General features: G+C 38.4%; 8 protein-coding genes and 1 pseudogene across 11 annotated transcripts in view; 5 read left to right on the plus strand and 4 right to left on the minus strand.

Moving 5' to 3' along the window:
- Window positions 1–507: 507 nt before the first annotated feature.
- Window positions 508–6482, minus strand: CLEC2B (C-type lectin domain family 2 member B). The gene is given in 3 exon segments (XM_060113445.1): window positions 508–616; window positions 1631–1734; window positions 6453–6482. Coding segments are annotated over 3 exon segments (243 nt in total).
- Window positions 6483–13122: 6640 nt separating this feature from the next.
- LOC132499292 (C-type lectin domain family 1 member B-like) lies at window positions 13123–19872 on the plus strand. Its single transcript, XM_060113790.1, has 6 exons — window positions 13123–13186; window positions 13800–13898; window positions 15093–15206; window positions 15369–15520; window positions 17759–17865; window positions 19728–19872. The coding sequence occupies exons 1-6, from the start codon at window positions 13123–13125 to the stop codon at window positions 19870–19872; spliced, it is 681 nt and encodes a 226-aa protein (XP_059969773.1).
- A 4041-nt stretch (window positions 19873–23913) lies between these two features.
- Window positions 23914–34619, plus strand: LOC132499327 (C-type lectin domain family 9 member A-like). Its single transcript, XM_060113854.1, has 6 exons — window positions 23914–24031; window positions 25590–25670; window positions 30611–30757; window positions 32418–32569; window positions 33704–33825; window positions 34487–34619. The coding sequence occupies exons 1-6, from the start codon at window positions 23941–23943 to the stop codon at window positions 34617–34619; spliced, it is 726 nt and encodes a 241-aa protein (XP_059969837.1). The 5' UTR covers window positions 23914–23940.
- Window positions 34620–39271: 4652 nt separating this feature from the next.
- On the minus strand, window positions 39272–59300 carry LOC132499203 (C-type lectin domain family 1 member A). The gene is made up of 6 exons (XM_060113621.1): window positions 59186–59300; window positions 48490–48588; window positions 46182–46358; window positions 43329–43480; window positions 40350–40468; window positions 39272–39431 (listed from the first exon to the last, which is right to left on the minus strand). Exons 1-6 carry the CDS (start codon window positions 59298–59300, stop codon window positions 39272–39274), a joined length of 822 nt encoding a protein of 273 aa, XP_059969604.1.
- LOC132498938 (selenoprotein K-like) lies at window positions 47239–47879 on the plus strand (annotated as a pseudogene).
- A 4050-nt stretch (window positions 59301–63350) lies between the features above and the next one.
- On the minus strand, window positions 63351–74276 carry LOC132498802 (C-type lectin domain family 7 member A-like). 4 transcript variants are annotated; one of them, XM_060112918.1, is made up of 6 exons: window positions 74174–74276; window positions 72355–72453; window positions 71229–71366; window positions 70019–70170; window positions 68527–68645; window positions 63351–63483 (listed from the first exon to the last, which is right to left on the minus strand). In XM_060112918.1, exons 1-6 carry the CDS (start codon window positions 74274–74276, stop codon window positions 63351–63353), a joined length of 744 nt encoding a protein of 247 aa, XP_059968901.1. The 4 variants fall into 4 exon arrangements, with proteins under 4 accessions (XP_059968901.1, XP_059968902.1, XP_059968903.1 ...); XM_060112919.1 differs by lacking the exon at window positions 71229–71366; XM_060112920.1 differs by lacking the exons at window positions 71229–71366; window positions 72355–72453.
- Window positions 74277–101696: 27420 nt separating this feature from the next.
- Window positions 101697–110027, minus strand: LOC132499149 (oxidized low-density lipoprotein receptor 1-like). The gene is made up of 6 exons (XM_060113523.1): window positions 109952–110027; window positions 107892–107993; window positions 106127–106372; window positions 102550–102689; window positions 102139–102254; window positions 101697–101841 (listed from the first exon to the last, which is right to left on the minus strand). The coding sequence occupies exons 1-6, from the start codon at window positions 110025–110027 to the stop codon at window positions 101697–101699; spliced, it is 825 nt and encodes a 274-aa protein (XP_059969506.1).
- A 7534-nt stretch (window positions 110028–117561) lies between these two features.
- Window positions 117562–123672, plus strand: TMEM52B (transmembrane protein 52B). The gene is made up of 5 exons (XM_060113446.1): window positions 117562–117591; window positions 119709–119752; window positions 121636–121674; window positions 122226–122392; window positions 123428–123672. The coding sequence occupies exons 1-5, from the start codon at window positions 117562–117564 to the stop codon at window positions 123670–123672; spliced, it is 525 nt and encodes a 174-aa protein (XP_059969429.1).
- A 15100-nt stretch (window positions 123673–138772) lies between these two features.
- The window catches only part of GABARAPL1 (GABA type A receptor associated protein like 1), an 8881-nt gene continuing 3474 nt past the window's right edge, over window positions 138773–144179 (plus strand). Inside the window, exons 1-2 of the mRNA XM_060113851.1 lie at window positions 138773–139133; window positions 143959–144037. Coding sequence (XP_059969834.1) covers window positions 139044–139133; window positions 143959–144037 — 169 coding nt within the window. The 5' untranslated portion in view covers window positions 138773–139043. The remainder of the gene's footprint in view (window positions 139134–143958; window positions 144038–144179) is intronic.

Here is a 144179-nt window from a genome sequence, read left to right on the forward strand (position 1 = left end):
GAAAACTATGAATTTTCAGGATGTATGTTGAAGAGGACAAGAGTATCCAAAACCATTACGTTTCTAAAAAACAACTATTTTAAAAGATAATAAAATTACATAATTGCACCAGCAAAAGCATTAGATACATATAATAGGGACACATGTAATAAATAATATGCAGTAACTGTTTAGAAAAATTGTAAGTTATATAAGGCAAAAATCAGTAAAAGATATACATTGTAAATGAATAAGAAAATAATATATAAATACAACCCTCCCAAAATTAACCTATAGATTCTGTGAAATTACAAGATTCTTCTAAAGTTGATATAGAAAAGCAAAGATCCAGGCCATTTGAAAAGTAGAAAAATAATAAGGAAATTACTTTAATAATCATCAAGATGTATCATCAGGCTATAATATTAAAGCAGTGAAATATTGAAAGTTCAACAGAAGGAGAGAAAAGTTGATAAATATTAAAACCATCTTACCCATGGCTGTAAGTCCATTACCGGAAACATCTACTCAGTGCATTCTTTTCCTGCAAATCCATTTTCTTTCTGTGTAGCATCTAGCTTTTGCAACACCATCTTCATTAAGATAAAAACATATTTCATTCCCTGTCATATTAAACCTACAATAAAGGAATTAAACACTGTGTATTAGGGAGTCCTGTAATTTCTCCCTTGCTCAATGACACCTTTTAAAAAATATTATCTGTCTAGAGTTCTGAAAAAGTATGCTGTTACACAGTCCTTTCTTGCTAGGGTTAAGATACCTGTACCAAACTGGACCATAAGAATCTCCCTTCCAAGAATTTATATTTGTTAAATTGACATGCAGTTCCATGTCAAGAGTAGAGCCACCAGTTTGTAGAAACCAATGGTTCTTTACCCTGGGGTGAGTTTGCCTTCCACGCCCCTGCAAGGGAACTTGGAAATATCTGAAGGCATTTTTGGTTGTAACAAGTGGAGGAGGGTAGGGGGAATTCCTACTGTCTCGTGGGTAGAGGCCAGAGATGCTGCCAACATCCTCCAATGCACAAGAACGTGCTCCCTCTACACAGCAAGGAATGATTCAGTCCAAACTGTCAGTGGTATTGCTATTGGGAAATTCTAACATAAATTAAGTGGCAAAGTGGCTGGCAGTCACCATTTAGGGTGGTTATACTGGGGTCATGAGTGCAGTGAACTCAGTCTTTTAGGTCCAGTTTTCCATATTGTAAAATGGAAGGTATGAAGTCCAGGAAAAACTGCAATATCTGTGCAAATAAAAGCAGGTTAAAATAAACAAGTTTAACTTACACTGTAAAAGCTGTCAGCAAACAGGTAGCATGAAGCTCGCAGAATAGATATACAATCAGAGAAAACAGGTTAAAATCAAGCAAAAGTTTATTTTTACTGTGTATGTGAATCTCAGGTCTTTATTTTCAAAGAAACCAACTAAGAGGTATTTCCCCTTACATCTTGGTTTCCAACCTCTCTGGCTGACTCTTGAAACTACTCTCAGTACATGCCACAATCTTCCCTGCTCCATTTTTCCAACATGCAAACAAATCGTGGACTCTAGAGCAATATAACTAATGTACAGGTTCTAGAGCAGTCTGCACTACCTAAATTTAAATAATCCCAGAAAGAAAGAAACTCACCAGTTGTTATCTATGCTTCTGTTCACCCATTGTCCTGTTTGATCTTTGGTCATGTCTCACCAAATCCAGTGATCAGAAATACACTTGTATCACCTAAGAAAATCCTTTAGAGACAAAGCAAAATTCAGAATTTTACTTGTCAGTTTTCAATACAACCAGCTGTGTCCCTCTTGCTTTGCAGGTTGTGAAGAGTAAGGTGACAAAGTTTCAACTCTTGGTTTCACCAGAAAATAGCTATGCGATTGTGAAGAAGTTTTTTACCCTCTGACACTCAGTTTTCTCATTCCTGAAACAAAGATGTGAGAGAAAGTTTCTTTAAGGCTCTTTTGATTCCAAATTGTTAAATATTCAATATGAAAATCTATTCCTCCAGGATTTTTAAACCGTAAACTCCTGGAAAGTTGGACTTTCAACTGAGTTCTTACACAACCTTCATAATCATCATATATTTATTATAATGTTTTTTTCACTTCTCAGTAAATAATGTAATATCTTACTTCAACTTTTCTCCCAAACTATCACATGTGCACACACATGTATACACACATGAGGGCACATGCTCACATACACTTGTGCACACGCACTCACATACACACACTCCCCTCATGCATCCAGTTCCTTTAGAATCTAATTCTCAAATTTCATTTTTTTTGCAAAATATTTAGATTTCTAAAGACACCATTCAGGGAAAAATTTAATTTTCCTGATATTTCTCTGTATTCATTCAATGTTGAAATTTTTTCCTACCTTAGAGCCTTTGTTGCCATAGAATTATGTTATACACAGAAAGTCATTGAGTCTACCCTGCTACTAAATAGCTGGGAAACCGTAAGTTTGACATTGCATCACTCCATGTTTCAGCTTTATATAAATATAAGGGAATTATGACAGATCACAACACTATGGTCCATTTCTACCTGATAACAGTTACACTGATAACCTTGGCATTTTAATATACCATCTTCTGTAACATTTCATGAATTTATTAAAAAAAATTCAATTCACTGGGCTAAGCTATGGGTTTACAACAGAACAGATTAAGAAAACAGTGTCCCTGGATTCATGGTTTCACGTATAGTGAGGAAATTTATGTAAACTGTTTGCTCCTTCGGCATTGTTTCTTGCTGTGAAGCAAAGAAGGGGTACTTGCAAGCAGAGCAGGGATGATGGTTTCGTGGGGAAATTCCCATAATCCTCAGTGCAGGGGCTGCTCTGTTTTACTAAAGGCTCAGGTTGTCCTCTTCACATGTGTCAAAGGTCAGCTAATCCTGTATGGAGGCTTTAGGTCTGGTTTACACTCAGCCATATCAGATATCAAGGAGATACACATACTAAAGCAGCAAGAGCCCTGTAGTTATACATACTGAGACAGGAACAGCTGTATAGTTAAAAACCACCCACACCTGGCTGCAGATTTAAAAAAACAAATGTGTGTGAGAGACAGACAGATGGTGTTGGCAATGTGCTCCGAGAAGAAATTAATAGCTATTAAAACTGGGCATGAGTGGGAGTTTCCTTCTTACATGGCTACCTTCCTAACAAGAATAATGCTCCTTTAGGTAACAAGTAATACTCAGGGCAAGATTTTAAAAACGACCTCCTGCTGTTTTAGAAGAGTGAAAAAAGCAGGCAGATTCTGGAGAGAATGGGGCTGGCACATGGGAAGGTGCTTTTGTTTCTGTTTTTAATTTGTTTGCTTGCTTGGCTTTTAGCCTGAGGGAAGCTCACAGTCACGGTTGGGGCACAGCTGAAATTCCTATAGAAAACTTACCGTCTTCCAGGTCCCCCAAATCAGAAGATAGAGTTTGGGGTAACCACAGGCACGGATAGTGCTAGGTACCCATATTGAACACTGGATATGGGGAAATCTCCAGAGGGTCTTTATGCCCGAAGTCTCTTTCAGCTACAATTTATTTACATTTCATTAAAAAAATAGCCTGATGAACTAACCAACCTCTATCTCCTCTTAGGCCTAAAAATGCCCTGAAAAATGTTTCCAATAAAACTGAAGTAAACTCACTGCACAAGGGATTTACCCTGTGATACTGTAGGTTTCAACAACGTCACGTAAGCAATAAAGAGTTGACAATTTATATAGAAAGTGTTTTGGCTGTTTTTTGGAAGAACATGAGAAAAGCCAGCACACTGCACATGTGGCTGGTCATTTAGTCTCAACAAGCATCGGATTTACAGAGCTCTTAAAGCATACTCATTTGTTCAAGAAAGTAAATTGTTGTTAAGAACCCCTGTTGGGCAGAATAATAGCCCCCCAAAGATATCTGTGTCCTAATCCCCAGAACCTATGAATATGGTAGTTTACATGGCAAAAGGAACACTGCAAATGTGATTAAGATTACAGATTTTGAGGTGAGGAAATTATCCTGCATTATCTGGGTGGGCACATTTTAATCACAGGAAAGTGGAGAACCATTTCTAGATGTGGTCAGAAACAGATGTGACAACAAAGAAGGGTCAGAGAGATACAGTGTTGCTGGGTGAAGATAGAGAAAGGGGGCCAGGAGGCAATGAATATAAACAAGCTAAAGGATGAAAAGTTGAGGAAATGGATTCTCCCACAGAGCATTCAGAAAGGAGCACAGCTCAGCCTTAATTTTACCCCAGTGAGATCCGGGTCAGACTTCTACCCTACAGAGCTGTGAGACGATCAATTTTTGTTGTTTAAGCTATTTTTGTGTGATTTTGGTAAAGCAGCAAATACAGAACTCAAAAAATATTTGTGGGCAATACATGAGGAAGGAAACTGAGGAATCATTTCTAAAGGTTTCCTTTGGGGTAAGGAGGAGAAGATTAGGTAACTGTACTCAGGAAGAAAATGTGGGTTGGGTTTTTTTGTTTGTTTTGTTTTGTTTTGTTTTTGCGGTATGCGGGCCTCTCACTGTTGTGGCCTCTCCCGTTGCGGAGCACAGGCTCTGGACGCGCAGGCTCAGCGGCCATGGCTCACGGGCCCAGCCGCTCCGCGGCATGTGGGATCTTCCCGGACTGGGGCACGAACCCGTGTCCCCTGCATCGGCAGGCGGACTCTCAACCACTGAGCCACCACGGAAGCCCATGGGTTGGGTTTTTTGTTTTCAGATGGCTGGGGGAGTGATCCAGAACCTCCCAAGGTTCACCTCCGTGCGAAGATGATCTTAGTCACAGGTCTCCAGAAAGAATTGGAGCTGCTTTAGGGGTGTGAACGATTATCCAGTGGGCTGCAGAAACACAATGTAGCAATAATAATTATTCAGTAACACTTTTGCATGATCTCTAAATACAGAAATGTACATATATTTCTTGTTTATTTTTTTTCAAACTGATGGGGAGCTCAGTACAAAAAAAAAAAAAGAAAAGAAAAAAATGTGTGGAGGCTCTGGGTCATAATCAGCTAAACCCCACCACCAAAAATGTGAAAATGAATAATAAATCTATGTTTATGTTTCTATTCTAGGTAAAGGCACAGACCATTGATATAAGCAAAAGTTAAATCAAATGGGTGATTACAAAAATGAGAACTTGGGAATTCCCTGGCAGTTCAGTGGTCAGGACTTGGCGCTTTCACTGCCATGGGCCCGGGTTTGATCCCTGGTTGGGGAATTAAAATCCCACAAGCCATGCGGACAAAAAATAAATATATAAATTTAAAAAAAATTAGCTGACCATTAAAAAAAAATGAGAACTCAAGGGTGTTTTTCTTTGTCCTGGTCTTTCACTTAATTTTGCAAAGACTGTGTTTTCATGTTCATTTCCCTAATTCTTTCATATGCCTTAAAGTTCCCTTAAAAATTATTTAATTTCTTACTATCTTATATGAAATAATGCTTCGGTAAAACCATGATGAGGAATCTCATCTGTTTCCTAATTATTTCTATAGCAAAGAAGATTGATCATACTTCCTACACACTTTCTACTATTATGATCCTAAAATGCTATATTATCTGTTATTAGTTGATTTTAGAAATTACTGTCTATACATTCCCCCTTAAAAATATCCAGCTCCTCTGTAGCACATTATATCAGATTATACTATCAAATAACACAAAACATTGCAAGCGTCTACAAATTCCAGGGCATTTCTCATTTCTTTACCATTTTTTCTAATATCTTAAATCTCCTTGTTCACTTCTATTCCTGTCATGATTATCAGTAATTTCAGTATTCTTGCAGGTGAACATTCCAGTACGCTGTGCTCTCAGGTCCTGGATTTACCTCCAGTCACCTTTGACCACACTACAAATCAACCACTCATTATGGTGATCATTCATTAAAGCTATGCTTTCCATTAGTGTAGTTACTAGCCACATGTGACTATTTAAACTTCAATGAATTAAAATTAAAAATTCCTTTCCTCAGTCATACTAGTCATACTTCAAGTGCTCAATAGCCACAGGTGGGGCTCTTGGCTGTGGACCTGGACAGCACAATGTATAATATTTCCATTATCACAGAAAATTCTATTGGACAGTGCTGCACTAGATCCAGACAATTTCATTACCAATGTGAGCACCCCCTCTATTACTTCAGTTTTAGATTTCTACTCTCTAACTTCCAAGTCTTTTCTTTCCAGCTCATTCCCTATAGTGAGTTTATGGCCTATGGTACTTTGATGCCCCCTGGGATATCAAATTCAGTGACCATGCCACCTTTTCATTGTCCTAAATCCTTCACGTCTCATTTCCTGTTTTACCTGGCTTAGACCGTTTATCAGGGTCAATTATAATGATCACTTCCTTACGTACAGCTACAAGTTCAATGCTTGTCCCTTCCTTCACTGTACCTATCCGGAAAACGCATCCCAGTGAATCCAACTCTACCTACTCTGTACTTGCGTATGAGCAGCTAAATGTGACCGCATTCTCTGGTCTTATTTTACATTTTTGAATGATAATTTGCCAGCAGTCTTACTAATCAGTCTATTCTGTGAATCTGCTAGAAGATTACTCCCAATTTCTCTTTCTTTTTCAATTCTCAAATTTCTGTTCTCCTTTCTCAAACTCAATTAAAAACCTGGCCTCTTATCTTGAGAAAATCAAAATATCACAAGAGCATTTCCTCTGCCCCATGAGCAAATATACAAAAAATATTTTACATCTGTATATGTAAAGAAATATCATCTTCAACCGTTTTCTGTGGTTAAATTCCACACACTCTGGATTGATCTATGGTCAATCTCCATCTACAAATTGAACTCCATTCCATCGGCTTAGTCAAATATTTTTAACTTGTAAATCTCTCTCTCTCTCTGGAATCATCATTTTTTTTTAATCTCTAGTGGTTTACTCACCTTAACTTGTAAACATGATATAATATCTCCATTAAAAATAAGTCAAAAAATGTTTGCTTACACCCCTGCCACACACACACACAATCACCCCATTTCTCTAATTCTCTTAACAACAAAAGGGTTCAAAAGCTGTCTATGCCTGCTGGATCTTCCTGTTTTCCCGAACCCACTTTAATCAGGCTTTTCCCCTCACTATTTCTGGTAAGATGCTAGTAAGTCACTGTTAACCTCTATATCAACACATCAATGGCTATTTCTCAGGATTCATTTTACTCAACCTATAAACAGCATTTGACATAACTGATTATTCCCTTTAATTTAAAATTCTTCTCCAAAATACTTTGCTCTCCAGGACACCATTATCTTGATTTTCTTTTACTTCATTACCTAATCTTCCATCAGATTTGCTGATTCCTCCTTAGCTGACTTCAAAATACTTTTGAGCCTCAGAGTTCAGTCCTTGACCCTCTATCTTCTGTGTATTCTCATCACCGGATGAGCTCTTCCAGATTCAGGGCTTCAAGTAACAGCCATACCTAGATGACCTCCAAATGTATATCTTCATGCCAGAGTTTGATGGCCAGTTCAGGTATCTGAATGGAGACTTGGCATATTCACTTAATATGTGATAGAATTTTCAGACTTAACACATTAAAAAAATGAACAACCCTTTTCCAATCATTTCACTCTACATTTCTCCATTTCAGTAAATGAGAACTTCACATTTACAGTTCCTCAGCAAAAAACTTAAAATCACCTTTGACTTCCCTTGCTGCTCTCACATGAATTAAATCCATCAGAAAATACTGTTCATTGCAGAAAATAAGGGAACACAGGCTTTAAATAGAGAAGTATTGTTCGCCTGGGATACATTAAAAGAAATAATGAGTTTACAAAATGGGAAGTTGTATTCTCACTTTGTTCTTCAATAATCATTCCATTCCCACATATTATGCTTATGTCAGAGAACACTTTCAAAGAGGGACCTATATTGGATAGTACCCAGAGAATGAGCAGAATAGGAATGAATTCAAAATTATTTACAAAAAGGAATGGAGAAAATTGAAAATTAAACCTGGAGGTACCAAAAGACCTAAAGAAAAGATAAAAGCAGAAACAACAACAACAAATGACCACAAGGAGGAGCCAGAGGATGAATATAGGAAAGGATTTATTTTTGAAATGTATCAACAGACTCATCCAATCAGGGTAATAAAATATCCTGTTTAAAATAAAGGACTATGAAGACAGACTGATTATATCAACATACTCATCCAATCAGGGTAATAAAATATCCTGTTTAAAATAAAGGACTATGAAGACAGACTGATTGATTCAAATCCTGGATCAACATTTACTTGTTGGGCTTTCCTGGTGGTGCAGTGGTTGAGAGTCCACCTGTCGATGTGGGGGCCGTGGGTTCGTGCCCCGGTCTGGGGGGATCCCGTGAGCTGCGGAGTGGCTGGGCCCGTGAGCCATGGCTGCTGAGCCTGCGTGTCCGGAGCCTGTGCTCCGCAACGGGAGAGGTCACAGCGGTGAGAGGCCCGCGTACCACAAAAAAACCCAAAAAAACATTTACTTGTCCAGTGACTTTTGGCAAGTCACTTAACCTCTGTGCTTTATTTTTCTTTTTAGTAAAATTGGCATAAGTATAACACCTACGGCAAAGGCAATTAATACAAGCATATAAAAGCAATAATAAATGGTATTATTGTTATTATATCAGAATTAAGCATAAATTATTTTGGATGCTCTTAAAAGTGGAAGATTTTGCACAGCAAAGGAAACCATTGACAAAATGAAAAGACAGCCTACTGAATGGGAGAAAATATTTGCAAAATATTGATGATGATAAGGGTTAATGTCCAAACTATATAAAGAGCTCACACAACTCAATATCGAAAAAACAAACAATCTGATTAAAAAATTGGCAGAAGACCTGAATAAACGTTTTTCCAAAGAAGATACACAGATGGCCAGCAGGCACATGAAAAGATGCTCAACATCACTAAGCATCAGAGAAATGCAAATCAAAACCACAATGAGATATCACCTCACATCTGTCAGAATGGCTATCATCGAAGAGACCACAAATAACAAATGTTGGCAAGGATGTGCAGAAAAGGGAACCCTCCTACACTGTTGGTGGGAGTGTAAATTGGTGTGGTCACTATGGAAAACAGTACAGATGTTCCTCAAAAAAGTAAAAATTGAACTATCATATGATCGAACAATTCCACTCTTGGGTATATATCTGAAGAAAACAAAAACACTAATTTGAAAAGATACAGAACCCCAATATTCATAGCAGCACTATTTACAATACCCAAGATATAGAAGCAATCTAAGTGTCCATCAACAGACGAATGGATAAAGGAGATGTGGTACATATATTCAGTAGAATATTACTCAGCCATAAAAAAGAATGAAATTCTGCCATTTGCAACAATGTGGATGGACCTGGAGAGTATTATGTTTAGTGAAATAAATCAGACAAAGACAAATATCATATGATATCACTTGTATGTGGAATCTAAAAGTTAAAATGAATGTGTATAACAAAACAGAAACACAGATATAGAGAAGAAATTAGTGGTCACCAGTGGGCAGGGGAGGGGCAAGATAGGGATATTGGATTAAGAGATACAAACTGCTATGTATAAAATTAGTAAGCAACAAGGATATGTTGTATAGCACAGGAAAATATAGCCATTATTTTGTAGTAACTTTCAATGGAGTGTAATCTATAAAAACATTGAATTTTGTACATTTGAAAAATAATATAATATTTTAAATAAACTATACTTCAATTTTTAAAAATGGAAGAAAACTGCAATTCTCCACCCCCTTCTCATAAAGGTTAAACAAACCAGTTCAAATGAGCACAAACAGGGCTGCTCCAAACCCCACCAATAAAGCTCTACTGTATGGCTTTTTTCATAGCATTTATGATGATCTGAAATTGTCTTGCTCTTTTCTTTCTTTTCTTCTTTGCTATCTGTGTTCACCGCTCTCCACTAGAACGTAAGCTCAATAAGAACACAACTCTTGTGTGTTTCGTTCATCACTTGATCCCCAGAAAATAGGATAGTGCTTGGGACATACACAGTGATCAATAGATATATGTGCAAATAATTGATTGGTTAATTGTCCCTGAAATGTAAGTTTTACAGTGATTTTAATAGGACACCTTGTATCCCAATATACTGTGATGTGAATACTCAGTTCAAATATGCTTGATCAGTTCACATTCCTTGATCACAGATCACACCATACTCCTTCCAACTTCCCTAACTTTGTTTCAGATGCGTGCCCTCCCTGATAAATATTCCCCTCTCCTCTCTCTTCTTAGGCAATCTTCGTCTTTCTGTCAAATCTTAAGTCTTATCTATTCCATTTGAATATTATTTGACTTTCTTACTTACAGGGAATTTGTACTCACATGCATGATAAACGTCTCAGTGTTGTGAATGTGGTCTAACACAATTTTCCCCTTCATTTTATCTACTATTTTGTAACCAAAAGCTCTGCTACAGTTGTTGTCTGGTAGTTATACATTTAATTTATTCACTTTTAATAAAGCTCATTCCACTTTTCAGTCCACAGGTTTAAACTTTCTGAAAATGAAAGAGAAAATATTAATTAGGCATTTTTTCCATGACAGGAAATTCTAGCCTTTCCCAAAGATAAACAGTATTTGATATGTGTGTAGAAGGCTAGAAAGTCAGAAGTGAACCAACAATTTGAATTCAGAGGACTGAGAGAGGGGACAGGATATCACTGATAAATTCACCTAAGGGTCAGCTTAAAGATGACGTACAGTAAAAGGTCTATAAAAAGATATCATTGACTGCAAAATGTTGATGTCCTTTATATTTTTTCAGTTTAGAGACATTATTATAACACTCATACTAGTCAACATCATTTTCTTTTTGTCTTTCTTTTTTACACATCCTCTAGCCATCTTTATATATTGATCAGTCTTATCCACCGTGCTATGCATTTCACTGATTTCCTTTGTTTTCATATCTATACTTTGTCATTGTGATCCTAGTGTCTTTTACTAGTTCTTCAGCTATAAATATAGAAAATGGAGTCTGGGTAATACCTAAATTTGAAAGACATCATAGTACAGTGGAAGGAACTTGGAAACTGGGTAGATGGTGATGCTTCTTGCAAAAAGCATGATCATAGAAAATTCCCAAGATTCCCTAAATTGCTTTCTGCATGTGTAATATTCCAATAAATGTCCATTTTACATATACTCATTCATTCATTCATTCATTCACCAAATTTCTACTAAGTGGTAACGGTATGTCAGTCACTGTTTTGGAGACATGGAATACACTCCTGTGAGTATACATGACAAAAATGTTATATATATATATGTACACACACACACACACACATATGCAATGGAAAAGAGTGAAACAAGGAAGAGGAACAAAAATGTGGCCTGGGGTGGGGTGGAGTGGAAAGTTGTTCTAAACTCTAAGAGGCAAAGGTTAAGTACCTAAAGTCTAAGACTTTGTGCTCCATAAGGACTAGTGCCATGACTTTCTCCATGAATACTCGCTATTAATTTCCGTGTCTGACACATAATTAAATTAATGAGATATTTGCTTTAAAATAAAAGAGATAACTTATATAACACTCAACCTCTACAATATTAAACAAAGATTTTTTTTTTTTTTTTTGTGGTACGCGGGCCTCTCACTGTTGTGGCCTCTCTCGTTGCGGAGCACAGGCTCCGGATGTGCAGGCTCAGCGGCCATGGCTCACGGGCCCAGCCGCTCCGTGGCATGTGGGATCTTCCCGGACCGGGGCACGAACCCATGTCCCCTGCATCGGCAGGTGGACTCTCAACCACTGCACCAGCAGGGAAGCCCTAAATAAAGGTTTTTATTCCAAATTCAAACTCATCAGGATATTTGGAATAAAGACTTCTTCAGCTATACTTTCCTAAGCCAAGAAAAGAGGGAGCGATAAAATATGCAAGTAGAAATAAAATGTCGATGATAGGCCTTATAGGGTAATTGAGAGATAGCTGGAAAAGCCTCTGGATTTTGGAAAAGAGAAAAGAAAATTTTGTTGTATCTATCGTTTTTTCCTGCAGTTCTCTGCTTAATTTTTGCTGAGTAACTCAGCTTGTATTTATAGGGTAGGGGGAGAGAGGAAGCAGAATTAAGACTAATGTTATCAGGGCCTCCTTTGACCCTGACAGCCTCTGTACTTACCCAGCATATTTCTAACACCACAAAGTCACGCTTGATGGATACAAATAAAGGCAAATATATTTTTATGAAGCATAGATCCAGCCATAAGACACTCAGCTTATGGTTAAAGTTATCAAAGATCCAAAAGCCATTCCTGGAAATTTACTTTAAAGTGAAAACATTACTGAAAGACAATACATCAAAACATTAACTTTGTATTATTTCACTTTATTAGATTGTTTTCCTTTGATGCCTAAACTTAAGCCATATAAATCCTGCCTCGTGGAGTTCTCAAATTTTTTAAAACTTTGATTTGCAGGGGCTAAAGAGCATAATATGATTTGAATATCCTTGACTCATTACTTAAAATGTCAGCTTGTTCAGTTTTTCATTTTAATGCAATCAAATAAATGGATGGATGAATTACTCTAAAAAAAACGCTTTGATTTGCAAAACATGCAAGAATTTGGATGAATTGTAGGTCATAATTAGACCTTCTACCACAAGACCATGAAACATCTAATATAGCTCATCTTAGATCAAATTATATTAGACTCTTACACCACAGTGAGATAGACTATATCTGTTGATGTTTTATCCATGAGTTTTCATCAGAAATAAGTTCATTTAAACAACATGATTTAGACTCTGCCAAGGTTACGATGAAGCATGAACTTCTGTTCTTTGAAAGGACATACACGATGGAATAGTCAGAATGGAAGTTAAGGAAACAGGAAACAAATGCCATATCTACTCGTTTACCACAAGTTATTATTTTTGTGTTTTGGTGTTGAAGGTCCATGTATATCTGAGCAGCTATTAAAGGGCTTCCTGGAAAGAAACAAAAAACAAAAAATCATGTGCCCCAACTCATACGTCTCCACCTTACCAGAGAGAGGAGGGTCACAGGCGGGTAGACATTGAAATCATAAGGGTGGACACTACATTTTGCAAAGTCATTGAATGCTGAGTTCACTTTCATTCTAAGGGAAGCCATGCAGGATGAAGATGGATACGTCACCTTAAATATTAAAACTCAAAAACCAGCTCTCACTTCAGGTAAGAATGCCCAGAGGCAGCAATTTGGAAATTATCTATTGAAATGGATCCACCCTAGTTTCTTTTTTTCTACTAGTGATAACATAGATAGTTTTGTTTAATTTTCCTGAATGACCTTCTTTCCCTACATCATTTGAGTGGTATGTACATGGGCTACATATGTTATTTAGAATATAAACAACAAATGATACAAGCAGGGCACATTACATTAAGGCTTATAGATTTAAATGCTGGAGGGAATAGAAATCTAAGGGATAAGAGGAGAAAATGTTTGAAAACTCCACTTTCTAAGATGTCAGCAAGTGGGTGTGATTCCACAGTTGTGGCTTATAAACACTATTATTTAGAGGAGTGAGCACAAAATAAAACAAACACAGACACAAACGACCTTAGCTGCTAGTTACATTTTGACTCAGAGAGAAGTCCGGTGGGAGTGAGGATGGAGTGGGTTGTGTTTACTGCTGGTGATTACCAAGGGAGCAAAGGCAAGATGGGCCAGAGAAGCTGTTTATATCACTTGGACAATCCTGAGAGGGCAGGGGATGGGGGTGAAGCTGTCCCCCAAAACTATGCCATACTGCCTGCCCCTAACATCTTTATTGTATGCCCACAGGTGACCCTGCTTCCTCCTCTTTGTGGCGTATGATGGCTTTGATTCTGCTGATCTTGTGCATGGGGATAGCTGTTGGGCTGGTGGCTCTGGGGATTATGTGTAAGTATTGACTTATTGCCAATGACTTGATCTGAGGAAGGCAATACGTAAGTGTCCTGGTGTATGCCATGAAGCTTAACTGTCACTATCTATTTGTCGCTACTGCAATTATCCTATACATAGCTGCCAGGATATTCTCAATAAAGGAGAACTCTGCACTTTACCTTTTGATTAAAATTACCTTTTAGGTTTTTTAAATTAATTAAAAATTATTGCTTAAGAATTTTAAGCTGGTCTTTAAGATCTTCCTCAGTATAGATCCACACTATCGTTTGAAACTTTCTTTTTTTCCTCCCTATTCTGTGCATCTTAAGATCCAGCCAACGTGGAGTTTTCTGTTTCACAAATAAATCCTATGTCCCCCTGCCTGAGATTTTGCTGATTCTGTCCCGTCTTCCTAAAATGTCCTCCTTCCCATTTTTTAAGATGAATGCATTTACTTCCACTGAGACTATTCATATCCCACCTAATTGATAAATATTTTTTCTTCCTATACATCTAAAAGCCCTCCAATGTCACATTATCATCTGTATAATTGTTGCTTGTTCAGATACTTGTTTATTTTTTCATAAGATATTTTAGAACTTTTCATTCACTACTTTGATTTACCTGAATATCACAGTACTTCGAGCACAACAAGAAATCAATACTTTTTGTTGTTGTTGTTGTTGTTTGCCACGTCGCAGGGCATGTAGGATCTTAGTTCCCCGACCAGGGATCGAACCCGTGCCCCCTGCAGTGGGAGCATGGAGTCTTAACCAGTGGACCACCAGGGAAGTCCTCAATATGTATTTTTTAAGTGAATGGATATTCGGGCATTACATAGAAGACATAATAGCAGAGGTCATTCACCTCTGTGAAATGTGCTTAGAAATCTGTGTTGAAGGAAAGGTCAAAACAACTACTATGGGCATGCAATTTGATTATGGCATGTTCTTACTTGTGGTCATCTCCTTCAAATAGTTCACCTATTCTTTTGGAGAACTCTCGGTTGTCATTCTGCCTGGCACTTAATATTTTCTTTATAACCCCTTTACCCTGATCCCTTTTCAGCACTCTTTTACTCATAATGTATCTAGTAAACACTTCATAGATTTACAACTCTATTGAACATAAAGTTCATTGAGAGGACTTTTTTTTTGCATCACTCCTTATTATCCTAATTACAAATTATTATCTAATTTTTACGTCTAGCTGTCACGCAGCAGAACTACCTACAAGCTGAGAATGAACATCTCTCAGGAACTCTGAAAAAATTAGCAAGGAAGTTCTGCCAAGATTTACTACAACAATCAGGACAAAAGGAAAGTAAGTATGATTGGGTAGTCTCTTCATCTCCCCTAACTCTGGAGTATTTTTGTGATGCTATCTGTCAGGAATCTTGAGATCTTCAGGAAACATTGAATATGAGGAAAAAGTAAGCCCATCCTTTCAGAATGAAAGGGATCCTATGCTTGGATTCTCCTTAAGGCCATAAATGCAGCCCATGTGACGTAAACTGGAGATATTATGGAGACAGTTGCTATGGATTCTTCAGGCACAACTTGACATGGAAAGACAGTAAGAAGTATTGTGCTGATGTAAATGCTACTCTTCTGAAGATCACCAGGGAGGACACGCTGGTAAGAATATTTCTATGTCAAATATTTTGGAGTCATAAGGAGAGAAATCTCAAATGAAACACTTGCCTTTTTTTTTTTTTTTACATTTTTATGTCTTGCAGTTTGTGCTAATCTCAGAACATTATCAAGCTCAGTAAAAATTACATTTGAGAGTAGAAAGTGCTGAAATAGAACTAATGAAACTTTGAGTTCCGGTCTTATCTCTGCAACAAGAGTTAAGATAATTTCTTGGCTTCCTTAACTCTATTTATTAATTCAAAACAGGATCTGAAGTATAAGGAAACTCAATATGATTGTAAAATATAAATATCAGTGTTATCCCAACATTACATGCCTTCTCAGTTTTTGCTAAATCGTTGACACTTTGAACGAACCATGAGGCAAACTCTATCTTTTCATAGGCCCTCCCAGATGTAGTTTGGGGCACAATCTTATTTGCACAACAGACAGGATTTCAGTTGAAAATTTTTTATTAAACATGTCTCCTCTTCTATATTTCCCTTTTTGACAGCTTCTAACAAAAGCTCTCTTTTCAAGCAATGTACATTCACATCCACTACTGCACTCTCCCTATATTATTGAATATAGCTTTTCTTTTTCATAAATCCTGGGAGCAAGCCAGGAACCAAGCCTTGGAGTCTCCCTTCTACCGAATAACAGTTTGTCAAAACATATATTTTTAAAAAGGCAGAAATTATTTAATGTACTTATCCTACAATTTCTAATATAGTAATTATTCACATTTTTGCATATTAAAATAAATGCAAATATAAATTGGAATAGAAGATCAGGATTCGGGCTCTATGCAGACAGAAATTCAATAGAATTCAAATATTCAGGCAAGCCGTTTTCTACAGAACTGCTATAGGTAATCAGCAAAATTGACTTGTACCTTACTGAGAGCTGAAGTAACCAGTAGTGGACCAGACATGAGGAAATCAGCCCAGTGATGTTCATGCTCATTTGGGTGTCCTGTTATTCTAACTTGCTGTACCATATACTTTTTTTGTGGCTCAGACTCATAGAGAAGATATTCAGATAAATTAACTTCTTTCAAATCAGGCAAAATAAGAGAGTACCTGCTTTGAAATCTCAATTCTATTACAAAGAGATTAATTGGAGACTAAACAAGTCTTGAATCTTATTACTCTAGGCTGATATCAGGTTGGAGATGAGCAACTAAAAGAGGAAGTAATGTAATTTTTGAGAAATAAAAAATAGTTAAATTTCAGGTAGACTGTATCTGTCAGGTCCTATAGTTAAGTATATAACATGGATGTACTTTAAAGAAAAAAATAAAACATAAATTAACAGAAAGGTGACAGGTAGCTCAAGCTTTAAGAAATAAGTGACTCTCACAAAATATCTCTTATGGAATGCCATTTTGTGTCTCACATGTCTGCCAAGATGCTCAAGTCATTTTTTATTTGCAAAGAATGTGTCCTCACTTGTTTTTTCCGGGAGGTATGCGAGTACGTGAACATTTGACCTCTTTTTAATTCTGTTACCCATAGATAGATTGATTGACTGATTTATTCATACATTAATTCAACAAATATGTGCTGGAACTATTCCAGGACCTGGACCTATGCGTTAATAAAACCTACAAAAATTCCTAAATTCATGGAACTTTATTCCAGTTGGAGCAATAGGCAAAGAACAAAATAAACAAGTATAGTATATAGTATAGTAAATAGTGATAATTTCAAAGTAGAAAAAAGTAGATGTAAGTCATTTGTAAATCCCTTTGAGAAAGACATTCTATAACCCTTTTACCCAGTCAACTAAAATAAATGAATATTCCTGTATGCAAGATTTTGTAGGCAAGCTAAGCAATGAAACCAAAGCAAGTAGAGCTTAATTCTAGGGATTATAAAGTTTCATCAACAATGTATTTCGTTTCATTTTCCTTCTCTAGTTGTTTACCACTTATTTCATTTAAGAGCCATATTTGATACTTTATTTGGGATTCTAAACTTCAACTGATGGAAGATAAACACATAGGAATATTAGAATATTATCTATCTTGCTTACAGTTTTCCCTGTATCCTGCAAGTATTTTTATGCAAAAACAAGTGAACTTGGAACAATTCTAATATCAAATATAATTAATTAGTATTAATATAGACATATAATCTACTTTTTATGTCCAGCATCTTATCATGAAGCTTTGTCTTTATGCCGTTACAAGAACTGTAGAAACACTCTGACCATTATATTTACTTGTGTTTGCAATAGCAATACATCAGTAGCAGGACTGGATTAATTCGTTGGGTTGGATTGTTCCGCCAGAAATCCAGTGACATCTGGATGTGGGAAGACGGCTCAGTTCCCTCCAAAAATTTGTAAGTTATTAGATGCTCAGAATACAAGGCACAACTAGGAATTTTGAGTCCTGAGGTCTTCTACCCTCTTGAGTACAGGTTACTTAAAAGTTGGGAGGTGGCTCTGTGTTTTACTGTGTGTTACATAAGCATTGGCTGAGTCACTTACACCATAATCCTAACAAGAGAGCACTTGTAATAAGATTCTACTTTCCTACTCTGCCATTCCTCTGCTTTTTGTCTAAGTCGCAATCCACCTCTATTCCTGATACTTTTTTCCCATTCATTTCTACCCTTAACTTCACCATTGGAACATTTTAGGTATGTGGTTTTGTTTTGTTTTGTTTTTTTAGCTTGATCTGATTCTCTTCACATATTTTCAGAACAAAATTATCATCCTCATTATTTTATGGTTGAAAGTTATTACTTTGAGGCTTCTTTTGACTTTTCAGTATCATTTTACCTCATCTTTTACCTTAGGGGTATCCAAGAATCAGGCACATTATCAGTCACAAGGTGGTTCTAATGTTCATGTCAAAAGGGAGCCCCAGACCTCAGCTAGAAAGAACCAGACCAGAATCGGCCCCAGTTTGAGTTTGTGCCATTTGTCTGTAACCTTCTACAGACAATCCAGGCAAAGGGACCAATTACATTGGGTTACTTAATATGGTTTTCCAATCTCTAATCACCTTTTGTTAATCTTGTGCAATGTCTCTCCAGTTAAAATTTAAACTTATAACCAAAAACTTATACAATCTGATCATTACTTAAAGTTTTAATTAATTTATTCAACAGATATTTATTAAGCATTTACTATGGGTAGGAGTCAAGAATATTATGAGTATAAACAAGCTTCTTCATAGACCTGGGTTTTATTCTTATCGTTTATTGCCTCATTCACAATAGTGCAGGCACGCTGGTGATCCCTCTGTTCTTTCAATGAATCAAACATGTTTTGAGGTCTTAGGGCTTTTTGCACTTGCTCTTCCCTTCTAGAAAGCTCTGCTTCCAGAACTCCATGAAGGACTACCCCTTGTCACTCAAGTCTGTTTAATCATCACTTCCTCAATGAGACCAGCTTTAATTACCCAAACTAAACTAGCCTCCCTCCACCACATGCACTTGAGTCTATCATATCACAGTCTGTTTCATCATGAGTCTTACCACTCTGAATTTTTCTATTTATTTGTTGGCTTCTTACCAACCGTCTCTCATTATAATGTAAGTTCCCCAGTAGAAAGGACCTGGTCTTTGTTTACCACTCTATCATCAGCACATAAAACAACTTTGGCTCGTAGTAGATATCCCATAGATATTTGCAAATGAATGAATAAATATACATTCTTTGTCCTATTGTCATAGCACTGTAGCAGGAAATATAACAAGCAATTACAATACAGTCTTGTATCCAGCTGCCCTATAACATAAATCCTCATTTCAAAGATTTTTAATCAACTTATTTTCCTTGAGCTCATTTCCAACCTGTGCAGCTACTTGCCCTACAGGGCTCCTCTCTGTTTATCTAAATCCTACCCTTCCTTCAAGGCAGAACTAAGTATGATCTTCCATGAAAAGATGAAAAGGTAAAGCCTTTCTCATTATTTCAGATACCCATCCATCTTTTCCTCTGAGCTCCTATTGTACCTACAGTTCACTTCTGCTTAATCTTATGCCATATTAAATTGCTACTGAGCTATTCAAATGTACATACTTTATACCCCCAAGCAGATTGGAAGTTTCTCAATGATCTGAATGTTGCTTTTTAGTTTTTTGCCTCGTACTTCTTATCTCCACTTTATGCAACAAAATACTATACACAGAGTTTGATTGTTGATTGTTTATTTAGCTTTCAAACGAACTCATGCTACCTTTTCCATTCACAGGTTCAAGCTTTCTGGAACTGCAACAGAAAATATGAATTGTGCTTATTTTCATAATGGGAAAATTCACCCTACCTTCTGTGAGAACAAACATTATTTAATGTGTGAAAGGAAGGCAGGCATGGCAAAGGTGGACCAACTACTTTAATGCAAAGACATGCACAGCATGTCACAGACAAGTGCTTGATGGTACAATAAGAGATCTGGATGAAGGAATCACTAGCCATAGAATTGCTTATTTTTCCCTTTATTCCCCTTAGAGTCATCTTTACATTATCTTTCCTACCAACACCACTTAGTTCCTTCTTTATATAACTCTTTATACTGAGGAGTAACTTAGGGCCTTCTTTATACATCCAGAAACCAGTCAATGAGCTGATTGTTTCCCAATGGTTCTGTTTCCATTAATTTTCATTCTTCTTGTCTTCCATTCCTAATTATCTCAACATGCTATGATTCACTGCATCTTCAGACATAAACATATACATTTTACATTGAAACAAGAAAGGTTAGTGCTTAAATGACTTAAGCTGTGCAAAATATCTAAGTCTGAGACTATGCAAAATATCTAAGTTTGAAAGACAGCATAAGGTAGTGGAAGGTATACTAAACTTGGAGTCAGTAGAAAAATTTAGATGGCATGATCACTCAAGTACAACCATGGCTCAATCATGTTACCTCTTAACTTCCATTTTCTAATATTTAAAATAGGATAACACCTGTCTTATATACCTCACAGTTCCACAACCTAAAACAAAACTTCCAAGTATTAATTATATCAGAAACTCCATGAAAGCAAACCCCATGACTTTCTTATTTTCTATTCTATGCCAGCAAGCACAGCTCCTGGCTCACAGGAAGCAGAAAAATACTTGCTTCTCTTTGTGTGAGATAGTTCATTAGAAAGCACAGCAACCAGTAAAACACTATACAGATATAATTTCTATTCCAAGTTCCCCTATGGTCAGACTCAAGAGCAGTAATTTTCTGTCCAAGAGAAGGAAAATAAAGTTTGCAAGAAAACTGACAGGGTTTGAAATTGAGTAAATGCTTTTTAACAAGTTGCACAGCCTAGTTGAACAGCAAGCCAAAATGCTTTATATAGTTCTTTTCCTGACAGCTCTATGTTTGGCTTTTGCTGAGTAACTCATGCAGTATTTATAGATATGTGGAGAGGCACCTTTTAACAGGATAATAGGCAAAAATTTCATTTCTTTTCACAACTTCCCTGAAGGTACTCTTTCTCCTTAAATTCGTGGCAATAAAATTTATGAACATGGTTCTCAAACATCTCAACTGAGGTGCTTGTTAAAACATGCAGATGTTCAAACACAAATACTTATGGTGCTCAGTGGGAAGGCTGAGGAGACAGAGTCCTATGCTTTTAATAAGCATCCTGGCTTGATTAAAGTATCCTTTAATACATTTCGAGAAATGTTACTTTGGAACTTACTCCCTATCTGGCTTTTGGTAAATTGGTTAGTCTCTTTAAAACTCAGTTTCTTCATCTATGAAATGAGTTTAATATTATTACCTTACTCATAAAGTTATTGTGAGGATTATTTCATATAATTATGTAAGACATTGAGCAGAGTACCAAGCATATAATTAATACTCAATGAATATGTATAACTTTTATAGCTTTGTGCACTGACACCCAAAGACACTTGAATCTATTTTGTTTTAGACTATCAATAAACAAGCAGATTTGGCAGGGGAGGGGCGGCAAGAGGGGGCACTGAGGAAAAACAATAGAAATACTATAGATTCTGCTTCCACTTCAAATGTGTTGAGACCTTGGCTTTTGGGGTATAATGCCATTATTTTCCTGTTTTTACTTGTTTATTTAGAGAAACCAAATTGGAACTAATAATTCAGAAAACTGTCCAAAAATCAGCCATAGCTCTGAAATTTAGTGTTTTATCTCTCCCAAATGGAAAAGCATACATTTTATATCACTATGCATGATTGAATTTTAAAGAATAATATTGTAGTGGATGGCAAAAGTACAATTAAAAAATGTAAACAAATCAAACTGTACCTACAAAGATTCTTTTTTTCTGATACTCATATCAAAAGCATTTTATACATAAAATCAGAATAGCATAGACTTTAGTAGCACAGGTAAGTGAACTTGGGAAAATAGTTTGACTTCTCCATGCCTCAATTTGCAATTTTGTCACAACATACTAATAATAGTTATTATGTCACAGAGCTATTTTGGGATTCAAAATAATTCATGTAAAAGGACTTTGAAACAGTGCTTGGAATATAATGAACAATAAATAAGATAGTATGATTAAAAACATTAAACGTCATACAAGTAACATACTAATCTTTGGCTGGGAGAGCCCAATGTTTCCCCCAAAGAAACTTAGCAGAGAACATACTATATTGGGGAAAACTAGATCTTTCTGAGCATGATATTTAGTGCTGATAAAATTTGAGAGCCCCTGGAAATTAATGGCAACCCCTGAGCTTCCGTTCCTGCATTCTTCCTGACATTGTTCTTAATGCATATTTGTTGTGCTTATTGTTTCTTCCTTTTCTTCACCTCAAGATAGAAATCATTTCAATGTAAAGGCTATAGGGAGTTAAGTCACATTATTTTCTCTGTCAGGATCTCAGGTCACATAAAAATCATATGACATATTTGGAGAATTTGCTGGATATTCTCCATTTGCCTCTTGAGATCCTCTTGGCCCCATCCTATGCCCTGAGAGGCAGAACTCCAAGTACAGCAATATCTGGGCAAACTTGGCCTCTGGCTTCCAGTTAATTCCTCTATTGGGAGGTACTAGCAGTGATCAGGGGGGTGAAAGGGGAGAACGGTCCAGGTGTTTACGCCGCTGGCTGTCGCCTACCACACCCTGGTTTGGCAAAGGCTTCATGTTCTGTATCTCAGGCCATGGCCCTTTCAGATAGGTCACAAAGTTTCAATAATTACCCTCCCCTTAACCCTTCAGGCCTGGGTGTGATCATCGTCCCCCAATGCATATTTCACAACCCCTTTCTGGTTTCCTTAATCCTTCCCCAATCCTTATAAAACTGTCTTTGTTAAATGCCCTCAGATGCCCCCTTGAGTGCCCCATTTGTTTTATTCTGTTACAGAGGTTAATGGTTGATCCAGTGAGACACTGTGACCAAAAAGAATTTTGCAGATTGTTGGGATTTGCAGACTGTAAATTACTGAGACACTACTTTTGGCCGTAAGGACAAATGGCCAATATATGAATGATGATTAAAGTATCAAATTTCTCAATACCAATGCTGTAGTCACAGGATGTGGCAGAAACAGCCTTCTTTCTATCCACTAAGTAATTCATGCTTCCCTTCTAGAGTGAAATTATTGTAAAAAGTTTGCTAGCCAGGCAAAAATTAGGCTTATCAGGACCAAACTGTAGATCCAAACAGGGCATTATTAGTGGATGTGAATGTCATACATGATAATTCGAGGTTACGGCTTTTAAGAAGCAGATGTGGATATGTCATCTTCTCCTTTTCTTTCCATTGGCTAGAAGTATGACATTCCAACCACCCACAAAATAGAAGGAACGGGGTTGCATCTGGAGGAAAACTACCCATTATCCAGGATTACTGGAGCTAAAATGTTACGTGAGCGAGAAATAAACTTTGTGTTAAATGACTGATATTTTGAGGTTTACTTGTCACAGCAACTGCATCACCCCAACTAATACAGTGTGTAAATTTATTTGAGGGATGAAATCCCTTCCCAGTTTTCTTGTTTAAGTATGTACAGTGACCTACAACTCCTTCCACACTGGTTCGCCCAATGTGAGCTATCCTCGTATCTTTGCTATCAAGGTCATTCCCACACTTCACATCCTAAACCAAATGTAAGCTCACTCTCTGCACTTCTGGCCTTTTCATTTTAACAGTAATCCAGTGCTATCACCTTCAACATCTGCTACATTGTAGAAACCAGAGCAATAACCTATTCTATTATTGGCCGTTTTGAGTTCAGTTTCTTTCTCACTTCCTTCTTTACCAAGTTATGCTTTGGCTTAAACTTCATAAACTTCTACTTTCTGGATGAAGATGCATCTATTCTATTCCCTAAACTCAAACATATTTCCCCACTGGTGTGAAAAGGTAGCTAATTTCAGTTCTTCCATTAATCTGCTCCTGACTACAAAAGGAGTTATTTGTCTCAGCTTCTCATGTGCACCCCCTTACCTATCAAAGCACCTCAGACATGCAGGAGGAAGAAACATACACCTCTCTTCAGTGGGATAATCCAACACCAAACCCTTACCAGAAACATCTGTCTTCCACCAAAAATTCAGGTAGCCAGTTCTACTTATTTAGACCAAGACCTTGTGGTTTATGGGTTTTCTTTTTTCCTGTTCTATGAGGAGCCCAAGGCGATTTTTCTAATCTGAGACAACCCACCTAAGAGTATTATAATATGCATAATGTGATGCATAATATTGCATAATATGCAATAGTATTATAATATGCATAATATTAAAAATGAAATGAAGTGGAGGAGGAGTAAGTAAAAGTGAAAAAGGAAAAGAGAAATGGACTTGACAAATATGTACTACATTGGTTTTCTCTCTCTCTCTCTCTCTCTCTCTCTCTCTCTCTCTCTCTCGCTTACTCATTGGAAAGACAAAGAATTCCTGGATTTGGAAAATAAGTGAAAGAAATCATATATTTTGTGTAATTTTAGCTCCCACGTAAAAACACCCTGCACATTATCTGATAAATACTAAGAAGTAAAAGAGAAAACGTAGGTTGAAAAAACTGGCAAACACTCATCAGCCTGGATCAGTTCTGTCTTTATAATTTAATATTCGTATTAGTCTCCTATTGTTTAGGTAATATATTACCACAGATTTAGGGGCTTAATACAACACAAATTTATTTTCTTACAATTCTAGAGATCAGAAGTCCAAAACGGGTTCCGCTGGGCTGAAACCAACTTGTCATGGGGCTACCTTCCTTAGAGAGGCTCTAGGGGGTAACCCATGCCCTGTCTTCTCCAGTTTCTAGAGCTGCATTTCTTGCTTTCCTTAGCTTGTGGCTCCTTTTCCATCTTCAAAAGACAGTAGCACATTTCCAAATGTCTCTCTGCTTCCTCCATCATATGGCAGTCTGTCCCTCTAATCTAAATCTCATTTATAAGTGCCCAGGTAAAACAGGATAATCTCCCCATCCCAAGATCCTTAACTTAATTATACCTTTAAAATCTCCTTTTCCACCTAAGGTAACACCTACTGGTTCCAGAGATTAAGACATAGGCATTTCGGGCAAAGCTGTTATCCAGCCTATGACATTATCCAAAGATAAATTTTATACATTTTTCTGTAACTAGCGTTAAGAATATAACAAATCACACATTCACTTTCCCTTCCTGAATAGTTGCAAAATTACCTTAAAAAATTGTCCTCATCCAAAATCATACGTTTAAAGGGAAATACCTTTGAACCAATCATGCTCAAGTGACACTGACAAGAGATGAGGAGATTGGAGACAGCCTCTTTGCTCTCAAAAACTAAAGCCTGCTGCCTGGCTTGCCATCATCTGTAAAAGATTGTTGGAAGATAATACATCTAACTAGTTACTAAGTTTGTGGTGTTATATAAGGATAAGAGAAGTGTATTATTAAAACTATTCAATTTGGCATTTTTCCAAATCCAGTGTATTCCAAGTTATGACTTCCATTTCAAAGAGTTTGAGTTCACCTTTTCCTGTTACACACAGTTACAATGCCTCGGTGATTCTCTAGAAGGAATGTCTAATGTTAACTCCTTAGTTTACTCAGTGTAGTCCTATCCTGACCCACCTCTTTCCTCTACTTTCTCTAATTCAATTTCATTGTCTCTATTCCTTGTTTAGGAACATGGTGTCTTGTGACGGTGGTTTTATGTATCTTCTGCATAGGCTCATTAGCAACCTCCATTTTCTTGGGTGTCAAGTGTAAGTACAAAAAGATATCTTCAAAATAATCTATAGATAGGTTACATACTTCATGTAGTGTTATATACAATTATATGTATGTATGTTGTGGAACTGGAACTTCATAATTTATAAATGGATAGACAAATCAATTAGAAACATCTAAATGACATAAATGATATAAAATAATGGCTTCCTTATTTAAGTTATGGGACATTTATTTGATATAACTCTCTAAGCACTCGGATGTTAATGATAACTTTTAATGTTCAATTGCATGTTGTTTAACTCAAATCTAATACCATAGGTCTGTTGGGGGAAAGTGATGCAAATAATTGCTTATATCATGATTCAATTTATGAATCATGTTAGTATGCCAAAGCTTGCAATTTGTAAGTTTTCAGTATAGGCTCTTCCTTTTCTAATATACATTTGTTCTAAATTTGACTTATACAATTATTTTAAGATGAGTTTTTCACTTTATATTTGATGAGGTACCAGTTAGTATGTTTAAGGTAAATGTGAGAACTTTGTTTGAGCCAATATTTAACCACATTTCTTTATTCTTTTTAGTCCAAACTGGAGACATGTTTCTATATCTAGCAAATGAATTTTTTATAAAATGTAACAATTACAGAACTGCAGATTCTAGAAACAGGACTAAGACCCTTTATTATCACTCATGCTAGCACTAAGAAATATGCTTAGCAAGACAGAGATGAAGGTTATTGTCTGGATAATTCTTATTTCTTGTATACCTTGGCAAATCATTTTTCTGTCTAGGAGGAATTAGCTGGCAAAGGAGAATTAGGAGTTCTGAAATGAAGAAGAGAAGGGTACAAGGTTTGCTTCCACAAAGTACAGGAAACTTGACCTTGTTCATGTTAGCTATGATCTTATTTTCCTGGCAGTTCAGAGAGGAATGTTTTAATAATTTCTAGGCTCTCAAGAAGTAATTGTTACCTTGTCTATCTCCTCAAATAAAATTTCACACCCCATCATAAATGTCAGAACTTCCCTTATCTCACCTTATCCTCCCTCTGTACTTTATTAAAATACACATAAATATAAATACATATAGTATAGATAATATACTATATATATATTTATATATATATATAATGCTAGTCCATTTTTAAAAGAAATTCACAATTAAATATCTGTTTATCAAACATAAATACTGGAAGCAGATTTGCAGAGTTGGAAGAGAACTACCATATAAGTCAATTAACATATAATAATCCAGTTTTTCCTGTAAAAACTGGGGACTCTTAATGAAATATTGCCAAGTTCCATTCTAACTGCAAGAATACATATTTAACTGACATTGCAAATATCAAAAGATATGGTTCAGGTATCCATTCTGTATAACAAATTTCAGTGTTATTTTATAAATATTAACTACTTGGGGTAAAAAGATGAAAGAAACTTGAATTACAGAGAACAATTTCAATTTAAAGCAAAATAACTGAAGGTGCAACATCTTGAAACAATATTGTCAAGTGAATGGAATGTAGAATTTGTTTTACACATAAAAATAAATCTATAATCTCCAATCATCTGTTATTATATAGCCAAAAAGCACATAGTACATACTAAGGATGTTGATAAAATCATACTGTACATTTTTATGTCCTCAAAAATCTTGCTGTCTGATGGGCACATACTTTTGTTTTCTTCTCTGTCTAGTTTATGAAATCTGTTAAGATCAACCATGACAATCTTGTTCTTAACAAACTCTGGGTTATCTTAAACTGAATGAATTAATTTTGATCTAGAAATCCCACTTCTGGAAAGTTTTCCTATTGATAAACCTGCACATGTAGCAATAGGAAGAAAAAAATGATGGGAAAAAATGCAATTGCCTATCGGTAAGGGACCACTTAATTAAAAAATGATACCTCTACACTATGGGATACCAAGAAGCAAGAGGAAGGAGGAGAAAGAGGAAGTGGAGATGAAGGTGGAGGAGGGGCAGGGGAAGGCATTAAAGGAAGGATGTGGGGCTTCCCTGGTGGCGCAGTGGTTGAGAGTCCGCCTGCTGATGCAGGGGACACGGGTTCGTGCCCCGGTCCGGGAAGATCCCACATGCCGCAGAGCGGCTGGGCCCGTGAGCCATGGCCACTGAGCCTGCGTGTCCGGAGTCTGTGCTCCGCAACGGGAGAGGCCACAACAGTGAGAGACCCGTGTACCGCAAAAAAAAAAATAATAAAATAAAATAAAAGGAAGGATGTGTATTACAAAAGTGTCTGGAAAGACCAGGTTCCAACAGGCACCTCTTCCTCTCCATGTAAGTGTCCTTTCACGACACAATTTCTCTCTTGGATCAGGAAACACCGATGTGTACACAAGACACCTTGGTACTTGGGAGCCCAAAATGAAGTCTTGCTTGGGAATTTATGTCTTGCTGACCACCTGACATATTCCTGAGAGGTAACTAGCCTCAACAGCAGAGCCTTCTCAGGGTCTCTTTGTAACCAGGGACAAATCGTCAATCGTATGTCACCAATGAACAATGCTGACAAGATAGTATAATCTGGCCCCCCAAATCCTCATACCCATGATAACAAAGCTACACTATTAATTTGTATGTTTCATGCCTTGTCCGGAGATCAGTGTCCTGTAGGAATTTAAAAAACCCTGCTCAGGCTGATTCCAGGCCAGCCCGAATTAATTCTCACGGCACAATAAAGACCACATATATAAGACCAGAAACCCAATGAAAACAATTACAAAGGATATAATTATACATTTCATTGAAAAGAAAATACAACTGATCTTTATTTATACATATGTGAAAAGAGTTTCAACATCAAACATAAAAAGATACATGCAAATTCAAATGAAATTGAGAGAACATTTGTATGAAATAATAGAAGATATACATTAGTGTCTCTCCCCTCTACTCTGCTGTGACAAGAGCACAGGGAACATCTCTCGTTCTAATAATTGTCTTTGACCAGGTCCCTGACACAGGACTCCTGAAACGCTTGTAAATTCCTAAGTGATAAGAGCACTAGGAACATCTTTTGTTCTGATGAGGTGAGTGTGGATGAGCTCCTGGATGGGGGCTGGTCACCAGCGAGACCAAGCCGTGATTAGAAGCTTGGAATTATCAGCCCACCCCTCATCCTCCAGAGAGGGGAGAGGGGCTGGAAATGGCATTAACAATTGATCATGCATGGGACTTCCCTGGTGGCGCAGTGCTTAAGAATCTGCCTGCCGGGCTTCCATGGTGGCGCAGTGGTTGAGAGTCCGCCTGCCGATGCAGGGGACACGGGTTCGTGCCCCTATCCCGGAAGATCCCACATGCCGCGGAGCGGCTGGGCCCGCGAGCCATGGCCGCGGAGCCTGTGTGTCCGGAGCCTGTGCTCCGCAACGGGAGAGGCCACAGCAGTGAGAGGCCCGCGTACAGCAAAAAAAAAAAAAAAAAAAAGAATCTGCCTGCCAATGCAGGGCACATGGGTTCGAGCCCTGGTCTGGGAAGATCCCACGTGCCACAGAGCAACTAAGCCCGTGCGCCACAACTACTGAGCCTGTACTCTAGAGCCCGCGAGCCACAACTACTGAAGTCTGCGTACCTAGAGCCCGCGCTCCGCAACAAGAGAAGCCACCGCAATGAGAAGCCTGCGCACCACAACGAAGAGTAGCCCCTGCTCGCCACACCTAGAGGAAGCCCGCGCGCAGCAACGAAGACCCAATGCAGCCAAAAATAAATAAATAAAATAAATAAATTTATAAAAAAGAAAAACAAAAACAATTGATCATGCCTATGTGAGGAAGCCTCCATAAAATCCCAATAGTGTGGAATCAGAGAACTTCCAGGTTCGTAAACACATCCACACTGGGAGAGTGACACATCCAACTCCAACTCCATGGGGACAGAAGCTCTTGAGCTCGGGACCCTCCCAGACCTCTCCCAATGTATCTCTTGACTTGGTTGTTCATCTGTATCCTTTATCATACCCTTTAAAAAACTGGTAACTCATTTCCCTATCAGTGAGCTGCCTTAGAAAATTAATTGAACCCAGGAGGGAGTCATGGGAACCTCCAATTTGTAGCCAAATCAAACAGAAGTTGTGGAAACCTGGGGACCTACTACTTGCATTGGCATCTGAAGGGGAGAGCAATCTTTGGGACTGAGCCCTTGACCTGTAAGATTGTTACTTTCTCCAAGAAGATAGTGTCAGATTGAATTAAATTATAGGACACTGAGCTGGGGTTGTGGAGAGGGCGAGGGTGGTGGTGGTGGGGAAACCATACATTTGGTGACCAGAAGTGTCAGAAAAGTCAAGGTGATTCACAGGAGAAAGGCCTATAGAAGGAAAAACTGAGTTTTTCCTATAGTTTGCATCAGCACACATGGAAGGTAATTTGGAAATATCTAATACAATTTAAATGCACAAAACTTTGACCCATCAACATACCTTACAAATATACTTACACATGTGTGAAATTATGTATAACTAAGGTTCTTTATTACAGTACTTCAGTAATATCAAAAGATTACTAATAGTCTAAAATAGAGAATTATTAAAATAAATCACGACATATCCATCCAGTAGAATGCTATATAACAAAAGAATGAAAAAGCTCTTTATGTACTAACACAGTATGATGTCCAAAATATATTTTAAGTGTTAAAATAAAAAGTGAAAAACCATGTAAAAAGATTGTTACCATTTGTGTAAAGGGGAAGGAGGGGGTTTTATATTCATTTGCATGCAAAGTTCAAAATATCTCTGGAAGAATAAAAAAGAAATGGGCAAACCTGACTACTTTGGGAGACTGGAATTGGGTGAATAAGGAAACAGGAATGGCAAAGAGCCTTTTTGCTGTGCATTCTTTGTAGGTTTTCATCACAAATATAATCAGCAATGTGTAGTTCTCTTTAGTCTATGTTGAAGGTTTACTTTGTTATATGTCAGTATTTTATCAGGAATGGTTGTTATTGTTTGAAGTGTTCCAGGTGTCCACTACTGCAATGAAGCAGCAAGAAAAACTCCTCCAACAGGACAGAGTACTGCTCAATTTCACACAATGGAAGAGAAACCATGGCCTGCAGATGAAATATTGCCAAATGTTGATGCAGAAGTCTTTCAGTTCAGGTAATTGATACAAAATCAGTTTCCACTGCGTGGATACACATGTATACACCAATTCCTCAAAATAACAACAACAACCAAAAAAAAACCAGTGACATACATTTTATTGTTTGTAAAATTATAGTCAGGATTTCATAATAGGAGAGACATACTTTTGATCTACTCTTCAGTTCAGTCTCATATATATACATATATATATATATATATATATATATATATATATATATATATATATATATATATATATCTCAATAGTATGTGGAAAATACTGAGGTTCCAAGAAATACAGATAAGGAAAATATACAGTCAAATGTCAAAATGGAATGCGTGAGATTAGTAGGTAAGATTAAACAACAAAAGAAGCAACATATTATGTTTTATCCAATCATTCAAATTTACGTGTAACTTTAATTAGAGCTCCAAATGCCTCAATTTATTTAGTTTAGGTCTTGCTTTAGATTCAAATTTAGATATCTCTTGAAGCAGAAAATTCATTTTGAAAATCAGGGTACTTACAAAAATTTTAACAATGCAGGGTTCAGCTCATTTTTAAAAATTCTATTAAGTGACTTTGGTTTTATCTATTTCATCCCTTACAAGCATTTTAAACCTGTCTATTTCTACTTGTTAATAGTGTGTCAAGTACTCTATGGTTACTTAACTAGTGTTTAATAATACTAATACATAAAATTTAGAGAATTGGGCTTCCCTGGTGGCGCAGTGGTTGAGAGTCCGCCTGCCGATGCAGGGGACACAGGTTCGTGCCCCGGTCCGAGAAGATCCCACGTGAGCCTGTGAGCCATGGCCGCTGAGCCTGCGCGTCCGGAGCCTGTGCTCCGCAACGGGAGAGGCCACAACAGTGAGAGGCCCGCGTACCGCAAAAAAAGAAAAGGGTGAAAAGGGAGGAAAAAAAAAAAACTGTGCCAGAAACACTTGGTCAAATTCCTGCTCTTTGGTTCCCCTTTTATACATTTGAGCATCCTTCTTTTGTGAATACATTCTTTCTTAACACAGGTTCTGTAAAACTGGTTAAACACTGTGTCTTACTTCTTAGTTATATCAAAGTCCTAAAATAAACATATTGGTCACTTGTGTTTTTATTGACTTTTCCTCACCCACAAATTTTAAAATCATTCCTCAAGGTGCATTGTTTGTTCTCTCCATTCTGTGCGAAAATTTTTCATGTTTAACTCCCAGAATTTAAACATCAACTTGAGGCTTATGATGTTACTCACCTAATTAACTGGGAATGTACTTATTATTATGCTTGGTACATTCCCAATTAAACTGGGCCAATAAGATTAAAAGACATGAAACAATAAGCAAACAAATGAAGATTATAAATGATGTAAAGTTAAAAGGAGGAAAGATTTCTAAAAATAGAATAATCAGATCAATTATTATAGAGGAGGAACAACTTGGGAATAGATATTCTCTAATTAATTTTATCCTAAACTAATTCTTAGAGACCTACTGCACTTGGAAATAATTGTATAAATCTTACTGTATTCAGCCTCAAAGCAGCTGAAATTGGTAAGTACTGCATCATATGAACCATTGGGTTAAAGAGTCCAGCTTTACTGGGAGTGACACAAGGGTTCTTTTGAGAAGATATGCTACTAATCTTTTTACAATAACTTTAATAAAATGTTTATATTTGAAGCCCATAACTGCAGCCCTTGTCCAGACAACTGGATTCGCAATGGAGAAAGTTGTTACCATGTCTCTGAAATCTGGAAAATTTGGTGCACCAGTGGAGAGTATTGTTTGAAGGAGGGATCTAAGCTTCTACAAATAGACAGCAAAGAAGAAATGGTAAACACTGTTTTATGGTTTCACATCATTCTGAAAATACCATATTACCCATTAAAAGAAAAGACTGGTTCTCATAAGACAGAATTCCTTGATACTCTATAACAAAGGTAGATTGGTTGAAAAAAAGGTTTAACACACAAAGTAAGTAAGCATGGCTTATTTTCCTTTTAACTGGAGAAACAAAAAACGAGATGGTTATTCAAAAATCAAGGAGAATATGTTATTTCTATGTCCTTTGTTAATCAAAAAGGGGAAAGGGTAAGAGAAATACCGTTTTGTAACATGGTAACCCACTCCAAGATATGCATACATTATAAGTGTATGTATGTTTTAAATGTCTTATTTTCAATGCTGTAGGGAAGTATAATAAGCTATAACAATTTTGTAATTATCAATAAAAGTAGAAGTATAAAAAGTGAGGTGATGTCATGAAATGGAGAGATTTATGAAAATAAGCATTTGCTAAATGAGAAGTTTAATTGACCTTAAATCTAGTTTACTAACATCTTAACGAGTAAACAGTAAGATGTTTCCCTGAAATCATTCTACCCATAAATTAAGTGCAAAGTAGAAGATATAGTTACACATTTCTGAATTTATTAAAAATGTATGCCTACTATATTCAGTAAATAGTCAAAGTTCATTTTTGCAAGAGTATTAGTATAACAATTTGTTAAGGCTATGTAATAAACCAAGGCAACTTGGACTAACTTATTACAATTATGGGTTCACACTATTTTTTCTGTGCAAATTTAGTGACAAAAGTTAGAAATATTTCTTCTCACGAAATATGCCTACAGTTAAGTTGCTTCTGGAATCTTCTAAACTATTTCTCACACTGAAATATCCTGGGAAAGTCATATACTATATGCCAAATTCTGAATCTGTTAAAACTATTTTGATACCAGATACCTAATTTTTCCATAGTCCTTAACACCACGTTGATCATTTAGCAATAGGGAAAAAGGTATTCTTTCTTTTAAAAATCCTCTCTCTCTCTTTTTCCAGCTCTCAAATTCTACTTACTTCTGTGGAAACAAAATACCACACTTTATATTTCATGGTAATTTATTGGGGTTTTTCTGGTAGTACGCCCCCCTCCTCGGTTCACTGTTCAAGTCTTGTTTCTTATAGGACTTTATCACTGGCAGCCTGAGAGAGATCAAAAGAAACTATGATTACTGGGTAGGACTGTCTCAGGATGGGTCCAGCCAACCTTGGCTTTGGCAAGACGGCTCCTCTCCTTCCCCTGATCTGTAATTCTCTGAGGGAAACATTCCAAGAAGAATTAGACACAGGAGGGAAATCAAAAGTTCATTTTATTTTATACCTTACATTTCCTCCAGAAGACATAACCAGCATGATAATTTCACAGGCTTCTGATTGGAATCAAGACAAGATAATTTAAGAATGGCTACATGCCTTCCAAATTTTCTGTCTCAGCCCCACTGCCATTACACTGTAGCACATTCACATCAACATTTGAGTCTGAATGAACAATATTATGTGATTATCAAGTACATTTCCTTTCTATCATTTAAAGACTAGAGTGCTAAGGGCAAGAGACGATAGTAATTATTAGGCAATTTCCATAGTGAGCTTTCAGAAAGAACTGGGGACGCGGGTCAGCAGTGCCTTCATATTTTGAGAATTAAGAATCAGAAAAAAGATTCCAAATTAGATCCTATCCTTTTGTATTCAAGCTTTTTTTTTTTTTTAAAAATGCTGCTTGTTGAAGTAATATTTACATTCTTTATTGAGAGAAAATTGTTCTGTTATTGAAGAAGAAAGGCAAAACTACCGCAAGGGTGACAGATTAAAACAAAAAGAAAAGCTGTGCATCTCTCATTTTATTGCCCAGAGGACATTCCCGTAAGCCCAACACCTAACCTCAGATACACTGACTTGCGTCTCCAGGTCACCAATACAGGGACCCCAATCAACTAACCAGGTCTGTGGATACCTCAGAAACAACAGCCTTTCTTCCGCTAACTGCAGCGTTTGGAAATATTTCATCTGTGAGAAATACGCATTAAGATCTTCTATCTGAAAGAAATTTTGCTTGAAGTGATTGCTCCATTACGGTAATACCTGCAACAGATCATTGGAAAACCTGCAACAATGAGTTTAACAGCCAGCGCAGAAGTAAACCAGTGCAAGGGTTGTGAAACCAGCTACCTGAGACCCAAAACCTATCTTGCATTTACACTTGGTAATATTCCTCAACATTTTCCAGATGTTCCTTTGACCTTGTTCAAATTAATTACCAAGAATAAAATTGGTTTAGAGCAACAGAGGACAAAACCCTAAAGAGTGGAAAACAAGCTGAAGAAAAATCGTTTCTATTTGTCATTTTTCTCGTCCTCTCTCTCTCTTTTTCATTTAGAGTGACTGTGAACTCCACAGAAAAATCTATAAGTCATCGGGGAGATGATGCAGTTTAGCTGATGGATACTCTTTTTAATAAATGAATAAATATGATCTTTTAAACTCACTGTTTGCCAGATCTTTCTGTGCATTTGCTGGGTTTCCAGGCATTATGTTATTGGACCAGTAAGATGGGAGGACAGAGATACGGATTTTCAAATTGGAAGGAAGACAGGCTGCTATCTGCTGCCTTAAGACAATACCATTTTTAGGACTGCAGAATTCTGCTGGAGAGAGGAACAGCCAGAGCTACACGTAAGTGGAAGGAATAGTCAGGCTGCCAGTATCAGCGTGTCTCCAGTAAAGAGCTGCGAGCTTCCTTCCCGCCTCTCACTGACCATCCCCACCACTCACAAATCAAAAGACTCATGATCTGGATCCTTAAGGTTAATACTCCAGCACTTTTAACTACATCTCTCTGTGCCTCAATGTCCTCCTTGAAAAATAGTAAGAGAACTTGCTTCAAAATATTGTTTGAGAACTAAATTATTAATATATGTAAACTGGCTGAGAACTCTATCTGTTCTTGCTCTTGTTACCTGGAGCATCAGTCATCTCTAGGCATCAACCTCATTTCTGTATTCCAGATAAAAATGACCCCTTTACTGCTCATGTTCTAAGAATATTGAGAAGATAAAGTTTATGGGTAAATTGTCCCCAAGTATCTGGAGAGAATATCTGTCTTAAAGCCAATAAATCTATAGACAATCTCTGTCCTAGGTCTGCGGACTCCTTGAAGCATGGACTAGCTTGTTCCCCCCAGACAATGGATGTGAAAGTGTCTTATGACTTACAGAAAGGAAAATTTCACTACTTATTATTACATTACTTTTCTACCACTTACCTACCATCCCTAGAACAACACCTTACCATTCAGCAGATTCTCATCAAATATATGTTAAATTCAATATAATTTTACTTACTCTTTCATTTCTCACAAGGAGTAGCTGAGATACAGTAGATCCTCATCTTTCTCTCCTCATAAAAAAGACACCTTAAATAAATAAGGTGAAATAAAACCTAATTCACTGAGGCAGTGAGAAATCATTTAAGTGAACCTGGAAGTCTATTGTAAAAGATGACCTCTGAAGGAGACATTCCTTTAGGGATGGGAAGGGCATGTTTTTGTGTTTGTTTCTTTATTTACCCTTGACTTGGAGTTTAAATGGTGGGAATTTCAACAAAGGGGTCATTCTCTAGTTTTCTGCTGAACCTAGAAAAGGAAAATAGCAAAGAAAACACAGTATAAGTTGTCCACTTTGGTTTTTACAGCTGGCAGCTCAATCTAATAACCTGGAATAAAGGGGAAATAATAGCAAATTTTAGTAGCAAAGACTGTTTGTCTTCAAGATTCTTCAAAGTATTGTCATGGAGCTGTGTTTAGAGAAAGGATAGGAAGCATTTAATAACTCTTTGTAGAAGGAGTACAATGAAGCCAGAGGCAAACATCCTACAGCTGACGTCATCTGCCAGCTTGTGATGCAGTATTTACAAGTCCGAGTTTTATCTACAGAGCAGCTGGCATAAGCCTCTACAGATTTCCTCAGTGGTAATACTGCTTTCCACACAGATGGTATGGGTGGAAGATTTTTCCTTGCAGTTTGCTTTTGGCCCAGAAAAGCAAGGCCTTCTTCAACACAGTGGTAAAAGACTGGACCTTAACACCGGGATAATCAGTTTCATATTCCCACCAATAATGAACTGGATATCTGATCCATCTCACTGAGTTCCAGATTAGTTTTTAAAAAGGGAAAGGATAGGAAAAATAAAACCCTGTCCTATAAATGTAAAGAGACTTTTTTAACATGCTCTATCCAAAGGACATTAAATGTATGAAAAGAAAAACTTTGGTAATATTGATAGAATGATAATAAGTATCATTAGATTCTAAAAATCTATTCATACAATGAATAAAAGAAGTTATGTACACTTGAAATCAGATTATGCAGCTTTTTGTATTCTTTGAAAACTGCAAGAATTCCATTAGAAAGTATTCGACTCCCAGATATTGAGGGCAACCCTGAGGCAACCTTCTAGACCTTTCTACTATTTCACAATCTGCTACTATCTCTAAAGTAAAAGCTCCCAGCACACTTCTCACATTTCCTGCTGTTACAAGGCCCCTGACCTGTTTCCTGTTGATAAATTTTAAGAGCTGGTTCAGTATCCTCAGGAAAAGAAATAGCTCATTGTGTGCCCTGGGGTACTCGGATCTACCAGGAAAGGCCCATGTTCCTCATTTAACATTTCCCCCCAATTTCTTCAGAATTACCTAAACACACAAGAGCCTAGAAGAAAAAAAGTTTTCTCATGTTGGAAAATCCATTCACGGGGTGCTACCCTGTCTGATTCTCAACAGAAAATTGTTCTCAGAAAGTCATATTATGATTATTGCTTATTCTTAAAATTAAAAAAAAAAGTGTGGAGTGAATGCTGTGCCATACTCCTTTCTGTTCTTCTGAAATATTTGCTCATGTCGTGATCAGTACTGTGGATTTTATTAGGTAGATGAGGAGGCTGAGGGCAAAGATGGAGAGGAATCAGCTCAAGAATAACAAATGTCAGATACATGCTGTTATTTTTCCTTCCTCACCATCTAAAGTGACACTTTCCCTTAGGCTGCAGATCTGGAGAGAAAACACTAATCATCACCCACTAACCAGGCAGCTAGACTTGTTAAAGCAATGACATGTAAAGAGACACCCGTCATCCAGCCCTGAACTAATCTGCAGTCATGTAAGATGTCAGGGATCAAAACTGAATGTGTGCCACCTCAATTTTACTTAGTTCACAAAATCATATGACTTTCTCAGATTAACCATATTTTCTTTCTGCAGTAACAAGGCTTAAATAACACTTAATTGCTTAACTAATGGTCTAATCCATGTCTCTCGTTATGTGCTTATTATATCAACCATGTTCATTAAATATCTGCACCCATCATGGGAAATATTTAGTAATATCCACAAGCCTCCAGTGTAGGGGCCTCTCTATAATTTGTTCACGAATATAGGTCTCTGAGGAAGGTTGTTTATGCTTGCTTTCGCTTCCCTACTTTTAAAAACGAAATCCCTCCTCTGCTTTTCTACATATTTTTAATATCCCTTACATTTTACATTGCAATGTAGATTATGAAACTAATTCCACATGTACCTCATTTCAGCCAACAATAACACCCTGAGGAAACTGTAAATATGTCTACTTTATACTTGATGAAATAAGTTTTGTGAAGTAAAGGGATTCGCCAGGTAATAAATTACAATACGGGATCTAAAACTTCATTTTATGGCCACAAATGCAGTTCTTTTTGCAGGACACAATAAATCGATGCAAAATTTGTTCAATGCTGAAGAAATTTCCTAACTAATTAACAGAAAATTGAAGGGAACATTCTTAAGGAAGAAATCTACAAGCAACGATTGATAAGTGACACAGTCTTACAGGAATAAATACAAACATCTCCCCTTTATCATATATTCGCTAATTCACTGTCATCTCACCATGAGATAGATGTTTACTGAAAATACAACTGAAGCATCCCAGTTTCCACTGTTGAAAAACAAAGAATGATAATAGATTATCCTTTCTAGTGTTAAACCCCTAAAATTGATTTATCTCTAAGTCGATGAAGTCAGTGGTTGTGATGGTGTTATTGGCAATGATTTCTGTCATGTGTGTGCATATTATCCTGAGCTAGGGGCACCTGCACAGAAGCCAGCTGTGTATGCAGATGTCACACGGTCTCTTTCACCTGCCATGACCTGATTGGATAACTCACCCTATCACAATTCGGTTGACTCATCTTTAGCCACACACTGATGTTATAAACGTGCCTCAAAAGATTTAAAATTTTAAATGTTAAAACCATCCTCTTGAAGACAGCATGCCTCTCCAAGACTTCTTATTTTTCTCAAATAATGAAATAATCAGTCCTCTTGTAGAGTCCCCACAGACTCTCAATAAGGCACACACAACCACAACACTGATTGTTCTCACAGTTTGAAGAGCATCTTTACATTGGAATTTTTCCCCAAGTCACAAGTCCATTCTAAAACCACCAACACTTTCCATTATTTACATTTATTATTATCAAATCTTCAGTACCTGGAAGGTATAAACAGGGATTAAATGGAAGGAAAAGGAATGGAAACCACACTAGGCCAGGCGCACATCAAGAGCTTGACTTTTGCTCTGCAGACCAGAAATCTTCCACTTCTCTGAAGGGAGCCTGCAGTTGCAGTTGTAGCTGGAGAACCATTGGCCTCCATGTCCGGCTCAGAGAGGCTCATGGAGCCTCTGCAGCTTTACCGTGGCCGCAGCTCTTTCACATGCGCATCGCCTCAACTCCTTGCAGTCCTTGGAGAAAGCCTTTCCATTGAGGATGGTCACACAGTCCCTACTTCTTAGGCTGGTGAAATCTATTATAATCTCAAACCTCAAAAAAGAAAAAAAAAGTTCATTTTATCATAGTTTACTTCTAAAATACAAAAGTACACAGGGAGTGTCCTAAGCTTGATAAAATTATAGAATAGACACCCATAATGAGTTTACTGGAAAGATGGGGTCACCAGACTCTTTGCTCTCAGCCCCTCAGGTTCCATACGCATTCTTAGAAGCATCAGGTCACCCAAAACAACAAAAACTATTTCTAACTAAAATGAAAATACACGTTATAATCCAATTTATCATTCGATTTTACTGCCATCTGAAAAATTATCTACCTTCTCTGTGACTCAGTTTATTTAACTGTAATAAATAATCACATTGAATATGTACTATCTCCTGGAAAAATAAATCCTATATAGGTGTATAGAGAGGTGTCTGCTCAAACAAGGCTTTCAACTGTAATATATTTTGATATAGATATTACGTTTACCGATCTCAAACAATATACCATACACATTCCTATCTAAACGCTCATATAAGTAAAACTAATTTTTGATACTATGACTGTTTATATTGTGAGTAAATTTCTTCTCAGAGACTGTATTTTGAAAGATGTGCTCCCCATTTCACTGCACAGAAAGCCAAGAAATCTGAGGTGTTATACTGTCTCTGGGTATTGACAAGTTGTAGAGTTGTGCGACCTTAGGCAGGTCACCCATTACAACCTGGGCTTCAGTTTCTTCACCCATAACAGAGCCCTCTCTCTCCCTCCCTCTCTCTCCCTCTCTCTCAGAGAATCCCAGTCTGTCTCTCTCACTGGTTTATGAGCCATTCTGAGAGTAAGTACTATGTTTTATACACTTTTGGAAGTCCTCCTACAAACACAGTGATAGTTTCGTTTATATTTGTCACTCAGGCAAAAGCTCTCTATTAAATGCCTTTCCCATGAAATGTGCTGAAGGCTTACAGTTCATGGGAGTAAGGGGCTCCGTCCATCCACAGCCAGGCCTTGCCATTGCCGTTGCGGGATAGCCCTGTCCAATAAGAGTAGAAAAACTCAGAGTAGCTCTGAGGCATGGCAAACTCCTGTGAAAGGCACACAAGAAAACCTTTAGCTTTAGAATTGTTACATACATACAGAGATGTGTAGGGCTGGCCCTCACTTTTAATATGAGAACAACACATGAGTCTTGCCCACATAGATGATAGTACATTCAGGAAAAATAGTGTCCATGCTGAGGTCAGTTAATTTGTCCAAGTTAAAGAATTATTTTGTCTTAATAAGCATAGACTATATGCTGATGTTCTGAAACCAAGAATCACATCAACCAAGATTTATAAATGACCCATTATTTTCAAGTCACAGGATTAAACAAGATTGATATAAAAAATACGGGATGTAGAGATGTGGAGTGATTCTGGAAACTGGAAGAATCTGGAAGGAAAAGTGCAGGAATGGGAAGTAATCTTCATGAATACATGTGAAAAGGCCTGACCAGGAATGAGAAAAGAATAATGAATATACTTTAATGCAAAGCGGGGTAAAAGAAAAGTTTATAAGGCTGATTTATGTCTCAGACTAACAAGGGAAAACAGAGAAATGTTTCATATATACGCATATACATTTTTGTGTATTTACATATATGTAATTCCTTTTGTACTATCCATTTTGAAAAATGTTTAACGTTATTTATTTCCTTCTATATCATCTCACTCTTTAACACAGAAATTAACTAAATCTTTTATCATTATCCATTGTTATACCTTCCTTTTCCACGATACTATGAGTTCCTTAAGGACGTATACTTTGTTTTATTCACTTTCACATCCTCAATCCCTCGGATAATTAATGGCACATATTGGTTCAATAAAAGATTACTGCAAATATAAATGAAACTATCACTAAGCGATAGTTACAGTATAGGCATATCAGAGAAACTGTAGTTGAAAATATTGTTTCCAGCTGAATGGTGGCCCCTTCACATTAAAAGTTCTATAAATAAATCATATGAAAGTGACTTAAATATATGCAAATACATGAAGTGCATAAGATAAAATTACTATGTAACTTTCATAATAATACTTCTAACCACTGCATCTAGTATACTTCAGTGGTATATCTGAATCCTCAGTTTGTGCTGGAGGTGGAGGAAACAGAATAAAAAAAATTAGGAGGTTTTATGCCGGAATACATTGGCTTAGTCAAATAAATTGCCTCTTTTTCTGCCAAAATTGAGCCATCAAGAGCCACCTAGAGGGGTGGGATAGGGAGAGTGGGAGGGAGACGCAAGAGGGAGGTGATATGGGAAAATATGTATATGTATAGCTGATTCACTTTGTCATAAAGTAGGAACTAACACAGCACAGAAAAGCAATTATACTCCAATAAAGATGTTAAAAAAAAAAAGAAAGGATGAAAAAGATTATCTTAGAGATTTGAGAGAGATTGCAGAGTTTCATTCATCACAGATTTCAGGAAGTGGATAGGAATTAAGATGTAACTAGAAAGATGTTAAGAGTTTGCACAGTTAGCAGTGTATTAATTTCAATTAAATAACTCTTTGTTGATAAACTACTCTGTGCCAAGACCTCTGCTAAAACAATGATAAATAAATAATGGTCATACCGCTTGAGGAATTAAATCCAAAAGCTATAGATGCAGCCTCTATGGAGAACAGTATGGAGGTTCCTTAGAAAACTAAAATTAGAACTACCATATGACCCAGCAATACCACTACTGGACATATACCCTGAGAAAACCATAATTCAAAAAGAGTCATGTACCACAGCATTCATTGCAGCACTATTTACAATAGCCAGGACATGGAAGCAACCTAAGTGTCCATCGACAGACGAATGGATAAAGAAGATGTGGCACATATATGCAATGGAATATTACTCAGCCATAAAAAGAAACGAAATCGAACTATTTGTAGTGAGGTGGATGGACCTAGAGTCTATCCTACAGAGTGAAGTAAGTCAGAAAGAAAAACAAATATCATATGCTAACACATATATATGAAATCTAAAAAAAAAAAAGGTTCTGAAGAACCTAGGGGCAGGACAGGAATAAAGACGCAGATGTGGAGAATGGACTTGAGGACACAGGGAAGGGGAAAGGTAAATTGGGACGAAGTGAGAGAGTGGCATGGACTTATATACTACCAAGTGGAAAGTGGATAGCTAGTGGGAAGCAGCTGCATAGCACAAGGAGATCAGCTGGTGCTTTGTGACCACCTAGAGGGGTGGGAAAGGGACGGTGGGAGGGAGACCCAAGAGGGAGGAGATATGGGCATATATGTATATGTATAGCTGATTCACTTTGTTATAAAGCAGAAACTAACATACCACTGTAAAGCAATTATACTCCAATAAAGATGTTTAAAAAAAACAATCCAAAGGCAACAATAAATGTAAGAGAAAAGGGAACAATTATGCCATTTTAATAGTGAACTTTAATTGCATGTACTTACTCAATATATGCCAATTTCATTTTCATATTTGCCTTGACCAGTCTATGTTAAGGTGTAAGCTTCTGGAAGGCTAGATATTTATTTGCAGATTATGGAAATGATTTAATTGAATGTTTTTCAATCAAAAGTTTTGTCACTTTCACATGGAAAGACAGGAAGTGCTATTTTCATGTCTCTGACGTGGCATCAATATTGTTCCCTTCTTACCCAAACTAAAAGAGGTTAAGAAATTAAGGCCTTCTTCATTTGATTCCTGACTGATGGGGAACTTGAAGGTCTTGTTTCTAGGGGGTGGATACTTGTGGAGATCATTCCACAAATGATGACCTCAGGGGATCATTCAAAGCAATAGGAATAAGACTTAGGCCTTGACTGCAATAAATAGGAGAGTCTGTGGGCTTTGACTCCTTAGAATCTTTTAAAGATTTCTTTCTGAGAGTACTTCAAACACTGACCAAGCCTCAGGACCTTACCAGTACTTCCTGTGTATTAATCTTCAGCATGGTCGAGTTCTCAGCAATGCAGAAATATTCACAACCCTGCCAACTTTTGCTTTCTTTATAGAACTGGTAGCATCTGTCCCCATGCCACTTCCATTTTTCTGGGCAAGGGCTGCATCTGTGTTCTTGAAAAGAAACCAAATTTAATGTTATTTTCTACCCAGGTCTGTTTTTTTGTTCTCTTGAAATTACATAATATTTGATGACACAAGAAAGAATTGATTCCCTAGCTCTTAGATATTTAATTGCCCAATGATAATTACAAATGTTTACTGAACACCCACTATATGCCAGGAATTATAATTGGGTATACAATGGGAATTAAAATAGACACTACCTGCTTTTATGGACAATGGAATCTAGTAATGAATGATTGGAACTTCAGTGTTCCTTGTCCCGTGTAATTCAGCATACAGAGAGGATATTCAATTTCATAAAGAACTTTTCATCTGTTCAAAAACCCAATATGCATTGGATTTGGGAAACCATTGAAGTTTCTATAATTTTCTTCCTCAAAATCCACTTATATAGTAGTAAAAGGATTTTTTAATGAAATATATATCAATAAGATCTGGATTTTTTTTTCTTTTTTTTTTTTTTGCGGTACACGGGCCTCTCACTGTTGTGGCCTCTCCCATTGCGGAACACAGACTCCGGACGCACAGGCTCAGCGGCCATGGCTCACGGGCCCAGCTGCTCCGCGGCACGTGGGATCTTCCCGGACTGGGGCACGAACCCGTGTCCCCTGCATCAGCAGGCAGACTCTCAACCACTGCGCCACCAGGGAAGCCCTGGGTTATTGTTTCATTCAAAGCATAAGTGAATAAAATTTGAGAAAAAAATCACATAAATACAATACTAAGCCAAACATGAGTTAAAATGGTAAATCTCCATGTGTCAGAAATTGAAATGGTCATCAAAGTCAGAGAAATAAGTGCACAGGTCAAGGGTGAGATGGACTGAGTGGATCGTGATTGTAAATACAGGAACTAGGCCCTGAGAACCATGGTCTTATCACCTATGTGGATACATGGCCTTGGGCCTTTGAGAGTTGGACACCTGTATCCACATCCCTTGTCAATGTATGGTGAGATGGGAACTCAATGATTCCACAAAAATGTCTTTATTTTCAAAGCAATCCAGTGTCAAAATGTTAACATGTGAAAATCTGAGTGGTCAATACACAGATGGATGTTACATTATTGCTCGTATTTTTCTGACTGTCTAAAATATTTCATAAGGTAAAATGAGGTTTTAAATAAATCAATAATTTGGGAGATTTGCTTTGAAAGTCGGGTTATATCTCTGGCCCAGACCTTTTTCCTTATATATCAAACTGCCTATTCATATCACCACACACATCTAAGGGATATTTCAAAGTCAGCATGCTCAAAACAGCATCCCTGGTTCCTAACATCCCCCCTCAGGGCCACAGAATTCTTCCCCATTTCTGCTTTGCCCCAGAACTCTGGAGTTATCTTTGACTCCTTTACCTCCCTCGTACCCCTCACACCCCACTTTATTCCATCATGTATTCATCTCCACCAATAATATCCTAGCTTGAGGAACCATGCCCTCTTTCCTGGATTATTGCAATAGTCATCTCTTATGTGATTTCTCTGTTTCTATCCTTCCTACCCTCTCCCAGTCTATTTTCAACATATTTGTAGAATGAGCCTTTAAAAACTCATGTCAGACATGTACTTCTCCTGCTCAGGGTCCTGAAATGAATCTTTCTTTTGCTCAAAATAGAAGCCAAACCCCTTACAATGTCTCTTAATGCCATGAATAATCTGGTAGGTGTGTTAATTATCTTGATCTTGATAATCACTGCATAATGTATGTGTATATCAACTCATCATGTAGTATACTTTAAATATATATATTTGTCAATTATTCTTCAATAAAGTTAAAGAAGAATAAAGAAAATAAATAAAATTATGACCAGTGAGATCATTAGTCGTGTAGGAAAGAATCACTTAGAGAAGTGGAAGTGTGCGTGTTGATGTTATTTACTGGGTACCATGAAATTAGGCTGTCTGGTTAGTGTGGAAACCAGTCTGTGTGGGGAAGACTCATCTTACTGTAGAGTCCCCACAAGACAAATCGGGGACTTGGAAATGTATCTGGCTTCCTATGCACGCATAATAAGGAGAACAGAAAAGAAGACAGACTTGAATAGAGCTGGGTGTTATGAAACCCAGAAGGATAGAAGAAAAAGAAGACAAAGAACTAAGGTGATGCTTCTGGGCTTGTCCAGTAGTATTTACCAAAGCACAGTTCATCCAACATTGGCATTGTCATCATAGGTGGTCCTTAATAAAATGCAGATTTTTGGTACCCAGACAACTCATACTACATTAAAATAACTAGAGCTTGATTCCATTTATCTGTCTTTTTAACTCGATTCCTATATGATTCTTAAAATCCAGGAACTATAGTTATGAGTTCATTAACTTCCTAATGAGGAAGAATTTGTTAATATATTATGAAATGTATCCTACTCTTAGGTATTTATGTGCCAAGGTCAGTTGAGAAAAAACCTATATTTTATTTACTTGTAGTGTTATTTTGATTAATTGAAGTTAATTGTATTTATTATTCTAAATGTCTGAATTTGCTGAATCCCTTCACGTTCTGTAACACAGACACAGCTGAACTACATGATCCCAATAACTGGGGATGATCTGGATGTCCAAACTCTTTATTAAGTTTGCCAGACAACTAGTTGAATAATACATGGTTCCCAGGTACATTGATGGGAGAATCAGCCCTATACGGACAGATATCCTGAGGGCAGAGGGGAGCTCAATGATCAGGACTCACCTCCAGTTTTGTTATAGAGCTCACGACAGAGTTTTTCAGCCACGTGATGCAGAGTCTCTGCAAGCTTCCTTTTCTGAGTTTGGAGAGACTGCAGCTGTCGGGAGAGATTCCCCAGCCTTTCTTCCTTTTGAGAAATGTTTTCTTGCTGAGTGTTGGAGAGCTGGTAGAACTGAAAAACTAACCCAAGTTACCAAGTCAGACTGGACACCTTATGTTCTTCACTTCTATTTCTATTTCTATTTTCTACATCTGGGGAAGACAGCAACCGTATGTTATTTAAGATCCCAGGCTCTGAGCGCATTGCCTACACTCAGGTTTGGACCACAGTACATAATAAATTGTATTGCCTTGGGCAAATTAATTTCTGTTTCCCTATCTGAAAATATGAAGTCATAATGACGATTCCTGACTTCAGGGATAAATTCCTTAACCATATTTGCTGCTCAATAAATCTTTCTGTGTACACTGTCAAACCATTACTCAATGTAAAATCATAAATCCATTTATCTATTGATCGGTATATTGAGCATTGACAATGTACCATATATTGTTATCCCATTCAGTCACTGAAAGAGTCATGTTATTGTTTCTATATTTTTAAAGCTTTGCTCAGTGAGAATAGGTAACCTTCTCAACATCACTTGGCTAGAAAATTTCAACACTTAGCTTTAAACTCCAGGTTTCTAAATCTAAGTAAAAAAAAGTCTTCATGAATCATGAGAGTTGCTTTATACCACTAAAAAGAATGGTATATGCAAGCGAACAGTTATATCAAAATGAAGTAAAAATTTGGGAGCCAGGGTAGAAACACTAAGTTACATTTTTTTTTATTTTAAAATTTAAGATTACAAACAAGTTCTAAAATTTCCTATAAAAATCCAATTTTGACATTTGATCCTGTTTCTCTATGTGCTCTTTTACCTTGAACCACCTTCTTCAACTGTTCAGGACATATTGTTGTAGGGTCTCATCTGATGAAACCCATTTACCCACTTCCTTTTTAAGTTTTTTACTCTATCCTTACTAGTTGGAAATTTAAAGACTATACGTGTGTTGCTCTGGAGGCGGAGAAGGAGCAAGATGGTTTACATCTCGAATGGACAAGTGTTGGACAGCAGGGGTCAGTCCCCATGGAGATTGTCTTTTATAACGGATTTCTTCTGGGGAATTGCCGAGTTCGTGGTTTTGTTTTTCAGAACTGTTTCAGCAAGATGTGAAAAAGAGAAGAGGCTACGGAAGCTCATCTGATTCCAGATGTGATGATGGAAGAGGGCCACAAGGAAACCCGCCCAGAAGAATGGGTCGAATTAATCATCTGCGTGGCCCTGATCCTCCTCCAATGGCCAGTGGATGAGGAAGGTAAATGTCTGCTCTAAGAAGCAGACAACTGGACAAGCACATTCATAGCAGAAGGAAACCATCAAGAAATGGAGTGTTGACCACACTGGACAAGTTAGATGAATGTGTACTCTAAACAAGGATTGCTGTGTGTCCTCACAGATGAATGAGGTTGTGCTGGGAATTCCCCCCCGCAGGGATCTGGCATGACTGACAGGCAGTTCTATAAATGCACATGTTTGTCTCATCTTTTTTGTATCGTTTATGAAAGTATTAATATAGTTTTAATAAGTAAATATTTTTAGGTTACAAGACTGACTTCTCATCTTTATATAATTAAAACACAGAAAGCTCCAAATTTGAAGAAAAATAAATGGCTGCATGAAGAAAAAAAAAAAAGACTATATGTGAATTCTTCCTTATTTGATTTTCATGAGTCTTTGCAAAATGATTCTATAAGTTCCTGGACTTTTTGAAAAATATTACAGTGATTAAGACCTGGTCTATTCTCCATATATTGAGGGGGTGGGATATAAATGAAATCTTTTCCTCTGATTAGCCCACTGAGCCATGAGTGCTAAAAGCAAAAACCACTGCTGTTGTCATCTTTTGTGGAATGGAAGAGGGCTGAAGTATGCATTCATTAAAAATTGCTGATGTTAAATATTGATATATAAACAAACAACAATATTGATATATAAACAAACAACAAAAACCTTCTTATCTCAGAATGTAAAAGTCTAGCTGGTAAGTGACTGTTGTATTTTAACGTTTCTTCCACTATGCTCATCATTTAAAGTTGCATTAGAATAAGGTACATCATTTACAGAGTTGCATTTAAATAAGGACTTATTCACAGGCTCCAGAATCAAAGTAAAAAAGGAAAAAAAAAGAATATCGTAACAAGTATTTCTCATCCTAGACAAACCTTGGAACCAGGATCTTCCCCCAAGTCAGAGAGCAGACTTACACACAAGCCCCAGAGCTGCCAAGCTAATCAGCAGCACCAAACACAGAGTCAGCAGGACCAGGGCCACTGGACGCCAAGCAGAAGAGGGACGCCGGTGCTCTGCAGGGGACAAAAGAAAAGACACTTTTTCTTCCTTTTGGATCTATGTCAGCAGCAAGCTAGTGAGAGGAGTTGGTTCCGGGAAGAAGCAAAAATTTCAGGACAACGGTGTTCAGGGGCTAGATAATATTCCCTGTGTCCTGGGAAGGGAGTCACAAGGCTCCACGCCAAGCCTCACTTAACACGGCTAGATACTTTCACAAGCCCCACCCACTCCTACCCGCCCCATCCACCCAGTCCTACTTTGCACTGAATCAAGTCAGGCATTACCATCATCTCCATACGGTTATTTGTATAACCTTTCTGTCAAAATTAGAGTTGTAAAAGACTCTCACGAAAATGCCTTAACAAAGAACAATTTTTCACATCATCAGAGAAGAGGCGGAATTAATTTGTTGTTACGTTTTGCAAAACACCCCCCTCCCATATGGTTCTTCTGAAAAAGCAAATTTCCTATCAGTAATGAGAAATGATTGTTTTACTGTTTCTTTTGGGGATTTCTTTGTCAAAAGTCTCTCTCTTGTAAGGATTTTGTTTGCTCGTTCATTTGATTTTATAGCTCCAAAAATAGATTATAAAAGCAACATGATCATCAGTTTCTCAAGGATAGATCTGTGTGATCTCAACTTTGTACCTGTTAAGTAAAAAAAGAAAAAAAAGCTGTATCCAGCATCCTTCCTTTGCCCACACCCCACGGGTTTGCCTTGTGGTGACTGCAGAGGCTCTGCTGGGTCAAGAGTAAGCCCATCACCTAGTGAGGTTAACTATCAATCTGAATAGCCCACAATATCTGATCAGGAAGACCCTCAATCAGCTGCAGGTATCCTCTAGCATTGTGATTAAAATAAAATAAAGGGACAGTAAAACTCTCAAACAAACCCTGGTCTCTTCGTAACCTGTGAGTTTCACTTCATTGGGATTCAAGTCTGGTTCGAAAACAGAAAGATTAAAGACACAGAAATTCATTTCCTCTTTAGCAAAGTCCTTTGTGTGATAAATTTCAGGTACAGAAATTTGTGCCACACATTATTTCCAAATGGGGAATGACAACTAGCAAAGATAGTATAGAAATAGAAAATATGATCACTATCCTCTGAGACTTACAATCTAACAGGGAAAATAAGTAAAAATCAGGATACAGACATTGATATATTTTAAAATATGAATCTTATTTTCACTTTATAATCATATCCTTCATAAAAACTTTCAATAGTGTGCATTATTTTTAGAATAAAATCTACATCACTTTTCCTAAGACCCAGATGGCTCTTTTTTAAAAGTGGACATTTTATTATGGTACATTGTGATTTAAAAACTGCCTATAGCTTTATTGTACTTAGAATAAAATTCTACAAGAATCGTTTTCATCTGGGCCCTACTTAGGTTTGTCTTCGATTTCTGAACTATTCTTCTCTCACTCAAATGCTGTAGTCACAGTGGGCTTCTGTTTATCCTTGATCCAAACAAGTGTGTCCATGTCTTGGTACCTTTGCATTAGCTCTTCCTATACCCTTGCATTAATCAATCCTCAGATGGGTTATTTGTAGCCTACTTCCTGTTACCCAGCTTTCCACTTAAATGGCACATCATTGGAAGATGTCCTTGGAGGTCCATTTCTAGCACATCACCGCATTATGTATGTTTTTTAAAAATAAGATTAAGTGATATTTCCATGGTTTTTCTTTGTTTTTGTCTATCACCTCCCCTTGAATGTACATTCCATTGAAACAATGATTTTGTCTATCTTGTTCACAGTGTATTTTCAGTACTGAAAATAGTGCCTGGCATATAAGGGCTGAATACATATTTGAACAAGTGAGTGAATGAAGAATGAAATTATGAAAAATTAATATTACCTAACTATGTAATTTTTACAGAGGCACAGAGCTTTGTGGTGATTGCAGAGGCTCTGCTGGGTCAAGAGTAAACCATCACCTAGTGAGGTCATCTAAAATAACCTAGTGAGGTTATCTAAAATTAAACTTTACAGGTTGATTTTTTTTTTTTTTTTTTTTTTTTTTTTGCGGTACACGAGCCTCTCACTGTTGTGGCCTCTCCCATTGCGGAGCACAGGCTCCGGACACACAGGCTCAGCAGCCATGGCTCACGGGCCCAGCCGCTCTGCGGCATGTGGGATCTTCCCGGACCGGGGCACGAACCCGTATCCCCTGCATCAGCAGGCAGACTCTCAACCACTGCGCCACCAGGGAAGCCCTACAGGTTGATTTTTTTAAAAAATCTATTGACTTTTCAGCAATATTTCTGTCAGCACAGGGCCGACTCAGCTAAATTCATCTCCTGGCCAAACTGGTTTCTATATACTGACTTATGTGAGATTCTGAATCATAAACAGATATAATAGAGATTTGCTTTCTCCCCTATTTCCTTCAATTAGCTGGCTTATCTAATTTGGCCTAAATTTTTCTGGAAATTGCTAGCTTCTCACAGCATTGTCCTTAAGAATATCTCAAATCAGCAGAACATAAAAGAATAAGATCACAGAGCAGAATATAGCTTAAGCTAAACATCCTCTCCAAAACCCTACGTCTCTTTAAAGTTCTATATAGCCCAAGAAAATTAACCAGGTGGATGTTTCTAGACTCCAGAGGAAAGCACATATGTAGACCCACCACCATGGTAGCTTTATTTTCTCCATCATCTGTTATTACCATCAAATATACTCTATATCTTACTTATTTGAGAGAAGGGGGGTTATGTCTGTCTTACTCCAGGAGAAAATAAGTTCCTCCTTGGAAAAGACCATTGTCTGTTTAGTCACTAGAACATCTGTTCTGGCACCTAGAACATCAGTTGAAATAAGTTCAATTAAAATGGAATGAATGAATGTGTTTAGTATGTATAAATATCTCTGTTATAGACTTGGCTCTTCCTGTTGAAACTTATTCATATTAATACACATCTCAAAGGCATGAAATTTTAAAAGATCCTGTCCCTTTTTTATTATTAATAATTCCCCAGCCAAAATTAGAAATAAGAAGAAAGTAAAGGAGAAGAAGAACTATGCAAACCAACCAAATCATTTATACCTCCAGAAACCCACTTTTCCTTGTATAATATTTGGGGAAAGGGAGATGTTGATTTTCTGCCCAAAGGATCACCAAGAGTGGACTTAGATCCTTACTGTGAAATGAGGGGATGGAATTTAGGGATTTGAACATTATTTAATAAAAATTATATCCATGCAAAGAATAAATACATGATCTTTCCTAAGGCTGCCTCTAGGACATAATAAGAAAGAAGTGTAGTGTATCTCTGCTAAAGGAAACAAAGTTTTCAAAGTTCCCTTCTAAGGAGTTATCTTTCCCTGATCATTTGGAAATGTCTTTACCCAGACTCTCCTCTCTCTACCTCTTCCTTGCCCCCTGTCTCCTTCCCTCCCTGCTTCAATATTCACAATCCCTCCTGTTTTAACTAAAGACCCAGAGAAACACAACCCTAGGGAGTTTCTACAGCAGGTGTGACATCTCCTAGGAAACCAGGCTTCCATGATGGAAAGGCTATAGTGTTGAAAGTTTTACTTTTTCCTTTTCTTTGAAGCTGTATTTCCCTCTAGGTATTTTCTTTTCTGACTGTGGGTTTACTGTTCCTGAGTTTTATTCCAAGTGCCCTGATCATAATGAGGTCTCTCTCTAGGGACCACTCCCACCCTAAAACAAGAAAAAATAAGCTGCCTGGGAGGTGCTTCAGTTTGGCTTGGCTTTCTTGTGGTTTTAGTTTTTGGAAGAGAACCCCTATGCTGTCTCGAGGCATGTTTAGAAAAAGGTGTGGACAGGCCAAGGAATGATACAAAGATCCCTGGGAATAATAAGATATATATATAGAAAAAAACACCCCTTTGCTGTATCCTCTTACTATAACTATACTATAAAACGCTATCCTCTTACTATAACTATACTATAAAACGCTACAGTGCTAAGGTCAAGTTTTGAATATAAATCCCTTTGTAGTTATGCGAAACTTTGTGGATGAAGAGAGTTGTCGTACTTGACCAGCTGCCCATCATCAGGCATCAGAGGGAACACTTTGTACACCTCCACTCCCAGGCCTTTTAAGAAATGAAACAAACATTACCAAATGTAGGCTATTAATATGCTTCTGAAATAGAAAGGATCCTAAAAGCTTGAAAAGATACAAAAAATTTGAATAATTTGCACAAAGCCACATTGCAAATTAGTGGCAGAGCCAGGATTAAATTGTCAAGCTTAGCACCTCAGTTTGTACTCTTCCTGTGAACCAGCCTCACAGAGACATGGGGCTAAACAGGTGACAAGGTATATAATATTTCAGAAGTGACTTGCCTCATCCTTTAGATTACTGATGACATTTTCCAATCATGAGACATTGCTGATTATATATCTGACTTTTGGATATATTTTTAAATTTTAAATATTGTCTTTTTAGCAACTTTGTTTCCTTAATCCTAGCACGTGGTGCACAGTAAACCTCATGGGAAAAGGTTGGAGGTTCTGTGGTTTGAGCATATTTTTCAGTGTTCGTGAAAATGCATGTTTCCTTTCTCTTATGAATTGATTTCAAATATTTGCTATTTTCATTCTCAAAGTAAATGAGTGTTACTCCTCCTATAATTTCAACAGACTATACTTCTAAAAACATATAAGCTATTTCTAGAATATCGAGTTTCTAATTCACAGCAATTAGAAAGTCAATTGTATTATTCCTTCTCCTTTTGAGCAAAATTTACATGAGTCCATTGTATATCCAGTCAAGGGGTTTTGTTTCTGAAACATAATCCAAAAATAACATTACTATTAATGATAATTGCTAACATTCCTTGAGTTACTGAGATACATGCTGTATATAAATTATGTCACCGATCTTTACAAATACCTTATGAGGTAGATGCTATTATAATCCCAATGTTATAGGTAGGCAACTGAGACCTAGAGAGCTTAGTTGCCTTACCCAAGGACACACAGCAACTGATAATAGTACTTACTGAGTGTGTTATATATGTTGTAGTATTTCATTTGAATCTCCCAATAATTATTCAAGAGGGCACAATTTTTTTTTGTTGTTGAAACTTTGGAAGCCATTTTAATAAATGAAAAGCAAAGGTACACTTACCGAGAATAAAGCTGCCCAGGATAATGAAAGTGCCAGGTAGTTTGAGGTGTTTTTGTTGTTGGTAACTGATGTTCTTTTTGCTCCGCTTTTGTTTGGAATTGCAGCGGACACTGTGGTGACTGCTCCCCTCTTGCAGAGCCAAGGTTTAGAGCAGCTGTTGTACCAGGAAGCCCTTGAACTAGTTTAACTCATTGGGTTGAGACTCATGGGCATTCCCCAGGTGACAATTCTTCCATAATGCCCTCAAGGCCTATCCATGTTGTCACAAATGGCAAGCTTCCATTCTGTTTTATTCCATTGTATGTACTGGTGATGATTTTCTAGATGCAACACCAATGGCACGATCCATGAAACAAATAGTTGATAAGCTGAACTTCATTAAAATTTAAAATTTCTGCTCTGTGAAAGACACTGTGGAACAGCAAGTTCCTTGGTTCTTGTCCTCTCCAGGGAAAGAATTCAAATGAGAGGGATAGAGCAGTTTTAAGTAGTAAACTGCTACTTTAATTAAGTTTAATTAAGTTTAAATTAAGCAAAGGGAAAGTACACTCCCAAGAAAGGATGAGAGTGGGCTGTCTGGAAACCAGAAGCAGACAAGAAGGCACTATTTTTAACCTTTATTTGGATAAGAAAACTGCAGTGCCCAGGAGCTGCTTAATTTGCTTGGGTTGCACAGCTAGTAAATGATGGAGCCAGACATTCTATCCAAGCACTCTCATTCCAGAGCTGATTGTTTTTTTTTTTTTTAATTAATTAATTAATTAATTTTATTTTTGGCTGTGTTGGGTCTTCATTGCTGCGCGCGGTCTTTCTCTAATGGCAGTGAGCGGGGACTACTCCTCATGTGGTGCGTGGTCTTCTCATTGCAGTGGCTTCTCTTTCTTGCAGAGCACGGGCTTCACTCGTTGTGGCTTGCGGGCTCTAGAGCGCAGGCTCAGTAGTTGTGGCGCACAGGCTTAGCTGCTCCGTGGCATGGGGGATCTTCCCGGACCAGGGCTCGAACCCGTGTCCCCTGCTTTGGCAGGCAGATTCTTAACCACTGCGCCACCAGGGAAGTCCCCAGAGCGATTGTTTAAAATCATTTTCCAACCCTCCCAACAAATCCCACATTAATATTTGCCTGGATATGGCAGTTCCATATGGAATTACAGAAACACTAGCATTTTACCACTTGCAACTTTTCCCTTCTATATTGTGAATATGTTCGTAACAGTCATTTTAAATCATACATTCTCCACTCTACCACCAAGGTGAGCATACTAAATTTACTCTCTCCCTTAAGGAGAAAATGTTCCTCAGCATGCTGTAAAAGGCCCTCCATGGTAGACGCTCATCCTGCTTTTTAGCCACAGGTGCCCCAAATCCCCTGATCCACCCCTTCTTTGAAGACTACCCATTCCTCAGACCGACAAGTCTACCTTGCCATCCTGTCTGATTCTGCTGATGTTTCCCAAAATGATCTTATCCTGATCTAAATTCCAATCCAAAATCAATACCTCATCTCTTCCCTCTGTTCTCTCATCTTCCTTCTTTTACCCAGGAGTACACTGCAGCAAGCTAGTTCTTACCTCTGTGCTCTTATCTTTGCACGTGTGTTCCTCCCTCCGGAAAGGTCACCCAGTGCCCGAGTTGCTCTTCCTGGAAAACCTGGACTCAGACTTACGGACTAGGTCAAATGTCGCCTCATCCAAAAATACCCACATGGCTAAACATGGTCAGTAACTTATTCATTCTTCTTTGCTTCTGTGGCCTCCTACATATGTTCAATAGCAGTGCATGACATGTTCTTCTAATTAGTGATTCAGATTATTCCTTCCACTTCTCCAAGCACCTAAAAAGAGTCTCCCCAGTGCTACCGTAATGCTTAATATTTAGTAGGCATGAATTAAAGATTTGTTGAATCAATTAGATGAGATTTATGCCATGACTTTTAAAAAAATTTTTATTGGAGTCCAGTGGATTTACAATGTTGTGTTAGTTTCAGGTGTACAGCAAAGTGAATCAGCTATATATATATATCCACTCTTTTTTTAGATTCTTTTCCCAGATAGGCCATTGCAGAGTATTGAGTAGAGTTCCCTGTGCTATATAAAATCTATTTTCCTTCTTATTTCTAAAACAGTAAGCTATTTTTTTGCCTTCCTCATACTTGTACTCTCTGCCGTATTGACCGTTTACTATTTTTTAAATTCACTGTTCATTACCATTGACTTGTCCATTTCTCTTGAAGTTATTGTCTCTTTGCTTCCTCTCTCCTGTTCCACATCATCACTCTTTACCACTCATCCTCAGCAGCTCCTACTGGAGTCTCTTTCTTAGCCTGCCCCTCAATTGTATCCCCTAAGATTCTCTCTTTGGCACCCTTCTCCAGTGTTTTGTCTTGTTTTGTTTTGTTTTCATTTTACATTCCTCAGTGATCTCACTCAGAAAGTTTAATTCCTACCTAAATGCCAACAATTCTCACATGTATACGCAGTCCAGAATACTTACCTCTGACCCACATGCTGTATATACAAGTGCCTTAGGGCAACTCCAATTGCATGTGCCTTCTCTTACAAGCATCTCAAACTTAAACTGAATCCATCATCTTTCCTATTCCTCTTGTAGTTTCTAGCTCACTTCATGGTAGCACCACCTACATGTCGTCAGATGGAACCTACTCCACCTATGCTCTCCCTCTCCTTGCCTTCCCCCCTTGTAACCAGTCACCAATTCTTTAAACTCTCCCTGCTCAATATCTTTTATATCTGATTCCTCCTCCTTACTTCCACACCACTTCAGTTCAGGTTCTTCTCCTCTCATCCTTAGACTAGTGCAAAATCTGGGTATTAGCTCATGCCGCTCCACGGCATGTGGGATCTCCCCGGACCGGGGCACGAACACGTGTGCCCTGCATCAGCAGGCGGACTCTCAACCACTGTGCCACCAGGGAAGCCCTGGTCTTTACTTTCTATCCTCTGAATTATTTGGCATGTTTTAACACAAACATACATTTTATATTGAAAAATTGAAAACTAGAAAATAAGTGAGCATGTATCATTTATTTTTATTAATTTTAAAGAAAACATTAAAATTTTCTAGTCATAGCTGTGCCCCAATGTTAAGTTGAACCTGAATCTTCTGCATTGCCAAAAAATTCCCAAGTAGTTGTTGCTGCTATTTTTAACAGCAAAATGATATCAGATCTGTTTTTCTAACAGATAATTAGACTTCTAGAGTGACATTCCTCTAAATACTTGCATTATCACCAGATGGAAACAAAATTCAGACACATAGGGTAAGATAACTATTTTCAGGTGTTTGCCTCCAAGATCCTTCTTTGTAACCCCTATTCCTGCTGTTTGCATTTCCATTCTTACAAACAGGTTGCCAGATGTTTCAGCTGGTGCTTTATCCTGCTCCACCCCCCTCTCCACCCTCAACCTCAGCGGAACTTATTTGTACACCCTGTTCCTGATTAGGCTGATCTGATCGCTAAGCCTTGTGAGAGCTCCCAGCTCTAGTCAAAGGTGAAAATGAAGTTGTACACAAGCCACTTGAAACCACAGCTGACTCTCCACAGGATTTGTTGGAGGAAAACATACCATGTCCTATTACACGTATCCGGTGGCTACAGAAACTGACATCCCAAAGTTATCACTTTGCTTCCCATCAAGGAGGCTGGAAATCCCCAGGACCGCCTCACAACTTACTAGATAGTTTAGTAAAAATTAGTAAGTAAATAAAAATGTAAAAAGCAGCCACATTAGTGGGTCTCAGGTCGAGGGTCATTCAACAAATAGAAAGTGAATGGAAAAGTTTAGTAACAAAAGGGAAAAAAAACCTAAAAGTTTTTTGATAAAGGAGAAAAGGAAGAAAACAGTGAAAAAGTGAGTGTCCAGATTTTAAAAGGTTAAGAATATCTGGATATGGTCAAAAAGTTAGGGCATATGAAAATACAGGCACTACAAGAATCTCTCTCTGATGCAGATCCACACAAAAATTTTAAACAGATCACTTTAAGAATTCTCGGGCTTTCCTGGTGACGCAGTGGTTGGGAGTCCGCCTGCCGATGCGGGGGACACGGGTTCGTGCCCCGGTCCGGGAGGATCCCACATGCCACGGAGCGGCTGGGCCCGTGAGCCATGGCCGCTGAGCCTGCACATCCGGAGCCTGTGCTCCGCAACGGGAGAGGCCACAGCAGTGAGAGGCCTGCGTACCGCAAAAAAAAAAAAAAAGAATTCTCAAGGAATGAAATATTGAAAAGGAACTCACATTTTTGATGTGTCTGCAACGTACCAAGGACTTTTTTTACCTAGTTATCAACCTTAGTACTTATAGCCACCTGATAAGAGAGGTTTTGTTACTTCTATTTAACATTAGTTCAAGTTAATATGAAATAATATGTATAAGTGCTTAGAATAATATCAGACACATAATAAGCACTGTATACATGGTTACCATCATCAACATTTTATAAATGAAGAAGCTGAAGCCACAGGATACTTAAGTAACTTGTCCAATATCACACAGTTAGTAAGTGACACCCCTGGTATTAGAACCTAGTCTTGTCTCTACTACAGTTTGATGTCTTTTTACTAGAACTTAACTCACATTTCTGCCTTAGATTGGCTGAGTTTCCTAGGAAATAAAATCCTTCTTTATGTGTGTGAATTGTCTCTTCTATGGACATAGTAATAATATATTATTACATAGTAATAATAAATATTATTGCTATGTCAAAGGGTGAATTATTTGAAATAGAAGCATAAGATGTAACTAAAATTAAATACTTTCATAATTTAATCCAATCATCTCAATAATATTCTAGGAGTCAACAGAACAAAAGGGAATGGGATGGGATGTAATTGCATCTGGGGCCACTATTTACATCAACAAGTCAGGATTTCAAAGGTGAAGGGACCTTGGAAGGCATTTGATTTAATCCCCTGTCACTTCATAGATGATAAAGCAAATACTTAATGTTGGCATGACTCTCACAAGACCTCACAACTTCAAGATGCAGAACTATTATAACAAAATATCAGGGTTGGTATGTCTGCTTGGAAAACTCCCTCTAAAGCCATGAGTTCAAAACTTGCAAAAAGGTAGCTTTATAAATCTAAATTTCCAGATCAGATCACAGCTGGTAAATAAAACAGCACTGGATCTGGCCTTCATGGGAACGCAGGAAGGGGCAGGGACATTGCTCTCATTGTGGATACAGTCTCACGTCTCTGTGCTGAAACTGCTTGGTAAAAGCAACACACCCTCAACTGCAAACCACTCTGCCAGAGACAGAATCTTAGAAAAACATCTATGCATATACGTTTAATTTTTCACACGTTCATATATGTGGCAGGCAAGTTGTAGAAAGTGCTCCGTTACACATTATTGTAAATCATGAAAACATTTTCTCTCTTTCCTCCACTTTGTGCATTCCTAGGAGAGGTGGCTCATCTTGTGCATTTCTCAAGGGTCTGGCCAATTTGGACTACGGGAGAGAGGGTACCTGTGTGGCTAGGCTCTGGCCGCTGGGTTGCAGTAGAGGCTCGAGAATGCAGGCTCATCGTGGTGTCCCCATCAGCATCCAGCATGTCCCTCGTGCTGCTGTACTTGGCCTGCATCCGGATTCCTGCAGTGGTGACCGTGAGCTATGAGGGTTGGATTTCCCCAAGTGAGACAGCTCAGAAACCGAGGCACTGAACGGCATTCCTAAGGTTCTTCTCTCTGAGCAAGTAGCAGAGGAAGCCTCCAACCCCAGTTCCTGTCTGGAGAGGCCCGGCCCCTCTCCTGTGAACTTGGACTCTGATTGCCAAATTGGTCAGGGGGAGGGGAAGTAGCATGTGGTTTCTATTTGGGCGGTCTCTGAACAATTACCGAAGGGGTTGCCCTTGTCAGCTCTCTTTTGCTTACTTGTTAGTACTTCCTGTGTAATGCAGTGTAAAAGGTGGCAAGAGTTTACAGTTGCCGAAGATTCCTTCAGACTCTGCTGAGCAATAATCCCAGTCAGAGGGACCTCACCCGGTGCTCACCCATCATACACTCACTGTGTCACTCAGAGTAAGTTTAACCTCTCTGTGCATCTGTGAAAAGAGAAAAGACTATAGGACAAGTCTTTTCCTTTCTCCAAGGGCATAGTGTAAAGCATCATATACACGGAATGTCAACCTAAGAGAGTCCTTTGGAGGATATCTAATTGATACTACTCTTTCATTTTACAAAAAGGGAGATTGAAGTCCAGCTAGATGAAATGATTGCTCTAAAGGCACATAGCTGGTTAGGGACAGAATTAGCTTTAAAAATGCTCTCTTGTAGTCAATTCAATGATCTTTCTTCGTACAGCATGTGGACTCAATTTAACATTTTGTATACAACACATTTGGTACACAATGATCATGAACAATCACATATTTTACTGGAAGTCAGGACTTTTAGGATTATTACTACCTATGACTTTAGAAAACCAGGTAACAATTTTTTGCCTAAATTTCCTAAGCTGAGAGGGAAATCAGAAGATGGCTTTAGATAATATCCAAACATTTTTCCCAAATAAATACAATAGAATTACATTATTCTACCAATGCTTTTCTGTATTTTGGGAGATAGCTTGGTTAAATCAAACATAATAAACACAAAGGAATGTGGAAGATGCTTGGACTGGAGCAACCAGGCCCTAGGAGGGATGGATCAGGAAGCATATATTGTGAATTCACTATGTGTCTCAAACTGTGCATTGTTCATCAGATCATTTTATTTTATTTTTATTTATTATTTTTTATTATTTTTTATTTTTTGCGGTACATGGGCCTCTCACTGCTGTGGCCTCTCCCGTTGCGGAGCACAGGCTCCGGACGCGCAGGCTCAGCGGCCATGGCTCATGGGCCCAGCCGCTCCACGGCATGTGGGATCTTCCCAGACTGGGGCACGAACCCGTGTCCCCTGCATCGGCAGGCGGACTCTCAACCACTGTGCCACCAGGGAAGCCCATCAGATCATTTTAAATTAAACAAATCTAAAGAGACCTTCCTCCTGCATAATGCCCTATAAAAAGTAGGATATCGAAAGTTATTTGGTCTTTTGCATTGGATTGATGTATTAGAAAATGTTACAGGAGAGAAGGCAGTAAAAAATTGCAAGGGAGAGAGGTAAGTGAAGCACATGTGAACATGAAGTAAGAAGATAGGATATTAGAAATTGTCACAGCTGAGGTGTCATAATTTAGGAGGTGCTGATAATTATGATTCTAATGAAATAGCACTTAGAGTTATTTCTCAAACTTTATTCAAGTAGATTCTTGATAATTTTTACCAACCCACATTAATATTTTTAATACTTGTCCTTAAATATTTTTTTCAACCATGACAAAAATATTTTTTGGATACCTACTTTATTGCAGGTACTATTCTGAGATTCTGAGATCCATCAGTGGAAAACAAAACTCTCTGTACTTTTAGTGCCTACATTGTATGGAAGAAGGCAGATGATATACAAGAAAGATAATAAGTAAGTAAATAGTAGAATATATTATACTGTGATAAGAGTTATGGAAATATACAGAGGGTGAGGGTGGTTAAGAATGTACAGAAAGGTGGGCTGGTAATTTTAAATAAGGTAGTCAGAGTCAGCCTCATTAACACGTGATACTTGGGCAAAGACTTGAAAGAGGTAAAAGAGTAGGTCCTGCAGGTATCTAGGGTAAGAATAGTTCAGGTAAAGGGACAGGGAAGCTCAAAGGTCCTGAGATGCAAGCATGCCAGCTGTGGCTGAGAAACAATCGAGAAACCATCATCCTAAATGGAATGAGTCATGAGGAGAAAAGCAGCTTAGCTCAAAGGAGTAAATGGCCAGCAATTGTCTTGGTGAGTAGACAGTTGTAAAGGCCTTTTGGTTTTTGTTTCGATTTATTTATTTATTTTTTATTCAGATATGTGGGAAGTCAAGGAGAGTTTTAGTAGAGAGCTGGCATAATTTGTTTTAAATTTAATGGAATCAGTCTGCTACGTTTGAAATGGACTATAGAAAGACAAGTGTAGATGCTGGGAGACTTCTTTGAAAATTATTGCAATAACTCAGGCACGAGGAGATGGTGGCCCTTGAATAGGTAAGTGTTTCCTCTAGCATGATCTTTACTCATCTTGAATTTGCCCTTTAGACATAACATCAGCTAGTAGCTATTTTCCCTTTTCTGTCCCTTGGAAAAGTGTGGATGTATTCTGTTCATTCCCATGCACGTTCCCACTTTGGCTGTGGTATACACGTGTATTGACAAGTGAGGTATGGTATGCCTTGGACAGCCTAGAGCATTCTGACTTTACACCACCACTTTTGTTAAAGTCGTGCTTTTATCTTTAAGTTATAGTTTATTGTTGCCTCACCTGGCTGGTCTAGATAAGTGCAGCTGGACATTCAGCATACAGAATTATTTCCTTGATTATCAAGATTTCTTCAAATCATCCACTCCATTCGGAGGATACAGGAGACCCAATTAAACCAAAAACAAAATTACAATGCATGGCATCCCTTTGAAATCCCACTTTATGTCTTAATTTAACTCTCAACCTGAATTATCTTTGCCCTTCCACATTTCTTTTCAGATAGTGACAACACAAGTTAGTGTCTTAAAAGACAATAGTCAACCTCACTAAAAATATCTATCTTCTTCTCTTAGATTTTTAAATATTTAAGATCCAAAATTTATTCTTCAACACAAAACTACCTGTTATACTCCTCCTCGGGGCCAAATTCATCATCATTTTGGGGGAGAAGGCAAATAGAGATAGTGTTAATTACACATGACACATAATTTAAAGGTCAAAGTTTCTTTAATTAACATTTTTTATTTAAAATGAAATTCATATAACATTAACCATTTTAAAGTGAAAAATCCAGTGAACGTGATGCAATTTCTGTTCACGTATTAATGAATACAAGAAGGCTGTTGGGCTTCCCTGGTGGCACAGTGGTTGAGAGTCCACCTGCCGATGCAGGGGACACAGATTCGTGCCCCGGTCTGGGAAGATCCCACATGCCGTGGAGCGGCTGGGCCCGTGAGCCATGGCCACTGAGCCTGCGCGTCCGGAGCCTGTGCTCCGCAACGGGAGAGGCCACAACAGTGAGAGGCCTGCGTACCGCAAAAAAAAAAAAAAAAAAAAGAAGGCTGTAAATGCCTCTCCAGTAATATGGAAATCTCCATTGGAAATATAAATAGCACCAATGGGAAAGTTTAAAAGAAAATAAGAAAGAGACAAATCCTCATATGAGGGAACTTAGTTATGTTCCAATAATACCTTTTTACAGTAATTAATTCCTGAGGAATTGCTGAAAACTGCAAAACAGTAATCATAAAAAGTAATAAAACATGTTTTGCATTACAAAATGTTAATACCTCTGTCAATAGGACAGGTTACTTTCTTATATTCATTATCAGATCTTTTTTTGATTGATAGTATTTAAAAAGGAGAAAGCTTGCTTATAACAGCAGATTCCCTACAATTTCACATTATACAAGATTCTCTTAGAGATATGGCAGACATATTCTCTTGGCTATTTGAGAAAAAAAGAGATGGAATTGGATGATTTTTTTTATGATGCTTTTGGTCATAAACATGTTGTTTTCTACCCTCCTTACTATCTTACATATTTCTCTCTGCTCCTCCACGGCGACATCCCCACCGTTATATTGACAGCTTCTTCTCACAAATACTGTATGAAGGCACACTACAAAGCTGGTCGTAAATGACTGACCCATGAATCCATACACAAATGTGAGATGAGTCTTGTTTGGTAACTGTTCTTCTGATTTGAAACCTGTTAAAATAAAATACAATAAGGTAATTGTATAGAACAAACATAAGGAATGTTGTCCACTGACTCCATAATGCTGAAATAAATTGGTAAGGATATTGGTGAAAAGAGTTTCTGAAGTGTACGTATCATTGAAAAAGGAAACTTGAATTTAGATTCTATTTGTTTCCAGTGGTAACAAAATAACCTTCATTACTAAGGCATAAAGATGACTCAAAAAAAATTTAAGAAATACTACTAGTTGCATAAAATAAAATAAAACTGACAAAAAAGAAAAACTATTTAACGTTCTATAGACAGTTCTTTACTTCTCTTTTAACCTTCTACCAAGAAGTATAGTTATCAAATGAAGCAACAGTTTAGCAAAAATATTATTGGGTATGTTTAGTGAGTAGACCAAGCTGAAGCATTCTTGCTAAAAGTTATTTAGAACTAAGTGAAGAATCAATGATATCAAAGCCATTTACAGGCAGTTCAAACAACCCTATATTTTTAATGCATCCTGAAGTTTGCATTGTATTGCAATATAATGAGAGACGATTATGAGAATTACCATGGGTAAATAGAAGCATGGCTCTGTTCTGTTTGCTCTTTAGTCTCCTAAAGGAGCAGTGTTAATTATTCAGTCAAGCTCAAAGGGCATCACTGAGCCTCAGTGTAAAAGCTACGGTCTGGTACTTTTCATCCTGTACATCTATCTCTTCTTGGCCCTGGAGTTGGAGGATTGAGAGGATTCTTCTATTGAAATAACTAGACTAAGGACATGAAACAAATTTGATCCAGGCTCAGGGAGAATTCTGACCAGTGATCTTCTCCAAAAAATTTTCTTGACCTCTAAGAGATTTTGGAGTATGTACAGAGCCAGATTAAATTACTGTCACCAATGAGTAGTTACATATCGAAATGTTAATTTGGACCTACTCTTATGACTTTAGAGTCCACTATTCATTTTTTAAAACAGAAAAGAAACCACAAGACAAAGGGCTATAGAAAACTAGGAGACATATTCTGTCAAGATTCTTTGTTAATAAATTCATTGTGCTTTGGCTAGTGGAAGTGAAGTAGTTAAGTGGTATTAAAATCAAAATGTGATAATACTCAGTTTGTACTATTCATACCCGATGGTACTTGCCAGAAACAAATGAAAAGCTTCTCTGTAAACTTCAAATTAACTCTACAAACATTTAAGAGATAATGTTAAGTGCATTATCAAAAAAAAATCAGACATATCGATATGAATAAAAATTAGAAGAAAAAGATAATAGAAACAGATACAAATGAGTATATAACACTGGTATTATCAAGCACAAATGTTAAAACAACTATACAGTGTATTCTAGGAGTTAAAACACAATACTGAGAATGTTAGAAGAAAGCTAGGAATTATAAATAACAGCTGGGTAGATTAGAGAAATTGTAAAACTGAAAAATTCATCAAACAAAATTAAAAGCTTAACTGATGCTTTCAATGGCAGTTTAGCTACAGATGAGGAAAAATAAGCACTGCAAGATAGGTGAGAAATAAATACATAGGTTACAGAAAAAAAAAAGGATAAAAATATAGGAAAAAGTAAATGAGATATATAGGATATTGTGAATGGGTTTGTAATACATTTAACTGGAATTCCAGAAGAAGGGAATAAAGTCAGGAAGGGAGCAACATCTGAAGCATGTGGCTGAAAACTTTTCAAAGCTGAAAAAAGACATCAGATTTAAAACATATATTACTTTCAAATAGCTGACTTTTCAAAAACAACAATAAAAATAGAATACATTATAGTAATATCTCTGAATGCCTGAAAGAAAAAATACTATAAATTTCTAATTTTATACTCAAAATATTTTTTTAAAAAGTTGAAATACAGTTTTAGACAAGCACAGAAAATCTGACCTTAAAATTTCAACTCTAAAGGAAATACTAAAGAGTATTCTTCATATTTAAGAAAATGATTCAAAATGGAAGGTAGGAGAGGCAGAGAGGATTAAGAAGCAATGAAAACCATAAATATGTGGGAAAATCTAATAAACTGACTGCATAAATCTATATTGTTTTCTGGGTTATACTTTTATTGAATCCAAGATGCCATCAACCATTGGTGTACCATTTATTTAATTCTGTGAAATAAATGCATTCAGGATGGGAATTTAACAGAAAACCCTGCAGAAGCTGGAAAACAAAGGACTATTTTTGTGCAGGAGTAAATGAAAAATAAAGCTGCCAAACAAAAAAGAGTAACAATGAAAAGTGCATTTCTCAATCTTGCCACCAGGTGGAAGGTGGGAGGAAAAAATTATACCCCCTATGATGTTGAGCCACAAGCTGCTACTCATACAATTTTTCTGTCTGAACCTATGATAACAGTATACACACACACACACACACACATATATATATACAAAACCCCTAGTGGAGTGTTTAGTTTAAGTAGTCTCAGGTTTGTGGTGTTCCTCTTTGACTGGCAGAAACAAATGTTAAGCTTCGACAGAGCTCAACTTAGTGCAGGATGACAATGATTATAAAAGACCAGCAGTTGTAAGACATATGCCAATTTTAGAGATACTAAAATGTGGGAAAATATGGGCCAGAGTTAAAATACACAAAAATAATAGTATGTAAATTGAGGAGGGAGTACACAGAGTAAAGAAATACTCTAATATTTTATATTGCCCAGGAAAAACATGAAAAGGCCAATTAATATTAGATTTTGATGAGTGAAGACTGTATGTTGAAATCTCTAGAGTAACTGCTAAAATTAGTTAAAAAGTAAATTCTAAATTAACATAAGAAAAGGTGGAACAATAAAAAAAATTTCAAAAAAGAGGAAAGAAAGAAAAGAAAAAGTACATTGAATGAGCCTGAGCCTGCAAGATATAACAATTCTAAACTATATGTGCCTAATAATTTGGCTTCAACACATCAACAAAAATGTTTACAGAGTTGTGAGTAGAATTACAGTGGAAGATTTTATTATAATTCTTTCAGTATGGGAAGACGTAGCAAATAAAATCCAGAGAACTGCGAAATCCCTGGCTGTCCAGTGGTTAGGACTCAGGATTTTCACTGCTGAGGGCCTGTGTTCAATGCCTGGTCAGGGAACTAAGATCCTGCAAGCTGCGCTGCATGGTGTGACCAAAGAAATAAACAAAACCCAAAAACCAGAGAACTGCAATCACACTGAGTATGTTCTCTGGCCACAATGGAACTAAGCTAAAACCTAAAACAGAAGGATACTTATAAGCACACAGATATTTCTAAATTAAGAAATACATTTCTAAGTAACTCATTGGCCAAAGAACAACTCACAATGAAAATTAGAAAGTATTTTGAACTGAATGAAAATGAAAATACACTAAAATTATAGCCTTAAATGTACATACTTGAGGAAAGAAAAGGATGAAATTCATGAGTCCACACAAGAAGTTAGAGAAAAAGTAGCAAATTCAACACAAAGAAATTGAATGGAAGGAAATAATGAAGGTGAAAACCAAAATTAATGGGGAAAAAAGAAAGAAAAAAAGACACAGAGGGAGAAAGAATCAACACAGCCACAAGTTCTTTCTTTGAAAACGACACCCAATGAGATTGATTAAAAAAAAAAAAAAGAAAGAAGAAAACACACACACACACACACACATGCAAATACACATACACACACCAATAATAGAAATCGAAAAGGGGAATATAATTTCATATTCTGCAGATATTAAAGAGAAAATGAATGACAGCTGCAGTGAGGAAGACTTCAACACTTTGTGAGGGTTAATTTCATGTGTCAACTTTACTAGCCACAGCCAGATCAAACATTATTTTCGAGTGTGTCATTTGAATCAGTGAACTAGACTCAGTAAACTAGACTTCACTCCCCAATGTGGGTGGGCATCATCCAGTCCATTGAGGGCCTAAATAGAACAAAAAAGCAGAAACAGAAATTTGTTCCTTTTTTCCTGCCTCACTGTGTGAGTGGTGACATCTCATCTCATCTCACCCTCTCCTGCTCTGGCACTGGGTTTTACACCATTGGCTCCCCTGGTTTTAAGCCCTTCATACTTGGACTGAAACTCATACACTACAAGATTTCCTGGGTATCCAGCTTGCAGACAGCAGATTGTCGGATTTCTCAGTCTTTATAATCATGTGTGAGCTTATTCCTCATAATAAGTCTCCATATGTAAATTCTTCATTGTGTGTATAGTAGTGCATACACATACAATGAGGAAAAATTTATAATCATGCAAATGTTCATATGTCTAAAAGAGCTTTATAAAATGTGAAATGTGGGCTTCCCTGGTGGCGCAGTGGTTGAGAGTCTGCCTGCTGATGCAGGGGATGATGCAGGTTCGTGCCCCGGTCCGGGAAGATCCCACATGCCACGGAGTGGCTAGGCCCGTAAGCCATGGCCGCTGAGCCTGCGCGTCTGGAGCCTATGCTCCGCAACAAGAGAGGCCACAACAGTGAGAGGCCCGTGTACCGCAAAAAAAAAAAAAAAAAAAAGTGAAATGTGGTTGCTTTTAAAATTAATAATAATAGCATGCATCACACATTTACTATGTGCAAGATGCTGTGCTAAGTGATTTTACTTTTATCTCAAAATCCTAAGAGGTACGTACTATTTTTATTCTTATTTACAGACGCAGAAAGAGGGGTGCAGTTACATTAAGGAGCTCATCCAGTTTCACACAATGAGTGGGCCAATCATTGACTCAAGCTGAGAACTGACTTCAAAGCACTGCTCTTAAGCACAGTTTTACACTGAGTCACAGTGATTGCTCCTTCCTGGGCAGCTTCAAACACATGCCTTCCTAGTAAGAAAGCTGAGGGAGCACTTGTGTTGACAGCTCGAGATGGCCATTCAGCTCTTTGTGACTCTTAAGTCCTCCTCTACCCTCTTGTTTTCTTTTTTTTTCCTGGCTCACTCTCTCTCCCCATCACTATGTGTCTTTTTCTCTCTCTTTCTTATTATGGCCAACAGATCAGATTCTTAACTGCCTGACATGCCCTCACCTCTCTGAGGAAGAGTATGAAGCTTTGTCTCTCCAGATACTTACAAGTTAGACAACAACGTTGAACCATCATCCCAGAGCCATGGTTCTTCAGTCTGACGGCGAGAAAGCCCTATCCAAAATGCATGGTCAGGTTGGGAAGACACTTGCCTAGATATAAATTCCTGTAAGGAAACATAAATACAAATACAAGTCAAGGAGAAAGAGAGTGTGTGATAGACAGACATGATAGAGATAAAGAGAAGATACAGAAACAGACTCTTGGAGATTGTGAGAAACAGAGATTGAGTCACCTTGGTGGAGGAGGCACACATATACTGGCATCAACCTAGACAGAAGTGCCAATTCTTGAATGCCACTGAGTGTCTCAAAAGTCATATCTCATTTCTTCAGAGTCGTTATTGTTCAATTATCCAATAAAGAATACATCCTTAATGTCAACATTGCACTGCCTGCATTCAATCTACCTGACAAAATCCAAGGGTGACAAAATATCCTAGGCAATGTTCATGGATGACAGGCCACTATCTTCTCCACAATTTTAATAGAAAATATAAATTTACATGACCTTTGTCGAGAAATGCTTCTCAGAGTTAGATGACAATTTTAAAGTAGTTTAGTCCCACTGCATGAGTTATGCATAAGTAATCTGGGGGTTAAAGATCATATGTGAATTGTTGACAAAATATAGCACAACATAGCGGCAATTACAGGAAGGTCTAAAAGTCAGACAGACTTCCAGTCCTATGCTCTTTTTTTAATCATACATCTACTTCCATTAACTTTTATGTGAACTATAACTGTTGGGTAAGACAGAATAGAAACAAAAATATTGAGAGTAGTAAAAGTAAGTATAGAAGTTACAGATTGTTTAGATTTGTAGTATAGAATGTTTCCTGACTATTAACCCCTTCTCATAGCTCCTCTGAGTTCTATCCTTCATTCAAGATGCATCGTAAGTTGCACATTTTCTGTGAAATTTTTATGTCAGTGGGGATCTCTCTCTGAATTTCTATGGCATTTGTGGCCTGTACGAGATATTTTACTTTTAATGCCTGAGTTGTTTCTCTTTTCTTACAAATTATTTGAGCATTGCTAAAACAAGCCTACTTTTTAAACCTCTTTGCCTTTCCTAGTATCTTGCAAGGAGTAAATGATTTATAAATGTATATTATCATAGCTGCTGTTTTTCTTGATAATTATGATAATAAGGGGAAGATTTTTCTATTTCACTCCACCACATTTACAACGTGAAATCCAAGCCCACAAAAATGAGTAGTGCCCTGACTATTATAGTCAACTTGGAGTTGTGCTCAAAGGATTTATTTTAAAGTAAAATGTGTTCATATTTTAATTAATTAATTAAAAAGAGAAGCATATATTATGCACTTTACTCACTTAATGTATGCTATTATTATAATTATGGAGAATATATAAAATGACTTTCTTTTAGGGAAAATCATCATTACCTGGAACCTACCTCTATCTTTCTGTTCAATATAGACCACAGATAATTATAACTGAAATCTACACTTACCAACTCTTTTAAGCTGTCTATCTTCAGGAGATTTGAGCCCAGTTGCAAGCACCGTCTTTTACTTGTATCCCAGGAATCTAATGATGTGCTAAATAGATAACAGCTATTCTGATGTGTGATCCAGTTAGGGGGACAAGAGCTAGAAAGAACTCCTGGAAATAAAAGATAAATACAGTGAGATTCATACTATACCAATTCCCTCTTTCAGTGCAAGTACCATTCATCCTAAGGACACTTAATAAATAATCAATGAATTACCATTAATAGATTTCATTTTCAATTCAGAAGAGGCTACATTAAAACCCCTTATTCATTTACAATTTAAAAATGAATTGAGTGGCTATAAACAGTGTTTTAGACAGTGAACACGCCTTTCCTTCTTGACTTGTCTTCCATTCCTTCAAAGTCAGACCAGAACTCCTTTGCTCCATGATAACTAATAAATCAATTCAAAATCAATCACTGAGATATACAGTAATTTCATGTTAACTTATTTTACAAGTGTGAGATCCATTTCAGAATGCAATTTTCCAAATAAGAAAAGTATAAGAGCAATCATTCACAATATGGAGTAATGTGATACAAATAGTGAGGAGGTATGTGTCCAGAGATGGAAAATTGAAGTCAAAATATTGTCATAGTCAATAATGATGCAATTAGAAATTGAAGTTTCGTGTATGTAAAATTGTAATTAAATAAATGAACTTGCATGATTAAAGAAAAACAAATTTAACCAGAGTTTTCAGAAACATATCTATTAGGTTTATTTCTTTTGTAAATATTTAATTCTTAGCAACACTTTCCCTTCTTTCCTTTTTCTATCCATTTTTCTTTTCTGATGTCCTATTTCCTATTTTAACTATATCATTTTAAAATGTCAATTCCCTAAGGGATGAGAACACTTTTTGTTCCTTCACATCAAATTATACAATCTCCTATAAGCCTAAATACATAGCCTGTGATAAATTAGTTACTGATTTTTAAAAAATCCAACTAAGTTGGAGATTCAACTAAGTTCATAAGGTATTTATGATATCACTTTATATATGACAGGGGACATATTTTACTGAGACAATACTGCTGTGGGCTTTCCTTGGATGCACAATCACCACACGTAAAAGTACTTTCTTCACCCTTTGCTCCAAACCTTAGCACCAATAATTAACCCTTCTGAATCAAGGACTTAATTAATCTTTTAATTCTGCCTTGCCTGTGGTCGTGAGAGCCTTGGTAGGAGCCACATTCTCTGCTAAAGATGATTGTGTGGGTTGACTGTGGTTCTCTTTCTTTCTTGATTGAAAGCTGTTATTCTCCAACATGTTGTTGCCTGAACTGGGTCTCCAGATAGCTTCATATACCAACAACAATAGTAATTACAGAAGAAAAAGTCATTTTGCTATGTTTGAGAATTAAAATCCCCCAAACCATATTTTTGTTGAAATATAAAGGGATACATACTTGATTAGTGATAGATAATACATTGTTGATGGAGAGGTAAAGTTAGATGATGGATAGATAGATAGACAGATAGAATAGATGATAGATTAAATATATAGAAAAAAGAAATAACTTCCATGAAGAAGGTTTAATACAAAAGAGAAAAATGAAGCAAATGGAATATAGTCAATTGGTACCATGATAGATTTGAAAGAGTAATAAATCTTCTATCTTTCTTCTATTATTTAAAAATGAGAGTTCCTTGAGAACCTGCCTGGTGCCTATAACATAGAATGTATTCAATAAACACTTGCCTATTTAAGAAATCTTTCATATAGCCTCTTTGAAGGTACAATAATACTTTATTCAATTTTGAATGCATGAGCAATAAAATCTACATAAATTTATTCATCTGTCACAAAATAACTAGTTAGTATTTGATAAGTGCCTCAGGTATTTCCTGACATTATCCAAAGGAGTTTAGATTAAAGATCGGATATAAAACAATTTCCCTAAATCATGAGACATAAAAAATAGCTTATAGCCTCTTTAGAGAATTTATTTCATTAGGAAGATAAGCACCAATTGTACTTCCTTTTGACCTCCGCTGGTTTGCTTTCATTAATTTATCCTAGGAATTCCATAGTTTTGAAACCAGCTATTCAAGGAGAGCATGCAATTAAGAGTATGAGTTTTTAAGACAGATCACCCAAATTTCTAATCATAGTCCTACCAATAACTAGTTTATGACCCTAGGAATAAAATGAGAACTAATAGCACCAATTCAATAAGGTCAATATACAGATTCAATTAGATTATGTTACGCTCTTAAAAGAGTGCCTGGAACAGTATAAATGCTTATTAAATGTCTGCTGTTAATCTCTCCCACCAATACTCACCCATGGTACACAGGACCACAGTTATCACCAGCATTACCAAGCATAAAATTCCAAAAGTCACAGCAATGGGACGCCAACGAGGAGATGCAGCACAAAATCCTGAGGCAGCATAGGGAGCAGAAATTGAATAAAGAAATTGGATGATGGATCACAGAGCACTTCAATTCTACAATTCATCAAAATCTGATATCCAGATAAGGACTCATCTAGGATTAGTCTGAATTTTTCTCCACCTTTAGCATACCTCTTCAGGTTCTGAAACTTGATATCTATGCACTCCTAATTTCAGCTCCACACTGATGTCTATAGTTCTTGACACTACCAGGATTCAAGAAATCCTACCTATTATTAGAAGAGATAGCTTAATATAGCAGAAATAATTCTGGTTACTAAGGGTAATCTTCTCCTTTCACTTATTTCTTGCATGTCCTTGGGCAAATTACTTCCTCTGTTTTTCCATTTCTCTTTGTGAAAAATAAGGTTAATAATACATCAAAGGATTATTGTGGGCATTAAGTTAACATATGTAAAAGTACCTAGTTTAGGGACTACTAACACATTATAGGTAACACAATTTGTCCACACACATCTATAAACACACACATGCCTCCCTACCTCTTGCATCATCTAGTTTTTCCACTCTTCCTCATCAGGTTGCCCAAGAAAGGAATTACATAAGTGACAAGAGGAAAATAATTGTGCAATGGAAATGATCAGAAAGCAGAAGAGAGTAAATTCTGCCATCAAAACCTGTGAGTAATCTCTTGATAACAGGAAACTCGCTTTATATTAATATCACCACTTAAAAACTGAGAATAAGAAATAAGAGCATTTCAGAAAATTGTCAAATAGGGGGATCATAGAGGAGAATAAATTGCTCATTCAGTGAAGAGAGAAATCTTTTAATGCCCTTCTCCAGATTTCACCTCTTTTACCTTATGTCTAAGACTCATGTCCTGATAATGGGATCTTATTGTCTAATACGTATATATTTCTTCACTGGTATACAAAGAACTCCCTTTTGTTTAAAAAAAAAATTCCAAATCAATCTCATTACCACACACACACACACACAAAAACAGACTCAGGATTCTAAACCCTATGACTTTTGACTTCCCTTTGGCCTTTTCCATAAAATCACACGTTGTTTTTTCCATCTTTTCATTCTTCTCATTCTTATCTCTAATATCCTGATGTTGTTCATTTACACTTCTTTGTTTCCTTGACCTCCATTCTGCAATTTACTCTTTTCTGTCAAATAAACAAGTCGCTCCTATTGAAATTCTTCCAGCTTTGCATTTCATCACACTTATTACCAACTCCTTATTTTTGAAGTGTCTGTCCCTATAGAACAGAGAAATTGTATTTTCTATAATCAAAATAATTAACTTAAACACAGTTGACCCTTGAATGACACAGGGATTAGGGGCGCCGCCCCTCCCCAAAGTCAAAAATCCCCATATAACTTAGAGTTGGCCCTCTGTATCTCAGTTCTTCCATATCCACAGTTTGGAATCCATGGATTCAACCAATAGCAGATCATGTAGTACTGTAGTATTTACTTTTGAAAAACATCCGTGTATAATTGGACCTGTGCCATTCAAACCCGTGTTGTTCAAGGGTCAGCTGTACTAATGATTAGTCACTGAATGGTTACCAAAAGTCTTAGTGCACCTTCAAATTATCTTCAGTGACTTCTGAAAACCTTTTACAATATATTAATAAAAGCCCGACAAATTGCAAGTCTCTCCAATTTTTTCCACTTCCAGTTTTAGTTGATGAGAATGTAAATGTTGAAGTCAGAAAGAAAAAAATATACCTTTCTCTGCGACCACAGATTTCCTGATGATATTGCAAGAGCTGAAGTCTAATTGAGTATATCCATCTTCATCCAAATTTTCTATGGAAGAATGGTATTCCATTGTTCTACTGAGTTCCTGAGTTGCCTCAGCATACAAGAGCTCTTCCTTCTCTTCTCCGAAGACAACTGCCTGTGGGCAAAAGACGACCTATGAGTCAAGTCACGTGGGGGAGGCATTTACTAGGCTTTAACAAGTTGAGCATAAGCAGTCCAACCAGATACCCAAAAGCAGGAAATGAAAAATATGCTGTGGTAATTTCCCATTGGTACCTTTAGATCCTGTTTCTGAGACTGATGATTCTTAAGAAAATTATAAGGTAGCACAATAGATAGATCTTTGTTTCAGATCAAACATAAGAAAAATGAAGCTATTAATGTCTTATGCCGCTTTCATTATTCTCACAACCGAACTGGACATCATTAATTGACTTGGCCTATGTAAACTTAAAACAATTTTGGTCCCTTGAGTTCACCAATACTTTGTTACAACTGTTAATTCATTCATTTATTCATGTACTGCTCTTTCAGTAAACATGTATCAAATGCCCATCTTTTAAGTTGACAGGAGGTGGGGATCAAAGGATAAATGATACCTGTGAAGAAGCTCATTGAGTAAAGGAGGAAACCCACAGATAGGTTCAGGAAGGATACCATAAGGAGGTACACTGTTGTAACACAGAGAGAGGAAACAAATCTCTTTGGGGCTTGTCAGAGATTTATAATATAAAGTAGAAAATTATTTATTCAACAATGATTATGAGCTAAGTACTATCTATTGCACATGTTTTCTCATACAATCTCAGTTTCCCAACAAGTCCATGAGATAGACACTATTAGTCCTATTTTCTTTTTTAAGTATAGTTGATTTACAATGTTGTGTTAGTTTCTGGTGTACAGCAAAGTGATTCAGATATATATTTTTCATATTCTTTTCCTTATGGTTTATTACAAGATATTGAATACAGTTCCCTGTGCTAGACTGTAGGACCTTGTTGTTTAGTCCTATTTTCAAATGACAAAACTGAGACATAGAAATTTTACTCCCTTGCTCAGTTTTAAGAAACTAATAAAAATAATGAAGCAAGGAATCAAACCAAAGTCCACTCTTACTGCAAAACTCATGATCTTTTCTGTAATGCTACCCTGACCCCTTCACCATTCTGTACACGTATATTGCAAGTAACAGCTTATGGAGAATTCTGGAACTGAAATACTATGTTAAATGCTTAATGTTTCCTCTTTGCCAATTTCCACAGTAATCCCCAAGTTAATAAGATATGGAAAAACATTTATCATTGCTAGAAATTAGAGAGGTATCCATCTGTTCACAAGACTTCAAAGCAAGCAGAATGGAAGAGATAACTGACTGTTGTCAAAGATAAAACCAGACACTCATTAAATGTAAATTGATACAGTCTCTATGGAGAACAATTGGAGGTTCCTTAAAAAACTGAAAAGAGAACTACCACATCACCCAGCAATGCCATTACTGGGCGTATACCCTGAGAAAACCATAATTCAAAGAGAGTCATGTACCACAATGTTCACTGCAGCTCTATCTACAATAGCCAGGTCATGGAAGCAACCTAAGTGTCCATCGACAGATGAATGGATAAAGAAGATGTGGCACGTATACAATGGAATATTACTCAGCCATAAAAAGAAATGAAATTCAGCTATTTGTAGTGAGGTGGATGGACCTAGAGTCTGTCCTACAGAGTGAAGTAAGTCAGAAAGAGAAAAACAAATACTGTATGCTAACACATATATATGAAATTTAAAAAAAAGGTTCTGAAGAACTTAGGGGCAGGATAGGAATAAAGATGCAGACATAGAGAATGGACTTGAGGACATGGGGAGGAGGAAGGGTGAGCTGGAACGAAGTGAGAGAGTGGCACGGACTTATATATACTACCAAATGTAAAATAGATGGCTAGTGGGAAGCAGCTGCATAGCACAGGGAGATCAGCTCGGTGCTTTGTGACCACCTAGAGGGGTGGGGTAGGGAGGGTGGGAGGGAGACGCAAGGTGGAGAGGATATGGGGATATATGTATACATATGCTGATTCACTTTGTTATACAGCAGCAACTAACACAGCATTGTAAAGCAACTATACTCCAATAAAGATGTTTAAAAAAAAAAAAGTGGTGAGGACAGATTTCCTTCAGTAATACGATTATAACAGAGAAGAGGGCCCAGCATAAACTGAACTCAACTTCCCCAAAACAGAAGACTAGCGACTTTTTAAAGGCTGGGCTGTGCTGAGGGAAAGGAACTGAGTGGTATTAAGAGGGTTAATCCATGTGACTAGACCATGCGGATTTGTTCATTGGTGCTTCTCCGGAAGAAAAACAAGCTTCTTCATCCTTTGGACAGGAGAGAGTGCTGCATATTGCAGCAAGGTTGTGCCCCACTGAAGATAGGGCCCTACCCTCCCATGGGGACTGGAAGAGGGCAGGTTATCTCCCTAACTAATTCCCTGAGTGTTTGCTTTCAGAGATGGCTCTCAGGAACCTGAGGAAAGTTTTAGGTGGTAGCTTTACACCTCAAAGGGCAGAGAGAGGATTTTATTATTTTATTTTATTTTATTTTATTTTTTTGTGTATGTGTGGGTTTTTTTAACATCTTTATTGGAGTATAATTGCTTTACAGTGGTGTGTTAGGTTCTGCTGTATAACAAAGTGAATCAGCTATACATACACATATATCCCCATATCCCCTCCCTCTTGCATCTCCCTCCCACCCTCCCTATCCCACCCCTCTAGGTGGACCCAAAGCACTGAGCTGATCTCCCCATACGACGCAGCTGCTTCCCACTAGCTATCGGTTTTACATTTGGTAGTGTATATATGTCCATGCCACTCTCTCACGAACAAAGAGTAAATTCTGGGGCTTCCCTGGTGGCGCAGTGGTTGAGAATCTGCCTGCCAATGCAGGGGACAGGGGTTCGAGCCCTGGTCTGGGAAGATCCCACATGCCGCGGAGCAACTAGCCCCGTGAGCCACAAATACTGAGCCTGCGCGTCTGGAGCCTGTGCTCCGCAACGAGAGGCCGCGATAGTGAGAGGCCCGCGCACTGCGATGAGGAGTGGCCCCCACTTGCCGCAACTAGAGAAAGCCCTCGCACAGAAACGAAGACCCAACACAGCCAAAAATAAATAAATAAATATATAAATAAATAAAAAAACTTTAAAAAAAAAAGTTTAAAAAAAAAAAAAAAGAGTAAATTCTCCTGGCAGCAATGAACTTTCTCAGGCAGGCATTTTAAAGGGATCTGGGATCATTCCAGGACACAGCCTTAAACTACTAGAAGCCATGTTAGAGTTTGTCCAATGTCTTAGTGCAAAGGTTTGGATGGAGTTGTTCTGTTCCAAGATTTCTACAGTTCTCATTAATACATATCACAATGGAAGAGAGGTCAGTGGAAAAAAATAAAATTCACCCTCTTACCTAGCCTGCCACGAAAGTTTTACTAACTTTTCACAGGCGCAAAGTAGTGGTGTGGATCTAATCTCGACCTCCATCAGACATCCAGTTCGATAATGCAGCCCTTGGGAAAGCAGAGGAGAGCTGGAAAGAAAGGGATTTTTTTCTCAGAGTGAATAAATTGGCTTAAGGAAGAAACGTCAGTCAACTAAGTAGAACTAGAGAACAGGAATGAGGGGAGCACCTTCTAGGAGGTAATAAAAAGCGTTTTACTATTGATTCAGACCCCCCACACACAATGGGAGAATCTTTATGTAATAACTTTTATTTTCTTTGACTGCCATCCTCTATTTAATCACAATCCTACAGAAACAACTGACTCTTTAAGTTGTCAAAGAAAATTTTCAGTGAATGTAAACTTTAGCCTTCTCTTTTGTCCAGGACTAAAACAATTAAGCAGGGATTACACAAATCATGGACAAACTAGGAAAAATAATCCGTCAGCATTTTACAAGGCAGGAGGGGGAATTCCTTGGCGGTCCGGTGGTTAGGACTTAACGCTTTCACTGCAGGAGCTGGGTTCGATCCCTGGCTGGAGAACTAAGATCCCACAAGCAAGCCTCGAGGTGCAGCAAATTAAAAAAAAAAAAAAAAAAGACGGCAGGAGTGGGTGGGGAAAGACAGTTTGCATATTCTGAGAAAAATACCCTTGGTTAAACAGCAATGTAAGAAGCAGGTGAAAAACAAACCAATCTAACCAACCAAACAACAAACAAAACTCAGCAAATAACAACTAATTTACATTCTCAGTGAGATTTAATGAAAAATTGCATTTATACAGCAAGTTTTTTCTTCAAAGAAAAATGAGAAATCTGAGAAAAGGTCTTAGAAGTGAAAACACATTTTATAAACTAAAAATACAATAAATTGAATGAAGAGTTAGGTTGAATATTGCACCAATAAAGCAACTTAAAGAACTGCATTCAGTACAGCTGAATTAGCCTGGTCATACCCTCATTTTTACATATGTTAAACTGTTGTTAACGGTAGTGTTTGCTCCCACAATTAAATCTCAAAAATAATATCCTTCCCAAATAAGTATCTATTTTGGTAAGTTTACCAGAATGAATGTTACACCAGGAAAGGAAACACAGGAGATCCTGAGGCATAAGTCCAATGTGACTTTTTGGAAATTTTATATAAATAAATGAATAAAGAGAAATAAATATATGAATATATAGAAATAAATGAATTAAATAGAAAACAAGATTATTAAAAACAAACTAAGCATTCACTTAAGAACCATTGTAGAAGAAGAAAATGTAAGTCTTCAGGAGATTGCAACATTTCAAATAACTTCCCCATTTATGTTCACAAATTTCAAAAAAAAGTCTTCAAATTTCACCTCTAGTTTGAATGCTAACTTGGTTCTCTTCCCTTTGTTCCTCCATCCATCTACTAAGCAATTAAACATGGAGTGAACATTTACTATATTCTCAGAAGCCTGGATACAAAGAAGCATGAGACCCAATCCCCATCCTAACTGATTTCACATTTTATCTGGAGGATAAAGACCAAAATATATTATTTAAATTATTTCAGTATGCCCAGCCTTGGGCAGACCACAAAAATCACTTAGCTTTATTCACAACACTCTTTCCAGGGTTAAATTATGCTTACTACAAATGACATAGAATCCTTTCCTAGAGTCCCTAAAATTTTTAATTAAGTGAAAAGCTCACTTTATAATCAATAAATCCTTCTTGGTGAAAATGTGCCCTTCACCATCTTTTCCCAATCCACCTTCTCTTTTCTGAATCTGTTTATGGTTTCATGGTTCCAGTTACACTGTTCACATTCCACATGTAACCTCTGCTATCTCTCTGCCTTGAGCCCCTTTCCTTCCATTTGACTGGGGGGAAGTGTGTATAGTGTATATAAACATCACTCTCATATGGCACTTGTATTTGAAACTTCCCTGTCTCCCCAAGGAAGAAATGCTATCCATGTATCATTTCCTTATTGTTAGATACTTATAACTGTCTTCCTCACTAATCCTTGAGTTCCTTGAGCAGTGGTGTACCCACAGTTTTTTGAACAGTTCATTTATTGTTATTACTTTTTCTTCCCTCTCCTCTATACAAGAAAATAATTTTTAGTAATAATCATGAAATGGAATGAATGATAATAATGGTGGAAAACAAATGTAGGCAGTGAATATTTTTAATTGAACTTTGTGTATAAAATCATGCCAGTAAAAATTAAAATGTGCATATAAATATGTATATTAAAATAAAAATAAATATTGTGCAAGCTACTTTTAATTATATGGATAAAATCTTTCAATTATAGCAACACCTTTTTTTTTGGAAAGGAAGAAAAAAATTATACCTACATAGAGGCATGTCACAACAATAAATAACAATATTACAATTTCTGTTTTGGACTCTGTCCTTCTCCAAATTTGTCAATGATATTGTCAAAATTACTCTTTTTCAAGTGATCGGGTTGAGTAGACTGCCTTCCCAGACACATCAATTTATTTGCTCATAATTGATTTAAGACCATTCTTTGCTTATTTTAATTTTGAAAAGTTTCTTTCAATGAAGGAACAGATGCACAAATGGGAAAAAGGTTTACACATAGGATATGTGTGCCAAAGATTTAGAAAAATCCTATTTCACAATTATTCCAGAAATTGCAAGATTGCTCTTTGTTTCTTCAGGATCAATTTTAGAAACTTTCAAAATGTCTCTGCAGGTTGCAAAATTGTACAAGTATAAATAATAATTACAAATGGTCACATAGAATGACAATTGAAGTAACTCAAGTTCTATTTCTTTGACTTTATAATCACTGTGCAATCCTATGAATGTTTATTTCAAATCTACCCTTTAAACCCAGAAATGTTCCAAAATGGTAGCTACAAATAATGCAAACCAAGTGGTGCTCTGAGTGGACTTGAGCAATTCCAAACCTTTCCAACACGTTCCCAAACTACATATGTCAGTATAACTGGAAGTTCTGTGAATTTACTTCCATGCAGAATACAATGTTTACTAAAGGAAAAGTGATACAAACCTGCTACGTGAAATATAAATGTATATTTATTCGTATTAATATAGATATAGTTTATCTTCATTATTCATGGATTCCAGAATTGCAAATGTACCTACTTGTTAAGATCTATTTGTCATCTTTAAATCAATACTCATGATCATTCACAGGCATGCGCAGAGTAGTAAAAAATTTGACTTGCCCAACATGCTTGATCCCAGATGAGTCTGAACAAGGCAATAGTCTGCCTTCTTGTTCCAGCTCTCCTACCATAAATGAGTGTCATTTTCATGGTCTATTTAGTGCTATATTGTTCTCATTTTTTCACTTTTTGTTGGTTATTTCCCTGTTTTAAATACCCTCAAGCATAGAGTTGAAGTGCTGTCTAGTGTTCCTACCCTCAAGAAGGCTGTGATGTGCCTTATAAAGAAAATATGTGTGTTAGAGAAGCTTTATTCAGTCACGCGTTATAGTGCTGCTGGCCATGACATCATTGTTCGTGAATCAACAGTATATATTAACAAATGTGCCTCTAAAGAGAAACATATATAAAGCAAGGTTATATATCAATCTGTTGATTAAAATGTTGGGACAAGACTCTTAGAGGAAAGTAACCTTGCATTTCCCCTAGAAGCAGAGGTTGTTCAGTGTTCTCTGTGGCTCTATAGAACGTGACTACCATGAATAACAAGAATCGACTGTGTAGATAAATAGATAAACAGAGACTTTTAAATAGATAAAGAGAGACTTTTAAAATTCGACAGTCACCACCATAATAGTTTAAAACTTTGGGCAGCAAAAGATATTTTCAGGGAATACTTTATCACTGACGTTAGTATTGCTGGTACATGGTGATTATAAAAAGCAAACTGACTTCTAGTAAAAATTATTATTTTAATTCTCTACAGACAATTCACCACCCCCTTATTGCCAGCTGAACACTCATTGGTTTTATCTTCTCTGTCCTATAAGGATCTAAATAATCTGATGCCTATCTTTCTTTTTCTTATATATATATATATAAATTTATTTATTTTATTTTTGGCTGTGGTCTTCGTTGCTGCATGCGGGCTTTCTCTAGTTGCGGTGAATGGGGGGAACTCTTCGTTGCAGTGCACGGGCTTCTCATTGCGGTGGTTTCTCTTCTTGCAGAGCACAGGCTCTAGGCATGCAGGCTTCAAGTAGTTGTGGCTCAAGGGCTTAGCTGCTCCGCAGCACGTGGAAACTTCCCGTACCAGGGCTCGAACCCATGTCCCCTGCATTGGCAGGTGGATTCTTAACCACTGCACCACCAAGGAAGCAGTTATGCCTGACTATCTTTCTGACTTAATTTCCTAGCCATCTCTCCTTCACTGTTCATGGTCTTGAAACACTGGCCTTCTTTTATTTTTTTTTAATTTAAGTATAGTTGATTTACAATATTGTGTTAGTTTCAAGTGTACAGCAAAATGACATGGATATATATATACATATACATATGTGTATATTTATACGTCTATATTCATTTTTTTGTGTTCTCAATAGTGGCTTGTGTTTAATTTTTTTAATTAATTAATTTTTTATAGTAGGTCCTTATTGGCTATCTATTTTAAATATTGCAGCGTGTACACGTCAATCCCAAACTCCCAATCTATCCCTCCCCACTACTCTTCCCTGCTAGTAACCATAAGTTCATTCTCTGTTTCTGTTTTGTAAATAAGTTCATTTACACCATTTTTTAAGATTCCACATATAAGCAATGTCATATGATATTTGTCTTATATATATATATATACCACATCTTCTTTATCCATTCATCTGTTGATGGACATTTAGGTTGTTTCCATGTCTTGACTATTGCAAAGAGTGCTGCAATGAACACTGGGGTACATGTATCCTTTCGAAACATGATTTTCTCTGAATAAATGCCCAGGAGTGGGATTTCTGGATCATATAATAGCTCTATTTTTAGTTTTTTTTAAGGAACCTCCATCCAGTTCTCTATAGTGTCTGTACCAATTTACATTCCCACCAACAGTGCAAGAGGGTTCCCTTTTCTCCACACCCTCTGCAGCATTTATTGTTTGTAGATCTTTTTATGATGGCCATTCTGACTGGTGTGAGGTGATATCTCATTGTAGTTTTGATTTGCATTTCTCTAATAATTAGTGATGTTGAGCATTTTTCATGTGCCTCTTGGCCATCCGTATGTCTTTTTTTGAGAAATATTTAGGTCTTCTGCCCCTGTTTTTGATTGGGTTGTTTGTTTTTTGGGTATTGAGCTGCATGTGCTGTTTGTAATAATTTTGGAAATTAATCCCCTGTTGGTCGCATCATTTGCGAATATTTTCTGTGGGTTGTCTTTTCGTTTTGTTTGTGGTTTCCTTTGCAGTGCAAAAGCTTTTAAGTTTAATCAGGTCCCATTTGTTTACTTTTGTTTTTATTTCCATTACTCTGGGAGATGGATAGAAAAAGATATTGCTGCGATTTATGTCAAAGTGTGTTCTGCCTATGTTTTCCTCTAAGTTTTATACAGCAAAATGATTTGGATACATATATATATGTATATATATGTGTGTGTGTGTGTCTATATTCATTTTTTAAGTTCTTTTCCATTATAGTTTATTACAAGATATTGAATGTAGTTCCTTGCTATATAGTAAATCCTTGCTGTTTATCTATTGTTTATCTATTTTATATATGGTAGTGTGCATCTGTTAATCTCATACTACCAATTTGTCCCTCCCAACCCCTTCCCCTTCGGTAACCATAAGTTTATTTTCTATGTCTGTGAGTCTATTTCTGTTTTGTAAATAAGTTAATTTGTACTATTTTTTAGATTCCACATATAAGTTATATCATATAATATTCTTTTTGATCACACAAACACATCAAGTTGTTCCTGTCTCAGGAATTTTGCGCTTATACTTTGGCTAATACGCTTTGCCTTGAGAACTTTGCATGGTGGGCTTTTTCTTGATAATTAGTTCTTAGTTCAAATATCACTCTTTCTGGTAGGTCTTCCCTGATCATTCAGTCTGACGCAGAATATGACCACAGCACCTCTCCATCGCACTGAATCACATTAGACAGCTTTTCTTTTTTTCTTTGAAGTACTTCACACTATTGGAATACATCTCATCTGTTTGTAGTTAGACTCGCCATGTCTCCATGTTTGTAAGCCCCATGAGTTAGGAACCTTGCTTGTTCATTCCTTGCTCATTCACATATATATCCCAAGAACCTAGACTAGTTTCTGAATGATTGTAGGTTATCAGTAAATATACATATAAAAGATTATGAGAAGTAAGCAAAAATACTTTAAAAATAATAATACACGTACAAAATATATATAAGTGCCTACCTATATTATAGCCTAAAATTACCTAATGCTATTGTCTGGTTCAGCTTATAAACTCCAAAAGGACAAGCATTCTGTCTCTATAGGTATTCTATGTCCAATGTCTAGACCAGTGTCTTAATGGTCCTGCCTATTGGGGGAAATAGGCAAGAACACTAACAATTATACTTCTTATGAACTAAGAACTAAACTGTTGGTAATTCCAATTTCTAGTCCCAAATCACAACCAAGTTGTCTTTAAATTGACTGTGGAGAGCAGGGGAAAACAAAGAATGGTGGGTGTTATTTTCAAGTGGGAGGTGTTTCTCGTATGTATGTTTGTTTGTTTTAGTTTACCTGTGGCATTGTCCCTGTTTTTTCCACCCACTGTGGCTCTTCTTTCTCTATTGCATTTGTTTTTGTTACTGTATTGGTCAGTCATGTTTTGGTCAAATACGTTGACTATATTTTCTTTTTTTCCTGTACCTTTAAACTCTGTATCATTTTTTTTTTTTAATTTTTTTGTGTGGTACGCAGGCCTCTCACTGTTGTGACCTCTCCCGTTGCGGAGCACAGGCTCCGGACGCGCAGGCTCAGCGGCCATGGCTCACGGGCCCAGCCACTCCACGGCATGTGGGATCTTCCCGGACCGGGGCAAGAACCCGTGTTCCCTGCATCGGCAGGCGGACTCTCAACCACTGCGCCACCAGGGAAGCCCGTTGTGTCATCTTTAATAGGAAGAAAAATATAGCAAAATGTGATGCAGTACAAGCCAAACAGGAAAGAGTCTAGACTGTCCCAGTATCAATACAACCAGAGCATCACTGATTTTACTTGTTTTATATCTGGGAATTTAGTACATAATTTTATTGAACCCATAAAATATTTGGAAGCTATTCACCTGGTATATTCTATTCATTTATTTTTAAAAGTGGAAACAACCTGAGATAAGGCAATTGAATTGCAGAGGGGGAAAAAATCTCCAAGTTATTGGCAGAACTTCTAAATTCAAAGTCCACATTCTAGCTAACGAATGAACCACATCCCTCCTGATTCTGTCACTGGATTAACTGGGTGACTTTAGATGTATTGTTTCATTTTCTCTGCTTGTTTCCTCACCAGCAAAACGATAATGGGTCTTTAAGCCCAGCTAGTATCCTTGGATGGTGAATAAGAAAGATACAGGGTAACTAAAAAAAGAAAACAGAATCCCTGTGGGGTGTGATCTGAGCTGAGTCAATACGAATTCATTAAAAAGATTTAGCAAAATCAAGCAGACATGAATGAGGTGATGGCGCCATCTGCTGCTTTATATTATGAATTTCAAGGCAAATTAGAGGAAGTTATTCTGTTTTGTTCAGTTGTGAGTAAAACTGAAGCATTTCTGCAGGGTGGACCTGACTCATAATAAAAACGTGACTTTCATTCTGCTTAAAGGCATCTGTATTACCGTATTCCTAAGAAATTGTAGTTGTTGGGAGTTATTCTATTGTGAGCAGCCGTTGGATTCCTTCAATAATAACCACATATGTTTATTGTACTTTTAATTTTCAATGTCTGCCAATGTGTCATAAGTTCCCGGAGAGCAGGAAACTTGTCTTGTTCACTACAAATTCCCAGCATCTAGAGTAGCGCTTCACATATTAAATGAATGAATAAAATTGTACATATGTAGCTATTTTTAATTTGTTTGTTTTCTTCCTACGCACGAGACTGTAAGGTACCTAAGAATAGGCTCTCTGTAGGTTAATTCCTGCCTACTCTGTTAGGACTAAAGAAAGAAAGCATCTGAGTGAGAGTTGTTAAATAAGTGAATGTGTAACCCCAAAAAAGTGAGAAAAATTTCGAATCCATATCTCTGTCACAGCAAATTAGAATAACTTGGAGAAAGCAAAATATCCTGATACTGTTATTTTGATATTTAGGTTACTGAGGTATATAAGCAGGTGTTTTAAAATTATATATTAGGCATCCTACTTCATTTCCAATATATAACCCACATGCTTAATAAGATGGGTATAATATTGAGAAAAAGTCATCTATTTAATTTTTTTTTAATGTTTGGTGTCCGTTGTAAATAAGTAAAAGACTTAGTGCTATAAAAGCCTATCCCAGGAAAGAGCTTAGCAAACACATATATGTTTATGAATATATTCAGGTTCCTGCTATCTGGCTTATAGGATGCTTTACTAAGCTTAAATTATGTATATTCTCTAAGAGTAGAATTATAAATCATCTGTCAGCTGTGCTCTTCACGGGGTAAAGAACCAGGAAAGAGTTGAGGCGTGTGGCTCTTCACTGGAGTATAATGTGGGCCACTAAGTTTAATGGGTTCTACAAACGGCCAATTTAATAATTTTCAAAGCCACTGAGATTTCCTTATGGTTCAGGTACAAGTCAAATACCTAATACTCCTACTTAAAATTCTGTGTTTTCACAACTGTGCAAATGCTCAGGACCATGTACTTCTCTCTCATTTTTAAAATTTGCTCCCAGGAAACGAGTAGTTCATTAACTTTCTGGTTCATGGCATCCTTCATGGGTTAATACCTTGCACATCACCGGGATGAGGATGACTGATCATGGAGGGGATTTTGGAAGTAAATATAGGTGCAAAGAAGGTACATTTGGAGACGTTAAGGTATAAAGATCAGATATTTTAAATTTGCTCATTTTACTTGCTAAGATTTAAAAACTTGAACAATAGATGCAGGAAAACATACCTATTCTGCTCATCTTTCCAAACCAGAAGAGCCTAACTCTGTGAAATACTCTAAGATAATTCAGTATTTTAAATAATATTCACTTATATACCATCTATTCTATAATAGAATACCATCTATTCTCATTGACCCAAATGCCCTGCAAGCCCTAATAAACTCAGAAAATCTCCACAAAGAAGAAACTGAAGAAATGCTGAACAATACTCATTATGGTTCACGAAACAAGAGGCAAGTCAGGAGGTATTCCACAGGACATTATTTCAACAACAACAACAACAAAAAAAGAATCCTAAACAATGTTTATAAACACCATTAAACCTAAGTTAAGGAGTTATTTGGTCAATTTGCTGTATGAGATTAAGAACCTACTACCAAAAATAGAAACAGTTGTAGGACACTATAAATACAAGGAAAAAATGAACTAATAGAATAGTTAACATTTCTTGAACTCTAACCAAATCCTAGGCACTACATGAATTATTATATAAACATTATCCCATTAAATCCTCATATATCTATGACCTACTAGAAATAAAATGAAGATCTATGAACTACTAGTGTTATTCCTATCTTTCAGTTAAGGTAATCAAGCTAATAAAGATGTTGAGTAACTTTCCTTAGATAACAGAGATGTAAAAAACTGGGATTTGAACTCAGTCCAAATTCAGAGTTCATTCCCTTAATGAGAAATAAACATGGCCTAAACAGTAAGTTATTTACATCAGGGGTCAGCAAACTCTTTCAGCAAGGGATGAGAGAATAAATATTTCAGACTCTGTGGGTCACTTACAGTCTCTTCTGCATATTTGTTTTAATAACGCTTTTAAAAGGTAGAAACCAGTCTTAGCTTTCAGGGCATACATAAATAGACCGCAGGCCAAGGCTGTAGTTGTAGCCCTCGTTTAAATAGTAACAAGCAAGAATAAGAATATTTATGTCTTTGGGATCAAGAAGCAGTCTATAAACTGAGAGGTATATCCCCAAGATAGCTCAGATTAAGGCAGTTTCCTCCAAACCTAAGGTTTAGGAAGACAAGTTGCCAACATCCGGAAGAATTGGAGACAGAAATAGTAAAAGTGACTGAACAATGACTGATTGGCACTGTCAGCTTGGCTAAAGAAGATAGCTCTGGGGCTTCCCTGGTGGCGCAGTGGTTGAGAGTCCGCCTGCCGATGCAGGGGACATGGGTTCGTGCCCCAGTCCGGGAAGATCCCACATGCCGCAGAGCGGCTGGGCCCGTGAGCCATGGCCGCTGAGCCTGTGCGTCCGGAGCCTGTGCTCTGCAATGGGAGAGGCCACAACAGTGAGAGGCCCGTGTACTGCAAAAAAAAAAAAAAAAAGAAGATAGCTCTGTTATCAACTTTGAAATTTCTATACCAGACCCAGAGGCAAGAAATTCATCTTCCAATCTGAACTAGATTTTTTTTTTCAGCCTAACATGTTTTTGTTCAGAGATATCAGTAGTTCCAACAGAAAGAGAAACTAAAGTCCCTAATTACAAAATCCTTCTCTTAGACGTTTGCGCAAAGCCAAATGGAGTAATAAGGACCGTGCCACCTACAAACTGGCTCTTGCCATCTACCTCTACAAGGTTTAAATCATGAGCTGCTGCAGCTGCCGAACTTCAACACCCCTGAAAGGAGTTCAGGGTGGAGATCAGGAATGAGGCCCTCTGTGCTCTGGGAAAAATGGGCAGAACAGGTTTTTAGATAGTTAGATATTTTCAGGAGAAAATTTTATGAGCCCAATTCTTGCATCTCCTCGTACCTAGAAAAGCACTAAAATCATCAATGGTGACTTCTGCTCCTCGTGACAAGCAGCCACCCTCTGCCGCAATGTGTGCTTGACGTCCCCCCTTCACTAAAATTATATATAACACTGACCTTCCCCCCTACTTTTTGGGGGCACTTTCTCAGAGCTATCTGAAATGTCGTCCCCTGGGCTATAGTCCTCATTTGGCCCCAAATAAAACTTAACTCACAACACTCACGTTGTGCAATTTTTTTTTCAGTCAACAGCTGGATGTACCTTCCAACCTGACAGATACAAACAAACAAAAACAGACAAAATGCATGAATCAGCAGTTTTCAAAACACTGGATATCAAGCAACAAAGCAGGACAACGATCTATGAGAGATGGAAACAAACAAGGTGAGTGCCGGGATTGCCCCAGTTTACCATGCTTGTGGAGTTGGCAGGCCACACACAGGGAAGGGGAACTGAGGAGATTACTGGAAAACCCCTGAATTGAGACAGACAAAGGCAGCAAGAGTTCAGGCGAGAGTACGAGAGAGGAGAGCTGCACACAGAGAGAACCCCAGAGACCTGCAGAGACTCTCCTACAGCTCAGAGCATGAGTGTGAGGGAGTAACCAGAGGGTTTGGAGAAAGAACCATCAAAAATAAACAAAGGGGTTTGGTTTCCAGTAAAGTTGCTATTTTTACTTATTAATTCTAATAATTTGTAGATCTGGGGGGATTTTTCAAGCACTTAATGATATCATCTGCAAGTGATGAGAGTCTTATTTCTTCATTTTCAATCTTAATATCTTTTAATTCTTTGTCTTATCTTATTTCATGGGCTATAGCAACTTTACTGGATACAAAACCCCATATTCGATCCCGGAGGAAGATGGCGGAAGAGTAAGACGCGGAGATCACCTTCCTCCCCACAGATACATCAGAAATTCATCTACACGTGGAACAACTCCTACAGAACACCTACTGAACGCTGACAGAAGACCTCAGACCCCCCAAAAGGCAAGAAACTCCCCACATACCTGGGTAGGGCAAAAGAAAAAAGAATAAACAGAGACAAAAGGATAGGGACGGGACCTGCACCAGTGGGAGGGAGCCGTGAAGGAGGAAAGGTTTCCACACACTACAAGCCCCTTCGCGGGCGGAGACTGCAGGTGGCGGAGGGGGAAAGCTTCGGAGTAGCGGAGGAGAGCACAGCAACAGGGGTGTGGAGGGCAAAGCGGAGATTCCGGCACAGAGGATCGGTGCCCTCAGGCACACACCAGCCCGAGAGGCTTGTCTGCTCGGCCGCCGGGGCGGGCGGGGCTGGGAGCTGAGGCTCGGGTATCGGCTTTCGGTCGGAGCGCAGGGAGAGGACTGGGGCTGGCGGCAGGAAGAGAGCCTGAGGGGGTTAGTGCACCACGGCTAGCCCGGAGGGAGTCCGGGGGAAAAGTCTGGAGCTGCCGAAGAGGCAAGAGGCTTTTTCTTCCCTTTTGTTTCCTGGTGCGCGAGGAGAGGGCATTAAGAGGGCTGCTTGGGGAAGCGCCGGAGTCGGGCGCGAGCCGCGGCTAAAGGCGCGGACCCCGGAGACGGGCGTGGGACGCTGGGGCTGCTGCTGCTGCCGCCGCCGCGGGGCCTGTGTGCGAGTGCGGGTCACTGTCCGCCCCGCCTTCCGGGGGGCCTGTGCACCCCGCCACTGCCGGGGTCCCTGAACCCGGGGACGGCTTTCCCCGGAAAGCGCACGGAGCGCCTCGGGCTGGTGCAACGTCACGCCGGCCTCTGCCGCCGCAGGCCCGCCGCACACTGCGCGCCCCTCCCTCCCCTCTGCCTGAGTGAGCCAGAGCCCCCGAATCAGCGGCTCCTTTAAACCCGTCCTGTCTGAGCGAAGGACTAACGCCCTCCGGCGACCTACGCGCAGAGGCGGGGCCAGGTCCAAGGCTGAGACCCGGGAGCTGTGAGAGCAGAGAAGAGACAGGGAAATCTCTCTGTGCAGCCTGGGAGGCAGCGGATTAAAGCTCCACGGTCCATTTGATGTGCCCTGCATCTGTGGAGTGCATAAATGGACAGCGAATCATCCCAAATTGAGGAAGTGGACTTTGAGGACAAGATTTAAGACTTTCCCCCCTTTTCCTCTTTTTACAACGAATTACCCCAAATTGAGGAGGTGGACTTGGAGAGCAAGATTTTTATTTTCCCCCCTGCTCTCTTTTTGTGAATGTGTATGTGTAATCTTCTGTGTAAGATTCTCTCTGTATAGCTTTGCTTCCACCATATGTCCCAGGGTTCTATCTGTCCGTTTATTTTTTTCAATAATTACTTTTTAATTTTAATAACGCTACTATATTTCATACTTTATTCTATTTTACTTTACCTGCTCTTTCTTTTTTCCTACCTCTCCTTCCTCCCTCCCTACCTCCGCCCCTCCTTTCCTTCTTTCTTTTTCATTCCTCCCTCCCTCCCTCCCACCCTTCTTCTTTCCACTTTCTTTTTCTTTCCTTCCTCCCTCCCTCCCTCCTGTCTTTCTTTCTTTCCTTCCTCCCTCCCTCCCTCCCTTCTTCCATTCACTCTTCCTTTTGCTTTCATTCCTCCCTCCCTCCCTCCTTTCTTTCTTTCTTTCCATCCTTCCTCCCTCCCTCCCTCCTTTCTTTCTTCCTTCCTTCCTTCCTTTCTTCCCTTCTTCCTTTCTTTCCCTCTCTCTTTCTTTCTTCTACTAATTCTTTCTTTCTACTTTTTCTCCCTGTTATTCTGAGCCGGGTGGATGAAAGGCTCTTGGTGCTGCAGCCAGGAGCCAGTGCTGTGCCTCTGAAGTGGGAGAGCCAACTTCAGGACACGGGTCCAAAAGAGACCTCCCAGCTCCACATAATATCAAGCAGTGAAAATCTCCCAGAGATCTCCATCTCAACACCAGCACCCAGCTTCAGTCAACGACCAGCAAGCTACAGTGCTGGTCACCCTATGCCAAGCAACTAGCAAGGCAGAAACACAACCCCACCCATTAGCAGAGAGGCTACCTAAAAACATAATAAGGCTACAGGCACCCCAAAACACACCACCAGATGTGGACCTGCCCACCAGAAAGACAAGATCGAGCCTCAAACACCAGAACACAGGCATTAGTCCCCCCCACCAGGAAGCCTACACAACCTACTGAAACAACCTTAGCCATGGGGGACACACACCAAAAACAACGGGAACTACGAATCTGCAGCCTGCAAAAAGGAGACCCCAAACACAGTAACATAAGCAAAATGAGAAGGCAGAAAAACACACAGCAGGTGAAGGAGCAAGATAAAAACCTACCAGACCTAACAAATGAAGAGGTAATAGGCAGTCTACCTGAAAAAGAATTCAGAATAATGATAGTAAAGCTGATCCAAGATTCTATTTCCAAGGTCCAAAATCTTGGAAATAGAATAGACAAAATGCAAGAAACAGTTAACAAGGACCTAGAAGAACTAAAGATGAATCAAGCATCAATTAAAAACACAATAAATGAAATGAAAAATACTCTAGATGGGATCAATAGCAGAATAACTGAGGCAGAAGAACGGATAAGTGAGGTGGAAGATAAAATAGTGGAAATAACTGATGCAGAGCAAAATAAAGAAAAAAGAATGAAAAGAACAGAGGACAGTCTCAGAGACCTCTGGGACAACATTAAACACACCAACATTCAAATTATAGGGGTTCCAGAAGAAAAAGAGAAAAAGAAAGGGAATGAGAAAATATTTGAAGAGATTATAGTTGAAAACTTCCCTAATATGGGAAAGGAAATAGTTCATCAAGTCCAGGAGGCACAGAGAGTCCCATACAGAATAAATCCAAGGAGAAATACTCCAAGACACATATTAATCAAACTGTCAAAAATTAAACACAAAGAAATCATATTAAAAGCAGCAAGGCAAAAACAACAAATAACACACAAGGGAATCCCCATCAGGATAACAGCTGATCTCTCAGCAGAAACTCTACAAGCCAGAAGGGAGTGGCAGGACATAATTAAAGTGATGAAGGAGAGAAACCTGCAACCAAGATTACTCTACCCAGCAAGGATCTCATTCAGATTTGATGGAGAAATTAAAACCTTTACAGACAAGCAAAAGCTGAGAGAGTTCAGCACCACCAAACCAGCTTTACAACAAATGCTAAAGGAACTTCTCTAGGCAAGAAACACAGCAGAAGGAAAAGACCTACAATAACGAACCCAAAGCAATTAAGGAAATGGGAATAGGAACATACATATCAATAATTACCTTAAATGTAAATGGACTAAATGCTCCCACCAAAAGACACAGAGTGGCTGAATGGATACAAAAACAAGACCCATATATATGCTGTCTACAAGAGACCCACTTCAGACCTAGAGACACATACAGATTGAAAATAAGGGGATGGAAAAAGATATTCCATGCAAATGGAAATCAAAAGAAAGCTGGAGTAGCAATTCTTATATCAGACAAAATAGACTTTAAAATAAAGACTATTAGAAGAGACAAAGAAGGACACTACATAACGATAAAGGGATCAATCCAAGAAGAAGATATAACAATCGTAAATATTTATGCACCCAACATAGGAGCACCTCAATACATAAGGCAAATACTAACAGCCATAAAAGGGGAAATCGACAGTAACACAATCATAGTAGGAGACTTTAACACCCCACTTTCACCAATGGACAGATCATCCAAAATGAAAATAAATAAGGAAACACAAGCTTTAAATGATACATTAAATAAGATGGACTTAGTTGATATTTATAGGACATTCCATCCAAAAACAACAGAATAAACATTTTTCTCAAGTGCTTATGGAACATTCTCCAGGATAGATCATATCTTGGGTCACAAATCAAGCCTTGGTAAATTTAAGAAAATTGAAATTGTATCAAGTATCTTTTCCGACCACAATGCTATGAGACTAGACATCAATTACAGGAAAAGATCTGTAAAAAATACAAACACATGGAGGCTAAACAATACACTACTCAATAACGAAGTGATCACTGAAGAAATCAAAGAGGAAATTAAAAAATACCTAGAAACAAATGACAATGGAGACACGATGAACCAAAACCTATGGGATGCAGCAAAAGCAGTTCTAAGGGGGAAGTTTATAGCAATACAATCCCACCTTAAGAAACAGGAAGCATCTCGAGTAAACAACCTGACCCTGCACCTAAAGCAATTAGAGAAAGAAGAACAAAAAACCCCCAAAGTTAGCAGAAGGAAAGAAATCATAAAGATCAGATCAGAAATAAATGAAAAAGAAATGAAGGAAACGATAGCAAAGATCAATAAAACTAAAAGCTGGTTCTTTGAGAAGATAAACAAAATTGACAAACCATTAGCCAGACTCATCAAGAAAAGAAGGGAGAAGACTCAAATCAATAGAATTAGAAATGAAAAAGGAGAAGTAACAACTGACACTGCAGAAATACAAAAGATCATGAGAGATTACTACAAGCAACTCTATGCCAATAAAATGGACAACCTGGAAGAAATGGACAAATTCTTAGAAATGCACAAACTGCCAAGACTGAATCAGGAAGAAATAGAAAATATGAACAGACCAATCACAAGCACTGAAATTGAAACTGTAATTAAAAATCTTCCAACAAACAAAAGCCCAGGACCAGATGGCTTCACAGGCGAATTCTATCAAACATTTAGAGAAGAGCTAACACCCATCCTTCTCAAACTCTTCCAAACAATCTCAGAGGAAGGAACACTCCCAAACTCATTCTACGAGGCCACCATCACCTTGATACCAAAACCAGGCAAGGATGTCACAAAGAAAGAAAACTACAGGCCAATATCACTGATGAACATAGATGCAAAAATCCTCAACAAAATTCTAGCAAACAGAATCCAACAGCACATTAAAAGGATCATACACCATGATCAAGTGGGGTTTATTCCAGGAATGCAAGGATTCTTCAATATACGCAAATCAATCAATGTGATACACCATATTAACAAGTTGAAGGAGAAAAACCATATGATCATCTCAATAGATGCAGAGAAAGCTTTCGACAAAATTCAACACCCATTTATGATAAAAATCCTGCAGAAAGTAGGCATAGAGGGAACTTTCCTCAACATAATAAAGGCCATATATGACAAACCCACAGCCAACATTGTCCTCAATGGTGAAAAACTGCAACCATTTCCTCTAAGATCAGGAACAAGACAAGGCTGCCCACTCTCACCACTCTTATTCAACATAGTTTTGGAAGTTCTAGCCACAGCAATCAGAGAAGAAATGCAAATAAAAGGAATCCAAATTGGAAAAGAAGAAGTAAAGCTGTCACTGTTCGCAGATGACATGATACTATACATAGAGAATCCTAAAGATGCTACCAGAAAACTACTAGAGCTAATCAATGAACTTGGTAAAGTAGCAGGATACAAAATTAATGCACAGAAATCTCTGGCATTCCTGTACACTAATGATGAAAAATCTGAAAATGAAATTAAGAAAACACTCCCATTTACCATTGCAGCAAAAAGAATAAAATATCTAGGAATAAACCTACCTAAGGAGACAAAAGACCTGTATGCAGAAAATTATAAGACACTGATGAAAGAAATTAAAGATGATACAAATAGATGGAGAGATATACGATGCTCCTGGATTGGAAGAATCAATATTGTGAAAATGACTCTACTACCCAAAGCAATCTACAGATTCAATGCAATCCCTATCAAACTACCACTGGCATTTTTCACTGAACTAGAACAAAAAAATTCACAATTTGTTTGGAAAAACAAAAGACCCCGAAAAACCAAAGCAATCTTGAGAACGAAAAATGGAGCTGGAGGAATCAGGCTCCCTGACTTCAGATTATACTACAAAGCTACAGTAATCAAGACAGTGTGGTACTGGCATAAAAACAGAAAGATAGATCAATGGAACAGGATAGAAAGCCCAGAGATAAACCCACGCACATATGGTCAACTTATCTTTGATAAAGGAGGCAGGAATGTACAGTGGAGAAAGGACAGCCTCTTCAATAAGTGGTGCTGGGAAAACTGGACAGGGACATGTAAAAGTATGAGATTAGATCATTCCCTAACACCATACACAAAAATAAGCTCAAAGTGGATTAAATACCTAAATGTAAGGCCAGAAACTATCAAACTCTTAGAGGAAAACATAGGCAGAACACTCTATGACATAAATCACAGCAAGATCCTTTTGGACCCACCTCCTAGAGAAATGGAAATAAAAACAAAGATAAACAAATGGGACCTAATGAAACTTCAAAGCTTTTGCACAGCAAAGGAAACCATAAACAAGACCAAAAGACAACCCTCAGAATGGGAGAAAATATTTGCAAATGAAGCAACTGACAAAGGATTAATCTCCAAAATTTATAAGCAGCTCATGCAGCTCAATAGCAAAAAAACAAACAACCCAATCCAAAAATGGGCAGAAGACTTAAATAGGCATTTCTCCAAAGAAGATATACAGACTGCCAACAAACACATGAAAGAATGCTCAACATCATTAATCATTAGAGAAATGCAAATCAAAACTACAATGAGATATCATCTCACACCAGTCAGAATGGCCATCATCAAGAAATCTAGAAACAATAAATGCTGGAGAGGGTGTGGAGAAAAGGGAACACTCTTGCACTGCTGGTGGGAATGTGAATTGGTACAGCCACTATGGAGAACAGTATGGAGGTTCCTTAAAAAACTACAAATACAACTACCATATGACCCAGCAATCCCACTACTGGGCATATACCCTGAGAAAACCATAATTCAAAAAGAGACATGTACCAAAATGTTCATTGCAGCTCTATTCACAATAGCCCGGAGCTGGAAACAACCTAAATGTCTATCATCGGATGAATGGATAAAGAAGATGTGGCACATATATACAATGGAATATTACTCAGCCATAAAAAGAAACGAAACTGAGCTATTTGTAATGAGGTGGATAGACCTAGAGTCTGTCATACAGAGTGAAGTAAGTCAGAAAGAGAAAGACAAATACCGTATGCTAACACATATATATGGAATTTTAAAAAAATATGTCATGAAGAACCTAGGGGTAAAACGGGAATAAAGACACAGACCTACTTGAGAATGGACTTGAGGATATGGGGAGGGGGAAGTGTAAGCTGCGACAAAGCGAAAGAGAGGCATGGACATGTATACACTACCAAACGTGAGGTAGATAGCTAGTGGGAAGCAGCCGCAGAGCACGGGGAGATCAGCTCGGTGCTTTGTGACCGCCTGGAGGGGTGGGATGGGGAGCGTGGGAGGGAGGGAGATGCATGAGGGAAGGGCTGTGGGAACGGATGTATATGTATGACTGATTCACTTTGTTATAAAGCAGAAACTAATAAAAAAAAATTAAAAAAAACCCATATTCAAATATATGTTGTATTCATATATACCAGCAAAAATAGACGATTTTTTGTCATTTACAATAGCAAGAAAACTATCAATATCCTAATAATAAATACAATAATAAATGTGATAAAAATGTGCAAGAGTGTTATATTAAAAGCTCCAAATTACTGTGCAGAGAATTTTTAATAATATATAAATAAATGGAAAGATATATCATTAAAAAAATAAAATAGGGCTTCCCTGGTGGCACAGTGGTTGAGAGTCTGCCTGCCGATGCAGGGGACACGGGTTCGTGCCCCGGTCCGGGAGGATCCCACATGCCATGGAGCGGCTGGGCCCATGAGCCATGGCCGCTGAGCCTGCACGTCCGGAGCCTGTGCTCCACAACGGGAGAGGCCACAACAGTGAGAGGCCCGTGTACCACAAAATAAATAAAATAAAATAAAATAAAATAAAATAAACGAAGGAAATAATGCCCAAGTTCACATGGGGCAGGAAACAGTGCCCTTTCCCAACAGCAAGACTAGACAAGATCATAGCCCATTGAGTACTGGGTGGGATACTCAGAAAATATTTCCTTCATAATGGAGAATCATTAACCCCAGACTGAGAACTTCTTTGGTACTGCCTGATAATCGTAAAAGCAAAACTCAGGAGCATCACACTGTTTCTATGTAACTTAAATTGTTCTCACAATAAAACTCAGGAATATTTAGAGGAACAAAAAATATCTAGCACTGACCTAATATAATATGGTAAGTCAATTATACAGTAGATCATTGAACGAGATGGGTTTGAAATGCATGGATCCACAAATATGTGGATTTTTATCACTAAATCCGTACTACAGTACTACACAATCCACATTTGGAAAGGAGGTACAGAGGGCTGACTACAAAGTTATACATAGATTTTCCGCCTCATGAAGGGGCTAGTGCCGCTAGCCCCCACATCGTTCAAGGGTTAACTGTAGTCCAATTAAAAAATAAAATTAAAAAAAAACTTAGAGGTCAGAATTAGAAGGCACAGACATTAAAATAGTTAATATGTTCTTCATATGTTCATAGATTTAAAAAGCTACATAGAGACATGGAGGATTTGTTTTCAAAGCATACTTCTAGAGATGAGAACTACAAAGTGTGGGATGAAAAATACATTGTATGATATTAATGATAGACACTCAGTAGAAAAGATTCATGGACTTGATTATATAACAGTAGAAACTAACAAAAATGAAACACTGAGAGAGAATAATTTTAAAAGGCAAGGAAGGAACAAGGACAGGGAGGGAGGGAAGAGAGCAGGAAAGAAAGAAGCATTAGGGCACTGTGGCAGCCCAGTATTCACATAACTGGAGTCCCTCAACAGTGTGTGTGTGCATAGGGTCGGGGGGGAGGGGAGAGAGGTGGAGTGAGGGGGCTACCGGGAGGCGGGGCAGAAAAATCATTTGAAGAGGTAATAGCCTAGCAGCTTAAATTTTTTCAAACTTGATGGAAAAGAAGAAAGATTTCCTCACAAGCAGACCTTCACTATAGGAAATGATAAAGAAAGTCCTTTAAGAAAAATTAAAATATCACACGATGTAATATGGATCTAAAAAAGAGATGAAGAGCACCCAAAATGGTCACTACATGGGCAAATATGTAAGATTTTTTGTTTACTGTTTAAATGTCTTTAAAAGATGATTTACTATTTAAGCAAAAATGATAACTATGGGGCCTCCCTGGTGGCGCAAGTGGTTGAGAGTCCGCCTGCCGATGCAGGGGATACGGGTTCGTGCCCCGGTCTGGGAGGATCCCGTATGCCGCGGAGCGGCTGGGCCCGTGAGCCATGGCCGCTGAGCCTGCGCGTCCGGAGCCTGCACGTCCGGAGCCTGTGCTCCGCAACGGGGGAGGCCACAACAGTGAGAGGCCCGCATACCGCAAAAAAAAAAAAAAAAAAAAAAATGATAACTATGCATTGTGGTGTTTACAACAGATATAAAAATAAAATGTATGGCAACATTAGTGTGACGGCTGGGAGAAAAGAAATGGAAGTATGCTATTCTAAGGTTCTATTCGTAGACATGAAGTTGTATAATATCACTTCAAGGTAGACTGCAGTAAGTCATGATGTGTATATAAATCCTGAAACAACTACTAAGATAACAAAACAACGAGTAACAGCTAATAAGCCAACAGGAAGATAAAATGGGAGAGTAAGCAATATTTAATTAACACAAAAGAAGACAAGAAAAGAGCAAAAGGCAACAAGGACAAGTTGAAAGAAAGTGAAAGGAAATATCAAGATGGTAGACTTAAATCTAATTACATCAATATCACATTAAATGTAATGGTTTAAACACACACAATAAAAAGACAGAAATTGTCAAATTATATAAAATAGCAGCACTCAACTATTTGTCACCTAAAAGAAACACACTCTAACTAAAAAGACAAAAAATAAGTTAAAAGTAAAAGAATGGGGCCTCCCTGGTGGCGCAGTGGTTGGGAGTCCGCCTGCCGATGCAGGGGACACGGGTTCGTGCCCCGATCCCGGAGGATCCCACGTGCCGCGGAGCGGCTGGGCCCGCGAGCCATGGCCGCGGAGCCTGTGTGTCCGGAGCCTGTGCTCCGCAACGGGAGAGGCCACAGCAGTGAGAGGCCCGCGTACAGCAAAAAAAAAAAAAAAAAAAAAAAGTAAAAGAATGGAAAAAGATATATCATATTTACATTAATCAGAGAAAAAAAGGAGTGCCTGTATTAATTTCATTCAAATAGAGTTCAGAGCAAACATTATAGAGCCAAACTGATTTTTTTTTAAAGGGGAGGTACAAATTAACAATGCCAGGAATAAGAGAAGTAGCATCACTACAGACTCTAGAGATATTGAAGTAATAAGAAAATATAAAGAAAAATGTTAGGCCAAAAAAAATTAAACAACTTAGATGAAATGGACAAATTCCTTGAAAGACACCAACCACCAAAGCTCATTCAAGAATAAATCATTTGAATAACACTGCATCTATTAAAGAAACTGAACCTTTAACAGTAAATAATTTAAAATCTTGTGAAACAAAGAAAACTCCATGCCCAGATGACTTCAATGGCAAATTGCTTCAAACACTGAATGAACAAATCATACCAATTCTACACAAAATCTTCCAGAAAATTGGCATAAAGGAGTACTTCTCTGAAGCCTAAAGCAGACAAAGCTGTTACATGAAAAGAAAATTACGTATAAATATCATTCATAAACATAGTTGCAAAACTCCTAAGCCAAATTTTAGCAGATCTAATCCAGTGATATATTAAAATGATAATACATCTCGAGAATCGAAAGTTGGCTTAAACTTCTATAACTATTTAAGTTAATTCATCATGTTAAAAAACTAAAAAGAGAAAAGAAAAACTATATGATCATCTCAACAGATATAGGAAAAGTATTAGACAAATCAATACCCATTTCTGATAAAACCTCTCAGTATTCTAAGAACAAAAGGAAATTTTCTCAAACTGATAATATTCATCTATGAAAAATATACAGTTAACACCTTAGTTAATGGTATAACTTTGACTTATTCCCAAGATCAAGAACAAAATAAGAATTTGCACTCTCACCATTTTTATTCAATATTGTACTGGAGGTTCTAGTCTATGAAATCAGGCAAGGAAAAGAAATAAAAATCATCCAGAAAGGAAAAAATAAAAAAATATTTTTATTTGCAGATGACATGATTATGTATGAGGAAAATCCAATGAAATACACACACACAAACACCCACACAAAAACACAAACACACACACACAAACACACACACAAACTTCCTAGAAGAAATAAGTGAGCTTATCAAGGTTTCAGGATATAAGGTTAATATAAAAAACTATTATAATTCTATACAAGAGCAAAGGACATTGGAAATAAAAACTACAATGATAACAATACCATCTAGAGTAGCATAAAAAATGTGAAATACATGAGGATAATCTAATAAAATATGTGAAACATCTATACAGAGAAAATTACAAAACATTATGTAAAGAAAATCCATGAGTTGGACAAATCAGTATTTTAAAGATTTCAATTTCCCCCAATTTATCTATAGATTCAGTGAAATCACATTCAAAATTTCAAAAAGTTTTTTTTAGAAATTGACAAGCCAACTCAAAACTTAAGATGGAAATGCAAAGACATAGATTAACCAAAACAACATTGAAGAACTACCTCCATGTGATTTCAAGATATTTTATAAAACTACAGAATCCAAAATATCATAATGGTGTTATGCACAAAGAATACACAAATAGATCGATAGAACAGAATAGAGTCCAGAAATAGACCCAGATACATATGGATAATTGTTGACAAAAGTGCAAAGGCAATGTAGTGAAGAAAGAAGAGTCTTTTCAGCAAATGTTGCAAAAACAATTGAATATCCACATGAAAAAAGGAAAAGAAAAAGAACTTCCATACATCCATAGGTGACTTACAAATTATCCCCCCAAAAGTTAAAGATTTCCACGTAAAATCTGAAACTATAAAATGTCTAGAAGAAAACATAGCAGAAAAATTTCTGTGACCTTGAGTTAGGCAACAAGTTCTTAGAAACAGGAAAATGGACTTCACTGAAGACTGGCAGGGGGGCTTGGAACAAGCTAGGTGAAAAAATGTATACATAGAGAATTAAAACTTTTGCTATCAAGGTGTCAAGCAGCTGGGCCCCAGTCTCTGCTAAGGAGTTCTGCACTTTAGCTAGTAACAGGAAGTTCTCAGGGCTTTTATGGTTTGCACCTAAGTGACGAAGTATAGCTTAATTTTCAGAAGAAAATTCAAAGGTCTTCTCCTCCTTTTCTTCCCGAGCCTTCACATTCACTGTACTCTCAATACGTTCGCCTTCTTCTGACAGATACTGAATGCAGTTAAAATGCAGTTTTCAGCAAAAACAGCTCCCCTTTGTATATATGCACAGGTGCCTGAAGAATACATCTGGAAAAGGGCTCCCTGGAGTCTAAACCTGCAGGCAGGGAGAAAAACAAATTTAGATTTACTGCCACCTTGTGTCAGGCACTTAGCCTTGTCTTAAAGCTTCAGGTCAGCAATAAACGTGAGAAGGAAAATTTAAGAGAAGATCTGAATGGGTAAATGGGCAAGTCCCTGTGTGAGAGAGCTGGGGAGAGAGATTCAGAAATTCCCCAAGCTTCTTTCCAGCAAGAAGAGGACATTGTGTGGAATGTGGCAGTAACTTCACTAGTAGGTTCAGCAAAGAATAGGAAACTTACAAGTGGGGCATCAAAAAGAATAGGAGGCTTACAAGTGGGGCATCAAAGGAGAACCATCCTCCCAGAGCCATGAGTAGTTGGGTTTCTTCAGAGACAACCCCATCCAGAATGGGAAACCAGAATGGACAATTGCTTGCTGGATGAATTCCTGTGGGAAGTAACGTTTCTGAGTTGACGAAAGAGTCGATGTGGACTTTTTAGATTAGATTCACAAAACGAAAGAACCCAAAGAGCTCTTAGACATCCTCTTGATGGCTTTACAGAAATGTCTACTGGAGCCTAGAGATACTTCATAACCTGTCCATCCAAGGTCATGCATGTAACCAGTGGCCAGCCTAGGCTAGAAAACAGGTACATATTCTGATTCTCAAGGAGGGCCTTAACCTGATCTATTTCCCTGTAAACCAATATTCCAGCCCAACACACATCCATTAAAAACACACCAGATCAACTGAGCTATTAATCTTCAGCATGTGGGCATCCAAAGACAAGCAGTTCTCCCGGCTTTTTTCCCAATTAAATGGGCCAGAGGAAAATTTGTAACAGTTTTCTTCATGCCAGAGCCAGTCTTGGGGACAAGGACCTAGGAAATGTAATATACTTAATTAGTGAGTTATGCCTGAGTAAAAATATTTCTACAATTCTTAAATCAATTCACCTCTCAGGACTCTCACAGGCTACCGCCTCTTCTTAATTAGAATTATACCCAGACTCTGCAAATACCTAAATAGCCTAGAGTCTTTATTGCTCCATTTTTTTGAGAAAAAAGAAATGAAGCATTCTGATTTCAGAAAACTCAATTAAAAAGCAAGGCTGTTAAAAAGCAAGGCTTGAGCTGGGATGTAATTTTAGAATCTGATCTATTTTTTAAAAATTATGTTTGGAATCATGGAAGTGAGGGTTGGGGGGATGAATATGTAATAGCTATTCTGCTACTAAAAAAGATATGCTTATATATTTTAAAACTTCAGGTCCTTGAATGATGGATTTGGGCATAGATACTATGCCTCCTGATTCTGGACATGTAGCCCTATGTGGCTCTTGAGTACTTGAATTACGGCTAGTCTGCATTGAGATGATGTTCTGTAAGTGTAAAATATACCCCTGATTTTGAAAACTTACCATGAAAAAAAGAATATAAAATACCCCATTAATAATATTTATACTGATCAGTGTCAAAATAATATTTTAAGTATATTGGGTTAAATAAAATATGTCACTAAAATTAATTTCATCTGTTTATTTTTCATGTTTACTGTGATTACTAGGAAATTTAATGTTGCATGTGTGGCACACACTGTATTTCTTTTGGACAGAGCTGTTCTAGGGAGAACAGTATATTGATGCAAACAGAGCATCTCAATTTAAATAAGATTTCAGAAAGTAGGGGAAAGTTTTCAGCAGAAAGTTCCCAGAGAGTCCAAAAAACTCAACTCAGGGCTTAGGCAATAGGCAAAATATGTGTTTTACAGATATTTTAAACGATCCCCAAATCCTCTTCCTCCTCCCCCTTCCCCTCCCCCTCATCATCATCATCCCTTCTGTGCGTTACTAACACTTGGAATCTCTTTACTGGGGAACAAAGCCCTTTGTTCTATGCTGTGACCAAAAAAAAAAAAAAAAAAAACCCTCAAATCCTTGAGCAAGGCAACATTTTAATTTCAATTTTCATTGTGGCATAAAACCATCAGATAATTTTGTAAGAATAGGCTTTATCAGAGAGGACAAAATAGAAGGGCACTGAACTACGAAAGAAGAAAGTGAATGAGGAAGGACATACATAAGGCCGGATTGAAAGCAAAGGATGCAAGCTTCCTAACTTATTAATTTGCCTAGTCCTGTCTTACTATGTCAAAGGAAAGAGTATATTGGTTTTCCTGAACTAAAAGAAAGGTCTAGGTAGGTTTTCCAAGCCATGAAAAAGTGAAAAAGATGAATGTTAAAATGTGGCATTCAAACCACCTGTATGTCCTTTAATTATTATTATTTTTTATTTAACAAACACAAAAACCACTGTGTTAACCAATGTGCCAAAAACAGTTGGCAGTAATTTTTATGTATTGGCTCATTTAATCCTCATAACCACAGTATGTAAGAGTTAGGTTAATTTTCTTCATTTGAAAGATAGAGAAAATGGGAATTTGAACATGAGCAGTCTAACGCTAGCATCTGTGTGTTTAATCACTATATCACACTACCTCTCAGACTCCTGAGTTTGAATTAACTGAGGAAATATTTCTTGATGCCCCTCAAGATATTTTGATACAGGGTTTTGGGGTAAATCTGGAACTTGCCACTTTTAACAAGCTACTTAGGTGATAATTTTGTACACTAAGGGTTGAGAACCACCACTAATTCAGGTGCTAAAATGTAGTCTATTACTTTGAAGATTCTGTATCTTTCTAGCTGGCTGACCTCAAGCAAATCACATATGCTAATTTCTCAGCATCTTGCCCTCTTCATACACTACCGAGGACCACAGACTGGTTAGTAAGAAAGATAAAACTTGTCTCAAACTTGAGAAAACTGGCATAAGTTTTTTGCATAGTATTTTATTATTAATGTTTTTGAGAATCTTCTCAAAGCTGCTTGATGAACAGCAGTGCTTTATTTGGCATCTCTACTAATTGGCCTTTATCTGACACTGCCAAGGAATGAAAACACATTACTTGGTGTATCTGCTGCAAAAGACATATCACCTTTTAGTTGTCCACACTTGGCATCTCTGGGATACGAGTCTGAACAATCCTGACATAATTTTACTCCCATACAACGGATAAAAACAAGACTATTTTACAGCCCCACCTGTGAAATAAACCATTTTTGGTATGTAGCCATGTCTGCTTATATAAACATTCCTGTCCTTGATATATTAGCCTCCTTCCTTTAAGCCTTCTTTGAGATGGTTTTATTTCCTAAACAGCTCTTTCCTTAAAGGGATTCAATATATGTTTGACTTGCTAAAAAATCAGCTTGTCTATAAATGTCTGCTAATTTTGGAAATTTAAATAACCCTGTACATACTGAAAGGATTTATAAACTGCAAAACTTTATACAAAACTACTTATCGCTATTAACATTTAACTTACCTGGGTTTCATCTATAAAATAAATGGATGGGTACCTATAAACTTACTTTATAATCTTTATTCAACAAAACTACGTGGTTGAGATTAAGGTGAGCTGTACAAGCAAGAAGCTGCAGAAATCTCTGTTTATTAGTGGCAGCTAGTTACTAATGCCAAGAAAGCAATGTACCACTGAAAGTGACTCTATTTCACACTTTCAAATTCTCCCCATGACTAAAAGCACATACCTGATTTAATTATACATTGTAGAAAAACTATATTAACTGTACAGATCACTTCTGTAATATTGAGCTCACATTATCATCTCCATGTTATAAATGTTTCTATCTGCCTCCTAGATTCTGAGTTCACCTAGTCAGCTGAGATCAACTCAGTTCTTCTCATATACATTGACTTCCTGGGTCTCTCATAACTGTCTAATTTGAAGTATCTACTTAACACTTACAAGCCAGCTCACATCTATTGATTCAATTTACATTGATGTAGTACCCTTTATGAGAAACAGTCCCATAGAATAATGCTAATGAAGAGGAAGGGGTCCCCAGGACAAAGGAGACCCCTTAGGAAAAGAAATCAATGATTAAGATACATTGGAATGGAAAGAGAGAAGAATCTGTGCAAAGGGTAAAGGTGAGGGATTTCTTCCAGAAAAATCTCAAAACCAGAAAGTTATAAAGAAAGAGAAGGCTCTTGTGAGGCAGGAAAACTTAAATCCACCAAAAAGTATGGTTAATTGAATCAGATTAACTCAAGAATTTGGCATGGGATAGGGTGAGGATGACAAAAAGAGAGTACTTCTGGTATAGAACATGATGAACAAAAAAAGATACATATATCAATATGCTAATTTTGTGCCTAGAGATATTTCCAAAAAATGTTAAGATTTACAGAGAAGCTTCCACTGTCTCTCTTCACCCCTCCCTCCCTCATACCTGAATAGTTTGCTGCTTTTTTCAGAGCTTCTTGGAGATTCAGGTTCTGGTGATGAAGTTCCATTAGTTTCTTGGATTTTTCATCCAGCTTGTGAGCAAGGGTTTCTATCATTTCTTTGAGTTCCCTTTCTGACTCCTGGGAAGAATTTTCTGTCTGGTGCTGGGCTGAAATCTTTCCCTCCAGGATAACTTCCTGGTGAGTAAGATTTGCTTGCTGTTCCTTTAGGAGATCAGACACCTGGGATACTAAATCAGAACTGAATTAAGACTCCATTTCCAACCCCAGTAAAAATTCCTCCACAGGATTTTGAGGAAATCAAAGAACTGAATCAAACCATTTGTTTTCACAACAAACTGCTGCAAAATGACCCAAATTTATTCAGGAATTACATATTTGGAAATTATTTGATATTCTTGCAATATTTTTTTAATGTGAGGAACTGTCACAGATACTTGTGATTTAAAAAAAAAAAGACAGGATTTTACTCGTTGTTGAGAGTTACAGACAAGTTAAAAGGAATCACAAGATAAGTCTTATATGAGTGGCATAAATAAAATGTAGACAATCTAAGGTAGTCAGACACAAACCAGCCTCAGTGACTGTTAGTAGCACTTGTCATTAATGACTTACTCTAGTTGTGTCTTAATTCCTCTGCCCTTTCTCTACCCTTCCACATTTCCTGATTTTAGTTAAAAACTGTGACACTCACCCCGTTTTTGAGAAACCCTCCCACGGAATTTTTTTAAGCTTCTAACACAAGAGTCTGAAAACATATTTTTCAGTTTTAGTTTGTTATTTTTTTTTGTTTGGTTTTGTTTTTGTTTTTTTAGGAAGGGTGGAGATGAAAGGGAAGTTGTGAAATCAAGCAGGCAACAAATGTTAAGGGTCCAGTATCTCAGTTCTAGAAGCTTGACGGTTCAGTACAAAGTAGACCTCTTGGGTTGAAAGCCAGATTTGACCCTGTTGCAAAGTGGTCCAAGCCTCAGAGGAAGACTCTTCCAATGACCATCTCTGAGTCAAGGGCTCTTCTCCCAGAGCAGTAGGAAAAGTTTTATAGATTGAAAGTGTTCATAGATTGAAAATATAAGTTGTTTGAGACCTTAAACAACCGAGAAACAAATTAGCACTTCAAAGACCTTAGTAACCTGGATTCTAGGATTCTAGAGATAAATAACTCAGATCTATGACCTAAATACACAGGTGTATTAGATGGATGATCAGCACCATTTTCTTTCTTTCTTAGCCATTTTCATCTTTCCTTTCATTTCTTTTCCTCTCAACCTCCCCTCTTTCCTAAATGGCCATATTGTAAATTTGAAAACTGTTTTGTTTTAAATGTTTTATTTATGAAGACTGTATTTCTGGGTTCTTAACTTTAAATTGGTATTTAATCATCTCTATTAAAACTCAGCATGAACTAAATGAAGTTTCTTTTACTTGTGGGTCCCTCGGGTGACCTTGTGGATTAGTAACTTCAAATTATTTTCTTCCTCATTATTCTGGGATTTAAATAGGCTGTATCCATGAAGTTATGAAAACAAAACCAAACAAAAACCTACCATTCATAATCTTCATCCCATGCCTCAAAATCTATTTGAGGGAAGAGCACAATATACCCATTCATCTTCCCACTCACTCTTAAAACAATTTGCCTAAAATGTATCTAAATCAAGGTTGTTTATAGTTGTTATGAAACCAACAAATAAACCATGTTTATAAGTTCTCATTTTTTGTTCTCCATTTTTTCCCTGCTTCAGCACTTACACTGGATTATCAGCAATATAACAGTCACCAGTAATCCCAGACAAAGGATCCCTAGAGCCATAGCAGCAGGATACCACCTCCGAGAGGAAAGAAAACGAAGACCTAAAGTGACAGAGGATAGATTCAGAAAGACAAAAATGATGGAGGCAAGGGATCAAACAATTCTTTGGATACTGTCTGTACCTGGTGCTTTGCATTACTTACCTCTAGTATTCCCAATGGCTTTGCAAATAATTCATTATTCACATTTACAGATGCAAACTATGTACAGTTAAAGAATTTAAGGAATTTACCTATGGTCACGCAGCTAACAACATTAGGAGCCAGGATTCGATACCAGATATTTGACTCCAAATCTAGAATCTAAAGCTTATGCTTTGTCTACTGTCCCCACAGTGAGTCTTCAAGAAACTCTCAGCCCAGCTTGGTTAGATTAACTTCCTCCACAGGGTAGAGAGCCTGATGTTTTTAATATGGACCATGTGAATGTACGCGCACATGTGCACAAACACACGCATGCTCGCATGCACACACACACGTTCAAACACATGCACACACACATGTGCACACGCACACACAGTTATAAGTAACATACCATAAATGAATGTCAGATATCAAGCAAATAAGCCTTTGGTCAGTTAACCAACTGAGAAAACCTCAAAGAACTAATACATAATTTTGTGCTATTCAATTTTTATTTGGAACTGGGTTTTTTTTTTTTTTTTTTTTTTGGTGGTATGTGGGCCTCTCACTGTTGTGGCCTCTCCCGTTGCAGAGCACAGGCTCTGGACGCACAGACTCAGCGGCCATGGCTCACGGGCCCAGCCGCTTTGCGGCATGTGGGATCTTCCCGGACTGGGGCATGAACCCACGTCCCCTGCATCGGCAGGCAGACTCTCAACCACTGCGCCACCAGGGAAGCCCTGGAACTGGGGTTATTGACCAAAGAAAAATAGGAATGAAACCTCAATATTCACTTGATTCATATTAACATCATGTCCTATACTCACACCAGCTGTGGCCTTCTTGTTACAAGAGAAAAATTTACCATTATCATAACAAATAAATAAATCATGTAGCTCACAGGTGTACAAATATCTTATTATGAGGTCCACCACTTAAAAAGCACAGATATTACTGGTTCAGTGGGAAAACATTTCATGTAATGGATTTGGACTCCTCACCTTGTAAGATAAACAAATAAGGCACTGATAATGTTATCCTCTATATGCAAACAAGGAAACTGACAATTCAGTGACTTGCCTAAGATCACACAAATGTTAAGATCCAAACATAGGTCTTTAATCCAATCGTCAGTAGCTATGTGACTTAGAACGTCACATCACAAAACTTCCAGCATGAATGTATAATGATCCAAATCAATCAGTGGTCAAACGTATTCACAGAGTTCTCATGCATCAGAAGCACTCCTAATAGATTCTACAGATGATCCAAGCAAAATAAAATTTTGACAGGAAGCAATATGGTTTATTCTCTGTTTCAAAAGTTATTAAGCTCCTAGAAATGTGTATGGTAAGTTGGCAGAAAGGAAGTTGAAGACAGTTATGTGTCTTGCAAAAAATTGCCCAATCTTAGCCTTGGAGGCAAATATCTGAGTAAATCTTTCAATCAACATTTCTCTCTGGTCAATATTCATTCCATCTTATAGATCAATCCTAGCTCTACCACTTACTAGCCACATAAAACTGGGTAATTTAGTTAATCCTCCCGATCCCCAGTTAGTCCTCTGTAAAAGGGAGATAAGATTAGTCCTAATCTCAAGGTGTGAAGATTTAGAGAAATAATTCATGTGTAGTGAATATCATAGAAAATAGCCTAAGCAAATGTTTAATAAAAGTTAGTTATCACCCTCTACTACAGCATCATTCATACCAAGTTAGTTTATTCATCAACATCATCTTCGTTATCACCATTATATCTGACTTGTTTTTCCTTTAATTAAGTGCTATTAATGCTTAATATTTTCCCATATTCAGGTGCTGTAGTCTTCCAATCCTATATTCAGTTAGTTTACATTTCTATTTATCCACTCCTAGTACCTTTGTCTCTCTCTCCATTTGGCTTCTGATCCAGTTGAGCCTTCATACTCTTGCTCTTGAGGTCATCAAAAGTCATTTCCAAATTTATTCCAAGAATGAGAGAGTGAAGCAGTCAAGGACTTCTACAAAGTAAAAATCTGTGAGCTCCTGCTGGAGTGTTTAAATAGCTGATATCTAGTAGAATGACTCAGTCATTGGTAGGAGGAAGCAGAGGCTTTGCTTCATACTGGGAAGTTGGCTGACGCAAATTCTTGGGTTATGCAGGAGGGGAAAGTGGTGATTCTGATAGTGTTTCAGGATATTTCACTAAGTAATTTATGAAAGGGAAAACTGTATTTTCCATGAGCATTAGAGGAGAGGAATTTGTACCCATGCTTCAGATATGGAAGCTGAAGTTTAAAAGGGTAATTCACAGTAAATTTGTGGAAGAGCGTGCATTAGACCAGATTACTTGATGCCAGTATCCATATTTGTTTATTGCACTGTAGCAGACTATCTCTATACTGAGTCTTTCATAAGTCTCATGTTTTCCTTTTTAATTTTGACTTTTTTTCATCAGTTATAGACTTAGGAATTTGGGGATTAATCACTTATGACTCTTATCTCTCTAGCCATGATAACCTAGGTAATTTTAGAACTTAGTTAGGAGTGTTATTTCATACAGTGGCAGTATAACATAGCAGCAGAGAGAACTTCGGAGCCAGATGGAGCTTGTTTTATATCCTTCCTTTGCTGTTCCCTTGGTCTCTAATCTTGGGGGATGTCTTTGGCTATACATTAGGACATTATAATGTCCACTTGATAATGTTGATAATGCTGCTATAGGTGTTCAAATGAGATATTGGGTGAAAATGCTAAGCTTTGTACTTCAAACATAATAAGAAATCAATAAATGGTAGTTATTAATATTAGCAGTAGTAATACTCAACACGGTGGAATTGCTCATCAAAGAATACATTTTGGGCTTCCCTGGTGGCGCAGTGGTTGGGAGTCCGCCTGCCGATGCAGGGGACACGGGTTCGTGCGCCGGTCCGGGAAGATCCCACATGCCGCGGAGCGGCTGGGCCCGTGAGCCATGGCCGCTGAGCCTGCGCGTCCGGAGCCTGTGCTCCGCAACGGGAGAGGCCCCAAGGGTGAGAGGTCCGCGTACAGAAAAAAAAAAAAAAAAGAATATATTTTATATGTTTGCCTTGAGTCACAAAGACTTCTATGGGATCCTAATAAAGATACTATATGTATTCACTGATAGAATTCTCACCTATTTTTCCCTCACAACCTCATAACCAGAAAAAAAAAATCTTGTTGCAGTTATACATGCTTTTAAAAAAATCCTTATCTATTAGAGATATCTTCTGAAGTATTTATGGGCAAAAATGATATGATAGCTAGTATTTGCTTTAAACTATACCAGGAGAAAAATTAAAAGAAGCGAATACATAAAAGATTGGAGAAAAAATGTAAATAAACAAAATCTAGGAAATATTAGGAAAATGAATAGTTTTCACCAGTAATAATTTTTCACCAAAATGAAAGCCTAATTAGGATTCCATTTCTCTCCTCCTCCCTAAATTTTTTTTATTCCCCTTTTCTGTGCAGGGTGTCTGAGGCCAAACTGAAAATAGTTGATCATTTAAAGTGCTACTCTATGAGACAGATCACAAAGGAAGCTCAGCACTGGTAAATATATCCTAGTCCAATCAGCTTGTAACAAATCAATGTTACTTACCTTTATCCCTCAAGCCCCACACCTCCTCCCTTGATTGTGAGTGCCAGGAAGCAAGATTAGATACATTACTGCATTTACCATGCGGGCTTTCACATAAATAGGATCTCAGGAAATTATTTTAATGATGATTAGTAAATACTGAAATGATACCACAATGAAGTGGACACTTTATCATTTCCCACAGCGACGCTATTTCAGATGCCATCAATAGTCTAGTGGATTAAGATGAGACATATAGGTATCCTTGTTGAGGAAATGGACATGACACATATTTCTTGTGAGCCCATCACATCCTCATAGGTTTTTATGGGAAGAAGTATCTCAGAAGGATGCATGTGAGTATGTAGTTAAAATACCCAAAGAAAGACACAAGACCAGAAAGAAATACATTCCTTACAGAAGGCCTAAGATTGAGCTAGATCACCCAGATTTCTGATATTCACCTCCACACTTCACCCATGAGACCCAGGAGAGAACAATCATCCATTGTCCTTTGGGTCAACACTCCCAGGAATCTCCCTAAGCAGTCCAGGACTTGTTGGTGAGCTCTACAAGTCCTATACTTCCTTCAAAAACAATTTTTTTTCTTTAAAAAATCCTCTCACCTTAACACCTACAGGTTGGATTGTCATCATCAGTTTCTTTTTCTCCCCTCATTTTATATACCCTAACATGCACTGTATTGATTTTCAACTTCATTAATGTTATTCCATTTCTCCAACTAAATTATAAGCCCTTTAAAAGTAAGGGTAGATCCCCTTCTATTAAGGAAATCTCATTCTTTTCTACCACCCTAGCATACCATACTAATTGTGCTAATATTCTACAGACAGTTGACAGTTAATACGAGATTCTTAATTGTGAAGACATCACCAGCATAAACTGGATTTTTAAACTACAAAGAAATCTAAGAAAAATCTATCTCAATTCTTTTATTTTGAGAAAGTGGAACTAAAGTCCCCCAAATTTAAGTGGTTTACTGAATATCTCTTTTCTACCTGATGCTAGACAAGAACTCAGTTCACTGTTCTTTCAATTATACCAGCTCATAAAAGACATGGGTGACTTCTTCTAAGTGATATTATAAACGCAGTATGAATCTCTCTCAAAGGATTCAGTGAGAGACTTTTCAGATCACCAAGGCAGAGCATATCTACTTCATCGTAGACTTTAAATGTGGTATGCAGTAGAGGATACCCACATCGGGGGCACCCTCAAATCTTTTCTTGATGTCCCTCCAGCCAGAAACTCACGCAGATGTGCTACAACACGGACAGTGTGAAAACTAGACCAGTCACCATCTTCTGGGTGATCTAGCCTCTCAACATGGCCATATTTTGCCTTTTGCTATTCAAGCCTGTAGGTGTTAAGCTATTCCTCTCTTTTTTTATTGTGGTAAACCTTACATAACATAAAATTTTTACCATTTCAGCCATTTTTAGGTGTACAGTTTCACGGCATGAAACAGATTCACATTGTTGTGCAACCATCACCACTATCCATCTCCAGAACGTTTTTCATCTTCTCCAACTGAAACTCTGTATCCATTAAACAATAACTCCTGTGATGGTTGATTTTATGTGTCAACTTGACTGGGTCACAGCGTGCCCAGATATTTGGTCAAACATTCTTCTGAGTGTTTTTGGATGAGATTACCATTTTAATCAGTAGAGTAAAGCAGATTTCTCCCCATGTGAGTTGGTTTCATCCAATCAGTTGAAAGCCTGAACAGAACAAAAAACTACCCTTTCTCCAAAAAAGAAAAAACTTCTCCAGGAGACAGCCTTTGGACTGGAACTGCACCATTGTCTCTCCTAGGTCTTGAGTCTGCCAGCCCACACTACAGATTTGGACTTGCCGGCCTCCATAATTAAATGCGTCAATTCCTTATAATAAATCCCTTTCTCTCTATATATACAAATTCTATTGTTTTCATTTCCCTGGAAAACCCTGACTAATACAACTCCCCCTTCCTTTGTCCTCCCAGATCCTGGAAACCACCATCCTACTTTCTGCCCCTGTGAATTTGACTACTGCAGGGACCTCATACCAGTGAAAGCATATGAAATTTGTCCTTTTGTGTCTGACCTATTTCACTTAGCATAATATCTTTAAGGTTCATCCATGTTGTGGTATGTGTCAGAATTTCCTTCCTTTTTAAGGCTGAATAATATACCGCTGCATAAGTATACCACATTTTCTTTATCCATTCATTCACTGAGGGACATTTGGGTTTCTCCTGTTTTTGAAACATCCATGGGAATAATTTCTACAACTTTTTTTTTTGTGTGTGTGGTACGTGGGTCTCTCACTGTTGTAGCCTCTCCTGTTGTGGAGCACAGGCTCTGGACGCGCAGGCTCAGTGGCCATGGCTCACGGGCCCAGCCCCTCTGAGGCATGTGGGATCCTCCCGGACCAGGGCACAAACCCGTGTCCCCTGCATCGGCAGGTGGACTCTCAACCACTGCGCCACCACGGAAGCCCCATATTATCTATTTTTGAAGCCATGGCTGTGGTCCAACCCACTGTCAGCTCTTCACAGCTCACTCTTGGTGCCTCAGAGTAATAACAGTCCTAGCCTCTATTTCACTGAAGCACAGAGAGGAAGGGAACCTGCAGTGAGTCATCTGACCGAGGCAAGGTCAAAAGGAGGATAATCAAAGGAACCAGAAGAAAGAAATTCTTTAGCCTCACTTGTTATAGCTGTTGTAGAACAATTCCCTGAAGCATAGGTGAAAAGGCTTTGGTACAGTTCTCTCCATTGGCTCCACTCCATGTTCTTAACGACCTGGGTAATGATTCACAAGTGTAATGGAACCACGAGATTGTGTAGGGTTGTAATGAGTTCATTCTCCTCTACCTCAGGCACCTGCCCTTCCAATGGGGACCTCTTCAGTCTTCCCGCCCTAATGCTCTTTCCTGTCTCATCGTTCCCTACATGGATGCTTTGATAGGGACTGAGCTCAGAGTTAAAACTGCCACAAGGCATAATCGCTTCCATTAGGATAAACAAGAAGTTCTCTTTCTCCAGGGAATAATCCAGTGGAGGGAGGGGTGGGGGGGAGGGCAAGGGGCAGTAGTAATTCTAAGAAAGAAAAGTAACAGGAAGGTCATTAACAGAATTCCATTTTGTTGTAACCTGTTAGGAAGCTGGAGGGCAAATAGGTGATGGCAATCACATGGCAGGGAAGTGCAATTGGGGGGAATAAGTCATGTTGATGGGCAAACCTGTTCATGCAGGTGAAGCCTGGCATGACTGGGAGAAGAGAGGGTCAGGATAGCAAGGGGAAATACTCAAGAACGGGAATGCTAGGAAAGCTAAAACAAGGTCATGGTAACAATACACATGAGAGGCAGGAGGACATCAGTTATCCAGCATATTGAAGGGAAAAGTTACTGCTAAAATTGAGTGGAAATCAAGGCAATCTTAGTTAACACTTACAAAATACTTGTTATATCAGGACTAGGATATGTATTTCATACACATTAACATAGTTAATCTCTATAACTGTATGAAGTGACATTATTTTATCCATTTTATATAGGATGAAACTGAACCAACAGAGAGATGTAATAACTTGCCTGAGATCTCACACCTAATAAGTGACCAAGTAAGTATTGTATTTAATCCCAGACAACCAAGCTGGATTCTTAGCCATGATGCCCTACTGCCCGTCTGACAAGAGAAAGAGAAGGGCAAGGTTAATGATGCTATATGAACATGTACATGACACTCTGACTAGAAATATTCTAATCAAAATGCCTTCATGATGCAACATGAAGCAACATCTAGGGCAGGTCCAGTGGGCATTCCACTCCTATTGAATGAATGGAAACACTGAGAACTGAAGAAATTATATAATAATTTAGTGGAGGGTCTAGATTAGAATTCTGCTCTCTTACCCTATAAAATACCTCTTACCTGGCCAAGTTTTCTGCTAAAATTTGGAAAGTACTCTTACATTTAAAAATATAATGCAGTGTTCATTTATTTTTGGAAATGAATGATTTTGAATCACCAGTATCATACCAGATTTTCCTCTCACTATTTGATTTCCTTAGCTAAGAAATCAAATTAAGTTTATATTCTCCATTCTCATATCACATTGTTACATGGTGGGAGGGCTTTTAGAATCAACCCCGCCCAACGGTCTCCCCTCAACAACTCAGTAACATCAGATTTTCAGAGTTAGTATCTGAAAGTTGTTTTTTTCCCCAATATTTATAAGATAGATCCCTGTAAACAAATGTCCAATTTTCGTATGAAAGACTTTGTATTTTAAAAAAATTTTAATACTTTGTATTAATTAAAAGATTACTGGGGGCTTCCCTGGTGGCGCAGTGGTTGAGAGTCCGCCTGCCGATGCAGGAGACACGGGTTCTTGCCCCGGTCCGGGAAGATCCCATGTGCCACGGAGCAGCTGGGCCCATGAGCCGTGGCCACTGAGCCTGCACGTCCGGAGCCTGTGCTCCACAACGGGAGAGGCCACAACAGTGAGAGGTCCGCGTACCGCAAAAAAAAAAAAAAAAAAAAAAAAAAAAGATTACTGGCTTAAGCATACATCATCTATACAGCATTCATTTGTTCCTATAGAGGTGCGTCTTTACAAATTTTCTATGTCCTTTCCATGTGTGCTTATTTCTGCTCTGACTTTACATTATATGAGAGAGACAGAGCGAGAGTGAGAGAGATATATAGATCTTGAATCTTGTTTTTAAAATGTCTCTTTGGGGCTTCCCTGGTGGCGCAGTGGTTGAGAATCTGCCTGCTAATGCAGGGGACACGGGTTCGAGCCCTGGGGGGAAGATCCCACATGCTGCGGAGCAACTGGGCCCGTGAGCCACAACTACTGAGCCTGCGCGTCTGGAGCCTGTGCTCTGCAACAAGAGAGGCCACGATAGTGAGAGGCCCGCGCACCGTGATGAAGAGTGACCCCCGCTTGCCACAACTAGAGAAAGCCCTTGCACAGAAACGAAGACCCAACACAGCAAAAGTAAATAAATAAATAAATAAATAAACTCCTACCTCCAACATCTTCTTAAAAAAAAAAAAAAGTCTCTTTAACTATTTCAATGGGAATTGAAGTCAGGGTGGAGGGTTATTTCATGGACAGCACCCAGAAATTCTAATCTCCCCACCTGCTTTCTCCAAAGATGCTATAGCTTTCCAGTTCACTTGGCAACCTCTCAGCCCTACTCCAATGTCTAGGAATAAATGACCCAGAACCAGGAAAGTTGATTATCAACATAGTGAAGGGGAGGCCTGCATACCGAGGGGGAGAGCAAGAGAGGCGGGCTAATCGCACAGAGAGGGGAGTGAATGTAGATTGGCAGGGTGACTTTCAACTGGCAACAGTCACCCTGGCATGCTTGGGTGAAGGACCAGGAATATTACTCCGTTTTTGATGGAGAAGAGAACTTATGTGGCCGCCCTGAACGTGCCTTTGATCGTCCTTCAAGTCCAGTTTCTCAGCACTGCCTAGAAGAATATCTAATTCACAGGACTGATGTGTGCTTCCTGAAAGTCTTCCTTTTGGAGGCAGTGTGAGAAAATTAAAGACATCTAGAAAGAACTAAGAGTAGAATGGAAGAAGAGAAGCCACAGGGAAGCAAACGTGGAGACCTTAAAACCAGGAATAGAAATAGAGAAAGAAGCTAGGATGAAAGGGGAGAGAAAAACCACAGAAAATAACAGCCCGAGGGAGTAACAGAAGAGAAAGAGAGAGGAGGAAAAACCAATTTATTGCTGAGAAGAGTTTCTCTCCTTAAGTCCTCTAGGTCAAGAAGTCAGACATGGCACAGAGCATGGAAAGGAGGCAACGGACGCCCAGTGTGTGATCTGGAGAAGGAGTCCAGCCCGATAAGAGTGCAGTCCCCAGCCCTGATGGCTTCTGCCCTGGTGTATTTCATCCAGGTGAGTTGTGAAAATGCAGGCATAAGACCTTTGTTTGTTTCTTTGTTTCTCTGATAAATCAACTCTCAGAAGAACCTGGAGGGAAATGAATGAGGGGGGAAGACATATATAGAACCAAAGGGATGGTAGGTAGAAGAATAACTAGAATGTTCCCTTAGTATTATAGGGTTACATATAGTGCACGTGTGACTAATGACATCAGTGAAAAGAAGGACATATATACTAGTAGGAGAGCAATGGCTATTTAGAAGTGTCTCATGTATATTTCTCTCTTTTAACATGTCTTCACCTATCCCTCAAAACCCCAAGTAAGTTACTGGGAATTCCCTGGTGGTCCAGTCGTTAGGATTCCACACTTCCACTGCAGGAGGCACGGGTTCAATCCTTGGGCAGAGAACTAAGGTCCCACAAGCTGCATGGCATGGCCAAAAAAAAAAAAAATCCAAGTAAATTATTAAAATGAAGTACATAATTCCCCTAAGTAGTGTTTCCCATATCAGCCCTAATACTACTCTAGTAGTTTAGGTGCCTCTGGATCAGAGAAAAGTTGAGAAAGAAAACTCTTTTAAAATACTTTGTACTTTTTGTTTCTCCCCACTAAGAAGCAGAAGATTCTCAGTAACTCATTAGCTGAGAAAGAGTCATTGGACTGAGGAATTCTGGATCACTTTCAGTGGGAAGTTTACACAGATATGAAATCTATTAAGAAGAAAGGCACATGAAGAAATGGGCTGGTTTCAGATTCCTGAACAGCTCCTAACAGGGAGGGTGCTATTTTACTTCCTATCTACCAGTGAATTGAATGTCTGAAACCATAGCTTTTTCTGTCTTTTTCTTGTATTTTCTTTTTACTTCTTCTTCTCCTCCTTGTCGTTCCCTTCCTTTCTTTTCTCGTTTCTTCTCTTTTTGCAACAGGCCTGAAAAGAGGCATTTTATCGGCTGAGCACTTTAGGCTTTTTTTAAACTTTAGTCAAGAAAACAAAGCGAAGTACCAGGGGTGGGTTGAGGACACACATACTTTGTCATCTTTAGTGGCCAATTATTTTCAGTTAAAACAAAACCAGGAGATTCTCAAATGTTTTCTGCAGAGATCTGCTGTTTGTTCTTTTACAAATCCTTTTCACCCAATGTCCTAGGTAGGTGTGTCCCCTGCCTGCCTCCACCTCCCCCCAAACTCCCAATAAGTACAAATTCTTGCCTCTTTTTAGAGTAACTTTGTGGCCTTTGTTGTTGATTTCCTGAAATATCAAGTCATCCAAGTTATTGGAAGAGAGAGACAGTTTCTAGAACAGAAGTTTACCTAGAGAGGTTTTTGAAGGAGAAAGTCAACTGAAATATAAGGCAAAAGAAGGCGTGGGACATTCCTTTCTTGGGAGTAGAAGGGACCCGATAGCAGTGTCAACAGTTGTTAGAGCAGACTTGTCCTTGGTTCTAGTGATTCATTCCACACGTATACCTGAGAGAGTTTGATCTGAATTCTGGCCAAATCAATAGGTGTATGCAGTTGGTCATGTTACTTAAACCTCTATGCCTTAGTCTCTTAACGTTTCAAAATGATGTACCCACCAGCATGGTTATTGTGACGAAATGTTATGAAATCTTAAAAATTCTTAGCAGTCTGGCTGGCATAGAGTAGCTATTCAATCAATACGTTTTTCCCCTCCCTTTCCCCCCTTCTCCTCTTGTACGGTGAGTTATTGATGTACGGAGGGAATAAAAAAGAGCAGTGAGGTTGAATTCAACTTGTAGCGGATAGAGAATTAGGAGAACAAGAACAGTCTCCTGAGAGACAGATCAGGAAATTTCTAGGACAAGCAAATTGATATAAATGCTGCCTCTCATTCACAGAGGCAGTGATGCTCACCCACCACCAAAAAACCCAAACCAAAACAGATTAGGTATTTGCTCTTCCAGGTTTTCCCACTGTGAATTTAATAAAATCAGGTATAGGAGAGATGAAAACAGTCCTCAACATGACTGACCCCATGACCTTGTCCTTGTATTTGCCTTGCTGTCACCAACAGACCTGACAGCGCAGTCATGAGGGATGACTCATAGGCTGCTGAGCAGAGCAGATGAGACCATTTCCCTGTCTGAGATTGTTTCCCTTCCTACAGCTTCCTTGGGCCAGATGTGAGGAGAACTGTGTCAGTCCTGAACAGTAAGTATCTGAGAGTCCACACTGGGAGGAAAGCGAGACAGACAAAAACGTCAACACCCAAAACAGGGTCAAAATGTCATTAGATATCTCTGACTTCCCTTATTTCTACTTAAATGGCATCACCCACTAATCTCACAGACAGATTATCCAAAAAGAGGTGTTCATGTCATCCTAAGTACTCAAGATAACACTGCTGATGGCGTTTTTCCAAAGCCAATCTTCCTGTCAAAACAGTAGACTTAATCTCAGTTTATACAGTCACAGTGATTTGCAAAAGATTTTCTTTTCCAAGCCTCTCAATGAGTCACCGAGACAGAGGGGATTCACTACTGACACGCAGATATACTTGGGTGATTGCCAACGTAGCACCACCATTTCAAATCTGCAGAGCGTTTCCTATTTTTCAGGGCATGTTAATATTTATTGCAGACTTCATTTAGCTATCACTTTGAGGAAGTTATCCCTCAATCTAAACCTGTCACAATCAGGTCCTATGTAGACACAGAGGACACAGAGACAAAAAGGGAAGAGATTCATTCCTCTTGGAGACAAACTATTTAAGAAAGCAGGGACAATTTGAATGAAAACACTTACTTAGGCTGAAGGAAAACACATATTTAGCCACAGGAAGAGTTTCCCTACAGCCAAGTCTGTTAAACCCAAGGGAAATGGTGATGGCCTTGGTTACTTGCCACGAGCTCTCTGCGGTTTTAGACACCTACCACCATAGGAGGGTTATTTTTAATAAAATCAGAATTGTAACATTGTAGAACTGGAAGGGGCTTTGAACAAATGGGGAATGTGAGAACAGCTAGAGACACTGTTCAGTGAAAAAGAAAACTGTATGATCTACAACTGTGCAAACAGAGAGGATGTAGAAGTGGATTTCAACAGATCACTAGATCATAAAGTATTAAATGTATTCATCTTCAGCGACAGATAAATATTTTCCTTCCCCTCCCCTTCACACTCCCCAACTTAACCCACACTCCTTCTCCCTTGCAATCCATATTTTCTTCATTCTATAGAGAAACTTGATAATTGCCCTAGTTCATTCAGAATATTTAATTAGCTTTTGTCATGAGGAAGTTGGTTTCTACATTTTTTTCCCCTTTCTTGTTTGGCCTCAACGGATATGCTTATCTGTTTTGATCCTGGATGTGAAAATTTAAAGCCCTTTTTACAGTGGGAGTTTTTATGGTGGCCCTTTTTTATTTTTTCTGCCTTTTATTTTTTATTGAAGTATAGTTGATTTACAGTGTTGTGATGTTGTGTTCGTTTCTGATGTACAGCAAAGTGATTCAAATATATATATATATATATATATATATTCTTTTTCATATTCTTTTCCATTATGGTTTATTACAGGATATTGTGTATAGTTCCCTGAGCTATATAGTAGGACCTTGCTGTTTATACGGTGGCCCTTTTTGCAACAACTTGCAAAACATAAATTACAAACTATCACACTTATAACTGAAATTTTCTTTATGTTTAAATTGTATTGACCTCCAATATATACAAACCTTAACTTTCACATTTATTTTCACTCTTTGTAAACTTGCATTGAAAGTTCTTTCTCGGTAATTGTCATCAAAACTGTTTACAATGGTCATGGTTACATGTTCTATTAACAGCATTTTCATGATCACTAGTTTAGTCTGTCTCATAATGACTTACACAATGCCATGTATAGTATAAATCACTACTGAAGGCATCGCATTTCATAATAGATTCAGCTGGTTACATCGAAGTTAATATAACCTGTGATGCTTTTATAATAACAAGGTATCATACATTGTAACTTGTATTTCTGATTCTGGAATTATAACAGGCTTTGACTATATTTTTATTGCAAACAAACCTTTATTCTTTCTCCATAGTTGCCTGACCACAGATTGGGTACATCTCTGGTATATATGGTAAGTTTCAGCTATATTACCCAGAAAGATGTTTAAAAGGGAGTTTTTCTCAGGGGTATTACTTTTATTTATTTATTTATTTATTTATTTTGGTTTTTAAATATATTGACAGCAGAAAAGAAACTGAGACATTCAGTCCATTTCCTAGCATCTCATGGAGTAAAGCTTCTTTACCTCATCACTAACCTGTGTGACAATACACCAGGATTTCCTATTTCAATACCATCTCCTGGGCCAACATCGACAGATTATTGTGTACTTTCTCAGGGTCAGCTCTAGAGAAAGCCACAGAGAGGAGATTACTTCAGTAAAAAGTAGACCCTCCAAACCACATTTAAATCTGTCATGAATTGCTCTAGTGAACTGACTTAGTCTTGCTGGCAAAGTAAGGAAGTATATACGTGAAGAGAAAGCCTGGGAGTTAAAATCTGGTAGTCATTCTATAAAATACTCAAACAAAAATCAAAATGGAGACACTGAAGACTGATTACACCAAAGTTGGGAAAAACACCAGACCACAGAGCTCTCACTGCTCGGTGGGGTCCTTACAGGTTGCTGGTGGTCATCGGGGCGCTGCTTCTGCTGTGTGGCCTGACTTCTGTGTGCTTCCGCTGTTGTCTGGGTCACCAGCAAAATGGGGAAGACGAGGGCCGGCCACCCTATGAAGTGACGGTCATCGCTTTTGACCAGGACAGCACTCTCCAGAGCACGATCACTTGTGAGTACACTAACGTAGAACATGCGAGGTGAACCCGGGTTTAAACGATCGCTTAGGACAGTGCACTGTGTAAATAACATGTAAAAGTGTAAAAACATGGATCAAATAGTGTTAAAGATTCTAAAACTTAGGGCAGCTTTAATTTCCCAAAGCCTGATGGTGCAGTTACCTGGTCTCCCATGAATGCTGTATTTTCAGTTTTTGGTCAGATAATGGAGTGAAGAAAGAAATGAAATGTTGGAGACAATATTGGAAATGTCTTACCAGAAGAATTCCCAAGTTTATAAATAATTATCTTGGTAAAACCATTTTAAGCTCTGAACATATCCCTTTCTCGAAAATGTCTTAGATTTTTGTGAAAACTTACACTTTCTATTATCTATACTAATTTTTTTTTATCTTTAGAGAAATCAGTTGTGTGTACTTTCTTTATTCACCAGGTCTTAAACCATTAGATATTAAACCCAACACTGGATGATCATAAGACACTTTCCTTTATTTCCCTCTGTTCTCTTCTTTGGATTATATTCTTTGCTAAAATAGGAGCATGAATACGAGGCAGAACAGCAGGCCTTGTGATATTTATACCCTGTGATAAATTATACCCTGTGATAAATACCCTGTGATATTTATTTTGAAAAGAGAGAACACTATAGCACGTTGTTCACCTATCCTGCTTTTCTTTTCTCACTGTCATTTTGGGGAAAAGACAAATAGGCAGAAACAACTATTTCTAAGGCATCTGCAACTTCAATGTGTTGGTATAAAGGGTTCCAAATCTGTAAAGGGGAAAGGACAGGGTTGTGAGCTATGGGAGCCCACTTTAGAATTTGAGGAAGCCAGAGAAGACGGGATCTCCTAGCAAAGAGTGAAGCTGGTTTCTGAACAAACTTCACCGGATTTTCCTAACATCTGTGGCCAAGAGTGATGATGAATTTGGACACTTGTTTAAAATGGAAGGGGACTGAGTGCGCCGTAAGTCTCTGACTTCTGTGGACGCCGCGTTTACTTGACTAGTCCTTCTTTCCTCTCCAGCCCTGCAGTCAGTGTTTGGCCCTGCGGCTCGAAGAATCCTGGCCGTGGCTCACTCCCCCAGCCCCCTGAGCCAGCTGCCGCCCTCTCTGGACACCCTCCCAGGGTATGAAGAGGCTCTTCACATGACTCGCTTCACTGTTTCCAGGTGTGGCCAGAAAGCACCTGATCTACCCCCAGTGCCAGAAGAAAAGCAGCTGCCCCCAATGGCAAAGGAGTGTTCTCGAATAGGACCCTGTTCTACTTGATGGGAACTCTGGTTTGATCAATGGGTTGGGGGTTTGCCCAGAGTTGGTAGAGATTCACAGACAAATGGAACCTTTTTTCCCCCCTAACTTTCAGAAGGCTTAGGATGGCCATCTAAACAACATTCAGTGGCAAAGATGGATTCCAACCCAGACACATATATTTTCTGCTATGGCATGCTCTAGTCGAGAGCTCTTCTTTAGCCAGTGGCCACAACTTGCAATTAACCTATAGCAAGGTTGATTACTACTGAACAGGAAAGCATCAAAGGTATCTTGGATTCCTTCAGCTGTTGAGCTCCTTTCCCCATAGGATGCTGCAAGTTGCTGGTTTCTCTACCAGCGAATAGACTATGTACACTTGTGGAGAAAGACCAGCCTGCAGGCACAGCCCAGAGACATTCATGCACTGAATTCATACATGCTTCCTCTCAAGAAAGCACTCACTTTTATGCTAAATAACAATGAGAATTTCGTACGTCATGTAATGCCTCACTGGACATCCAGAATCCAGGGGTGGGATTGCAGGCCTGGGCTTAGAGGACACAGCAGAGTATTGAAGTGCCAAATAATCAAGGTCTTTCTTTCACTCTGGTTCTACCCACCAGCAGTAGGGGAAACTGCATAGAATGCAGTAACAGTTCTATTCATTTTTTAGTTCCTCTGCCCTGCAAACATACGCGCACACACGGAGGCACGCAAGCATACACACACGCACGCTTTTCTAACTCTGAAAGAATAGCGCCGCTTTGCTTCTTTCCTCTTTCCTGCTTTGACCAAATGTCTCTACAGTTGTGACAAACACTTGCTTCTAGTGGTGGCCTTCACTGCCACCTAGTGGAGCCATGGTAGAAGTGCATTCTCCTGTGGGAGCCCATCTGCGTACCTCTCTGGTTTTTGGAGCCCTAACTGGGTGGGAAACTTCCCAGGGCAGGATCATACTGTGTAGCGATAAGCTGTCCACATAACATACTACCTCCAAAGTGTACCGTTATTGGAAAATTTAGGAAGTGAAGTGTATTTCGGGAAATACTGCTTGCCAGTGACCTTAGAAAAGTCATTGAACTCTCTCAGGCACAGTTTTCTCATCCATAAATTAGGAGATATAACACTTCCAAGGATTGTTGTGAAGATCAAATAAGCTATATGTAACTGACAAGATTTGTAAATTATTATGCACATGTATTTGTTACTCTTACTTTTTTTTTTTTTTTTTTTTTTTTTGGTACGTGGGCCTCTCACTGCTGTGGCCTCTCCCGTTGCGGAGCATAGGCTCCGGACGCGCAGGCTCAGCGGCCATGGCTCACAGGCCCAGCCGCTCCACGGCATGTGGGATCTTCCCGGACCGAGGCACGAACCCGTGTCCCCTGCATCGGCAGGCGGACTCTCAACCACTGCGCCACCAGGGAAGCCCTACTCTTACTCCTGACAACTAATTTTCACCGGCCTGCTATGACTCTACTGAAAATTATGTTCTGATTTGTCCTTTTGCCAGCCAGCCTGCTATGTTATTGCCAAGTCACACCTGATGTAGCTTTATTTCATCAATAAATATTTGTTGATTGAGGTAAACAGCTGAAGACATGTGATTCTTCTTGATATATCCTGTGTAGAGGTAAGAAATATTTGAGAAAAATTTATTAGGCAATTAGGTCCATTTCTCAGGGAGCAATACAGACCCGGGGATGGCTGATTAATGCACCACCTCATTAAATACTTTCTTGAGATGCTCACTCAGCCAGGAGGGAAAATGTTCTAAGCGAGTATAACCTGCTGGTGACCTGAATTTATTCTGAGTCACTTAAGATGTTGCCTCTGGAAATTGTTAATGCATGAATTATTAATAGCACCCGAGGGGGCCTTGTTTTGCCACTGCCAAATGAATCTCTTCATTATTACATATTCCATGAAACATTCTAGGCCCTTTCATTCTTAAAATACTACAGTCTTAAAGAAGTTAAAATGTCCTCGGGTATAACAAGATCTTGAAAGGAATCCTGCCTGTAAGGATCTTATTCTAAAGAGATCTCTCCGCCCCACTTTCCCCTCCCCCTTGCCCTCTCCTCAGCCACAGAGAGTCACCTTAGCATTACATCACAAGCAATCAGCAGCCACTTGGCTTCACTTCTTTTTTTTTTTTTTTTTTTTTAACATCTTTATGGGAGTATAATTGTTTTACAGTGGTGTGTTAGTTTCGGCTTTATAACAAAGTGAATCAGTTATACAGATACATATGTTCCCATATCTCCTCCCTCTTGCATCTCCCTCCCTCCCACCCTCTCTATCCCACCCCCTCTAGGTGGTCACAGAGCACGGAGCTGATCTTTATCTACTCAGCCGAAGACATCTGTTCATCAGCTCAGTCCCTTTCACCACTGGTCTCAGTTTTAACTCCTTTTAACTTTTCTCATACCCATCCTTCAGACTTTAAACGTTGGTTCAGTGACGCTAACAGATTTCTCCCCAAAGCCTACATCCCTGAGCAGTGCTGCAGTCTGAAAGAGACATTGGGAATAGGATCTATCAGGACTTGCTGATGGACTGGGTAGGGAAGTGTAGTAAGGGAAAATGATTTCTAGATCAATGACCCGAGGCAATGTGTGGAAGGTGTAACTGTTTATGAGGATGGCGAAGACTAGCAGAGACCTGATTTAGGGGGAAATTAAATTCAGGGATTTCTAAAATGGGGGAAAGGCATTTTGCGGCAAAATATAAACCAAGTGAATCTGAAATGAGGTCTAATACACGAAAACAGCAAGGAAGGTTCAGGTGTGCCAATGACAAAAATCATTTTCCTCGAGATTGAATGAGGAAGCCTCAATCTGTAAAAAAGAAAAAGAAATTCCATATTGGATCTTGATACTTTGCAGTGTTTGTAAAATAAGCCACTGGGAATGGCCCAGAGATGATTGGGATTTGCCAATTTGGGACTGTGGGGTCTGGACAGGAGGATATGAGTTTGGAAGCCATCAAGTTAAAATGTATATTTATAGATATGGGTATAAATGAGATAACTCTCCCTCCTTCTTCCTCATTTTTTTTTTTTTTTTTTTTTTTTTTTTGCAGTACGCGGGCCTCGCACTGTTGTGGCCTCTCCCGTTGCGGAGCACAGGCTCCGGACGCGCAGGCTCAGTGGCCATGGCTCACGGGCCCAGCCGCTCCGCGGCATTTGGGATCTTCCCGGACCGGGGCACGAACCCACGTCCCCTGCATCAGTAGGCGGACTCTCAACCACTGTGCCACCAGGGGAGCCCTGCTTATTTTTTAATTGTTCACTTTCTATTAGCTTTTTCCCTTTAGTATACATTAGTTTAGTATGCATTATATATTCTAAAAAGAAAGGAGAGCATTATCTGAAGGAGAAAAGTATCACATTGTTAAGCCTGGCACTAAGTAATTCAGACACCGCGCGTGAAGACAGCCATGAAAGTTTTTTAGCAGGAGAGATCCATGTGGTCAATGTTTTAGAAAGACACTGATGAAAATGTCTGAGGTCTTAGCTGAAGTGTGAAGAAGGCAGGTCTTGCTTCCAGCTGGGAGCTTATATTAAAAATCCTAGTCAAAACTGATGAGAGCCTGAAAATGAATGGGAGGCTGGGCGGGAAGTGGTGGTGATGAAATGAATGATAATCATTTCTTCTTTTCAGCAGAGCTCCGAGCTGTGCTCAAATTGCAAAAACGAATAACAAAATGGTTAGGAAATAGAACCTTTACACCATTGTTCTCTAGGTCTTTCCTCTAATTTTAAGCAGTGGAGAGTCTCTGCCACCTCTTTCTCAGTCTGAATGACACAAATGTGGATTGACAGAAACCTCCTGCAGCCTGGCTGTGAAGCTGCACTATTCATTCTCTACAGCTTAATTTGGGTTTTCTGGGGGTGATTACACTAGTGAAAAAAAAACCCACATTTAAAAAAATCATTTTTTACTTGCCCAAACTGAAATTCTTACAATCAGCGCTATGTCCAGTATCTGAAAAGAAGTGTTAATATCTACATAGCAAGAGGAAAAGACTCTGAGAGTGTGAAGTCTCTAATCTGTGAGAGACCTGGAAGATGGGCCTAGATTAGTTTACACAAGGATAATAAAGGCACTCCTTTCTGCAGGAAGATGGGTCTGAGAGAAGATTGATTGGGCTGTGATGACTGGTTTTGTCTGAGGTTTGGAGGCAAATAGAACAGTACAAGATACCTTGTAGTGGCTTGTTTCTGATCCAAGTCGAGGTCAAGAGCTAGAGCATAGAATCTGGTTGAGTTGGCCTTATGGGTCTGGCCCATGAGACCTTTATTAGACGGTCTGATTAGTTAACACATTAGGAGTATACTTGTATATGAAAGCATGGACCTAAAGCAAAAATGGAATTTATGTAACAAATATAAGAAGCAGGGGAGAAAAACTGCCAAGTCTGGGAACAGTGAGTTTTGTTTTCTTTCCATTTGTTAAGCAGATTGGCTGGAAGGCAATAAAGAAGCCAGGATAGGAAGTCCGCCCTTGAACAGGCTGACTGGGAAAAAATATTCTGTGATTTATGGATTGTCCAAGATATATTGAGCATTCATCTGTGGAAAATATTTTACAAGCTGTGTCTGAATAATGGTGGCCAGTGTCCTTCTGTTGGCACCTCCACCTCAGCTAAGCCAGAATTGCACTATTTCCCACCTCAGAATTCCTCGTAACTGTAGAGTTTGGAAAGGGTGTCATGAAAGTGGTCGTGTTTGAGTTGAAACCTGAAGGATCATGGAAATTTAAATGTCAAATAGACATTATTGGTGCATTTTCTGTCTATGAGCAAAGATGGGAACATGAATCATGGAGAATGTTAAAAATTCCAAGAGTGATAGAAAAGGAATGGATCTGAAAAGATAGGTTGACATCTGTTTATGGAAGGCATTAAATATTGTAACCAAATGCAGGTTTGGCCACTCGCTGCTCAAGATCCAATAACGAATTGAGGGGCAAGCTTCAGTAGAGAAGAAAGGTTACCTTATTCAGAAAAACCGGCAATCTGGGGAGACGGTGGACTTATGTCCAGAGACCAACTCTGAAGATTCTGCTCAGCCATGACAATTTTTAAAGGGAAAACAGTCTCAGTTAATCATTAAGGCAGAAGGTCAGATTCTTCATCATCTTTCCACTGTGTGCAAACCTGCTGACTTCTCCTGATCTATCTTGGGTCGCCGTCTTGCTCATGTGGTCCACCTGCAATTGGATGTTCTCTTGCCCACGCACTCTGCCTCTACCTGCGAGGTCCACCTGCAAATTTACTAGGGGAAAGCTAGGGGTAGAAGGTCAGTCAGGCCTCTCACTGCTGTGGCCTCTCCCATTGTGGAGCACAGGCTCCAGACGCACAGGCTCAGCAACCATGGGTCACGAGCCCAGCCGCTCCGCGGCATGTGGGATCTTCCCGGACCGGGGCACGAACCCGTGTCCCCTGCATCAGCAGGCGGACTCTCAACCACTGCGCCACCAGGGAAGCCCCCAAGGTCAGTCATTCTTTAACTACTTAATCCTTCACTCTTATTCCTTCTAATCCGGGAAAGTAATCAACAGGTTAGGTAAGGTGGTGTGTATGTTTAGCAAAGCAGAAATCAGGAGCTAAGTTAAATGTTGCCTAACGACCTCATCTTTATGATTAAGGTCTAAAGTAAACAGGGATGGACAAAAGAAAAGAGGCGGAGGAGCTGCTCACAATATGAGCTTGAGCAGTTTGGTCTTTATCCTGCCTTGTATGAAAGCTACTGAAAGTCTCTGAAGAGGGAAAAGAGATCATGTAACTTGTAAGATGCTTCAGCTGTCACTACAGGATGAATAAGAGAAGTGACATGTAGAGGACAGGGACAGCATTATGGCTCTTCAGCCACCCCAAAGACAACACTCCAATTTCTTCCATAAGAGCTTAGTTATAGGCAAAGTTATGGAATAAGGCAGACTAAATTTAAAGCCTCTTCACTGTGTTTCAGCTTCCTGGTAGGACTCATCCAAGTGTTTCTGTGGCCCTTTGGTAATTCCTGTCCTTGTTTCACAAATCATATCAGTGTTCTTAGTGTCTGGACTTTCTTGGGTCTCATTTTGTATATCAAACTTGCCTACATAGGCTCTGTCTTGTACAACCCTCTTGCACTAGACTTAGCACCTGCTCTTTCTTCCCATGTTAATTCTAAGTACTACGGGTGGTAGAATTGAGTACCCTCTTCTCCCTCTCCCCAAAAAGAGTGTAAATCCAAACTCAGGAAATATCAAAGTAGATAAATGTAAATCCATTTCAAAGGGGACAAAAGGTCACCAGGAGTCGAACAAATGGTAAGTAATCATAACCATTTGAATGCCTTCAGTGCCCTGTCTCATTCTCCAAACTATGTGCTTCCTTTTGTCAGCTTTGGAGGCTGAGTTGCAGACAAGTGATGGAACTGGTGGAGAGCTGAGTGCCTGAGCTGGCTTTACCCTCAACTTCCTCAGACTTCAAACACCAAACTGAAAAGTCTTTTGCTCTGATTCTTTTCATTTAATTTTTATTCCTTTTAATCAAATGCATACCTTCATACAGATTACAAAGTCAAATAGCTCTACAAGGCTTGTGAAGAAAAGGAGCGCCTTCCCACCACACGCATACATGCACATATAATCCCTACTTTTTAACTTTTTAAAATCTACATTTCTTCAAATATTATACATATGTTTCTATTCCTTTTCTCTTTTTTTTTTTTTTTGAAGTATAGTTGACGTACAATGTTGTGTTAGCTTCAGGTGTACAGCAAAGTGATTCAGTTATATATATATGTGTGTATGTATATATATGTGTATATATATATATATACCTTTTTTTCACATTCTTTTCCATTATACATTATTACAAGATATTGAATACAGTTCTCTGTGCTATATAGTAGGTCCTTGTCATATGTGTCTATTCTTGATTTTTATTTTCGGTTTGGACCATTATCTATTGACTTGCCATTATGGAAGATGAAAATATGGCCCTTTTTCACCACCACCCCTACCACTGTGACCACGACACATCTGAACTTTTCTTGTGCCCCCCTATTTTCTAAATATAGTTATAGCATAATTTTGATTAGATGCGTATAATGGGAAGCAGCAAAAAATGACTATTAAGGATTAAGTTCCTGAAACCAGTCTTTCTGGGTTAAAATTCTGGCTCCTTCCCTTCCTCTTTGTCCGATCTTTGTGTAGTGACTTAACTGTTTTACGCTTCCATTTCTTAAGCTGTAAAATGGTCATCAAAAGAGTACACATACATTACATTATTGTGTGAGGATTATGGAGGTTAATACATATATTCATACTATATATAAAGCATGTATACATTAATAACTCTCAATTACTTTTACTATCTTGAAGATTATCTTCATCTCTCTCGTGTTAAATCCTGTCTTCTATGTCCCATGTCTTTTCCTTTCTTGGCTTACGTCCTCATTTGGGGGCTGCTCCTGGAAAAAGGTACATAAGAAGTGAATTTTTGAAGAACTTCAATGTCTATGAAATGTCTTGTACTACCCTCATACTTAAGTAATAGTTTAGCTTTGCATAAAATTCTAGGAAGAAAACAAATCCCCTTAGGATTGTGTAGGCATAACTAGCTTTAAATAAAATCTGACCTCCCTCCCTCATTTTCTGAAATCTCTCTCTCTGAGATTCCTAGTATTTGAATGTTGGACTTCTAATTCTCCTGGCCTCCTTTTCCATCTTTCTGTTTTATTGCTTTACTTTCTAGGAAATTTTGTTAACTTTCTTCTAATACTTCTATTGAATGTTTTCCTTCTCTTACTTTTAATTTTTAAGATTTTTTTATATGAATACTCTTTGGTTGTAGCTATTTTTGTTTCATGGATGCAATATCTTCTTTTGTTTCTCCGAAGATATTAATGATAAATTTTTTGGGTTTTTTATCTCCCCGAATGGTCTTTCTTATTTTCTCCAAGTTATTTTTCACTAATTGTTTACTTCATATTAGATCTTTTTTTGAAATCCTTGAGTCCTTGCTGCCTGATCATATTTAAGAACAAGGCACTAAAAAGCTCATTTTAAATTTCTGTATGTGTGCAAAAACCCAGCTGGGCTGCTAGAATTCTGGGAACAGAAGGAGGAAGAAGGTTGAGGATTCAAGGGTCAGTATGTAAGTTCTCACCTAACAGTCCTGTTTTCAGTAGCCATCTTCTACTAAGCCCACTTTCCCCCCTAGCTTTCCCAGTCCATAGACCTTGTTAATCATGCAAAAATAAATCTCCAGTCTCTACAGGGATGGGGAGATAATCTGGGGGTAAAGATGGCTGAGCTGTTTTAAGTTCTGTAAAGAATAATGGACTACTTTAGATTTTCCCTAGCACCAGGTTTGGACTGCCTTTTTCAGATCTCCTCTGTCGTTTATTATTTGTCCGTCTTCTTTTTAGACACCAGTATTGTTTTCTGTTTTCTTCTTTTTGACTTTGTGAGTTTTTGATTCCCTTTTTCTCCTTTACAGTCTGTACTTGTTTTCTAGAGCTGAAGGATTCTTTTTTTTAAATTTTTGTTGGAGTATAGTTGATTTACAGTGATGTGTTAGTTTCAGGTGTACAGCAAAGTGAATCATTTATACATATACATATATCCACTCTTTATTTTTTTTTAAGATTCTTTTCCCATGTAGGCCATTACAGAGTATTGAGTAGAGTTCCCTGTGCTATACAGCAGGTTATTATTATTTATCTATTTTATATATAGTAGTGTGTATGTGTCAATCCCAATCTCCCAATTTATCCCTCCCCCCCATCCCCTGGTAACCATAAGTTGTTTTCTACATCCATGACTCTACTTCTGTTTTGTAAATAAGTTCATTTGTACCCTTTTTTTTTTTTTTAGATTCCACATATAAGCAATATCATGATATTTGTCTTTCTGTGTCTGACTTACTTCACTCAGTAGGACAATCTCTAGGTCCATCCATGTTGCAAATGACATTATTTTGTTCTTTTTTATTTCTGAGTAATATTCCATCATATATATATGTACCACATTTTCTTTATCTGTTCCCCTGTTGACAGACATTTAGGTTGCTTCCATGTCCTGGCTATTGTAAATAGTGCTGCAATGAACATTGGGGAGCATGTGTCAATTCCAAGAGTTTTCAGAGCTCTGTGCCAGGGATGGGGTGAAGACCAAATATATATTTCTTTTTATAAATCACAATATCACAGGCTGCCATAAGGACTACAAATTGGATGGTTTAACCAACAGAAATTTATTCTCTCAGTTCTGGAGGCTAGAAGTCTGAAATCAAGGTATGAGCAGGGTTGGTTCCTTTTGAACGTGGTGAGGGAGACTCCGTTTCCCGGCTCTCTCCTAGCTTCTGATAACCTTCAGCATCCTTTGACTTGCAGATTGCATTCTTCCAATCTCTTCACATCCTCTTTGCTTTATGCATGTCTGTCTCTGTGTCCCAATTTCCTCCTTTTTAGGAGGACACCAGTCCTATTGGATTAACATCTACCCTAATGGCCTCATCTTAACTTGATCATCTGCAAAGACCCTATTTCCAAAGTCACATTCACAGATACTGGGGTTAGGACTTTAACATTTTTGGGGGGGATGTATTTCAACCCATGACACAGTTGCTTACAGCAGCGGTCCACAACCTTTCTGGTACCAGGGACTGGTTTTGTGGAAGACAATTTTTCCATGGACGGGGGGTGAGGGGTGATGGTTCAGGGGGTAATGCGAGCGATGGGGAGCGGCACATGAAGCTTCACCCCTCCTCCGCTGCTCACCTCCTGTGGTGTGGCCCTGGTTCCTAACAGGCCGTGGACCAGTACTGGCCCATGACCCGGGGTATGGGGACCCCTGTTTTAGTGGAATTTCAAGAGACAGCAAAGATAAATATATCCTTTTCAATCGACCATCTTAAATCAGAAGTCTACCCTTTACTCTTTTCACTATCACATACTGCACATTTTTTTTTTTTTTTTTTTTTTTTTGCGGTACGCGAGCCTCTCACTGTTGTGGCCTCTCCCATTGCGGAGCACAGGCTTCGGACGCGCAGGCTCAGCGGCCATGGCTCACGGGCCCAGCCGCTCCGCGGCATGTGGGATCTTCCCGGACTGGGGCACGAACCCGTCTCCCCTGCATCGGCAGGCGGACTCTCAACCACTGCGCCACCAGGGAAGCCCTGCACATTTTTTGAGTCTTTACTTTGTATCCAAAGTACTGAGAATATAAATACACATAATATGCCATCAAGTGGCACAGAAGCAACTGCGAGAGACTACCTGAAACTAAGGACTTAAATGCCATTAGAATCGCCTCTAACTCTTTATCTGTCTCAATCCCTATCTATATATCTTGCCTCTCTGAATATCATCTTCTCTAGCTCATTGGAACCCAGAACAGGCCATCCCAAAATATGCCTCAATGACATATGGATTATTTTGAATTAAAGTTACTTCAGAAAGAGCCGATGCAAGAGGGACACTGACCCTCCTCTCTGTCTACCTGAAAGCAGGAAATAAATCTCCCATGTGAAAGGTGCACTCCCTGCATCTAAGGTAGAAGGACACTTTTATTGCCAGATATGGGAAATTCAGGGACAAGAAACTTGTGTGAGCAAAGCTTGTTACTTCTTTAATTTACCACTGCAAGCCCAAACTCTGTTTAGATTCTTCATTAATTGAGTACCTCAAACCTGTTTCTTTGCCCTGTCAGTTTCTCACAAATGTGCGGTTTCCTTATCTAAAAAGTATAAAAGGTGACTGCTTTGCCCATTTCTCAGATCTCATTTCTGAGATTTTTGTGTGCACTAATTAAAATTTGTTTCTTTTTCTCCTGTTCATCAACCTTGTGTCAATTTTTTATTAGTCCAGCCGCAAGAACTCATGAAGGGTAGAGGCGGAAATTTACCCCTCCCAGATATTCTTTTATGTTGAACTGGTACATTTGGACTGCAGGAGACTAAAACAATGGCTCCTGTAAACCTGTGATCTTACATCATCAAAGTTCATCTCCAAAGTAGAGGCTCACTTCTCTTAGTTCACAAATGAGAAGTTCTAAGGATAGATTCTGATTAGTCTTGTGTAAAGTTACTTGACCTTATAAATGGTCAAGGCAGTGAGGGTCTATGATTGGTGGATTCTACTAGAAGAATTATGTGGTATCAGTGGGACGAGAAATTCCCTCTAAAACCCTGCATATCCCCTGCCCCTCCCCCCCAAAGAACCCAATGAGAAGTAATAGGCATAATATTATCTAATGTACAATACATCATTACAAAATGCGTTGTGACAATGACAAGCACACAGTGCTTTGGAAACCGGTTGAAAGGATACAAAATGATCCAGGCAAATGAAATCAAAAAGGTTTCCTGGAGAAAGCAATGCCTGTACTAAATCCTGAATGATTTATAGGAATCAGACAGAAAAAAAAAAATAGGAGAAAATGTTTTCACAGGAAGAGGCTTTGAAAATATCCAATGGCCGGAAACAAGGGCAATATTAGAGAAAGAGGTAATTTAAGTGACTTAGTATGCCTGGAACAGAGAGAGCAAAATAGGAAATGGCAGTATATGAGGCTAGCGAGAAAAACATCAGCCAGATCCTAAGTGCTCCATTTCTCTACTAAGGAATTTGAACTTTTTCCAAAGACTACAGAGAATCTCTGACCACTGAAAGATATTAAGTAGAGAAATGATACAATGAAATATGGTTTTATTATAGTTATTCTGGTATCAGTGAGCTTTTTCTTTCTCTATCTCCTAGAAATGATAAAGATAAAAATTAAAGACTAAGAATGGATTTGAGTAATAATGGTGGTTTTAAAATATGTCCACAAATTCTTTAACATTCCTTCCATCTGGGTTGGAATTACCCTTCCAAACAAGGGTAATTCCTACTTAGTTCAGGACATCTTTTTCTTTTTCTTTTTTTTAAAATAATTTATATGGCAGAATAGTTGATTTATAACATGTTAGTTTCAGGTATACAGCAAAGTGAATCAGTTATACAGGTACATATATCCACTCTTTTTAAAATTCTTTTCCCATATAGGTCATTACAGAGTACTGAGTAAAGTTCCCTGTGCTATACAGTAAGTCCTTATTAGTTATCTATTTTATATAAAGTAGTGGGTATATGTCAATCCCAATCTCCCAATTTATCCCCCCACCCCCATACTCCCTGGTAACCATAAGTTTGTTTTCTACATCTGTGACTCTATTTCTATTTTGTAAATAAGTTCATTCATGCCATTTTTTTAGATTCCACATATAAGCGATATCATATGATATTTGTCTTTCTCTGACTTACTTCACTCAGTATGACAATCTCTAGGTCCATCCATTGCTGCAAATGGCATTATTTCATTCTTTTTATGGCTGTGTAATATTCCATTGTGTATATGTACCACATCTTCCTTATTCATTCCTCTGTCAATGGACATTTAGGTTGCTTCCATGTCTTAGCTCTTGTAAATAGTGCTGCAGTGAACATTGGGGTACATGTATCTTTTCAAATTATGTTTTTTTTCCAGATATACGCCCAGGAGTGGGATTGCTGGATCATACGGTAGTTCTAGATTTAGTTTTTCAAGGAGGTTCTGGACACCTTGATTGCTTCCAAGTTTTGGCAATTATGAATAAATCTGCTATAAACGCCTGCGTGCAGGTTTTTATGTAGACAGAAGTTTTCAACTTCTTTGGGTAAATGCTAATGTCGGGGAGGAAGAAATTTCCCTCTGCCCTTCTTGGTTCTTCTGGCTGGTCTAAGAATTAAATCGACATGAGACACATTAACAGGAGAAAACCAAACGAAAGTTTAATAACACATATACACAAGAGAGACCCAGGAGAACAGAGTAACTAACTCACCAAAATATCCAAAGCCCTTACCTTAAATACCTTCCTCAGCTAAGGACAAAAGAGGTTGGATGTTTGAAGGTGGGGTGAGTCAGTTATGGGAAGTTACCAGGAAAAACACAGTAAACAAGGGTAAGGTTATTTTGCAGATTTAAGTCCTTGACTTCTCTGTTGATAAGAGTTTCTAGAGATTTGGCCACCGTTCTCTTCCAGGTGCAACAAGGGAGACGCCCTTATGAAGGAGATTTTCCTTATAAACACAAATGTCACTTACAAAAGGGTAACTCTTTGGTTTTCAGTTTTCCCCATGTGTGCTGTTTCTTAGAAAAAAACCAGCTTAAAATAATTAATATACCAGAGATATTTTTAGGGTGGCAAATTCTGCTCCCCCTACACTAAGGGGTTGATTGCTATATTTTATTGTAAGCGTATGTTTAGTTTTCTACGAAACGACCAACCATTTTCCAAAGTGGCTGTACCATTTTTCATTCTCATCAGCAATGAATGAAAGTTCCTGAAATGTGAAATTTTCAATATCGCCTTTGGTTAAAAGGGGGATTTGGAAATATTTTTATCTAAATGAATGTTTTAATTTATAAAATTACCTCCTATATAATATTTTAAGTGTTCTGCTACAAATAAAGGTAGAGAACAAGCTGTGGGAGTTGAAGGATTGGGTAGTCTAAGATAAAGTATTAGCATTTAGAGAAGGCTTAAGGCAGAAAGAGTAACTGATATTTCATCTCCAAATTATTTTTCATATATAAATTGCCACTGTGGTTAGGTATTTTAAAAATAAAAGTTAAAATCAGCTTTAAACTAGCTATGATTTTTTCCAGTAGAGTTGATGGGAAAACAACACTCTTAAAAAATATTAATCTCCATCATAATTACTTTTCTCAGTTGGTTTTAAAGTACTCCTTTGAGAGATTTAGCTATATTTAGGTCAAAGCTCAAATGAGCTAAAATGTTCAGTTTGAGAATAAGGACTAAACATTATAAACATATAATGTGATCAAAGAATTCCTGGATTTTCATACATGAGAAGGATTGAAAAATGCCATAGAGAAAAATAATGAGCATCAAAGGCTATGCAATTCATTTTCCTTGTTTCAGTAATGAAACTTAGTTTCTTTTCTTTTGTGGGTTTGTTTTTTAAATCAGAGATAAGGAGACCTTGCTGAAAGTAGACAGGTGACTGGGGCCGCTGTTGTCTGATACATTTTTCAGAACTTCTGGGCCTTGTTTAGGGCAAAGCAGCCCCTCATTCTTCATCTTTTCTTCACTCTTTTTTATCTTAACAATTTCTGCTGCTCCTCCCCTACAGGTCCCTGGAATCACTGTCCTTAGTAGTGGTTGGAAAGGCCTTTGTCCTCGGATTCTTAGCAGGGAAAGGGGAGGGCCAGAGGGAGGTGACACTGGCACCAGGTCCACCCTCCAGTCTGCCACCAGCCCTTCCGGTGGCACTTTGTATCCAGGTTAGAAGAGTACTTTTCTCCGGTGAATTTTTGACTTAGGGGAAAAAAAAAAGTTTGAGGACTACTGAGTTAATCACCTGAATCTCTTGATATTTTCTTTTCCGAAGACAGATCCGACTTCTGGGTTAGGAAGAGAAAGTAAATCATTTCTATATCCGAACGTGTGTGAAGCCCTTAGTAGTCGGGACTGACATCACTTCTCCGGACCTTGATTACACCTCTTGCCCTTCACCTTATACATCTCTTCAGATCCCTTAGTCATGCTCTGTTTGTGCTGCTGCTCTAGGAGCAGCCTGCGGCCAAGACCTAAACAACATGACGCCAACGTGGTGAAGGAGGGGTCACGGTCGGAGGCAGCCAGCCTAGCACCGAAGGCGCCGGGCGAGTGCAATCCAACGAGCGAAGGGCGAAAAGCAAGCACGGGGCACCTCTGCACGGGCCAAAGGAATGCCAGGACCCCCATCCCATCTGTTTCCAGACTCCAGATCCCAACAGGCTGAAAAAAGCTGGATTTTCGCCATCTGTATTTGTTTTGGGGCCCAACCAAGAAATTGCGAAGGAGAGGGAAGAAGACATTTTTAGAACAGATTTTTTGTTTGAAAAACACCTTTAATGTTACAGTCACCATAAAATAAGAGGTGAAAATTGCTCGTGGTCCCAGTGAACTCTATTCAGGGAAAGTTTAGATGGAAGGAGAAAACACCGAAATGGACAGAGCTCCTGCCCACCCCCATCCCGCGGACCACGGATCGCGGGGGGCGGGCCGGGGGCGGGGCTTCGTGACATCACAGGACCAACGCGCCACCGTGCTGTTTTTGTGCTCCCGAGTCTCGGGAAAAGCCTCCAGGATTTCTTTACCTGGCCCTCCCGTGCCTCTGGATCGGGGGCCCCGAGACCCCTTCTGAAAGCTCTGCAGAGCCGCATTGCGACGGGGGCTGGCCTTTCTGAGGCGGGTCTGAGGCACACTGCGATTTGTTCCGAGGGAATCAAGACGGGAGAGACGCCTTCGTCGGCGAGGGAGGCAGGCCCCGTCCGGGGATCTTAGAAACCCTGCGGTCCATCATGAAGTTCCAGTATAAGGAGGACCATCCCTTTGAGTATCGGAAAAAGGAAGGAGAAAAGATCCGGAAGAAATATCCGGACCGGGTCCCTGTGAGTGTGGAAGGGGAGGGGGGAATGAGGGGGGGGCGCGGCGGAGTCGTGATGGCTGCCAGAGGCACAGAAAGGTGGTCCCTAAAAGTACTTAACCTGGACGCCCGTCACTACGGAGAGAGCCAGTGGAAGGAACGTTCGCACTGCGGACCCTTTAAAACCCGTATCCCCAGGGCCCGTCCCCATCTTTGGAGCTGACCGCAATTTTAGAGCGGAGCCTACGTTTGAGTGACTCAGCAGTATTCAGAGGCTGTGTGAGCTGGGATGTACTCAAAATGTGGGCCTTTTTGTGCGAGAATGATTAGGTTGGGACTGCCCATTTGCTGCCTTTCAGACTGCCTGGAAATTGTTCTGGGAATAACAGATGCGGTGGATTTGCCCCCATCAGTTTTCTCCTTAGGTGGGTCTCCGTTCATCAAGTTGACTTTGGCCCTTATAGCCTTGGGTTTGGGATGGAAATGTCCGGAAGCCAGTGGATCCTTTATTTTTGTCTCATGAGGGTTAGGGAGCGGGCGTGGGGGGATGGGGGGCGCTCCAAGACAGGCCTGGCCCAGAAAACAAGGTCACGTTCTCCGCGCAGCAGCCGGGTTGCCTCATCATTCCTGGCTCCGGGGCGTGTGGGGCTGCAGCCAGCCTTCCTCCGGTATTTATTCTGAACACATTGTACCTGGACACAATAAGGAAGGACTGAGACCTTTTTTCTCTCGGGTTTTTGGACTCTGGCGTACGTAATGTAAAACTAGTGCAGGCAGTGAGGAGGGAAGAAATAGTAAGGTATCTTGCTGCATCCGGGCGCTTTCCTCCTCTCCCCCTCCCCCGCCTCCTGCCTGGTTTTTCTCTACTGTGGGCTACGCAGCCGGATGGGAAGGCAGAAGGCTTTAAAGTGTGGTGGAGGGAACAGTCGCTGAGCTTTGGCGATGGGGGACTAGAGACCCTAAGATTGTGCTCTTTATCTTCGGGCAGGGACATTCGGATAAATATTACAGATAATTTGCAGGTAAAGGAATTGCCATTATCTGATGGTGAGAGGTACTCTTGAATTCCTTTCCAAACGTCGTCTAACTTTGATGTTCTTACAGCTGCCAGAAGCGACGTGGGCCGTATAAACCCCTTGCAGTCCTTTTCCTATAAGGGTAGAGGAGATATTAGGGCTGTTCCATTCCCCAGGAATTACATACAAAAGGGTTTTCAGCTCAAAAGGAGAGCTAGCCCTATTACCCACTGACGGATTCGTGACAAATTGCCTTCTTGGTCTGTGGACCCTGCATGACTGCTTTAACAGTTTCCCCCAAATCTTGGTGATACCCATTCCTACTCTCTTATAGTAATATTTGAAAGTGACAACTAACTTTGATTGATACCTTACCATGTAAGGTAAGTATTCTCAGTGGGAGTATTCTCAGTGCCCTGTCTATATTCATTCACTTAGTTCTCACACTGTTATAATCCCATTCTACAGAGGCAAGATCTGGGGCACAGAGAACTGAAGTAACTTCCTGAAAGGTCTCACCTGGCTGCCGTGTTGCAGAGCTGGGATTCTGACCCTGGCTGTTGGGCCCTCCGTGTCATATTGTTTCTCAATCTCTAATGCAATTCCGTTCAACAGAATTATTTAAGTGTGCAGTGTGTGCCTTGCACTGTTAGGTATTGGAAATAGAGAAGTCAACTGCTGCTGCCTTCAAGAGTTCACAGATGGTAGTAGGATGCCAGGACGGCATCCCAGTCAGCAAAATGACTACCGTTTATTCAGAACGCTAAGTAGGAGGCTCTGTTCCAGTAAGCTCCGTATAAGTCACAAACTCAGAATTGTACCTGTTCCTACATCTAGTTAAAATTCTCATACATTTGCTCAAAACAGTCTTTTCCATTTCAATCATTTACATGCATTCACCCAGAATATTTCAGCTAATCCCCCCTGTTTTTGTTCTGCTCATTGTTTGGTGTTAAATGTTTTACTTCTGTGATAGTTTGTAAGCCATTATGACTCTCACTTAGATCTCATGATTCCTCCAGTTAGGTTTTTTTTTTTTTTTTTTTTTTTTTTTTGCGGTATGCGGGCCTCTCACTGTTGTGGCCTCCCCCGTTGCGGAGCACAGGCTCCGGACGTGCAGGCTCCGGACGCGCAGGCTCAGCGGCCATGGCTCACGGGCCCAGCCGCTCCGCGGCATATGGGATCCTCCCAGACCGGGGCACGAACCCGTATCCCCTGCATCGGCAGGCGGACTCTCAACCACTTGCGCCACCAGGGAGGCCCTCCAGTTAGGTTTTAACCAGTGGGCAGCCTCCTAGCTGCTCCTTAGGTGCTCAGCCTGTGGCCTTCTTTCTAGTGATGCAAAAGGATCTCTACCCTCTGAATCCTGAGATTTGGTGCAAGTTCTGGGCAGAACCCTGAATCTTGCTGTGCTCAAGTGTTGTGTTTACGGAGAAGAGGGTTAGACTAAATGATTTCTAAAGCCCTTTCCCCCTAGACCATTGGTGTAATTAAAGCAGTCACGTACCCTTACTGCTTATGTGACTTGAGTGTAGCCTGAGCTCATCTGTAGCTGCCACCCAAAAGAATAGGCGTGCTTGGGCCTTGAGACAGACTTTCATGGGATTTTGAAGTTACCTTTCTAGCTACAGTGTATTGAAAACCTGCAACATAGCAGGAAACTGTTAGGAAGAGATTGCCTATTTTTTGAAATTCATGAGCAGCCCCATGGAGTATTAGTCACATTTCACAGAGGAGAAAAACTGAGACCCAAACAGGCAAAGCATCTAGGCCCAGGGCCCACTGTAAGTGAAGGGTTCCTGGGAACTTGAATATTTTCTGGTAAAGCGAAGGCCTTAATGATTCCTTCTCCCCTCCTTTTCCTCCACATCCAACCCTCTCCTCCCGATGTCACAGTTGCACTTAGCTTTGTCGCTCTCTTTTTCTGCTCCCTTCACGTGGTTTCCATGTCTTATTAATCCAGGCTGGAGCGGCCACGTCGTCTCAGAGTTCCTGCATAACACAAGGCAGCCTCCTTCCCTTTGAGTTTATGTGCCTGCGGCCTCCTGTCCATCCTCATTGTTGCGCCATCACTGGTCTCTTCCTGTGCTCTTCCTACTTTTTCTTTTAATTTCTGACTCACATATCACTGCTGCAGTTTTGATTTTTATTTATTTATTTATTCTTCCGGTTTTACGGAGATATAACTGACATATGGCACTGTATAAGTTTAAAGTGTGCAGCATAATGATTTGACTTACATACCTCTTGGAATGATGATCACAGTAAGTTGAGTGAATATCCATAATCTCATACACAAATACAAAATTAAAGAAGTAGAAAAAAAATTTTGTGTGTGTGATGAGAACTCTTAGGATTTACTCTCAAAGTGTAATTGACCTACAACACTGTGTTAATTCCTGTTACACAACGTAGTGATTTTTTCTATACATTTCAAAATGATCACCGTGATAAGTCTAGTTAGTTATGGTATGTCACCATATTACTTATTATTATATTCCTCACACTATACATTTTGTACCTGTGACTCATTTATTTTGCAACTGGATTTATTTTTATTGTTAAGTGTGATCACGTCCTTCTGGTCTTCCAGGTGCAGGATTCTTTTTCTGTGCAAAAATAAGTAGGTTTTTCACTTGTTATTCTCTCCCCTTAAATTTAAAAGCTTCAGATTTCTCCAAATCAATCCTTATGTTTAGATCTTTATAATTTACAAAGCCTCTTCACTTAAAATTTTATGAATTATTCAAGTTCATTGTATCAGTTACATGCCTCTGTAAAAGATGTGTTTGAAAGTTATCGTCTTCCTTTTACTTGTTGGAATGCTGAAGCTCAGAGAGGTTAAGTGACCTGTTGAAGGTCACACAGCTACTAGGGATACTTGTCCAGTGTATATTTCTATTTCTTTAAATTTTCTGTGCTTCCCATATCTTCTTCCTAGAGTGATTATATTTTCTAAACTAAAAATCTAAAGCTGATGGTTTTACAATAGATTTTAAATATTTTTAAATTAAATTAAATATATCACATATAATATATAAATAGTAAATATATTTATATAATATTTACATTTAAGTATATTTAAATTAATATTAAAAATTTATTTATAAGATATTTTCTATTTTATAAATCTTCATGTATAAAGGGTCTTTAAATTTTACATATCTTTTTTTCTTTTCATTACAGACATATATGATCTTTCTAAAACTTGAAATATTATTGAAATATTTAATGTAGACATTGAAAATCTCTTAAAATCCTAACAGATAATCAGTATTGACTAATGGGTTAGTTATTGTACTGACATCATACTAAAGAATGTAAGAACTGTTTTAATACTTAATTTTTTTCAGTTAATAGTGTCTTAAATATATTTTTTGCAGTCATTCTCAAAAATTTTGACAAAGTATAAAATTTGAACCACATTATCTGTACCTTTAATAAATAGCATTTATAAGACAGCATAAAACTAATAGGTACTCAGGACCATCTGAGAAAATTCAGACAATCTTCTTGGTGCTTTAACTAAATACCAGAAAGTATATATCCTATAGTATACCTTACAGGTAATTCGTAATTAAAATCAAGGTTTTAAAATCTTTACTTTTCATAACATGCCCTCCTCATCCTCTTGTTATTGCAGTAATAAAACTATAACATTATTAAGAAAGTCCATTTCCCCATACATTTTGTAAGGGGTAAGGGGGAATAAGAAATGGAAAAGCTTTATTGGCCCTAGACAAACTCACTTCAGATAGGGCAACTGTAGGATGTAGAGGGGAAGATACTAGTTTGGATTCTGAAGTTTTTATCCCCACTCTCTACTTCTCCCAGGTGATCGTGGAGAAGGCTCCCAAGGCCAGGGTACCTGATCTGGACAAGAGGAAGTACCTAGTGCCCTCTGACCTCACTGGTAATGCTCCTTCCCTCCCCTGACAACTTCCTCCCATGGGAAAGCATTCCCAGTCCTTCCTGTGTGCATGCGATTGTGGGATTGAGAGGAAGTAGAATTGAAGAGAGTGAGTGGGATTCTCCTGAGAGTTAGGTGATTCAGA

This window comes from Mesoplodon densirostris, chromosome 11, assembly GCF_025265405.1.
Source record: "Mesoplodon densirostris isolate mMesDen1 chromosome 11, mMesDen1 primary haplotype, whole genome shotgun sequence".
NCBI classification, from domain to species: Eukaryota; Metazoa; Chordata; class Mammalia; order Artiodactyla; family Ziphiidae; genus Mesoplodon; species Mesoplodon densirostris.

What these genes read in the sequence shown, in the direction of transcription:
- LOC132499292 (XM_060113790.1), top strand. Translation starts at nt 13,123, where the DNA reads ATGCAGGATGAAGATGGATACGTCACCTTAAATATTAAAACTCAAAAA. An exon ending in AAAACCAGCTCTCACTTCAG is followed by an intron (nt 13,187 to 13,799) that starts GTAAGAATGCCC and finishes GTATGCCCACAG; the next exon opens with GTGACCCTGCTTCCTCCTCT. An exon ending in TCACCAGGGAGGACACGCTG is followed by an intron (nt 15,521 to 17,758) that starts GTAAGAATATTT and finishes TGTTTGCAATAG; the next exon opens with CAATACATCAGTAGCAGGAC.
- LOC132499327 (XM_060113854.1), top strand. Translation starts at nt 23,941, where the DNA reads ATGCAGGAGGAAGAAACATACACCTCTCTTCAGTGGGATAATCCAACA. An exon ending in CATTTTCTTGGGTGTCAAGT is followed by an intron (nt 25,671 to 30,610) that starts GTAAGTACAAAA and finishes TATTGTTTGAAG; the next exon opens with TGTTCCAGGTGTCCACTACT. An exon ending in TAGACAGCAAAGAAGAAATG is followed by an intron (nt 32,570 to 33,703) that starts GTAAACACTGTT and finishes TGTTTCTTATAG; the next exon opens with GACTTTATCACTGGCAGCCT.
- LOC132499203 (XM_060113621.1), bottom strand. Translation starts at nt 59,300, where the DNA reads ATGCAGGCCAAGTACAGCAGCACGAGGGACATGCTGGATGCTGATGGG. An exon ending in GCCAGAGCCTAGCCACACAG is followed by an intron (nt 48,589 to 59,185) that starts GTACCCTCTCTC and finishes TGTCCCCTGCAG; the next exon opens with AGCACCGGCGTCCCTCTTCT. An exon ending in GGCAGCTCTGGGGCTTGTGT is followed by an intron (nt 46,359 to 48,489) that starts GTAAGTCTGCTC and finishes AACTTGGGTTAG; the next exon opens with TTTTTCAGTTCTACCAGCTC.
- LOC132498802 (XM_060112918.1), bottom strand. Translation starts at nt 74,276, where the DNA reads ATGGAATACCATTCTTCCATAGAAAATTTGGATGAAGATGGATATACT. An exon ending in ATCTGTGGTCGCAGAGAAAG is followed by an intron (nt 72,454 to 74,173) that starts GTATATTTTTTT and finishes ATGCTGCCTCAG; the next exon opens with GATTTTGTGCTGCATCTCCT. An exon ending in TAGACAGCTTAAAAGAGTTG is followed by an intron (nt 68,646 to 70,018) that starts GTAAGTGTAGAT and finishes GTTTCCTTACAG; the next exon opens with GAATTTATATCTAGGCAAGT.
- LOC132499149 (XM_060113523.1), bottom strand. Translation starts at nt 110,027, where the DNA reads ATGACTTTTGATGACCTCAAGAGCAAGAGTATGAAGGCTCAACTGGAT. An exon ending in TTAATAGCTCAGTTGATCTG is followed by an intron (nt 102,255 to 102,549) that starts GTGTGTTTTTAA and finishes TACTTCCCACAG; the next exon opens with GAATTCATCCAGCAAGCAAT. An exon ending in TCTCCTTTGATGCCCCACTT is followed by an intron (nt 101,842 to 102,138) that starts GTAAGCCTCCTA and finishes CCCTGCCTGCAG; the next exon opens with GTTTAGACTCCAGGGAGCCC.
- TMEM52B (XM_060113446.1), top strand. Translation starts at nt 117,562, where the DNA reads ATGGCTTCTGCCCTGGTGTATTTCATCCAG. An exon ending in CCCTGGTGTATTTCATCCAG is followed by an intron (nt 117,592 to 119,708) that starts GTGAGTTGTGAA and finishes CCCTTCCTACAG; the next exon opens with CTTCCTTGGGCCAGATGTGA. An exon ending in GTACATCTCTGGTATATATG is followed by an intron (nt 121,675 to 122,225) that starts GTAAGTTTCAGC and finishes GGGTCCTTACAG; the next exon opens with GTTGCTGGTGGTCATCGGGG.